Source organism: the organism of the source record quoted next, unplaced genomic scaffold, assembly GCF_019419815.1.
Source record: "Pyrus x bretschneideri cultivar Hongxiangsu unplaced genomic scaffold, Pyrus_bretschneideri_v1 Contig86, whole genome shotgun sequence".
NCBI lineage: Eukaryota > Viridiplantae > Streptophyta > Magnoliopsida > Rosales > Rosaceae > Pyrus > Pyrus x bretschneideri.
The window spans coordinates 440416-583963 of record NW_025999827.1 but is presented as its reverse complement, the minus strand read 5'-3'; the positions used below and the strand labels follow the sequence as shown (position 1 = coordinate 583963).

Below are 143548 nucleotides of genomic sequence, written 5' to 3'. Positions count from 1 at the left end.
GAAAGTTAAACAAAGAAGCAATTGTCTGAGAATTTTCAAATATTCTGTATAAACCCAACTTGTTATAAACGCCAGCTATGACATACAAATTTTAAATTAGAAATTAGAAATTTCCGTCCAGAAATTTTTTGAGCCTTAGCATATGAGGTTTCTAAGGTAATTTGGGAGCAGAAAACATACATACTGAATTGCTCTTATTACATGCTTTCGAAGCAAAAGTTCAAGACAAACTTTAGACAAAAATTTCTTTCGTTCTTAAAGCAACAAACTAGGATTTACTAAAATCATTTCATCAAGCTAAAAGCCTAGATATTAAAAGGTCCTTTCATACACAATCTAAACCAAAATGCCAAGTCTTACAATTCCACAATAAAATTCCTTTTGTCCACAATCTGATAAGAGACATCACACTCAGATAAAACAAATCAATACAAACTTGGTCATGCCATTTTATCAGACAAAATCAGATTGCGAGATCCATGGTTTAGAACAATACTTAATGACCCAGATTGCTTAAGGCACCAAAAATTTGAAAACAAAAGTGCATATACTTGCAATAATAACACTTTTACACAGATGCAAACACAGAAGAGAGCAAAAAGCGCAAGAAATGAAGATCGGATAACACTTGCCTCAGTGATAGACCAGCTGATGACCAAAGAGCTAACAAGCATATGACTCCGAGTCTACAACAATAAGCTTCATCTTGTTACTTAAATATCCAAAAGAAATGAACTTTCATGTATAATAAAATGCTACTAAAAATTTAAACCCCAAACTTTGTATTTGCATTCGAACCTCAGGAAAACTCCACAGGATTCCCCATGTCAGATACAATCTCGAACCGATTTGCGGCAGTGTTGCTGTTATTGGAGATCTCACCAAACCTGCATCAAATGCAATCCCATATGAGAACTAATAATTAACAAAACCCACAAAATATAATTTAATCAGCTGAATTTTAACATATAAACAAAGGAAACTAAGGTACTCACCCACTAGCCCATGAAGAATCTGTTGCTCCATCCCAGCATTTCAAAACCCAATTCAAAGAATAACCCAAGAAAAATGAAACGTGAAAATACATTCTCCAATATTCAAAAAATAAATAGTAAGCAAATGGAGGGAGTAGTAGAAGTAGAACCTCCAAAACGGCAGCGGATTGGGCAAGAAGCAGAGGGCGTTCGACGGCACTGTAGACATGTTGGTGGCCGGATTCATTGAGAGTCTTGAGAGCAAGATACAGTACCTGAAACCTGAAACACAAATCGAATCCAGTTGGGAGAGAGAGAGAGAGAGAGAGAGAGAGAGAGAGAGTGGGGATTGGGTACCATCCGAGGAAGACAGTCCAGTTGTAGAGGGAAAGGTATAGGCGCCTGAGAGCCGATAATACTACCGCCATGACTGATGTCTAAGGCAGATCTACGAGCCTAGACAGCAATTATAGAGAGCGAGAGAACGATGGGAAGAAGAATAATAATAAATGAGGAGTAAAGGGCATGTAGGTGAGTAGCTCAACGCTTCAACCAATTAGTAGGCTGACGCCTGAAATTTTTCTTTGCTCTGTTTTTTGTATTTCCGAACTTCCAACACCCAACGCTTTCAATTTTGTTTCATTAATAAAAATACCAAAACTCATTAAGACCATCTCCAATGATTGGGCTAAAAGCTAAATATTTTAGCCCGAAAAATTTAGCTTTTAGCCCAAAAATAACTTTTCTGCTCCAACCGTTTTAACCTAAAATTTTAGCCCAGGATTATTAAAGAATGAACTTAGGCTATTTTTTTGGTTAAATTAAATTTTTTTTTTAAATAAATATGTAGACTATCGTAAATTAATTTTATGAACATTTTAATCAAAAAATATTTAAATTCCGATAAATATTGGGTGAAGTCCACTCCGATTTTTGGGCTAAATTTTGGGGGGAATTTGGCCTTGGTTTAGCATTTAGCATTTAGCCCAAATTTTTCCCTTGGGTTGGAGTGGGTTTGGGGGGTAATTTGACTTTTAGCCCACTATTGGAGTTGGTCTAATAGGTCAATGTTACTGCTTTCATCATAATAACCCATTTTAGGACTAATCTGCAATTGCTGTGTTTTTTTCAAAACTGTTTTTATTGTGATGTGAGAAGAAACATTTGTGAACTAAAGCAATTAAGTGTTTGGTAAATTATAATTGTAAAAGTGCTTTTAGCAAAAAAAAAAAAAAAAACAAGACTAATTTGACCAAGTCCTTATGGAGGTGGAATGTGAAAGAATTAAGTTTAGATGCAACTCGTATGAGTCCTTAGTGAACTGAAATTGCTAAGGATCAAACTGAGCTCTATTTAAATGCAAATCTTTCTAAGAATTAGAATTCATTCTTGATTTGATAAGGATGAAATAAGTGTATAGAAGGGCTAGGTTCAGATCATGGTTCAAATCAAAGAAGCCGAGGCTGGATACAATTTGGGTTTCGACTAAGAAAGGGAATGGGAGAATATTCAGTTAAATGGAGCAAACAAAGTCCTATCAAGACTCTACGTTAGCAAGCCTATTTTATCACAATATCATTCCCTACTAATATAAGAGGTTCTGCAACATAGAAAAGACCTTCAACTCAATAAATAGCTCAAAATGCTCTACGCGAAGCCCTTCTCATAATGCTAAGAAAAATACTATCCTAACCCTCTTGTCAACACATTTTCAATTTGGATAAGTAAACATCACTGTGTTGGCAACCGGTGACATCCTCAGTTTGAATATGTAAACAACACTAGAGTTGTATAACCAATAGATTCAGCAACACCTCAGTTTGGATAAGTAAAATAGCATTGCTTTTAGTCGGTTGGTTATCTATCCAACTCTACACAGGCAAAGAATTCTTAATTTTCTTGCCCAAAGAGGTCACTTCACCAGCTTCCCAGCAAAGTGAAGTGTTATATGATTGGTCACTCTCATATGCATTTTGCAGTTCGGCATTTAGATGGTTGAACCACGTTTACTATAAAAAACGGCATCTTCTTTAAGTATCTTTGCCTTGCAGTCTGATACCGATTCGACGCATCTATATTCTTACAAATATAGTCAAGGCAACAGAACTCGGTGTAAAAGATTCTGAACTTCGCAGTGAATTAGGCAACCTTGTCTCCTAGAACTCACGGCCAAGACGCGTTCCTCGGACGTAGTTGTTCTACTACAGAAGTTAGCAGCGCATTCAACACCACCACCACATCTGCTGTACTCACTCGATCGAGCTCTGTTGTTAGTTGGCACACTCGCATTCACAAGAATGACGTGATTAGCTAATATAGTTACTTGGCATTTGTGCCACATAGGCTTTGTAATTGTTTAATAACTAATTGTAATGATTCTCTTATTTTAGATGGACATGGTTAGAGCAGTTCCACCGTGGTGTATTACCCGATAGACTGGGGGTGGAACAAGGCCAAATAGGTCAGGGGATAAGGTCCAGTGTATGCTAGCCCGAGGGACAGGCCAGGCCCGAGCGACAAGCCCGGCAGGGATTGCCAGCTCGAGAGCTCGAAGGTAACCTGCCCAAACGTCAGGCACGTGCGTTTCCAGCGCGCTTCTTCCGACGCAAAATCAAGGCTAGGGCCCACAATGTTTTTTCTGCGATGTTACTATTGGGGAGGCCACGTGGCTTCTCCATGTCCGTTGGATTTCAACGGCTATATTTTATGGTCCGTTGGATTTCAACGGCTATATTTTATGTACCGTTGGATTTCGAACGATAAAAAAAAAAAATTAAAAGCCTCATTTAATTTCAACCGTTGGATTTGAGATCAATGGTCCACATTATTAGGCTTTGTAAATTAAAAAAGAAAAACAATTTAAAATTCTAAAGTGTTACCGTTGTGCCACATGACACAATCTAGAGTGTTGGAATTCAAATTTTTTTAAATCCAACGGCAGAGATTAATTAGGTGAATAAAAAAAATTAAAAAATGTAAAAAATTAATAAAAATCTGAAGAAAAAAAATATGAAAAATTAAAAAAGAAAATTGATTTTACTTTTCTCTAAATACTTTCTCATTATCTTTTACCTTACACCACAATTTCATATTTTCTCAACTACTTTCAACCACATTCCTATCTTTCTCTCAAAGTTTCAATCCAATTTTTTTCCAACAAAATGACTACTGATGCAGGTACGAATTGGATGCTTTTTGAAGATGTTGCATTGTGTACTAGCTGGGTTGAAGTTACTCATGATCCGATTACGGGTAATAAGATGCAGTTGCGAGAAATGTGAGGTCTTATTCATATCAGTTTTCTTGAGAAAATTGGTGGGAAAAGAACCAAAGAATCGATGTCCAGTCGTTACTTAGCCAATCGTTTTGTACATGGAGAGACGCCTTGGCACAAGCTAGTACTAATCTTCGAAGTGGGGAAAATTTAGCGGATCAGGTAACAATATATTATTTATTTGTTTGTACTATACCCAAATTTACATTATAATTATTTGTTAGCTACTTTGATTATAATTATTTATTTGTTACCTATTTCAAGCACAAGCTTGGTATAATGTCAAAACCAAAAGCAAAAACAAATCATTCAACTGGTGGGAATGTTGGAATATTGTTAAAGATTGTCCTAAATTCAAAGTTGTGCATGTCGGTCCAGAAGTTTTCATAAACAGCACCCCTCTACACTCTACACCTGATCATGCCCCGCATGTTCATGAAGATGACACAGAAGAAGTGCCCAAAATGCCCCCCTGAACAAGTATCGGGGTTGACCCATTATCCAATTAGGCCTCAAGGTAAGAAAGCTTCAAAGAGAAAAGGGAGTGCTTCCAAAAATGATTATGCAAAGTATATGGAAGAACTTGCTCGCCAAGGTGAATTGACTTTGGCACGGGAAATGGCAAAATTTGAGACTGATAAGGCTAGAGATGAGGCAAAAGCTACAGTTATTGAGAGAGAAAGAGAGCTACTTAGACAAGAAAGGGAACATGCTAAAGAAGAAAGAATAGCACAACGAGATCGTGACTTTATGAACACGTCTTTAGAAGGGAAGTCTCCAAATTCTAAATATTTTTGGACCTCAGAGAAAGCGGACGTAGTGCGAAGGAGGCGTGCAAAAGAAGTGAGAGCAAGAGGAGATGGTCCTAGCGTGACAAGAGAAGATCATCCTAGCACCACAAATTGGTTAAGTGATGATGAATAGAGTACTTTTTGTAATCGGCGCCCATAATTTTTCAATCACTTTGGATTGTAATTTATTATTTATTGAATAGAGTACTTTATGTTGTTTCGAATTTATTGAATTTAGTACTTTATTTAAAGTGAGAGTAAATTTATTTAATTTGGTAATTTATTTTTACTAAGAGAATCTTTATTCAAATGACATAAACACACCAAATAAAATTAAATAAACAAACCAAATAAAAACAAACACACTAAATGAACTAAAAAAAAAACACACCAAATAAAAACAAACACACTAAATGAACTTAAGTATCTTGAGCTTGTTTCAATTCCCACTGGTGCTCTATCAAGTCAATTTGCCGGGCACTGTGCATATATGGCCTTTGAAGTGCAGTATATCATTGAATGAGCCTTTTATTGTAACATTCATCCCTTTCTAATGGCTCATGTTGCACGGGTTCTTCAGTGGCGTCATGAGCACAATATATTTGTGTTCTGGAATTGTTCATCGTGTCTAGCTCATATTCATCAACAGCATCATAATCGTATTCATCTTCCACAATCATGTTGTGAAGAATGATGCACATCATCATGATGGATCAAAGCGACTCTACATCAAACATTCTGGCAGCACCCTTGACAATCGCCCATCGAGCTTGGAGGATACGAAAACAACACTCCATATCCTTCCTGCACCCCACTTGATAACTTGCAAAGTGTTTTTCCTTTGCATTTCGCCGACGTGGCACTGTTTTGACAAACGATGACCACCTTGGGTAAGTGTCGTCTGCTACGTAGTATGACCCGTTGTATTTACGTCTGTTGACCCAGTATGTAACTTTTGGTGCCTTTCCTTGCAGGACATCATTAACACTGGGGATTGGATAAGGACATTGAGGTCATTTTGAGCTCCCAGAACCCCGAAAAATGTGTGCCAAATCCATGTATCAAAAGATGCCACCACATCCAAAATGATACTTTTTCTTCTTTTTTTGTCCTCATAAGTGCCTTGTCATGCACTTGGATAGTTTTTGCAAGTCCAGTGTATACAATTGATGCTTCTAATCATCCCAGGAAAACCTCGCATCTCACCGTTCTTCAAAAACCTTTGTAAGTCCATGTTAGTAGCTCTTTGGAGGTACTCTGTGGTGTAGATAGATTCGATTGCTCCGTAAAACCTCATCAGAGACTCAAGAATGGTTGATTTCCCCATCCTCACTATCTCATCCACTTGGTCTACAAATGCTCCATATGCAAGCATCTGCAAGGCAGCAGTAATTTTTTGCTCAGGAATAAGACTTATAGCACCAAAAGCATCATTCTTTTTCACAAAGTAAGAATCATGGTTGCAAACAGCAATCATGATTTTGTTAAACAAAATTCGTTTCATTCTAAAACGACATCTAAAGTACGTATCAAGGAATGCACTATTACGGACAAAATAACCGTCCAACAGTTCCGTACCTCGTTGTTGCCTGCTTCTATCAAGGTTTCCAGAATAGTTGGGCCTGCAGATTTGACCCACAGCTTGGATGACTCGACGGGAATGTGAGGCTCTACCCATTCTTGCTTCGTCATCTCTTCTTCTACGTTCCTCATCCTCTTCCCTCTCATTTTGGGCCACATGGAGATTGAACATTTCTTCTAATTGATTAAACAATTCTTCCTCTTGCTTATCGATTTCCCACATTATCCTTGAAGAAGAAGATATTGTAAGAAGGAAGCTGAAACTATGAATAATGATACAGATCTTCAAAAAATTGGTGTGAGATTTCTGAGGATGGATGGTGGATTATATGGAGGATTCAGAAAGGATCAAGTTGTAGATAATGCCACATGCCATGCCGTCATTCGTTAAAAATCTGATTCAAATCTCTCTTCAAAGATTGTAAACAGATAGTGACACGTGGCGCGACGTGATTAGTTAAAAATCTTATCGGAAATCTATCATCAACGATTCTGAAAAGGTAACAACATGTGGCACAACGGCATTAGATAAAAATCTTATCGAAATCCATCACCAATAATTGTCTTTTCAGATAATGACACGTGGTGCAACGAGAACGATTAAAAATTTTATCCAAAATTACAAATTAAATTATTTTGTATTATTTTATAAATAAATAAAAATATTATTATTTTATATGCCAGTGCTATTCAAGTGTATGGGTGGAGATGCAAAAAACAATTACTATTCATTAAGGGCAGTTACTGTTCACAAGGTGAATTAAATAGTGAATAGCCTGGGGGGCCTTTCCCATGCTGGAACTACTCTTAGTGAATTGACTCCGTCTCTACTTTCCATAGTGGCATCCCAACAAGCTCTTGCCTGTATTGGTGAATCCAGAAACCCCTCCGATGCGACTCCAAAAGAAAGTGACGCAAGTGGTCAAGTTAATAAAGAAGAAGCTCTCTTGCTTTCATTAGAAACTCATGAAAAGTCTTAAGGTTTGGGAGCCCTTTGAAAGGAAAATTGAGAGTGGTAGAGTTAAGGTGGTGTGCAATTATTACAACCAAGCAATTATGGCTGAGCTAGGTAAAAATGGTTCAACCACCTTAAAAATCATTATCAAGACGTAGAAGCTACCCTACTAAGTTGAAAATTTTGCTGCAAATATGCAAAAGATCTTCACTTTTGCTGCCAAGAAAGATAAGTTGGAAGCTATAGGTTTTTCCCAAAAGGAAGTTACTAAAGTTTGCATAGAGATGATAATTCTATACGAGTTACCTTTTTCTTTTGTCAACGGAGAAGATTTTCGCTTTTTTGCATGCAACCATGTCCTATGTGGAGAGTACCTAGTTGTAAGACAATTGCTAAGGATATATTTGACTTGTTTTATTCCGGAAAGGATAAATTAAAAGACAATTGAAGACATTTATGGTGTTTCTAACAACGGATACATGGATTTCTTTCAACAAGTAAATTACATGGTTCTCATAATGCATTTTATTGATGATGATTGGACTTTATATAAATTATTTTTGAACTTTTGTGTAATTCCAAATCATAAAAGAGAATTCATTGCTCAACTTTTGCAGGAATATTTGGAAGACTAGGGTATAGAGGAGATATTACCTATTACGGTTGATAATGTTTCCACAAATGATTCTAAATTAAGGAACTTAGTGCACCGAATAAGTAGGTGGGGCCTTCCTAATGTGCTTTTGTATGATGAAAAATATTTGAATATAAAGTGTGTTGCTCATATCCTCAATTTGGATGCGAATGATGGGCTAAAATTGTTCAATACGGCTATACAAAGTATTCGTAATGTGGTTAGGTATGTAAGATCTACCTCTCAAAGGTTGGAAAGCTCTAAAAGGTGTGTTGAGAAAGTAAGAATAGATAGCAAATGTCTTGTGATTTTGGATGTCCCTACTAGGTGGAATTCTACATTTTTAATGTTGGAAGCTGATAGGAGCATATTCATGCGACTTAAATGGCTTGTTCTCGTGCATTTACGTTATGTTTCTTTAGTCATTTTAGTCCTTTATGCTTCTTTTGTGTGTTTTCAGGTTCTAAGGGCTTAGGGAGCAAGAAAGTGCATTTTGAGGCTATTTGGAGCATTTTTGGGCATGGATTGGATAGCTTATCCATGGAGCCAAGAGGATGGACGAATTTGAAGGCCTTGTATGCTCTTTGGGACATAAAACAAAGGGCCTAGCCCAATCAAACAAACCTTTGAGCCATGCAAAACCTCTAGCCCAATCAAACAATGCATCACAAACCCAAAACCATCAAGAAACCTGATGCGGGAATTATACGCACACAAATTAAACCCTCTTTTTGTCAATTGTAGTATAAGTATAAGTAGGGATCGTTCTGGACCGGGGATTAGGAGGGATTGTTAATCACTTGGATTTGACTCAAAAAAATAAAACAAGTTTAAAACACTATTTTATGCGAAGAATGCAAAACTAAAAATAAGAAAGATTAAGACTAAGACTTAAACAGAATATGGGGGGGATTTAGGTTTGGACGAGATTAAACTAAAATGGATAGATTGCAAAGAAAACAAATTGTAAATACGATTTTGACGGAAATGAATGGATGGGAAGCTAGCTAAGGGGTTCATCTCCACACATGTTATACTTGCATACAAAACGATTTCTAAGTGTTTTTCAATAAACCATGAATTCTCAACACCCCGGGTTAATTAGGTCCGCTTAAATTAACCGTCAAGTTTTCCTTAAGTTAATGAATTGGATGATTGCATACGACAACCCAAAGCATTCCTCACAAGTTCCCCACATGAATTGCATAATAGAGATACAAGCAAGAATCATTAAGCAACATGAAAACTATGAGTGTTGACGAGGCATTCGTTACTATGATTGCATGAAACTTATGCCAAGAATTTGTTTAACGCGATTGTTTATAAGCAACCTTCACTACTTGTGAATATAAGTTCATAACTATTACGTGAAACTCACTTATATTCTAGCGTCAAATTCATGCATGAAAATTAAGCGTGCACTCTCAATAAACATACATAAATAGGTTATCAATCAAACAGTTAAACAATTTGAATTCACAACTTATGAAACGTAATTAGAAGTAATCAAATCATATTGCAAGCATAAACATATATTTCGAATCCCCCCCTAGCCAAGGGGGTTTTAGTTCCTCATACGTACAAGACAAAGAGAATTGAATTTAAACATTGGAATCGAGGAAAAGCAACACCTAAAAATTCCAACAACTCAAACTTGAATTGTATGAACGTTTAGGCACTCTTCTCCTCCTCTTCGTTGTAGCATAAGGTCTAAGGGATGTTGTTGGTTTGGTGTTTGCATGGAGGAATGGTTGGGAAGTGTTTTTGATGGATGGGGAGTGGTGGAAATGAAAGGAAGGCCACGGCAAAGGGAAGGGAGAATGTGTTTTGTGTTGTGAAGGTGGAGAGTGAATTGAATGAAAATGAATGAGAATGCAAGGGTTTTTATAGGAGGAATGGATGGGAGAGCATGTGAATGATAGCTAGGAGAATGATTAAAGGGATGTTGCTAGGTTGGAAATGCATGTGTGTTAGGTGAAATGTATAAGGGGTACACGGCAAAGGCTTGTGAATGCATGTGAGTGGCTGATTTGTATTGCAATGATGAAGAGTTGCATGTGGGTTAGGTGGAATGTAGGGGGAATAATGATGAAGCAAAGCTGGAAATGGGAGTCAAAGCCACGGCAAGGGGATTTTTGGTGGTGTAAATGCATGTGTTTGTGGAGATGTAAAGCAAATGATGTGCTGGAAATGCATTTGAAGGCATGTGAAAGCTGGAAATGGAAAGGGATGCACGGCATGGATGTGTTTTGGGTGCATGTGTGTGTATGTGTGGCTTAATGTTGAAGTGAATGAATATGTGGCTGCATGTGGGTTGGAAATGATGAAGGAAATGCATGAGTGAGAACTAGATATGTTGATGAATGCATGTGTTGAATTGGTGGTGAATGCTGAAGAGTTGCATGTGGCTAGGTTGGTTGAATGATGATGATGCATGTGATTGGTGGGAACAAAGGGGGAAACAAGGCACAAGGGTGCTTGAGTGAATGATTGAATGTGCATGTGGATTAATGAATGAATGGTGGTGTAATGATGAAGTGTGATGGCTGAAAATGGCAAGGGAAGGCACGGCACAATGTTGTTTTGGTTCTTGAAATGCATGTGAATGCATGTGAGTGCAATATGAAAAGAATGACTAATTAATGTATGTAGGGTGCAGCTAGGTTGGAAAGGTGTGGATTGTGGCTGCAATTTAGGGAAAGGAAATAGGTTTAATGCATAAATAAAAGGGCAAAGTGGCTGCAATGATGAAGACAAGCTGGAATTGATGTGGAAGGCACGGCAAATGATGGTTTCTTGATGGTTTTGGGTTTGTGATGCATTGTTTGATTGGGCTAGAGGTTTTGCATGGCTCAAAGGTTTGTTTGATTGGGCTAGGCCCTTTGTTTTATGTCCTAAAGAGCATACAAGGCCTTCAAATTCGTCCATCCTCTTGGCTCCATGGATAAGCTATCCAATCCATGCCCAAAAATGCTCCAAATAGCCTCAAAATGCACTTTCTTGCTCCCTAAGCCCTTAGAACCTGAAAACACACAAAAGAAGCATAAAGGACTAAAATGACTAAAGAAACATAACGTAAATGCACGAGAACAAGCCATTTAAGTCACATGAATATGCTCCTATCAAACTCCCCCACACTTAGCTTTTGCTAGTCCTCTAGCAAAACAGAAAAACAAAACAAAACCTAAACCTTCCAACAATCGTCTTAGGGATTTCCAATGCACATGACATGTTAAAAGTCATCATTCCCACAGATTTTAGTCATCTTCACACTTAAGTACATTCTTAATCATAGTCACCACATACTATTTCACAATTAAGCATTTAAAACCATATTTTGAATGTAGTAACATGCCTTAGAGAATTTGCTCAATTCCTCACAAGATATGCACTCAATTTCACTCAGATTTTCTGACTACACACCCTACACTAAGTATATGTGAGAAGATTGATGTAAACATGAAAACGAACACTCACATATATGTATCACAAAGAACGCAATTTCTGGAGTTAATAAGCATGTTTAGATATGATCTTATGAATGGAATGCTACTACTTAGACGCGAGAACCAGTGACACCATATGCTCATACCAAATTCAAACTCCACAATTGAAATGCACAACACTCAAGATAGAAATCAAGGGTTGTAACGGGGCTTAGGGTATTGGCTCACAAGGAAAGGTAGGGATAAACAAAAGTTCTTTAAACAATAGCAAGCAAAGTAATGAAATTAAGGCTTAGAATTCACTTGGTATGCAGAAATCAACTTTTAGACATAAGGGGGAGATTCAACAACTCTTAGGGCCTAATTTATTGTTTTGGGCCCTTACTTCAACAAACAATACTTTTCAACTTTTTTTTTTTTTTTTCTTTTCTTCTTTCTTTTTGGCCGTGCCTATGGCACATCAACTCACATAAACACTCTTTCCCCCACACTTATTTTCTGCAATACCTTAATCAAAATGAATTCATTGCTTATTATGCTTTAAGAACAAGGGTAAGGACGGTCATATTCTAGGCTAGGTGAGGATAATTGCGGGTTAACAAAGAAAGTAGGCTACACAATGCTCAACGGGGTTAAATCCTACAAAACAAATAAAATTGGGAAATATGGCAATTTGGCTTTGGTGGTGGTCACTACACAACTTCTTCTTGAATATGTGTTATGCAAATCAATAACATGCTTTGAATGAAATGGGCATGAGTTCTAGCATTTGGAACTATATGATGAAACGCCTTCTAAGTAGTAACCAAGCAAAGAATAATGAGATCATACAACGACTTTGGAAAACAATAATGCACAGATTTTAACTCTCCAAATAACTTTTAGGCTCAAGTCTCACAAGGTTGTAGCGTTTGTTTGAGTTCCTTCCTTCACGCATGTTACAAAAACCAATTTTTCTTTTATGATTGCATGTGAAGTCATACATTATAACCATAACCAAGCATATACCAAGAGTAAATCAAACTTTTCTCCATGTTTATAACTCTTTTTAACAGTCATGCAATTAAAAACCAAATCCTTATCATTGTGTTGGAAGGTGACCTACGACACAAACACACAAAAACGACTCAAAACACTCTGTTTAGGCTTTTCAAAACATGTTTTTCAAATTTTTATGTGATTTTCGGAGTTATAAAACAAAACACACTAAAACACTCCAAATCAGCTCAAAAACATTTTAAAACAGCAAGGAACAACACTTGAAGTTATGGGTGATAAAATCCCACGAATTTGCATCAAATATACTTAGTTACCAACTCCCCCACACTTAAATCAAACATTGTCCTCAATGTTTTAAGCTTAAAACACACCAAACAAAAGTAAACACATAAACAGCAACTAAACATACTAAACATGGCAGAATGTATCTAACAAAGAGAAGAGTTTAGGGATGCAAATCTGGTTATGGATTGTAAATTCCATCTTCTCCTTGGTAATTGCAGTGAGGCTTCATCTTGAGTTTTTCCACAGGCTACTCTTGAACTGAGCTGGAGATTCTTTTGGTTTCCTCCGATCGTTGATTTTCCTTTGTGCTACTCTTGAACTGGGCAGCAGGATTCTTTTGGTCTCCCCCGAAGGTCTGAGCTTACTCCTTTTATCTGTTTCTTTGTTCAATCTCTCCAATTCGTATTGAAGAGGGTTAGAGGATAGCTTAGCATATGCTTGTCTCCTCATGCTTCAATGTATCATTTTCCTTTGCCTTACTTGCTCCCCTTTGCAGAAGTGGTCCCTTCTCTGGAAGTGTATCAACCGTTGAAGATGACTACTCGAGAGCAACGCTAGGTAAGCAACCAGGGAATAGAGTCCAGGTAGACTCCAAGTGCCGGCCGATTGCTTCTTTCACTTTGCCATGCAAGTAATATCAAGGACAAAGGAAAAGACAGGGAAAGAGCATGATATGAGATACCTTTGCTTTCGCCCTTGATGATATGAGATACCTTTGCTTTCGAAGAGGCAGCGAATGAATCCACATGCTTCGATCCACCGTTTCCTCTTGCCTCATTTGTACTCCAGGCATTTGGTATCTTCTTTGGGGGATACATCCATGGTTGAAAGTGTGTTCTCAAGAGAAGGAGAAAACTGAGCATGTTTGAGAGGGTTGGTTGCAGCTTACATTTTCGGCCGAGAAGGAAAGTTATGCGTTTGTGGGTGTATGCCTTGCCATGAATGTTGATGTATATAGGAATTGTAATGGCAAGTGGCAGTGCGGATGCGGCAATGTCCTCCACGCGTCTTCTGAAAAGCCACGAGCTTTTGACAAAGTGGCACGCGCTTTCTGAAAAGCCGGGAGCTTTTGACAAAGTTGCACTCGCTTTCTGAAAAGCCGGGAGCTTTCGGCTTTGTCACCCACGTTTGTCGGCAAAAGTGTGCAGCTGCTTTCTCGCCTTCCACGCGTCTTCTGAAAAGCCGGGAGCTTTTGACAAAGTTACACACGCTTTCTGAAAAGCCGGGATTGCGTCTGAAGAGCTGGCGATCTTTACGCCCGAAAATCCGGCTTTGAAGAGCGGTGTCTCTTCAATTCTGAATTGGTGATTGTGTCGCCTCTCCTTTAATAGAGGTGATCGATCACCTCTATCATGCACATTTTGAAGATTGCCCAGAAATCGTCTCCGGCCCGTCGAGATTTTACTCCATCCAACCCTTCTCTTTTAACTTCTTGAAAAATGGCTAGCTCATCTAACCCATCGAACATTTGCTTAGATTTGAGTCTAAGCAGTGATCCGGTTGCGCCGCGTCAGGATAAGGTCTGGTGCCCGTCTTTCTTATCTTCTCATGGCCCTCTTACAGGTGAGGACTCTGTGATGACGGATGCAACAACAGCTACGATAGTAGCTCGGAACCTCCTCACTCCCAAAGATAGTCAGCTGCTTTCAGGACGGTCCGATGAGTTGGCCGTTCAAGAGTCCTTAGCTCTTAGCGTTCAGTGCGCTGGCTCTGTGTCCAACATGGGCCAACGCCTTCTTGCTCGCTCCCGTCAGGTTGAATCATTGATGGCGGAGGTGGAGAGCCTTAAGCAAGAGATCAAACAGCTTAAGCACGAGAATCGAAGTTTGCACGTGCTTGCCAACAATTATTCGACAGGCATGAAGAGGAAGCTTGATGATGACCGTCAAAGACTTGCGGCTTTCTTCCAGAGGCACCTCTTTCCTGGGTCATCCAGCGTTCCACCAAGGTTTGGGGCCTTGAATGATCTATCTTCGGTGCCTCCTGCTCCTATGCCTCCCGCTCCGATGGCTCCCGCTCCGATGGTGTTGCCACGTAGTGGGGCCTCACGTACACAACCCTTGTGAAGGCTCCATTTTTCTGCCATGTTATTTTTTTTTTGTTTTTTTTTTTTCATTTTTTTTTTATTGCATGTAATCTCTCGGAAATCAATGAACAAGCTTTATTCACTGTATTGGGTTGCCTCCCAAGTAGCGCTTTCTTTTACGTCTTGCAGCCGGACGAGACCTTCTTAGGCTCAATTGGAACCCATGGCATGGAATAGATCGGGTACCTGCACCAAAGAATCAAGAATATCAATAGAGAAACATGAGTGATTATCATTAGGAAATTTCATAGTTTCAGAAATATTGAAATCAATCACTTCCCCATCGAATTCCATCGTTAAAGTGCCTTTAAACACATCTATCTTTGTTCGGGCCGTCTTCATGAATGGCCTCCCAAGAAGAATCGGCAAGGGTGGAGCATGGGTGGTTTCCTCCATTTCAAGGACATAGAAATCCGCCGGGAAGATCAAATTATTCACCTGTACTAAGACATCTTCCAATACGCCCTTTGGATAGGCATTAGATCTATCGGCCAACTGAATAATCACACCATCATTTTTCAATTCACCAAGGTTCATTGAAGCATAAATAGAGTATGGCATGACGTTAATTGAAGCACCTAGATCTAACATGCATTGTTCAAACTTAGTACTACCAATAACGCACGGAATTGTAAAACTACCCGGATCTTTGCATTTAAGGGGTAATTTCCTTTGTAACACAGCAGAGACATTTTCACTTACCTGAACCACCACTTTGTTCGAGATCCTTTTCCTTGTTGTACATAGTTCTTTTAAAAACTTAGCATACCTCGGAACTTGCTTAATCACATCAAAGAGCGGGATATTGACTTGAACTTTCCGAAAGGTCTCTAGAATGTCCTTCTTGGCTTCTTCCTTCTTTGATTGCCTAAACCTGCCAGGAAATGGCACGTTTAGTGGAATAGAACTAGAAAAAGTCGAATTGGGACTTACCTTGGTGGTTTGGGATGGTTTAGGAGGTCTAGATGAATTTGGCAAGGTTTGGTCATCCTTGGTCGTGGGCTTTGCTCCCTGTGCTTCTTCTTGCAACAACTTGTCCTCCTCGTCTTGACTTGATTTTGGTGGTTGTGAGGTGGTTCCAACTTCCTTGCCACTTCTTAAGGTGATTGCATTGGCGGTTTCAAAGCCACCCTTTGGATTGATAATTGTTGAGCTTGGAAGCTTGCCTTGATCTCGGAATTGTCCCACAAACTCCGCAATCTGCCCTATTTGCTTCTCTAATTGGTCCACCCTTTGGTCTTGGTTTTGCATCGCCTTGTTTTGATTTTCTTGTCCCTGAGACAGACTAGTAAGTAACTTAAGAACTGTAGCATTATCTAAAGACGTACCTTGATGGTTTTGGCTGGATTGTGGTTGGTTCTGGTCTTGGCTGTGGGTTCTGGTGTAAAACCCCGGCGGTTGTTGTCTAAAGCCTCCTTGTTGTTGAGGTTGTTGGGGCTCCCTCCACTTGAAGTTTGGATGGTCTCTCCAACCCGGATTATATATGTTGGAATATGGATCATTCCTTGGTTGATTGTGGCTTGGAAATCTAATGGCATTTGCACTCTCCCATCCCCTATTCTCAATCAATTGTGGGCACGTGTCTGTAGGGTGTCCTTGCATGGAACATACGCCACAAGAAGCTACGGTTTTGACTTTTGGACCTTCCACCACCTGAGAAAGCAACGTAGTAAGGTTAGCCATTTGATTTTGAAGTTCGGTTATGGCATTTACCTCATTGACTTGGTGTTGCCGTGGGGGGTCTCTTTGTCCAACACCTTCGTATTGTTGTGCATTATGTGCTCGGTTGGCAATTAGAACTTTTGCAGCCCCCGGAGTTTTATCCACTAACGCACCTCCCGCCGAGGCATCAAGCATTTGGCGTTCCATGGGAAGGAGTCCTTCGTAGAAGTATTGAATGAGCAGCTCCTCCTTCATTTGATGCTGTGGACAAGAAGCAACAAGTGATTTAAAACGTTCATAAAAAGAAGGAAACGATTCACCTTGATTTTGTTGGATACCACTAATCCGTTTCCTCAAGAGAATGATTGTTGAAGTTGGGAAAAACTTCTCCAAGAAAGCTCTTTTCATACTATCCCAAGATGTAACCGTTCCGGGTGCTAATTCGAAAAGCCAATCCTTCGCTTTTTCCAAAAGTGAGAATGGAAAAGCCTTCATCATCAGAATGTTCCCGTCGACATTTATGGGTGTCATGCTCGAACAAACAACCTCGAACTCCTTGAGATGCTTGTTGGGATCTTCCATGGAAAGCCCATGGTATTTCGGAATGTGGTGCAACAAGCTTGACTTCAACTCGAATTCATCGGTCTTGCCTTGGGCAGCCGCGGGGTATTGAATGCATAATGGTGCGGCATTGGCCAATCCCGAAGCGGAAAGCTCCTTGATTGTTCGGTTGTCTGCTTAAATTAACCGTCAAGTTTTCCTTAAGTTAATGAATTGGATGATTGCATACGACAACCCAAAGCATTCCTCACAAGTTCCCCACATGAATTGCATAATAGAGATACAAGCAAGAATCATTAAGCAACATGAAAACTATGAGTGTTGACGAGGCATTCGTTACTATGATTGCATGAAACTTATGCCAAGAATTTGTTTAAAGCGATTGTTTATAAGCAACCTCCACTACTTGTGAATATAAGTTCATAACTATTACGTGAAACTCACTTATATTCTAGCGTCAAATTCATGCATGAAAATTAAGCGTGCACTCTCAATAAACATACATAAATAGGTTATCAATCAAACAGTTAAACAATTTGAATTCACAACTTATGAAACGTAATTAGAAGTAATCAAATCATATTGCAAGCATAAACATATATTTCGAATCCCCCCCTAGCCAAGGGGGTTTTAGTTCCTCATACGTACAAGACAAAGAGAATTGAATTTAAACATTGGAATCGAGGAAAAGCAACACCTAAAAATTCCAACAACTCAAACTTGAATTGTATGAACGTTTAGGCACTCTTCTCCTCCTCTTCGTTGTAGCATAAGGTCTAAGGGATGTTGTTGGTTTGGTGTTTGCATGGAGGAATGGTTGGGAAGTGTTTTTGATGGATGGGGAGTGGTGGAAATGAAAGGAAGGCCACGGCAAAGGGAAGGGAGAATGTGTTTTGTGTTGTGAAGGTGGAGAGTGAATTGAATGAAAATGAATGAGAATGCAAGGGTTTTTATAGGAGGAATGGATGGGAGAGCATGTGAATGATAGCTAGGAGAATGATTAAAGGGATGTTGCTAGGTTGGAAATGCATGTGTGTTAGGTGAAATGTATAAGGGGTACACGGCAAAGGCTTGTGAATGCATGTGAGTGGCTGATTTGTATTGCAATGATGAAGAGTTGCATGTGGGTTAGGTGGAATGTAGGGGGAATAATGATGAAGCAAAGCTGGAAATGGGAGTCAAAGCCACGGCAAGGGGATTTTTGGTGGTGTAAATGCATGTGTTTGTGGAGATGTAAAGCAAATGATGTGCTGGAAATGCATTTGAAGGCATGTGAAAGCTGGAAATGGAAAGGGATGCACGGCATGGATGTGTTTTGGGTGCATGTGTGTGTATGTGTGGCTTAATGTTGAAGTGAATGAATATGTGGCTGCATGTGGGTTGGAAATGATGAAGGAAATGCATGAGTGAGAACTAGATATGTTGATGAATGCATGTGTTGAATTGGTGGTGAATGCTGAAGAGTTGCATGTGGCTAGGTTGGTTGAATGATGATGATGCATGTGATTGGTGGGAACAAAGGGGGAAACAAGGCACAAGGGTGCTTGAGTGAATGATTGAATGTGCATGTGGATTAATGAATGAATGGTGGTGTAATGATGAAGTGTGATGGCTGAAAATGGCAAGGGAAGGCACGGCACAATGTTGTTTTGGTTCTTGAAATGCATGTGAATGCATGTGAGTGCAATATGAAAAGAATGACTAATTAATGTATGTAGGGTGCAGCTAGGTTGGAAAGGTGTGGATTGTGGCTGCAATTTAGGGAAAGGAAATAGGTTTAATGCATAAATAAAAGGGCAAAGTGGCTGCAATGATGAAGACAAGCTGGAATTGATGTGGAAGGCACGGCAAATGATGGTTTCTTGATGGTTTTGGGTTTGTGATGCATTGTTTGATTGGGCTAGAGGTTTTGCATGGCTCAAAGGTTTGTTTGATTGGGCTAGGCCCTTTGTTTTATGTCCTAAAGAGCATACAAGGCCTTCAAATTCGTCCATCCTCTTGGCTCCATGGATAAGCTATCCAATCCATGCCCAAAAATGCTCCAAATAGCCTCAAAATGCACTTTCTTGCTCCCTAAGCCCTTAGAACCTGAAAACACACAAAAGAAGCATAAAGGACTAAAATGACTAAAGAAACATAACGTAAATGCACGAGAACAAGCCATTTAAGTCACATGAATATGCTCCTATCAAACTCCCCCACACTTAGCTTTTGCTAGTCCTCTAGCAAAACAGAAAAACAAAACAAAACCTAAACCTTCCAACAATCGTCTTAGGGATTTCCAATGCACATGACATGTTAAAAGTCATCATTCCCACAGATTTTAGTCATCTTCACACTTAAGTACATTCTTAATCATAGTCACCACATACTATTTCACAATTAAGCATTTAAAACCATATTTTGAATGTAGTAACATGCCTTAGAGAATTTGCTCAATTCCTCACAAGATATGCACTCAATTTCACTCAGATTTTCTGACTACACACCCTACACTAAGTATATGTGAGAAGATTGATGTAAACATGAAAACGAACACTCACATATATGTATCACAAAGAACGCAATTTCTGGAGTTAATAAGCATGTTTAGATATGATCTTATGAATGGAATGCTACTACTTAGACGCGAGAACCAGTGACACCATATGCTCATACCAAATTCAAACTCCACAATTGAAATGCACAACACTCAAGATAGAAATCAAGGGTTGTAACGGGGCTTAGGGTATTGGCTCACAAGGAAAGGTAGGGATAAACAAAAGTTCTTTAAACAATAGCAAGCAAAGTAATGAAATTAAGGCTTAGAATTCACTTGGTATGCAGAAATCAACTTTTAGACATAAGGGGGAGATTCAACAACTCTTAGGGCCTAATTTATTGTTTTGGGCCCTTACTTCAACAAACAATACTTTTCAACTTTTTTTTTTTTTTTTCTTTTCTTCTTTCTTTTTGGCCGTGCCTATGGCACATCAACTCACATAAACACTCTTTCCCCCACACTTATTTTCTGCAATACCTTAATCAAAATGAATTCATTGCTTATTATGCTTTAAGAACAAGGGTAAGGACGGTCATATTCTAGGCTAGGTGAGGATAATTGCGGGTTAACAAAGAAAGTAGGCTACACAATGCTCAACGGGGTTAAATCCTACAAAACAAATAAAATTGGGAAATATGGCAATTTGGCTTTGGTGGTGGTCACTACACAACTTCTTCTTGAATATGTGTTATGCAAATCAATAACATGCTTTGAATGAAATGGGCATGAGTTCTAGCATTTGGAACTATATGATGAAACGCCTTCTAAGTAGTAACCAAGCAAAGAATAATGAGATCATACAACGACTTTGGAAAACAATAATGCACAGATTTTAACTCTCCAAATAACTTTTAGGCTCAAGTCTCACAAGGTTGTAGCGTTTGTTTGAGTTCCTTCCTTCACGCATGTTACAAAAACCAATTTTTCTTTTATGATTGCATGTGAAGTCATACATTATAACCATAACCAAGCATATACCAAGAGTAAATCAAACTTTTCTCCATGTTTATAACTCTTTTTAACAGTCATGCAATTAAAAACCAAATCCTTATCATTGTGTTGGAAGGTGACCTACGACACAAACACACAAAAACGACTCAAAACACTCTGTTTAGGCTTTTCAAAACATGTTTTTCAAATTTTTATGTGATTTTCGGAGTTATAAAACAAAACACACTAAAACACTCCAAATCAGCTCAAAAACATTTTAAAACAGCAAGGAACAACACTTGAAGTTATGGGTGATAAAATCCCACGAATTTGCATCAAATATACTTAGTTACCAACTCCCCCACACTTAAATCAAACATTGTCCTCAATGTTTTAAGCTTAAAACACACCAAACAAAAGTAAACACATAAACAGCAACTAAACATACTAAACATGGCAGAATGTATCTAACAAAGAGAAGAGTTTAGGGATGCAAATCTGGTTATGGATTGTAAATTCCATCTTCTCCTTGGTAATTGCAGTGAGGCTTCATCTTGAGTTTTTCCACAGGCTACTCTTGAACTGAGCTGGAGATTCTTTTGGTTTCCTCCGATCGTTGATTTTCCTTTGTGCTACTCTTGAACTGGGCAGCAGGATTCTTTTGGTCTCCCCCGAAGGTCTGAGCTTACTCCTTTTATCTGTTTCTTTGTTCAATCTCTCCAATTCGTATTGAAGAGGGTTAGAGGATAGCTTAGCATATGCTTGTCTCCTCATGCTTCAATGTATCATTTTCCTTTGCCTTACTTGCTCCCCTTTGCAGAAGTGGTCCCTTCTCTGGAAGTGTATCAACCGTTGAAGATGACTACTCGAGAGCAACGCTAGGTAAGCAACCAGGGAATAGAGTCCAGGTAGACTCCAAGTGCCGGCCGATTGCTTCTTTCACTTTGCCATGCAAGTAATATCAAGGACAAAGGAAAAGACAGGGAAAGAGCATGATATGAGATACCTTTGCTTTCGCCCTTGATGATATGAGATACCTTTGCTTTCGAAGAGGCAGCGAATGAATCCACATGCTTCGATCCACCGTTTCCTCTTGCCTCATTTGTACTCCAGGCATTTGGTATCTTCTTTGGGGGATACATCCATGGTTGAAAGTGTGTTCTCAAGAGAAGGAGAAAACTGAGCATGTTTGAGAGGGTTGGTTGCAGCTTACATTTTCGGCCGAGAAGGAAAGTTATGCGTTTGTGGGTGTATGCCTTGCCATGAATGTTGATGTATATAGGAATTGTAATGGCAAGTGGCAGTGCGGATGCGGCAATGTCCTCCACGCGTCTTCTGAAAAGCCACGAGCTTTTGACAAAGTGGCACGCGCTTTCTGAAAAGCCGGGAGCTTTTGACAAAGTTGCACTCGCTTTCTGAAAAGCCGGGAGCTTTCGGCTTTGTCACCCACGTTTGTCGGCAAAAGTGTGCAGCTGCTTTCTCGCCTTCCACGCGTCTTCTGAAAAGCCGGGAGCTTTTGACAAAGTTACACACGCTTTCTGAAAAGCCGGGATTGCGTCTGAAGAGCTGGCGATCTTTACGCCCGAAAATCCGGCTTTGAAGAGCGGTGTCTCTTCAATTCTGAATTGGTGATTGTGTCGCCTCTCCTTTAATAGAGGTGATCGATCACCTCTATCATGCACATTTTGAAGATTGCCCAGAAATCGTCTCCGGCCCGTCGAGATTTTACTCCATCCAACCCTTCTCTTTTAACTTCTTGAAAAATGGCTAGCTCATCTAACCCATCGAACATTTGCTTAGATTTGAGTCTAAGCAGTGATCCGGTTGCGCCGCGTCAGGATAAGGTCTGGTGCCCGTCTTTCTTATCTTCTCATGGCCCTCTTACAGGTGAGGACTCTGTGATGACGGATGCAACAACAGCTACGATAGTAGCTCGGAACCTCCTCACTCCCAAAGATAGTCAGCTGCTTTCAGGACGGTCCGATGAGTTGGCCGTTCAAGAGTCCTTAGCTCTTAGCGTTCAGTGCGCTGGCTCTGTGTCCAACATGGGCCAACGCCTTCTTGCTCGCTCCCGTCAGGTTGAATCATTGATGGCGGAGGTGGAGAGCCTTAAGCAAGAGATCAAACAGCTTAAGCACGAGAATCGAAGTTTGCACGTGCTTGCCAACAATTATTCGACAGGCATGAAGAGGAAGCTTGATGATGACCGTCAAAGACTTGCGGCTTTCTTCCAGAGGCACCTCTTTCCTGGGTCATCCAGCGTTCCACCAAGGTTTGGGGCCTTGAATGATCTATCTTCGGTGCCTCCTGCTCCTATGCCTCCCGCTCCGATGGCTCCCGCTCCGATGGTGTTGCCACGTAGTGGGGCCTCACGTACACAACCCTTGTGAAGGCTCCATTTTTCTGCCATGTTATTTTTTTTTTGTTTTTTTTTTTTCATTTTTTTTTTATTGCATGTAATCTCTCGGAAATCAATGAACAAGCTTTATTCACTGTATTGGGTTGCCTCCCAAGTAGCGCTTTCTTTTACGTCTTGCAGCCGGACGAGACCTTCTTAGGCTCAATTGGAACCCATGGCATGGAATAGATCGGGTACCTGCACCAAAGAATCAAGAATATCAATAGAGAAACATGAGTGATTATCATTAGGAAATTTCATAGTTTCAGAAATATTGAAATCAATCACTTCCCCATCGAATTCCATCGTTAAAGTGCCTTTAAACACATCTATCTTTGTTCGGGCCGTCTTCATGAATGGCCTCCCAAGAAGAATCGGCAAGGGTGGAGCATGGGTGGTTTCCTCCATTTCAAGGACATAGAAATCCGCCGGGAAGATCAAATTATTCACCTGTACTAAGACATCTTCCAATACGCCCTTTGGATAGGCATTAGATCTATCGGCCAACTGAATAATCACACCATCATTTTTCAATTCACCAAGGTTCATTGAAGCATAAATAGAGTATGGCATGACGTTAATTGAAGCACCTAGATCTAACATGCATTGTTCAAACTTAGTACTACCAATAACGCACGGAATTGTAAAACTACCCGGATCTTTGCATTTAAGGGGTAATTTCCTTTGTAACACAGCAGAGACATTTTCACTTACCTGAACCACCACTTTGTTCGAGATCCTTTTCCTTGTTGTACATAGTTCTTTTAAAAACTTAGCATACCTCGGAACTTGCTTAATCACATCAAAGAGCGGGATATTGACTTGAACTTTCCGAAAGGTCTCTAGAATGTCCTTCTTGGCTTCTTCCTTCTTTGATTGCCTAAACCTGCCAGGAAATGGCACGTTTAGTGGAATAGAACTAGAAAAAGTCGAATTGGGACTTACCTTGGTGGTTTGGGATGGTTTAGGAGGTCTAGATGAATTTGGCAAGGTTTGGTCATCCTTGGTCGTGGGCTTTGCTCCCTGTGCTTCTTCTTGCAACAACTTGTCCTCCTCGTCTTGACTTGATTTTGGTGGTTGTGAGGTGGTTCCAACTTCCTTGCCACTTCTTAAGGTGATTGCATTGGCGGTTTCAAAGCCACCCTTTGGATTGATAATTGTTGAGCTTGGAAGCTTGCCTTGATCTCGGAATTGTCCCACAAACTCCGCAATCTGCCCTATTTGCTTCTCTAATTGGTCCACCCTTTGGTCTTGGTTTTGCATCGCCTTGTTTTGATTTTCTTGTCCCTGAGACAGACTAGTAAGTAACTTAAGAACTGTAGCATTATCTAAAGACGTACCTTGATGGTTTTGGCTGGATTGTGGTTGGTTCTGGTCTTGGCTGTGGGTTCTGGTGTAAAACCCCGGCGGTTGTTGTCTAAAGCCTCCTTGTTGTTGAGGTTGTTGGGGCTCCCTCCACTTGAAGTTTGGATGGTCTCTCCAACCCGGATTATATATGTTGGAATATGGATCATTCCTTGGTTGATTGTGGCTTGGAAATCCAATGGCATTTGCACTCTCCCATCCCCTATTCTCAATCAATTGTGGGCACGTGTCTGTAGGGTGTCCTTGCATGGAACATACGCCACAAGAAGCTACGGTTTTGACTTTTGGACCTTCCACCACCTGAGAAAGCAACGTAGTAAGGTTAGCCATTTGATTTTGAAGTTCGGTTATGGCATTTACCTCATTGACTTGGTGTTGCCGTGGGGGGTCTCTTTGTCCAACACCTTCGTATTGTTGTGCATTATGTGCTCGGTTGGCAATTAGAACTTTTGCAGCCCCCGGAGTTTTATCCACTAACGCACCTCCCGCCGAGGCATCAAGCATTTGGCGTTCCATGGGAAGGAGTCCTTCGTAGAAGTATTGAATGAGCAGCTCCTCCTTCATTTGATGCTGTGGACAAGAAGCAACAAGTGATTTAAAACGTTCATAAAAAGAAGGAAACGATTCACCTTGATTTTGTTGGATACCACTAATCCGTTTCCTCAAGAGAATGATTGTTGAAGTTGGGAAAAACTTCTCCAAGAAAGCTCTTTTCATACTATCCCAAGATGTAACCGTTCCGGGTGCTAATTCGAAAAGCCAATCCTTCGCTTTTTCCAAAAGTGAGAATGGAAAAGCCTTCATCATCAGAATGTTCCCGTCGACATTTATGGGTGTCATGCTCGAACAAACAACCTCGAACTCCTTGAGATGCTTGTTGGGATCTTCCATGGAAAGCCCATGGTATTTCGGAATGTGGTGCAACAAGCTTGACTTCAACTCGAATTCATCGGTCTTGCCTTGGGCAGCCGCGGGGTATTGAATGCATAATGGTGCGGCATTGGCCAATCCCGAAGCGGAAAGCTCCTTGATTGTTCGGTTGTCTGCTTAAATTAACCGTCAAGTTTTCCTTAAGTTAATGAATTGGATGATTGCATACGACAACCCAAAGCATTCCTCACAAGTTCCCCACATGAATTGCATAATAGAGATACAAGCAAGAATCATTAAGCAACATGAAAACTATGAGTGTTGACGAGGCATTCGTTACTATGATTGCATGAAACTTATGCCAAGAATTTGTTTAAAGCGATTGTTTATAAGCAACCTCCACTACTTGTGAATATAAGTTCATAACTATTACGTGAAACTCACTTATATTCTAGCGTCAAATTCATGCATGAAAATTAAGCGTGCACTCTCAATAAACATACATAAATAGGTTATCAATCAAACAGTTAAACAATTTGAATTCACAACTTATGAAACGTAATTAGAAGTAATCAAATCATATTGCAAGCATAAACATATATTTCGAATCCCCCCCTAGCCAAGGGGGTTTTAGTTCCTCATACGTACAAGACAAAGAGAATTGAATTTAAACATTGGAATCGAGGAAAAGCAACACCTAAAAATTCCAACAACTCAAACTTGAATTGTATGAACGTTTAGGCACTCTTCTCCTCCTCTTCGTTGTAGCATAAGGTCTAAGGGATGTTGTTGGTTTGGTGTTTGCATGGAGGAATGGTTGGGAAGTGTTTTTGATGGATGGGGAGTGGTGGAAATGAAAGGAAGGCCACGGCAAAGGGAAGGGAGAATGTGTTTTGTGTTGTGAAGGTGGAGAGTGAATTGAATGAAAATGAATGAGAATGCAAGGGTTTTTATAGGAGGAATGGATGGGAGAGCATGTGAATGATAGCTAGGAGAATGATTAAAGGGATGTTGCTAGGTTGGAAATGCATGTGTGTTAGGTGAAATGTATAAGGGGTACACGGCAAAGGCTTGTGAATGCATGTGAGTGGCTGATTTGTATTGCAATGATGAAGAGTTGCATGTGGGTTAGGTGGAATGTAGGGGGAATAATGATGAAGCAAAGCTGGAAATGGGAGTCAAAGCCACGGCAAGGGGATTTTTGGTGGTGTAAATGCATGTGTTTGTGGAGATGTAAAGCAAATGATGTGCTGGAAATGGAAAGGGATGCACGGCATGGATGTGTTTTGGGTGCATGTGTGTGTATGTGTGGCTTAATGTTGAAGTGAATGAATATATGGCTGCATGTAGGTTGGAAATGATGAAGGAAATGCATGAGTGACAACTAGATATGTTGATGAATGCATGTGTTGAATTGGTGGTGAATGTTGAAGAGTTGCATGTGGCTAGGTTGGTTGAATGATGATGATGCATGTGATTGGTGGGAACAAAGGGGGAAACAAGGCACAAGGGTGCTTGAGTGAATGATTGAATGTGCATGTGGATTAATGAATGAATGGTGGTGTAATGATGAAGTGTGATGGCTGAAAATGGCAAGGGAAGGCACGGCACAATGTTGTTTTGGTTCTTGAAATGCATGTGAATGCATGTGAGTGCAATATGAAAAGAATGACTAATTAATGTATGTAGGGTGCAGCTAGGTTGGAAAGGTGTGGATTGTGGCTGCAATTTAGGGAAAGGAAATAGGTTTAATGCATAAATAAAAGGGCAAAGTGGCTGCAATGATGAAGACAAGCTGGAATTGATGTGGAAGGCACGGCAAAGGATGGTTTCTTGATGGTTTTGGGTTTGTGATGCATTGTTTGATTGGGCTAGAGGTTTTGCATGGCTCAAAGGTTTGTTTGATTGGGCTAGGCCCTTTGTTTTATGTCCCAAAGAGCATACAAGGCCTTCAAATTCGTCCATCCTCTTGGCTCCATGGATAAGCTATCCAATCCATGCCCAAAAATGCTCCAAATAGCCTCAAAATGCACTTTCTTGCTCCCTAAGCCCTTAGAACCTGAAAACACACAAAAGAAGCATAAAGGACTAAAATGACTAAAGAAACATAACGTAAATGCACGAGAACAAGCCATTTAAGTCGCATGAATATGCTCCTATCAAAACCATCCTTTGCCGTGCCTTCCACATCAATTCCAGCTTGTCTTCATCATTGCAGCCACTTTGCCCTTTTATTTATGCATTAAACCTATTTCCTTTCCCTAAATTGCAGCCACAATCCACACCTTTCCAACCTAGCTGCACCCTACATACATTAATTAGTCATTCTTTTCATATTGCACTCACATGCATTCACATGCATTTCAAGAACCAAAACAACATTGTGCCGTGCCTTCCCTTGCCATTTTCAGCCATCACACTTCATCATTACACCACCATTCATTCATTAATCCACATGCACATTCAATCATTCACTCAAGCACCCTTGTGCCTTGTTTCCCCCTTTGTTCCCACCAATCACATGCATCATCATCATTCAACCAACCTAGCCACATGCAACTCTTCAACATTCACCACCAATTCAACACATGCATTCATCAATATATCTAGTTGTCACTCATGCATTTCCTTCATCATTTCCAACACACATGCACCCAAAACACATCCATGCCGTGCATCCCTTTCCATTTCCAGCTTTCACATGCCTTCAAATGCATTTCCAGCACATCATTTACTTTACATCTCCACAAACACATGCATTTACACCACCAAAAATCCCCTTGCCGTGGCTTTGACTCCCATTTCCAGCTTTGCTTCATCATTATTCCCCCTACATTCCACCTAACCCACATGCAACTCTTCATCATTGCAATACAAATCAGCCACTCACATGCATTCATAAGTCTTTGCCGTGTACCCCTTATACATTTCACCTAACACACATGCATTTCCAACCTAGCAACATCCCTTTAATCATTCTCCTAGGTATCATTCACATGCTCTCCCATCCATTCCTCCTATAAAAACCCTTGCATTCTCATTCATTTTCATTCAATTCATTCCTCACCTTCATCCACAACACAAACACAATTTTCCCCTTTTGTTGCCGTGAGCTCCCCATCCATTTTCTGCATCATTCTCTCCTCCACTCCATTTCCATCACTCCCCATTCCTTCAAAACACTACCCAATCCATTCAACACACCAACAACATCCCTTAGACCTTATGCTACAACGAAGAGGAGGAGAAGAGTGCCTAAACGTTCATACAATTCAAGTTTGAGTTGTTGGAATTTTTAGGTGTTGCTTTTCCTCAATTTCAATGTTTAATTTCAATTCTCTTTGTCTTGTACGTATGAGGAACTAAACCCCCCTTGGCTAGGGGGGGATTCGAAATATATGTTTATGCTTGCAATATGATTTGATTACTTCCAATTGCGTTTCATAAGTTGTGGATTCAATTTGTTTAACTATTTGATTGATAACCTATTTATGTATGTTTATTGAGAGTGCACGCTTAATCTTCATGCATGAATATGACGCTAGAATATAAGTGAGTTTCACGTAATAGTTATGAACTTATATTCACAAGTAGTGGAGGTTGCTTATAAACAATCGCGTTAAATAAATTCTTGGCATAAGTTTCATGCAATCATAGTAACGAATGCCTCGTCAACACTTATAGTTTTCAAAGAACTTAATGATTCTTGTTTGTATCTCTATTATGCAATTCATGTAGGGAACTTGTGGGGAATGCTTTGGGTTGTCGTATGCAATCATCCAATTCATTAACTTAAGGAAAACTTGACGGTTAATTTAAGCGGACCTAATTAACCTGGGGTGTTGAGAATTCATGGTTTATTGAAAAGCAATTAGAAATCGTTTTGTATGCAAGTATAACATGTGTGGAGATGAACCCCTTAGCTAGCTTCCCATCCATTCATTTCCGTCAATTTCGTATTTACAATTTGTTTTCTTTGCAATCTATCCATTTTAGTTTAATCTCGTCCAAACCTAAATCCCCCCCCCCCCATATTTTGTTTAAGTTTTAGTCTTAATCTTTCTTACTTTTAGTTTTGCATTCTTCGAGTTTAGTATAGTGTTTTAAACTTGTTTTTACGTTTTTGAAGTCAAATCCAAGTGGTTAACAATCCCTCCTAATCCCCGGTCCAGAACGATCCCTACTTACATACTTACTACAATTGACGAAAAGAGGGTTTAATTTGTGTGCGTATAATTCTCGCATCAGAAGCAACTTTGAAGTTTAAAATAACTTTTGGTAGATTAAAAGTAGATGATGGTAATTACCTTCCTTAATTTATTAAAAGCAATAAAGGAGTGGCCACATTCAACGGATGATTGGAGTGAGGCAGGATAATTGCAACCTTTTTAAGACCTTTTATGAAGTCACTTTAAAAGTATGTCATTCCAATACTCCAACATTCATAATACTTTTGGTGATTTGTTTCGGATCAAAAGTCTTTTGCATGAAAGCAAAAATAATGAATTTGTCTTTTTTTTTTTTTTGGCCAAGAATGAATTTTTTTTCTATGATCTTTGTGGTGATGCAAGAAAAATATGACAAATATTGTGGTTCAATTGAGGATGAAATCAATATGTTTTTATTGCACTTGTGCTCGATCCTTGCCATATTCAATATGGTTGTTGTTTATTTGAGATAATATTTGGAAAGGACGACCAAAAGTTGAAAGTACCACAAATGCAGTGAAAGATTTGTTGATTGATCTTTACAAGATTCATGAAGATGTCTTCCTCTACACAACAAAGTATGAGTAGTGGTGGTGGTAGTTCTCAACGACGAGGAGAATCTTCATAACTATGACCATAACCGAAAGAAAGTTGAAAGAAAAAGATGAAATGAGGAAAGCGAAGAGAACCGAGTTATACATAATGATGTGGATATGTATCTTTCCAATCCTAAAGAAGGGAAAGCAAAGGAAAATTTTGATAGGGTACTCAGAAGACAACCCACGTGGTAAAAAATTAGGATTTATACCCTTATGATAAAGATTATTAGCAAATTTAACCCAAAAGAAAGATTTCTGTTAAATCTCCAGTTAAATGTAGGGATAAAAATGTCCAACCACTCTTTACCCTTTCCTTCTCTTCCTCTATGTGTGTAATTGTATCTCCTCTTAGTGCTCTCTGTAGGCTCACACATTTATTCCAGGCTCACACATTTATTCAGTCTACTACAAATGCATCCCATACATATTCGCCATCGACTACATACAAAAGCAAATGATACAATTCAGTCTGAACCCATATTAACCTTTAAAAAAGAAAAAAACAGAAGTTATCTCAGAAACAAAGCAAGTTATCTTAGCCATCTCGTCCTCCTCCTCCACCTTCGACATTTGCAGCGTCGACAATTCCGACAAAGCCTCTGTCGAGTCCCCTCACTATTGCCGCATCTAAGTGGCTTCCAGCAAAGAGAGAGAGAGAGAGAAGATTCATCAATACTTGAAGAATCCCACAGCTCTCAAAAACTCCAAATTTGGGGAAATATGTTAGGTGGAGAAGCATATGATTTAATGGAAATTGGGAGGGGAAGGTATAGAGGAAGAAGGTGCACAAGATAAGGGATGAGGCATAGGTCAAAAGGTGAGGTGTATGATGGAAAAAAGTGATGGGAGGGGGTTGTGTTTGGTGGTAGAGGAACAGGGAAGGCCTCATATTCGACTGTTATGTGGGGATAAGATGGTGTAGGGAAGCCTTTTGTTGGGTGTCACCCTCCAATGTCTTTTTTTTTTCATTGTTTTTTCCACTAAGAAATTAGGTAAATGTTTAGGAAGGGACGGTGGAGGAGAATAGGTCGTGGGATGGGAGGCATAATCACATAGAGAGAGAGAGAGAGAGAGAGAGAGAGAGAGAGGAAGAGAGATGAAGGCACAGAGATTGAAAGAGAGAAAAAGGCTAACGAGTGCGGTTGGACATTTTTATCCCAACATTGAATAGAGATTTAACATAAATCTCTCTTTTGAGTTAAATTTGCTAGTAATCTTCACCACAAGGGTATAAATTCTAATTTTTTGACCACAGGGATTGTCTTCCGAATTTAGAAGACTTGAACTTTGGTTTTTTGTTTTAAGCTAGAAGACTTGAACTTTGATGTATAGTTTAAGTTTGGACTTTAGAAGACTTGAACTTGGAATGTTTATTTTAAGTGTGGAAGACTTGAACTTGAAATGTTTATTTTATTATGATTCTAGTTGGAATGTTAACTTTGAATTTAAAAAAAAAAAAATATATATATATATATATATATATATTGAAAATTTGAAATGTTAATTATAAAATTAAAAAAAAAAAAAAAAACTAAAGCGAACCGAAATCGAACTAAGGAAACTGAACCAAACAGTGACTTCCATTCGATTTTCGATTTCGGAAAAAAACCAAAACGAACTGAACCCACCCTCTAAAAGAAAAGGGTGGATAGTGCATTTACAAAGGATAAAACAAAGATTGACAAAGTTATTGAATTACATGATTTGTAGAGCACATGCGTTCAAGATTTTAACACATTCAAACTTGTTTATTTAAATGTTTCTACAAGAAAATCAATTGAACTGATTCTCCATTTTATGAGTGTGGTGGTATGTTTTTTTTTATTCTAATGGTAGTTCGTTATTGATTATGAACGTCAAAAATCCGGGTTTCTCAAACTCTCCGTCACGGCTACCACCGCAAGTGGTAGTGTGTGTGACCTACTTTAATGTGTTATCGAAGCACTAGAGACCTTCTAGTGACCTTGTGAACCTGTGTCTAGTTCGGTCTCCCTAGATTCCATTGTTTGGTGTAGTGATCAAATTGGACCGTTACTCGTTTGTATGATTGGCGTTGTCAATTTGTAGAACGTTGTTGTTCGTATGTTTTAAGGACCTTAGGAACTTACGGATCGGAAATCCAATGTACGAATTTTCTGGATTGGATTACTAAGGTTGTTGATCATACGACCGACTGTTAGATCGTCATGAAATTATAATATGTTGTTACACATAATATTTGAGGACCTTAGAAACTTATAGATTGGAAATTCAACATACAAATCTTCCAAATTGGATTATTAGGATTGTTGATCGTACCGTTGACCATATTGACCAAGGGTTAACTTTTGGTCAAAATGTTCTGAGTTGTTCCTAAATACTGAAATTGGTATTACTAGAGACTCGATAAAGTTTAGCAGACTTACTCTATTCAACGGGCGATCATGGGATGTGCACCTTGGTTTATGTGCAAGTGGCACCTTGATGTGGTATACGTGTTTATTGAACTTCTAGATGATATAAATGATATGTATGATTACTTGTATGAATATATGAGCCTGGAACCCTATTAGAAGTGTCATGTAGAACTTGTATGTCTATATGACAAGATATTTAGTTGTTATGTGAAATTAATAGTATATGTGCTCAAGTTGTAAATCATAGGTGTTGTTGTATAAGGTATAATGTGTGATGATGCGACTGCACCATGAAACAATGGTGGATGGTCCTGCTTGATATATTTGCGATGGAGACCATACGTATTTAAGGGTGATCATGCTTGGTATATCCGCGATGGGTGATCACTGCTTACACGAATAGATTATACATATGGTTCTGCTTGGTATATCCACAATGGGAGACCATACGCAATCTAGGAGTGATTATGCTTAGTGTGGGACCATTATTTTCCAGGGTTAGAGTAAGGCTTATCCAAATACAATTACCTTAGAAGTCCGGTCATGGATTCACCAGCTCCAGGTAAAGCTGTTGATGAGTCAATTTTATATTATATATTTAACCCTATTCTTAGTATATTTTGGTTGATATTTTGGAAGAATTTTGATACTTTGAATTATATTTCTAATATAGGACATTCGACTTCCTCTAGAGCAAAACGTGGTCAAATGGACGAATTTTAAAGTAATTCTAGTTGAGAACGTTCGTGAGTCACTTGGCTTGATTGTATCAAAATATCAGATTTTTCCACCAAACGGTTATTTTCTAGCAATAAAATAAAGGAGAAATGCGCGGTGCTGGAATAATGACGTTTTGGGCTTAACTTGCATTTTTGGAGCCCAAGATGACCTTGGATGGTTTTGTGGCCTTCTGGAGATGTGTTCAGAACGTCCTGATCTTTAAAACAAGCTATCTTAGGCTGGATTTGGAGGAGATTTGAGGCTAAAACGTGGCTGAACAAGTACTTGGCAGATTCTCCTAGTTTAATTAGGGCTTTATTTTCTAAGATATTTTATTATTATTTAGTTTCCTAGTTGGAATAAAGGACCTATGTTTTAGGGTTTGTGCAATGGCTTAGCAAATATATTGCTTTGCCGTTCTCACTTTTTGGCTACGCTTATTATTATGCAACTTTGGAGACAAAAAGTAATTGCTAGGGTTCTTGGAGATTTTCTACTTTAAGGTTTTTCCATTCCTTTTATTCTTAATAATATTTTCTATGATTTCAATTATGAATATGCCTAACTAATTCCTTTTGCTAGGGCGAAGCCTTGAGCCTTAGCATAAATATATAATTTTTATTTAATTGCTTATGATTGATTGCATGCACACTTTGAATTATTAACTACCGTGATTAAAACTATCTAATTGTCTTAATGCCTAATCATCATTAGGATCTTTAGAAAAGTAATTTGATGCAATTTTGATCGGAAGGTTCCTTGAAATTGGTGCTGGCTTCTTGTAATTAATAATTGTAATTTCACTTAGGATGAACACCACATTCTAAGCGTTGCATGGTCTTTCAAAGGATTTTCATAAAGCATAATGAGTCTCTCATGTTCAGATTTGATCCGAACGTCCGGACGGGTTGCATGTTAGATATACATTCTATGTTTGAGGTTCCAAGTAGAATATAAATTAGGAAAACCTAACCTTCAAAGTGGCATGTGTAGATCATAAGTAATTGGTAAAAATACATAGGATTGCTAGGTGATGGTGGAACCCTAGTGCTTTCTTAATTTGATTTTTCCAAAACAGTTTTCTTTCCCCTTCATCTTTAATATTGCATATTAGTTTATTTTTATTAATTAAATTCATTTTAATTTAAGTAGGTCATAAAAATCAATCATCTCAACTTTTTGCTTTACAATAATTAATTGGAATTTGGTTTGCTTCAATTTATTTAATAATTCGTGTGGAGAACGACCTTGTGAGAACCGTTTATACTATAATATCCTTGTCATTCTTGCAAGTATCATAGGAGTTTTTAACCCGTTTGCGTGTGTGGTAAGTTCCTTATCAGCTATATCAGAAGGAGTAGTGATGCCACCATCGCCCTATTCTAGGGCAATAGACGGAGTCCTTACAACACCGTTGGATGACCATACTTGTTCCGCAAAAAGCACGATTTGATCTGGATATGGACACAATCAGATCCTTTAAGTCTTTGAGTTCCTACAATCTAAGGATATTGGCATGCACTACAAATAATCACAACTCTTAAGAGGACGCAATATCTACTCCTAAACATCGTCTAGGATTCTCTTAGCTTAGAACGAGGATTCTATCCCAAAAAAGTCTATCTCCCACAGTATGAATACACCCATTTAAGGTTCATCTCTGGTAACGCAGTTTAGACACTTGAATTTTCCTGCTTACTGCTTGAGTCTAAACGTATTCATTAACTTGATTATCAGAGCCTTTGGCCAGCACACCCCTCTCGGTCTTAGGCTTGCTCACAGGTGTTTACAATTTTGCAGGTCGCTCGAGTTTGTACACACCCACCACTCACGACAGTGCGCGAATTTTGGTTCCAACAATTAGTGCTTTCATTGAGAGTGAACTCTTATTCCTGTCGGCCATATCAGTTTACCCATTGACATGTATGAGAGTTCAATTAACAACATCAACTTTGTCGTCTTCCATTGCAATGCCCACCAATAGTACGAAGGGGTCACCGTTATAAATGAGATGTTGGAAAACGTCATGGAAATCTGTTTGTCTCTGGAAAGCGCTCGTCAAAGCCCGCTGATTATAGAACCCACTCGACTTGCCAACATGAAAGTGCGCGTTGAAGACTTAAAGGAAGCTATTTCCTATTTCAAAGAATTGGCTACCCGAAAGACAAAAGTAATCAATCTGACCTCTAACGAATCGCCTCAACCTCTGACCCTAGAAGAACATTACAAGAAACCTAGAAGGCTTTTGGGTCTCCACCTTGTCTAGTGCCCAAGGTAGAAAACGTTTTCTGGAGTTAATTGCACATACGGCGAGTAAGAATACTTGGAAATACCTGGAGAGAAAGAAAGGCAACTTGCAAGAAGCCAAAAATGGTGGCTTCCATCAACAAGCCACTAGCCATCGATTCCAATATCTTGATGTTCTCAGACCGAGATCTGGAAGATGTCAACTTGCCCCATGTTGATGCCCTCTTCATCAAAATACAAATCTCCAATGCCCTAGTAAATCACATCCTGGTTAACAACTGCTACCCAAGTTTCGTTCGAGCAAAAGTCTTATTAGAGATAAAAGAGCTTAAGAAAACAATAAAATCCCAGTAAGGGCATGAGTACCCAATGACAAATATCTATTTTGAATACAATGGATATAGAGAATTGTTGAATTACAAAGTGATGATCATCAATGATATATATTGGTTTATATAATTGTAATCCAAAAGCTTGAACACCTCTAATTTGTGGAGCGGGACCCGCTGAGGCAAACGGAAAATTGGTTCTTGTCACTACTGGAGCTCCGATGCCAACACGAAAAAGCAGAAGCTCCTCCAAAATGGCAGATTGAAAGGTCAAGTGTTGGGCCATTTGCATGGATAATAACTGATGGATGTTAGCGATTTTCGTTTGGAACCCGTCTCGTCGAGCCACCAAGGTTGCCAAGAAGTCTGAAATTTCTCGATTTGGGTCCAGGAAAACCTCCACAGAAGAAGAAGGCTCTATTGTGGCAGCCCTCTTACCCAAGGCGGAGGAGGCTCTGAAAACCAATTGATGGGCTCACAACAATGTCACAGCAGGAAGAAAATGAAATATGCAGGAAAAGGAAAGGAAATAAGAAAATACTCTTCTTCATTCATATGCCAAAAAACTGCAGCTAGGGTTCTAAATACATGAGAACCTACTCTTACCCTACAAGACCACTAATACGGAGATTACGACACGTAGCAAACCAAAAAAGACATACAAAAGGATAATATTAGAGACTAGGCTTAATAGTTCGAATACCTTGGGCCTCCTATGACTTGAAGTCCATCATAATATATATTAAAGTTATTAAGAGCTAAGATGGTTGAACATCGTTTATTAATAATGCATGTGTGCGACAAACGGGGAATGTTGCAAACACCAAAAGACAAAATGGTTACTGTTTAGGCCTGAAATCTTGGGTTTGGGCTGAAATAGTCTCTACTTAATAAGGGTGTATTTAATTGAGAATTTGAAGGATTTTAATTCTTTTTAATGAATTTAGGGGTATTCAATTAGGATTTTAAGTAATTCTCTAAAATTCAACGTGTATTCAATCAGGATTTTAAGTAATTCTCTGAAATTCAACATATATTCAATCAGGATTTTAAGATAATTTATTAAATTCCTTAGAAATCCGGATGTATTCAATTATGATTTCAAAGAAGTTTATAACATTCCAGATGTATTTAATTAGGAATTTATTTTAAAGAATTGTAAAAAGTTTAAGAATTTGAGAGAACTGAAGAGATTTCCCAATGCAATTTAAGCATTCACAAATCTCTCATCTCCCTGAGATTTCGAGGGAATTGAATCAAAATTTTTTATGAAATCTCTATAAAGCAATCAAACTCCTTTAAATTTCTTAAATTTATAAATCTATTAAAATCTCTTAAATTTTCAATTGAATGCAGAATTGATTTTCAGACAGTACACTTTTGAGAATCTCCAAAAAGGGCACTCTCGCCCTTTTCCTTCCGCCAAGCAAACATCTATATAAACCCAAACACAACAATATGTCGTCAGTTGGAACACTGAGCTCTCTGTCCCTTCTCTCTCTCTCTAAGATCGAAAGAAGATCTATCTTTTTTATTGCTGTGATCAGAGATGAACTGTCTCCAGAATCTCACAGGGTCTCTCATCCATTTCCCTACACACATATTCCATAAACATTCACCGATTAATGAATCTTTTTTCATTTCAATTTTTTCCAAATTTCAGATCCTCTGTTTTGCCTCTCCGGAGCTTCGGAAGCAGTCCCAGGAGGCCTTCCTTCTCTATCGCAACTCTGGTATGATCATCTTTCTCCCCCATTACATATAATCTGCGTATGCAGGCGTGGTACGGAATGTTTTGCAGATTTTACCAACTTCTCTCACTCAAGTGCAGGGAACAATGAGCTGCATCGATCTACCCGGAAGCATGGCCGTCAAGGTAAATTAAGAATTTTTGAAAGCTTCTGTGATTTTTTCATGCTTGGATCTTATAAACTTGTCTTTTTTTTATTTTATTGGGTTGGTTTCTGTTTTGGGTAGTTTTTCTCTCTATTTTTTTCTTGTGTTAATGAAAATTAAGTCTGGGAGATGGAAGCAGTTATGAATGCATTTTGTGTCATTTGTAATTGAAATTACTTCAGCTGTATCATTTTCCGAATTCAGGGTTCGGTGTTTCTCAGAAGATAATTTGAAATGAAAGTGTAGTTAACAGCCTGGTGTTACTGGTTTAAGCTTCTAAAGTCAGTGGTAAATTGTCATGGTTTAGGAGAAGTGGATAATGGATTCATTGTTGACGCGCTAAGATATTAATAAGCCTTTGGACCATAATTTGTATCTCCTAGTAATGACGTAGTACTTGGTAGGGTATGAATTATGCTCATTGATAAGCATCAATGGGTGACATAGTACATGATAGGATATAAGTCTTTTGGCACAATATCATTTGACTGTGATGGCCCAATTATGTTAAGTAGTTTCTGTGGATCTATGTGTTTTTCTGTAGGGTAATTGTGGATGAGCAGTATGCATGCCTTCATTCAATTAGTTGTTCAATTTGTGAGACATGTTGTCTTAGTATCTGTTGTCGATCATGCTACTTGGTGTGATTCTGTAGGCAATTTCTGGTTCCACCTCTAGTGCTGAGACAAGTGGTGCTGAAGCGAAAGAGGAAAAGTCTGAGATATATAGTAATAACATGACAGAAGCCATGGGTGCTGGTAAGTTAAAATGCTTAAAGTTTTCATAGGAATGGCTCGATATACTGAGAAACGAGATATGAAATTGTAGGATTTTTCAGTGTTGGAATCTGGTTTGGAGGGTGTGCACAGTGTTTAGAATTTAGATTGATTTCTTTCGGTGTTACATTTTTATTGTTACTTTGTTTCTGTCATTATAGCTAACAATTTCTCATATAATCTTGATGCAGTCTTGACCTATAGGCATGAGCTAGGTATAAACTACAACTTCATACTTCCAGACTTGATTGTGGGGTCTTGCCTACAGGTGATCATTGTTTTTATAACTGGTCATAGTAACAACTTTTATCCATTGTTAAAGTTTCCTAGACCGAGTATTTCGTTTTACTTATAACCAGACTCCTAAAGATGTTGACAAACTTCGAAGCATCGGCGTGAAGACTATATTTTGCTTGCAACAAGATTCAGATTTGGAGTATCCTGAATATTTTGTCTTCGAAGGTTTCTTTTGCCATAAACTCATTACTGGAAAAAAATTCACTTGATTCACTTCATTAGGCATGAGGTAATATTTGTAATGTGTTGGCCATTTGAGGCAACTGTCACAATTTAAGTTTATTTAGAGGAAAATTAAACTATAATTTCCTTAATTAAAACTTCCAGATATTTTAGTGTTGACATTGGTGCCATTCAAGAGTATGTCAAAACATTTGATGACATTGAACACTTGCGTGCTGAAATAAGGTCAGTTATTTGAAAATTGTTGGTGTTTCTCTTATTGTTGTTCGTTTTCTGGATGAATTTCTGACATTGAAGCATGATAGTTTGTCTCTCATTACTGAAAAGTAGAAGCAGTTAACTTAAGTTTCTATTTCCCAATTCTATCTATACCAATCATATCGAATGATCTTTTTAGTTGTTTGGAGAGCAATATCAATAACCAGCTTATGAACTTTCACATACAGTTTTTTTTCATTAGAAATTTACTAATTATTCGATCTGTCTGTCCTTCTCTGTCCCTCTCTGGGGAAGAGTCTGTCTGGATGAGCATGTACATTAGCACACATGACACAATACATACATAGTTGCTTCGTATATTCAGCCGGGTAATGTTTGATGTTGCAGGGACTTTGATTCATATGATTTACGTCTCCGGCTTCCTGTTGTCCTTAGCAAATTATATAACGCCATAAATCAAAATGGAGGTGTCACTTACTGTGCATTGCACTGCTGGACTTGGAAGGGCTCCTGCAGCTGTGGTATGTTGTTAATGGTGTATTTAAAAATAATGTTATTCTTCCCAATGTTTGCGTAAAATAGCAGACACCTTATGGAACTAATGGATTTAACCATTCACATGGAAGCTCACCCACCCGCCTGTCAATTTCTTAATTACTTATAAAATAGTGTTATGCGTTTGTGCTTTTGGTATGCGTATTTTCATCCATGACCATTTATGTTTGTGTTTAGTACTTTGTGGCTTTTTTTTTTTTTTTCAGCCAGAATTAATGCAATTGTATTTAGTTCAATACAAATTAAAATGAACCTGTTTGACGTCCAAGGTTTACTATTAGTAAGTGTACCAGGGAAAATGAACAAGGGGGAAAGGTTTTAGTAAATTAACCTAAAACGTAGGAATAGTTTTTTGTCAAAGCCAAAACATATGTTAGTAGATTACGTACAAGGGAAAGCTCATACTGTTTAGACAAGGAGAAAATGTGGGAGTATTTTAGTTTCTTGTATTGTAGTGAACCCATGTAACGTGTGTTTTCCGCATGGGGTCTCATATATCCCTGCAGCTAAAAATTTTCTTTATTCTTTAGACCATCCACAGACCGGGCAGTTTTTGAGCCCTCTTGACAGATGCTTCCAATCCTGCGAAGAAATTTTTTCAGTTGTCTGCCAGGTCTGGGAAACACACTCATTAGTAATTCCCTATGAAGGGGGAGATGTGGTATTATTTTAATGTTAAATGCGAAACATTTAACCTACACAGTCAAGAATTTAGTAAATTTGTTAGAAAATCATTTAAATCATATGAAGCCAGCAACAATAGACAGGCATACACAAATAAATGCATATCCAAATAAGTCTTTGAAAGTAAGAAAAAACAATGAGAACTGTTAGTAACATCAATTTTTTTAATATACAGCTTGCATTGTCTTTCATTTCATATATACTTATTGAATTGTCCATTACACAGATCAGTCTGGTGTGTTGGTTATCTCGTTTTAACGTTGTTCTTGAATGTTGTTATGATGGCAGTTGGCTTACATGTTCTGGGTACTGGGATACAAACTTACAGATGCTGTCAATTTACTTATGGTAACCTTTTTTTTTACTCATTCTGATGTGGAATTTATCAATAATTCAATACAACATATCTTTTTGGTAAAAGAGCTCCAGTGCATTTTATTTAGTGAAAATGAAAAATCCTAGAAGTTTAGTTTTGTATTCACAAATCTTTGAGAGAACCTTGCATGTCAAGCTTTAAAATCATTAATGAGTTTTATGTAGTTGTAAGACATTGCTATTTCAGAAGAAAAAAAATTCAGAAGGTTCGAATGAATGATATGACAGCTAAGCCGCTGTACTGCATGAATTAATCTGGAACTTCATAACGTCTCAGAAGTATCTTTCTATGGATTTAATGTAGAGAAAACGCCCGTGCTTCCCAAAACTGGATGCTATAAAAAATGCTACTGCAGATATTGTGAGTATTTTTTTCTTTAATGCTATTTTATATAAATAATTGCTTAAGTCGTCTTTACATGTTACCAGTTTTTCACATGTATCAATTTTCAACTTGAAAATATGATGATATTGTAAAAGTTTCAGGGTGCATGGTGACTATCTATTGAATAGAAAGTTTAGAAATTAGATTAGTATTCAACCGCAACACAGTAATAGATCCATTCCTTAATGAAAAAATCTTGCCAAAATTGCCAGGTGGTAAATGCATGCTGGTGATTGTTTTCATTTATTAATGCTTGAATTCATTAGTAATATGAATTACTGAAGGTGGATAGTTTCCCTTTCTTCTGTTTTTTTATTGAAATTTGCACAAGCCACCCGGACTTTCAGGTTATGTGCATTTGCCACCCAAAGAATTTTTTTAACAATTAGCACCGAGACTTTAGATTTTTCGCTAATTTACCATCTCCATCTATCTCTGAAACAGTTTAAGTTCATTTGATCTGATATCTGTCTTCTTTTGTTATGTAAAGAGGAAGTTATTAAAAATCCACATGTCACATATCTTCTTGTATAAAGCTTACAGGCATGACAAAAAAGGTTGTCACGTTGACTTGGGGAGGTGATAATTGCTCTACAGTGGAAATCTCTGGACTTGATATTGGATGGGATCAGGTAGTAATCTTTTTTATTTCAACCTTAGCGGCAGACTTCTATTCTTGCTATAGCCTCAAATTGTGGTTTTAATGTATAGTGCTTTCTATCTCTAAATGCGTAGTATGGTATGGACTGTTTTGGACTGACTCTTGGGTATTGCTTTTCCGATGCTCATTTTTCAAGATAATGTGATAGAGATGATGGGGAAGATTAGTCTTATAAGAAGAGTATATGTATATAATCATGTATAGAGATGCTCGCACCTTAAGAAAGCATGTGGTTCTCCAAATGACCTAGAAACAAGTAGAGCTGTTGCAACATATTGTTCAAAGCAGATTTGCATGTCCTAGTAAAAGAATTTAATCCCTATTTGTAAAGGTCCAAGTCGCGGCTTATTAGATAGGATACAGATGTTACGATTAAACTCATCTTGGGTCACCACAAGACATAATATGTCATTGTGGTGCACATACATTAGATTGATTGATTGTTCTGTGCGGGAAGGTCAAGGAAGTTGGTGACCTGATGACAGGAGAGCCAGTGATGGCTCATGATGTTCTTATCAATCTATTATGTGCCTGTGCATAAAACTTTGGTTCGATTTGAGCAAGCAATCCATTAAATTTGAATAATTATCAATACATATCATCAAGATGTTGAAGAAGATTATATGGGATTGGACATGAAAAAGCATAGACATAATGAAGTTTTTGTTCAAACATCATAAGAACAGAACTGCTGTTGACTTGAATAGTGCGGTGAAAAAGTAGTTGCTTCTTCTTTGAGCAATGGCCAAGAAGTTTTCCATTTTACTTCTATGTTTATTGAGGATAAATGAAACATAGTGATTTTGAATGCTTAAGATCTTATAATTTCAACTGTTGGAATTCTGCTGATAGTGATACTGATACATATTTTACGGTTTGTGTTCATTCAATCTGTGACTTTCGCTTGTGATGCTTGTCCAGAGGATTCCTTTAGAGTTTAATGACGAACAGGGTTCATGGTTTCTCAAGAGGAAATTGCTGGTGAGGATTTTTCTGAATAAAAAATTTGCTTATGTTTGGTCTTTCAGGTTCAGCATTGGCTTTCATAGCATTCAAACTTTGAATGTTTTATTCATCGACCAGCTTATTAAAATGAACTTATGCTTTACAGGAAGGACGATATGAATATAAATACATTATTGATGGTGGATGGACGCACAATAAGCATGAGCCTTTCACCTCTCCCAACAAGGATGGCCATGTCAACAATTATGTTCATGTAAGGTTCAGCTTTGAGTCTTTGTACATAATTAAATAATCTAAAGGGAAAATATAAATATATATTCCTTTATAAAACAATCTTGAGGTTCTTTTGCCTATTGGAGGTAAGAAGAAAACGGTAAAATTTTAAGATATAATGCCCTTCAGGGCTTTGTTTTGGACAATTTTGTCCGCACATAATTTTTTTGTATAAGGAAGCAATTTGTCCGCTGGGCATCAAGAATATGCTAGATATCTTTCCTTCTTTGTTAAATAATGCCAGATATGTTTCAGGGAAATTGGAAAGGAAGTTTTATAAATTTGCTGCTTACTTGTGGGATTAGAAACTTAGATCGCATGAACGGATTTTAATTGTTCAGGTCTCACCAATTTTCTTCTCATTGGCTGAGCTTCTCGTGCAGGTTATTGAGAGGATCCTAACAGTGCTAGTGCGACCATACGGAAGAGGATGACTGGTGATGATCCTCAACTTACAACAGACGAACGACTGAAAATAAGACAGTTTCTCGAATCTTGTCCCAGTGATGAGTGAATTACAAAAGGGCAATACAGTTGTTCTAGCATGTTAAGTAGTAACTGTACGAGTTCCCTATTCTTATATGTTAACATATATGAAATAATGTGGTATAGTTAATGATCAATAAATGTAAATTCCTATTCCAGCAACAACTTAATAATAGAAGGAGCGGAATTTAAATTGACTGACCTGATTTGTGAATGAAGAGATTGGAAACTGCTGATAAATGCTGTAGAGATCTTTTCAGAAGGATGAAGATAGGAAAGCTGTGTTTGATTGTGGTAGAGGTAAGTCCTGCTCAACATGAATTTTCCACAGCCTTGTTTCATGATTATTTGTTTGAGTAGATTTGATGCGAGTTTGTTAAGAGGTTGATGATAATTGAATAATCGGTACTGGCACAAAATTCTACTTATATTTGTTTGATCCCTAAACTGTAAACCAACTATTGTGGGGTTCAAGACTTATTACAGATTATGGTAAATTGCATTCTGCAGAGGTTATTAGAGATTACAATATTCTCAGAGTTTCTGTTAGGAGACCATTTGTGGTGAGCTTGATTTTTGAATTATGTTAAACTGTTTGTTGAATTCCTTTCTGTTGTTTTTTGAATTATAATGTAGCATAATTATGAAGTATCTGGGCTCATGGGTCATGTTTCGGTTTGATGTGAGATGTTGGCATCTGTAAGTTCAAAAGGGAAATTATTTTAGTGACCTACTCTTTATCATTAGGTAGAAACTTTTTGTTTACCTGTGGTGATCGATAAATTTTCTGCTTTCTGCGTTTGTTACTCATGTGTTGATACAAGACTGGGAAACTGCTGACATGAATTGTTAACTTAGATGCGTGGTGGATTCCTGATGTTGCATTTCCGTGTACTTGCACTAGTATTGTATCTTTGTTTGATGTATAATTCTTTTCACCTGTTGAGGTTTCTGGTATCGGATTCTAGAGCTGCTTCGCTTCTGTTTTCCTCGAGACCACCAGATTGTGTTGTTGGTGTACTTTTTTGTGATTTAGTTGCAGCTGGCTGCTTCTCAGTTGTATCGTTCTTTCTTCCTTCAAGGAAATCTATCGTTTCCTCCCCAAACCATCAATTGGATCTCCCAGTATTTGACCCAGTATGGCCCCTAGATCCAAATACCACAGCACCCTACTCTCCTGCTACTCTTTTATTGTTTTTGTTTTGGTTCTCTTTCCTCCCCGAACCATCAATGTGATAAGGAACAAGAAAACCAGTAGAGGAGCATGAGTGAATCATCCCAAACATAAGACTTCTCAAATCTCAAATAAGGAAAGAAAATAGTACTAATTGCTTCGGTTGTGTTTACAAAGTGATCTCGGGCGTGACCATTTGGTGTGGTTTGAAAAATCTCGCTTCTATTCAATTTTCTACAACTTATTGACAAGATTGGTTGTTTTGAATGCAAAATCATCTTGAAGGGTTTAGGCTTTATAGTTTTAGTCCGATGTCGGTGTCAAACGCTCAAAATTTATTGGTTAACGCACTTAAAATAATAATCCCTTAGTAGGTTGGAATTGAAATTGAAATTAAAGACTCAAGAGTTAAGTGGTTCACTTCTCAAACTGGACTACATTCATTGTGTTGCTCAAGTTGTACTCATTTTAAAGGTTACAAATAGTGTTCAGCTAAAAACTTATCTTTCTCTCTTTAGTCATCCAACCACCTTACAAGAGGTTCCCACCTCTTTATATAGGCCCTCCATGAACCATAAAAAAAAAAAAAAAAAAAAAACTCTTACATTTCTAGCATTTAATGTGTCACATGCATCGACTAGCAGGTTGGAACTTTCTTTAACCATCAGTCGACATTCGGCGCGTGAAGTGATGCTTGCTCAGTTAGGGCACGTCTTTCTAGATCAATACGTACCAAGCAACCAGCTTAGCCTTGATTTATCAAAAATGTCATTCTAAACAGTGGGCGAACCACCTTTATGTCCCGTCCTAGAGTTTTGCTTTAGATTGGTGATTGACACGTGGTCTGATTAGTGTCTGAGTAGGCCTACTCCTAAAACTTTGGGCTATAAAGTTATCAGTCTTCCCACGTGTCTTTTGGGGTCAGAAAGTACATTATGTTGCTTAGTCAAACTAGGCTAGTGAGCGATCCACTTTAGCACTCAGGTATATCCTTAATTGGGTATTGGGCTTCTCAATCTTCTAGGTTTAACCTTAATTGGGGCTTTTGGATCTCTTCCCTGACTTGCACTATTTTATGAGCTGAAAATAACTTGTATTATCAGTCGGTTCATTGCTTTGATTAGGTCTAAAAGATCACTCTATACCTAAACATTGGACACATTTCGGTTTGAAAGGCTTGGCTATTTTATAGTGGATAAGAATCAACTCCGGGAAAGCTGGTCGTTATACCTGCAGTCACTTTGCGAGAGGAAAGTCGGAAGAAAAAGAACCTGTGAAGCGTAAACGCAAACAGCTTATACACACCATCTCCTCGATAGAATTTACTGCTCCGCGCGGAATTTACCAGTCAAGAGGCAAGACCCGCATAGGCCTTTTGCTTCCAAAAACGATTCATTTCATTGAGAATACAAGGACCAAACAAGTAGTTTTGGAGAGAGGAGGGCTCTAGCAAATTCAAAGACATACAAACATGTCAATTTAAATCCCCCTCGCCAGAAGTAGAATGATAAAAGAATCAACGAAATTATCAAGCGACCCTTTTATCACAATGGTGAAAAGGTGTTGAACCCTTGTATGACGGCGTAAGTTTTAATCCCGTCAGTGGCTAATCTAACAAATCTATTGTTTAATAAAAAAAAATTAAAAAACAAAAAACGAAATTATCAGTATTGGGTCATTGGACAGAGTTTTATCATACAAACTCTGATTAAAAAAGGTAAAGTTATGTAAAATTTTGAATCAATGTATATATCAAACATTCAATACAAAACCTTTAATATGCAGTCTTTGTATCCCTACAAAAGCTCAAAAAGAAGCAAGGATATTGCCGGTCAATATGGTGGATCATGTACACGCTCTTACACAAGTTCATTTGTTCCAAAATATTCCTATCTTCCTGCATGCGTGACTCAGACGACACTGAATGCTGATTGTATTGTAGACGAGAACCGGGATGCAATGGTCTGGGAGGCAAACTGTTGGATCTGCTTTTTCGCGTCTGGAAGCAAAATCAAAGTGTTATTAACCAAGAATATGAAAACAAATTATCCCATCAAAAACTACGGGGAGAAAGAAAAAGGAAAGCCAACTAGTGAATCTATCTTCAAATATGGAACTATTCCAATCTAACAGTTGTAGGTGATGAGTAACATGCGTGTTACCTGCAAGAATGAGAGCTTAATAGCTATAGTACAATATCATCTACTTATTTATACAGACCGTTCATATGTTTTGGGTATAAAAGCAAACTTTTAGGGTTCTGTCTTATTTGTGAGTTTTCCACATTCTTGAGTTTTATGTTTGGGTTTTGTGGTTCCAAATTTGTTGGTTTATCAATTATCATCAATTAAGATCGCCCCAACATAAGTAGAATCCGATCCAACCACTGTAATATGCTACATGATATGCGTCCAGCATAACATGCACTTCATGTAAAATGGTTTTCGTGTAATCTGTCCCAATAGTTTTTAAACCCTATCCATCCTGCGACACAAAACACAGAAAAATATCCTATATTTCCATATATCTATCAACAAAATCAAATCAATGCTTCCATACCTTTCCGGCATTTGGTAAAGCCAACAATATTCGCAATGCTAAGGGTCAAACACACTCCTACGACGAGGAGATAATCTGCCTGAAACTTTATTAGAGAAAATATTCCAAGCACAATCCATGCAACAGCCTGCCCAAAAATGTAAAACAGCAACTTGAGACGTCAAAATAAAACAGTTCACAACTATGTGCACTTTTACATACATGCACAGTGGACCTTGCTATATATATTTTAAAAATACTTTTTCAGTTTCAATTCTATTCATATCATCTTCAACTCCAAGTAGATCCATCCAGCTTCTTGTAGAACACACAAGTAACACAATGCTTTTAATATCTACTTTTATAACCTAATGCATATAATTTATCAGTATAAATCTTTATGAAAAATCGTACAAACGAAAATTGGTGCTGCACCACTTGTTATATTGAAGCTTATTTGCTTACCGTGATGTAAAGTGTCCACCAGAAGAGCCATGAATCCTTTTTGTTCATCCGGGCCAATGACTAAGGACATACAAGTAAGGATCAGCTTGGATGATAGTCAGGTGGTAACAGAGTCAACAGTAAACACTCTTATATCATTGAGCTTAGTAACAAAGGGAAGAGAAAACGATAATACAGATTTTTGTGATGGTAATACTAACCTCTTGGTCAAGGCATTCAAATTTCCACACACTCTCACCAAGATCATTTATCTCATTCCACCACCTCAACCCAACTAAGATGCGTCCACTAACATTCTTAACTACCCAGAAATCAAGGGCAGAAAGAAGAACAGTCACAACAAAAATGATGACAAAGTTATCAAAAAAGAGGGCAGAAAGTATGTAAAAAGCCAATGCTCCAGCCTGTGAAAGAGAAGGAACATAATGTTACTTAGTGAAGGAGGCACCACATTTAAATGACAATCTTCGTTTATAAGAAACGGTAAACAAGAAAACTATAGATACTAGACCTTGAAAAGAACGTGGAAGAAACATGTCTTCGGGTTGGCATAGTTTTCCCCTTGTGGCTGCACATGAAAGTAGAGTAGAATTAGCTAAACGGAAACAAAAATGAAAAATGGTTACAACATAATGGGTCCCCGAGTTCAAAACAACACCATCTTACTTTCAACCACAACATAACGAGTCCCCAAGTTCACCGGAAAGGGCCAAAATTAAAGGGAAGTTTTCACATTCAAAGTCGCACTCATATTATTATCTATTTTCTGCTAAGGGCAAATAATGTAACACCTTTGATAAGAAACTCAATCCTCTTGCGACATATTACACTCTGAAATTGAACTCTTTCTTCGGGTGACATAACAACAAAAGCCCTCTTCCTATTTTTTGTTTCCCTTCAATAAAACCTTTCCTATTCGAAAATTAGATTTAGCTGCCGATTATACAGCAGATTAGAATTAAGTCCCTGCACAATGCTAGACCTCCTCTAAGCAGCAAGCACGATACGGATCTTTACGAAAAATAAAATTTAGTATAAATTGTAGCGATTCAAGGCCTCATTAATGAATGATACTCAATTTCCTCTCCCTTTCCACAATTTTCTACTCAACCAAACGAATTACTAAGCTCAAAACATATCAACAAAAACATCCACCTAAAGAAAATCTGAAATCCAGATCTACCATGGAAATTTCCAAATGAAATGTTAGCTAATATTCTAATCATTTTCCATTATTTTCTCAGCAACCAAACAAGAACGCAAAACACATAAGCCAGATCCAGTAATAATCCAAAAACCCTTTCAATCCCAACATTAAACCCAGCAACGAATGGCCCACAAATCCGAGAAACTGGAGCAACTAAAATCGGAAATAGTAAGCAAGAAATTGAAGAAACGAGTCAACTCACCTGGCTGAGATCCATATTTCCCAGCTTGTGGATTTATGGGGTTATCTCCGCTCTTCTGTCTGAATTCCGAACAACAATTTTCTGAGCTCTCTTCTTCTTCCTCTTCTTCTTGTGTAAAATACGTTTGCTTCGTTAGATGCAGCCTCTCTTTTTTGTTTTTTTTGTTTTTTTTTTTTTTTGTTTTTATATTTATTTTATTTTATTTTCACAATATTCAGGTGGCCTTGGCCTTATCTCAACTAAATTGGGCCCAACATGGGCTTAGCCCTGTCCAAAGTAAACGTGGGTGGGAACATTAAGCATTAAATTAAGGTACTGTATACGTTTCGATTCCTGACGCTAATGAAATGTCTTTGTAAGTATTCTCGGCTTCTAAAATGATAGACCACCGTAGGCAAGCCATTAGCTAGTCCCCTTTTATGCGAAAGGAAAAATTGAAGTATGATATGAGCAATTTAAAAACAATACAATACACGGAGCGATACGTATAATGTGAACTTAAAGATTAACGTCATATAACAATGTTAAATTGAGGTACTGGTCCCAAGTATGAACGTGATATCAACGATTCTCATAATGGCACCATATCAACAACATCACTGAATATCGTCAAATTTGCCGACGACGACCAAGTAGAAGATGGTGCAGGATAACCCAGAGCGCAACAACATCCATATTAGATCTTCATCTTGGTGATGGCAGACATCATTGAAACCATTACCACCACCAAGATTAAGTGGTTTTGGGGGTTGTAAGTTAAACCTCATTATTCTTAGGTCCATTGTCTTAGATCATTTTTTCGAATGCGGTCTTAAAAACTCCCTCATGAAACTTCCTTAGTGTAGAATTTTCAAATGTGAGTTAGGCCAGTTACAATTCAATCATTTTGTCTTTACATTACAATAGTTTTAACGCTTTCTCTATTTTTTATACATCCTTATTAAGTTCCGTCCCTTAATCTTTTTTAATTCATTCGATTCGATCGTTAGAAACTCAAAAGCGGGTGTGAGATGTAAAAACTGGTTGTGGATAGCACCACTCGTTTACAATATGTCAAGTCTGCTAGGGTGGGCATCCGACTAAATAGAGTATTAAAGTAATGGATGGTTTTGAGGCCTCCAGCGGGTTAAGGTGTTTCAAATATGTTCACCACCATATGGTCAGTGAAGTTACAAAAGCACACCCTAGATTACACGAGTAAGTGATTAGGATTCTCTCATTCTCTTTTCATCCCCTTCTATCTCCTCCTCTCACATTCTTTATTTTGTCTTTTTTTTTTTTTTATAAAAAATTAATATAAGATGTTGACGTGGCTTAAGCGTGACCATTCAAATAGGAGGAGAGGGAATGAGAGGGAATAAAAAAAGGAAGAGAATATACTCCTTCGTTATGAGTGGTAGTATGACAACCTCATTCGCTATTTAGTGGCAACAATCAAAAGTTTACAACATCACTTGTATCCAAAAACCAATTTCAAAAAAGGCTTATTTTTAGCACATTCCTTGGAAGTCTATTTTAATTTTACTTTACTTTTTATAACTCAAAAGTTGCTACTTTATTCATTGAAACTCAAAATTTGCTCTGCTTTGCCTCTGAAACTCGATTTTGATTTCATTTTGCTCCCTAAAACCTGAAGGTTGTCTTTGTAAAACTCAAAGTGCACTCCACGTTGCCTTAGATCTATTAATTTCTTATGTATGTGTTGATTTAGGTGCACCAGACTAATCAATTTATTTTTATTTTTTTCTTTTAAACTTAATATTCTCTGATTGTTGGATTTAACGCATAATGAAGATTTATAATCAAATTTATTGCATACATGACATAGTCGTATTGGGTGTTGAGTCCTATATGTGTTTCAGGAGGCAACCAATAAGTTTTAGGAAGAAGAGAGAGTCCACATGCCAAAGTGAGACGAATTATGAATTTTAAGAAGTAAAGTGGTAATTTTTGAGTTACAAGGGGCAAAGTGAAATTAAAATAAAGTTTTAGGAGCCGTAAATAAAAATACCAAAATACTATTATTAAACTTGTATTGTACTGGGCTTTGTGCCTTACACTTATTATACCGGATCGTATGTCTAATACACTAAAAAATCTCTTTTTGTGGGCCGGGTGACCGCAACGCTTTCCAAACACAATAATGTAAGAAGATGAGGTTTGGGGTCAGGGGGAGGAATGGAGAAAATCAGCATTCATTTCTTGTTGCTCCAACAGCAGGCACAAGCAAAAGCAACCACCTTACCCTAGTTCCCGTTATGGCTATGTTCAATAAGATTGGGAGGTTTGCAAATTTGGACATTGGAGAATATCCAAATACCAAAATGCTAGAAAACAAGAACAATTGAGCGAAGCATCTCTGAGCCACCACAAATTGCACATTTTGTTTGGAGGGATTCAATTCCACTTTGTGAATTTTTCTTTTTCTTTTTTTTATACAAAGATATATTATATACTAATGGATCTGATCCCGTCACTCCAAATATTCAAATCTAAAAATTCTTACCTATAAATGCAGAGAAATATTGTTAACTGTAGTACTAAACGAAATTAATCCTTCCAATATAGGTTAGAAGGATCATTCTATTCTATATACCTATAACATGCAGAAATAACATACACAAAGCCGTTGGATTGGAAGAACAGATATAAATTATATAAAAGAAGAGGCCTTTTTCCCGCAGGGTGTGCAGAGCCGAAACATCCCATGTGATGTAATTCCCAGGTCCATTCCATGTAAAATTTGAACAGTTACTAACTGACTGTAGTGTCGGTGCTGCCTGGCTGGAGCACCAAAAGCCAATCTATTAAGGACGGATGAGAATCTCTTCTGATCTCTTTTGTAGTTTTATCTTGTCCGTTTATCGGACATCGTTCAATTACTTTTTATCAAGTATTGTTTGTATTTAATTTTAAATAAAAAAATAAAAATAATTTTTAACTGTAAGATGTTAGATAAAGTAATTTTCGCGATCCTTCACAAAAAAGATTTGGATAAGATCTTATTCCATCAAGTACATAGAGTCATAGGGATACCCTAAAAAAAGTATGAAAGAGTCATAGAGATACTTACCCAGAAGCCGAACCCAATGCTCCAATTTGCAAACCTTGTAGACTGCAATTATCCTCCCACTCATCACTGTCTCCCCCTAAAAAAAACGAAGGAAAGAAAAATAGATGAGTCCTACAATTAATGCTAATATCTTGTCACATGTTTATGTGTGTGACAATTAATCTTTGTATGTTAATTTTTTTATTGTGTTTTTACAGAAAAAAGGAAATTTAGGGTTTTTGTTTATATATTTGTATTAAAAATATAAATTGGAAGGTAACCACAAACCGCCCTTGGGGTTTTTTTTTATTTTGGAAAGCAATGGAGACAATGTGTTTACTTTAAGCCACAATTAAGTCACGTCAACAAAATAGAGAATATGTTTTGCATATTTTTTTTTTTTTTGGGAACTTTAACGAAATGTTTCTGGTACTGTTTACTTTAATAAAAAATTACATTTTTACACTAAAAAGTCAATCATGGTACTATTTACTTTATCCTTTATTTTGTCATTTTTGTTAAAACTTAAAATTTTCGAGTTATTTTCATTAGTTTTTTTTTTTGTTCGCATAAAAAAAATAAAAAAATAAAAAAAAATAAAAAAAGCTCTTTTATCTCTGAGAGTGACACGCTTTACATAATCAATCCAAACTACAAAGCAAGCAGTCCAGGTGTCCTGTCAAAGTGCCTTTACTCTCTCGCTCGCTCTCCCGTCTGCTTTGTAGGCCGCTACATTTATAGTTGCGTTATTCCCTCGGTCTCGGTCTCGGTCTCGGTCTCGGTCTCCGTCTTGTTTCTGGGTCTTTGTAGTTTCCAGTGCAGAGCAAAACCCAGATTTTAGTTTTCAGATTGAAGTTTTGGAACAATGGTGGTCCAGTTTCAGTTTTCTCCCAGAGGAGGAGCTCTCGGTGCTCTTCTGCTCCTTCTCCTCCCAGTTTTCTTGCCCACTTTGTTCAGTCCGTTGGGCCATGCTTCTCCTTCCATGTACTCGGTATGTTTCTTCCTCTTATTTAATTACCTGTTTTCCTTGGATTATAATTCTCCTTCCACGTACTCGGTAGGGATTTTCTGGCCTTTTCTAGTGGTTTTGGTTATTGTTCAATTTACTAATGCTGTACAACACGGTAATTTCTTTTTCTTAGAGGGGTTGCATGCAGTTTTTTGCTTTGATTTGTTTGCTGCTGCCATTTTTCTTGTAAATTCGATCACCGACAAACTGAGGAACAAAGATTATCATAGCAATTAAGGCATACATGCTAGAGCTAGAGCATGAGTCGGTCTTATGATATCGGAACTACTCCAAATAACGCTTATACTTGTTGGGTTAGGCACTAAGCTGAATTAAAAAGTTGTTACATTGATGAAATTTGATTAACTCCGCTAGAAATTTTGGGACCGGTGAATGGCGCCAAGCGAGGTTAAGATGGAAATTGTTTTGTATGCTTGGGATCATGAACACATTGTTTGTACTTGTAAGAATAGTAAGGACCTTAAAATGTCACAAAAATGAAATGCCGAGGCGCCCATCAATTGTTACGCGATGTTTGTGCAAGTAGATATGTGTGCCCTTAGTGATATATAAGTGCATTTCCCACCTGTTGCAAAGATCAGGATCATTTAAATACTGCTTTTCTTTTAGGGGCTTGATGTGATGACGAAGTCGACTTTTCAGGAGTGGAATGTTCCAAAATCTAAGCACCTACGCCTTCTCAAGAGTGCTTTACAACGCCAAACTGTGAGTAAGAGCTTATTAGTTTGACTGATTTGTACGCATAAAATTAAACTGAAAAGATTAAAAAAAAAAAAAATCTTTACCTTGTGTAGTCAGAAGGGGAACTCTCGGATCTATGGACACCATTGGCTAACGAATCATGGAAACCTTGTGCAGAATCATCAATTGCCCCTTGTGAGTGTTTACGGAAAACAGTGTTACTTTGGTTATGTCTCTGTATCTAAAGTAGTTTTACTGTAGATTGCAGAACTAATGTGTTTTACAATGTTAAGTGCTACTTTTTCGCAATTGATTCTTTTATCTCATGCAGCATTACCGGAAAACTCTGAGGGATTTATCCAAGTTTTTCTTGATGGAGGACTGAACCAGCAGAGGATGGGGGTAGGTCTTAAAAGTTTGTAATTCATCCAACGTGTATCTGTTTCAAAGTTGTGTATAACCACCTGGCTAGTTCTTAAAATTATTTTATTTGTAGATATGTGATGCAGTAGCAGTTGCTAAAATACTGAATGCAACCCTTGTGATCCCGTACCTTGAAGTGAATCCTGTATGGCGAGATTCAAGGTATTTGTAGAAGCAAACGTTGATTTATATTTGCATTATACATGTCTTTATCTCTTGAATCCTTATTGGTACTTATTCTTCTGCCGGTTCTTTTCTCTGCAGCTCCTTCATGGATATATTTGATGTTGATCATTTCATTAATGTATTGAAGGATGATATTAGAATAGTTAAAGAGCTCCCTTCTGATTTCTCGTGGAGCACAAGGGAGTACTATGCAACGGCCATCCGAGCTACGAGAGTTAAGACAGCACCTGTCCATGCTTCAGCAAACTGGTATCTAGAGAATGTATTGCCCCTAGTTCAGAGGTCAGTATCACCTGAACTTGTTGGCTTAAATTATAGTGTTCTTCTTGTTTAATTTTCAGACCTTTAGTAGCTGTTGAAGTCAATGGAAAACTATGGCTTCATATCTTAAATTTCGTATATGCCGAATTGTATGTGGTTCAGTTATGGAATAGCAGCTATTGCCCCATTCTCGCACCGCCTGACATTTGACAACTTGCCTATGGACATCCAACGACTACGCTGTAAGGTCAACTTTCAAGCATTAGAGTTTGTCCCTCATATTAGAGCTCTTGGAGATGCTCTGGTCAGCCGTCTTAGATATCCTTCTAGCAAAAGTGGGGGAGCTAGTTCCAATTACTTGCAGGAGATGCCTAATGTGAATGACAAGCAAGGGGCAGGGAAATTTGTTGTGCTGCATCTACGGTTTGATAAGGTTTGCCCCTCATAATTTTATTCACATCCATTTAGATTGACTCCTTTATTTTTCCCCAAAATTTGTGTCGTGCACAGTAAATTCTGGCATTGCTGGTGGATGGAACTGCTATATGTAAACAATTGATGTCTAACTTGCAGTATTTTATGTTCTGCGGTACACAAACAATGGACAGATTGTATTTGTAACACATTATGTGCCACTTTAACAACTTACAATTAATTTGTAACTGTTGAAAAGTATGAAAATTTTGTGTTTGCAATATGGAAATTATGTTCTGGATTTATTTTTCGTTCTGCAGGATATGGCAGCCCATTCAGCCTGTGATTTTGGAGGTGGAAAAGCCGAAAAATTGGCTCTGGCCAAATACCGACAAGTGATCTGGCAGGGAAGAGTCCTTAACTCCCAGTTCACGGACGAGGAGCTGAGGAGTCAGGGGCGTTGTCCATTAACTCCAGAAGAGATTGGATTGCTTCTTGCGGCTTTAGGATTTGACAACAATACCCGCCTCTATCTTGCTTCCCACAAGGTTATTAGTGTTCCTTATATCCAACTCATGTCAGCCAAGTCTCATCCAGTGAATTGGCAAATATCAGTTAGGAAATTCAAATCTAATGTTTCTGGTTACCATAGGTCTAATTTGCAATTTCGTTTTGTTTTCTTCAGGTATACGGTGGGGAAGCTAGGATTGCTACTTTGCGAAAAGTGTTTCCACTTATGGAAGATAAAAAGAGCCTTGCTTCTTCAGAAGAACGGGCCCAAATCAAAGGAAAGGCTTCTCTGTTAGCAGCAGTTGATTACTACGTTAGCATGCACAGTGACATCTTCATATCTGCTTCCCCAGGAAACATGCACAATGCACTGGTAAGACTTCCAAATAAATTTTTTTAATCAGTTCTATGATGTCATATATTCCTGTTGCCATGGCTGGTACTTTCAACTTGTGAGGGTAGTCACTCACCTGCATAATGTCTTTGAGCACCCATCCTTACACGAAGGCACGAGATGTTCACTGCAATTTGGTGCACTGTAGATATGTTTTCACATGCTCTCCATATCATAATGTTCTGCAACTCATAGAATGCTGACGAAAAAGAAATTAATGTCAACAGGTAGGGCACCGAACTTACGAGAACTTGAAGACCATCAGGCCGAGTATGCCACTATTGGGGCAACTCTTCCTAAACAAAACCCTTAGCTGGTCGGAATTCCAGCAGTCGGTGGTAAAAGGGCACGAAAACAGGCAAGGACAAATCAGGATTAGAAAGCCTAAGCAGTCCATATACACGTATCCTGCTCCGGACTGCATGTGCCAGGCATGAGTTTAATGTCACAGCGAAGGCGGGTATGGCGAGTTTGACATCTCGTTATTTAGTACCACTAGATTTTGAGACTTGTATTATTTGGTAAATAAAAAAACAATGCCCATTTCCGTTACTCGTAAAACTACAGAGCTAATATCTTTCGATAAGTTGCAATAGGTGTGATAGGTGCTTGTGGCCCTGTGGGGATGTATTGGGAGGAAAAAATAATGTAAAAGTGGGGTTGTAAACTTGTAATATTTGTTGATGTGTTTGTTTCATTCTCTACAACCTTGAAAGACAAAAGGAATTTGGAGGCTGGTTTTCGTATTCTTGTATCGAAATGGAGAGGGGAAGAGCGATGAAATGAAAGGCAAAAGAATATGATATAATTTCATTAAAAGCCAAGAATAGGCTACTCAGTACAAGGGCTTAATCAAATTACAAATCAATGAGGGAGTTTCATCAAATCATGCACAATGACCTCTGTGGACGGCAAAATGAGCAGGCCTATGGGCAACAGAGTTAGCTTGACAGAGTTAGCTTGATATACACGTTTCATGCATTACGCAATTATTATTTTGCTATGTGGAATTTGTGAGTCAAAGCATATAAATAAATTAGAAGCAATTTAGGGCTTTTCAAACCCTAGCGAAGTCGGAAAAAAAAAAAAAGAAAAAAAAAAAGGGAAATATGCGGCATTGGTTGCGGCTCGCTGTCACTGACCGAGTGGAGAACACATGGGAGCGGCATCGTTTGATGCCTTGGACCACACTAAAGTAGCCCTTTGGGATTTGCTGCTCAAGCATGACAACCCAGGCCCTCAGCCTGGTAGGGTACTCACGGCCCTGCAACCCAGCCCAACCTGAGAATTATGGATATTATTTCTTGATTGATTAATTGAATGAATGAAATTATATTTATATATGTGATCGATTCAATTAATTTATTTCTAGTTATGATTAGTGGAGAAGTTAGTTGTCTGGCTGATAGTGCTAACACTCACACCATCTTACGTGAGCGACACTATTTTACTAACTTTGTACCTAAGAATGCACCTTTGACAACCCTCTCAGGCTCATCCAACTTGATTGAAGGATACGAAAAGGCCCGTATAATGTTGTCTAATGGTACTGTCTGAACTATTAAAGAGGCCATTTTTTCTCCACGTTCTGGAAGAATGTTGTTGAGTTTTAGAGATATTCGAGATCATCAATATCATGTTGAAACCATTGAAGAGAATGGTTCTTAATTTCTTTGTATCACTTCTTACGAGTATGGGTAGAAGCGTATTCATGATAAGTTGGAACGTCTCCCGAGTGGGTTGTACATTATAACCATTCGAGGCATAGAGACCCACCATGTGGCCAGCCTTAAGCCTGGGTTCCAGAGCACCTTGCTGCTTTGGCATGACCGTATAAGACATCACGGACGTGATATGATGCATCGCATTCTCAAATCATCATATGGACATCATTTAACTCCCTATGTTGGATTCCTACCATGCAAAGCTTGTTCCTTGGAGAAGTTGAATTCGTAACCCTTAATTACAAAGATTATTCACACCCCTCTTCAGATCCTTCAGAGGATTCAAGGGGATATTTGTGGAACTATCCAACCAACATGCAAACCATTTAGATATTTTATGGTGTTGGTTAATGCATCGACGCGTTGGTCACATGTCTGCTTATTGTCCACACGCAATGTTTCATTTACGAAACTCCTAGCACAAATTGTTAAGCTTAAGGCTTACCATTTTGATTATTCAATCAAATCGATTCGACTGGATAATGCTGAAGAGTTTACATCATAGACTTTTGATGATTATTGCATGTCCGTTAGGATTAAAGTTAAACATCATGTACCCCATGTTCACACCTAAAATGCCCTAGTAGAAGCTTTCATAAAGCGCCTTCAATTGATAGCTTGGACTTTGGTTATGCTAACCAAACTGCTGGTATCTGCCGAGGGCTATGCAATATTGCACGTAGCTATGTTGGTTAGCTTGAGGCCCACCGCTACCTAACCTCATTCACCGTTACATTTGGTTACTGAATATGAGCCTGACATCTCTAATTTACGTGTGTTTGGGTGCGTAGTTTATGTGCCAATAGTGCTGCCACTACGTACCAAAATAGGTCCTCAAAGAAGAATGAGAATTTATGTCGGTTATGATTAGCCATTAATTATTCGTTACTTAGAGCCCTCGACAGGAGATCTCTTTACCGCACGTTTTGCTGATGGTCACTTTGATGAGACAATCTTCCCGTTGTTAATGGGAGATAAGAATGCTGACATTCCTGTATAATGCCATGAATTGTCGTGATATGCTCCCATTATGTCTCATTTAGATCCCAGTACTGCCCAGTTTGAAACTAAAGTGCATCGTATACTAGATCTTCAGAGCATTTCTCAAAGCATGCCGGATGCTTTTACTGATCTAGCAAAGGTGACGAGATCACATATACCCACTGCAAACGCACTTGCAAGGATTAACATACCTAAAGTACGCCATAATACCACATATGAAGGCCGAACCGTCCCCAAAGGTAAAGCGGATGCACCTTCCACGCAGCCCGGTACAATGGCGGCTAGCTAATCATTTACTCCTACCCTGAAGTATGGCAGACCCTTTGGTTCAAAGGATTCACAACCCTAGAAGAGAAAAACGACATAAACTAGTGACCCTAGTCTGAATCCAACCATCATTTACTTATTTGTTCCAATGCATGAGGTTATTCTAGATTACGGTGACGTCTTAAACATGACATACCAGCCTCTTGAGAATCGCGAGATTTTGGTCCACTAGGCAATATTGGATGAGGTTTGGAATCAAAATAAGATGATCGTTGGTGATGCATTTGCGTACACAGTAGCTACTAACATCATGCTTAGCAATGACATTGAACCATGTTTCGTTAATGAATGTCGACGTAGAATGGATTGGTTAAACTGAAAACAAGCAATCCAGGTCGAACTCGATTTGCTTACGAAACATAAGGTGTTTGGGCACGTAGCTCCTACTCCACTATATGTGAAGCTCGTGGGCTATAAGTGAGTTTTCGTAAGAAAGCATAATGAGAAGAATTAAATAATACGATACAAAGCATGCCTCGTAGCGCAAGGCTTTTCTTAACGCTCTGAAATTGATTACGAAGAGATGTATTCCCCGGTAATGGACGCCATAATGTTCCGCTACCTTATCAATTTCGTAATGTCTAGAAAATTGAATGTGCAGCTTATGGACGTGGTAACCGTGTATTTCTATGAGGATCTAGATATGAAAATCTACATGAAAGTTCCAAAAGAACTTTCATTGACTGGTTCAAATAGTTCTAGACCACGGAACACTCTCTCGATTAGATTAAGGAGATCACTCTACGGATTGAAACAATCAGGGTGGATGTGGTATAACCGTCTGAGTGACTATTTGACAAGTCAAGGTTATGTAAACAACGAACTATACATATGTGTGTTCATTAAGAAGTCACATTCTGGATTTACGATCGTTGCAGTTTATGTCGACGACATGAACATCACCGGAAATCCCGTAGAGCTTGAGGAAATTACCGTTCACTTGAAATCAAAATTTGAGATGAAGGATCTTGGGAAAACTCGATATTGTATCGGCCTAGAGATCAAGCATTGTTCGGATGGAATCCTAGTACATCAATCGAACTATACCCAAAAGGTGTTGCGACATTTTAATGAAGATAAAGCGAAGCCTTCGAGTACTCTTATGGTCGTTTGGACTCTAGATGCTAAAGGAGATTCCTTTCATCCCAAGGAGGATGAGGAAGAGATTTTGGAGTATGAAGTTCCATACCTAAGTGCAATTGGTGCTTTATTGTACTTGGCTCAATGCACTAGACCCAACATCTCCTTCGATGTTAATCTTTTTGCTAGATACAGCAATGCGTGTACACGTAGACACTGGAATGGTGTTAAAGACATTTTCCATTACCTAAAGGGTACAACGGATTTGGGCTTGTTTTACACCCATAAATCCTCGAGATTAGCCATTGCCTTCCTCGGTCCTTAGGTTGATTCCCATCTTATTAGCTACATAGATGTTGGTTATCTATCTTATCCACATAGGGCACGTTCCCAAATAGGCTATGTCTTTACCGTTGGAGACACCGCTATATCTTGGAGGTCTATCAAGAAAACGCTAGTTGCGACTTCTTCGAACCATGCTGAGATTCTTGCCTTGCATGAAGCATTGCGTGAGTGCTTTTGGTTGAGAGAAGCATATTCGAAGCACTAATGGTCTTACTACCATCGTTGACCTTCCTATGATGATCTTTGGAGACAATGCAGCATGCATCAAGCAGTTAAAGAAGGGATACATCAAGGGAGACAACACAAAGCATATAACGTCGAAGTTATTTTATTATCACCAGCAACAACTGTAACAACCCGACCCGATTTTATCGGAACGAAAGGATCATGAAACTTCACCTTGGGCTAGATTTTAAAAAAAAATGGTTTTTTAGGTCTTAATTGGTGAGCCCAAGGGGCCCGCCCCTTGATTTGTGTCCCCTGACCTCTCTCTCTCTTGTCCTTCACTATCCTTTATCTCTCCATCTCGACTCCCTACAACTATCTTCTTCCCTGTTCCCCGAAAACACACACACAACAACCATCACCACCACACCTGGACTGTGATCTCAAAAACCCTAAGCCAAGGGAGTGCTCCACTATGGCAGTCACGGTGCTTAATCCCCCGACGAATTCCTATGACTTTCGAGGATTCTCCAACGTAAGTAAGCTTCGAGAATCCTTTGATCTTCCTTCCTTGTGGTCTACATTACTTGGTTAGTGATTAAAATGGCTTTGGTGAAGGTTTTAGCACGAAAAACAACTTGAGGGGCATTTCTAGAAATCTGGAAATTCCAAGCCATGGTCATTTGGCCATCTTTTAGGCCATTTTATGGCCAACTCTGGCCACTACTCAGTCCCCAATTAGTATGAATCTCTTTTCCTCATTCCTGAATACATTTTGGCTTTTGAATCACTTAATTTGGTTAAGTAACGAAGAGGTTACGAAGCTTTGAAAATTCCAAAACCTTTGGCCAAAAACCCAATCTTCCGATGAGCACTGCCCTTTTCGAGGCATTTTTCGGCCAAACCATGGTAAGTTGGCCCTCGTGCAGGGTATCGTTCTCTTCATCTCATTGATTATTACAACTTTCATTTTTAGATCACTTGATTTGGATGAGTAACGAAGAAGTTATGAGCTTTGGAAAATCAACCCAGAAACCGGCCAAACGGTGGCCTGAAAACCACCCTCAACCCAAGCCCTTGGGTCGGGTTACCCAGCCTATTTGACCTAAACCGGAGCCCAAATTTCTAGAGGCCCAAGCCTTGCGAAGGCCAACCTAAATCCCTTTTTATTTAAACCCGAAAACCCTTTTACAATGGGCCAGGCTTAAAATCCAAACCCTTTAAAACCCAACCCTTTAAAGCCTAACCCAAAACCCTTTGAATTTAGGCCTTTTGGCCTAGGACCTTTCGACCCAAACTCACCAACCCAGCCTAGATCCGGTTGGAATATTCGTAGAATATTCTTCGTGTTGACTTTTCGGAAATTTAACTAGGACCCTTCTTAGGGTAATTCGACATCCTGAATCAGTTTTCGATGTTCGTTTTCCAAAATTCAATTGTCTTAATATAGTTTTATTAATTGGACCCTTTATGTGCTTAGGGGCAATTATTGTGGCGTTTCAGTCTTCACTAGTTTGCATGGCTCATCAGCAGCGAAGTATCTATGAGTAGACCCCTTCTAAAAATGCATACTTTAATATTAGAAATGAATACATGAAAAACATGATTTAATGATTACGTTTTATGATATAACATGCTTATTAAGGCTAGTTTGAATTATTACTATTTTTCTTATAACCCGTGTTCTTTATAGACTAGCTGATGGATGACGATATAATATTTAGAACATGTTTCGAACACCTCTTTATAGTATAGACGATGGATGACTTCATACTATGAAGTTGCTTTTCAAATATATATATGTTCAATGGTTTTGTACTTACCTAGTGGTCCCTATTCCGCTACGGGGCAATGGATAGATTCCGTCCCGGGCTACGGTTACAGTGTTGGCATAGGGCCTTTAGATGGTTTTCCTCTAGCTATTAGCACAAGGACGGGGAGCTGGCACGGGGCCTGGGGGTGATTTTCCTCTGGTAATTGGCACAGAGACGGGGAGTTGGCATGGGGCCTGGAGGGATATTGGACATTCACTAGTGATTAGGATATATACGAGATATGTTTTGAGACATTGCACGACATGCTAGGTTTCGGAAAACCTATTTTATTTATCATGCTATATGTGTTTCCATAAAACCTGGGGGTTAGTATGTTGATAACTGTTTTATTATATCTATACCTACTTGGTACACTCATGTTTGTTTTGCGCCCCTTTCAGGACTTAGAATCGAGGTATACAATCTCGGCGTCAAGGTACTTCTGCATCGGTATCTTCGAGTCCTCTCGGTGTAGGACCCATTCCTTTGTTCACTCAATTTTATATTGTTCCTTTTAGTATTCTAGATTAGATGTGTGCTCTGAACACGTTCCTTAAATGCATATTCATTATATTTAAATTTATAAGTCTTATTTATTCCTTGTTCTCAGCATTTGCATTCAATAAATGGCTTTCATCACCCTCAGGTGTTGGCCAACATGTGCTTATTTTGATGTTCGAAAAATATCAGGATCAAGGCGTGTCAGATTGGTATCAGAGTGTCGTTTGTTCAGATCATACTTAGGATTCTCTTATACTCTCGTAATGTTGTCGGTCATGACATCATTCTTAGGATTCTCTTCTACTCTCGTAATGTGTCGGTCATGACATCATTTGTATGTCACGACTTCTGGATTTGCTGTTTTTCAGCACGGTTGTGCAATCCTCATCACGTTATGAATTGTCTCATCCTATTGAAGACAAAGAAATTTGTGTCGGGATTGTGCCTCATCGGTGACGTGTTTGATTTGTTGGACAACTTTCAACATCGGACTGATATTCTGCAACAAGCATTCACTAGAAATTACGGGCGGAGTTGAACCTAGGTAAAAGTTTTGGGAAACGAAAAAATCTTAGCGGTACGAGTTGGTTAAGACCAATTGGAAATATGAAACGGTGATATCACTCTGGAACATACGTTCCCTAGGAATGGCGGGCAGAGTTATATCTATTTGGAAACTACTTGAAACATTCGAAGTGCGTGGGGAACGCGAGTAGGCGCCAGTTGTTACGAAGTTTAGTAAGTGGTAGTTGGTGGGAGCAAATCAATGTTCTCGGACTCGTTTCCACTAAAGAAATTCATGCGGATCTTTAGAATCAGTCTTTAGCGATTGTTCTATCTTTAACCTTCTTGCTTACTCCAACAACGAAGTCCAGTTCCCTAACCATTGACCGTCAACTTCACATCAAATTCTTCAAGCGTTGACTTCATTTAGTTTATATACTTTTCTTGGGAAACTTTTCAGTAGCAGACGTTATTCCCATCAATTTCCAAAAGGAGTTGTAATTCTTGTTGTTGTCGTAGTTAGATTTGGATGATGAAGATCAAATCTTGTTTGGATAAATAAACTCCTTGAACTTCATCTAAGTCTGGTACTCAGTGGCAAATCCTAGCTCCTTGTCCACGTACTTTTCATTAAAGGTGAACTTAGCCTCTTGCTTGTTGCCCAACTGACCAGTACTCTTATCTACTAACTGTTCAGCCTTGTAATTTTCAGTGTAATGGCTTGAGACTCCACCAAATTCATCATTGTACAAAGATCGAGCTTTACTCTAAATTTCTTTGGACTTATTGAGCTTTGGGTTGCTCAAGGGCATCACTTTAAGGTAGCTAATCATGCCACTGCATGCATGCGCAAGCTGCTTTGTATCTTTCTTCTTTGTCAGTCAGTTGATTCAGAGGTTCTATGTTTAATTGTTGAACTTTGAAACAACTCTCACAAAGTATTGTGAATTATGAAATGTCTTTGGCCTCGTCAAATCTTATTAACATTTCTTCACTATTCTTGAGCTTAGACCTAATTCCTTTTTGGCTAAGAAACCAGTCAACCTTTTTGTGATGTTCAACCAAATAATCATAAACAGTGACTTCTATTTCTGTATCTTCACCTTCTTTCGTTTGTTCGTCCCTCAATGGAAAACTGGATCATACATTTGTATTGATATTTTTTACTACCTTTCACCTAAACCTCATCTTGATCATCCGAACCTAATTCGACCATTATCCAGTAAGACCGTATTGGATTGGAAAAGCTGAAAGCTAAATCTACTGAAATCATATAAATTGTTAGGAGGTTCAAACGTCAAATTATTGATGAGATATCGGACGAAGTTATGTGACAAGTGATGTTATCAGGTGTGTGACATCATATCTTAAACAATTAATAATCCTTAACTGTCAACCAAGGTACCTGTATGAACTTAAACAACAGAGTTGTATATTCAAATCCCGATATCTATTTGGTGGACTTGTTTTAACCCTCAAATTCTTGAATGTTCTTTCAGCCTTCTCGCTCAATCAGTGATGAATTTGCGATCGATCTATTCGGCGAAAGTGTGCGCCCAATTCTTATCGATACAGATAGGAATAGTTGGGGCATAACCTTTTCACAAGCTTGCCAGACTTACCAGAAAGAGTTCCATGATGAGGTTTATGCCGTCTTTTGGCAAGGGATTAGTGAAGATTGTAGTGCAGATGATCAGCAGATTGCATCACTATCTTTATGCTAAATTGAATGGTCACCACTTATATCCTGCTGCAATTCATCAACATCATATCGTACTCTAGTAATTCTTTTCCAACGATAGGTAAATAAGTTTATTTGCCCAAATATTTTAAGGGTATCTTCCACCCAACCCTAATACATCTTGTATGTATCTCTACTAAAACTAAATTCCATCTTAAGTTCCGAGTCTGATATCTAAACGAACTATCTAGACCTTGGAGGCGCGTTGTGTTCACTCGTATTATGGATTTAGCACATTTAGAAGTTGCACTTCTCTCGAAAGGTGTATACTCTCATGGGGTTTTTAGGTTGATCACTAGCGAGTCTTTCTTCTTTCCACCAACATTGACCTTGTTTGACTAGAAATCTACTTCTAAGCAAAAATTAAGAGGTGGATTAAGCACTACAACAATTCCCGAGAGATACTGCTTGTTGGGAAAGATGACTTCTCATTTTCTGCTTGCTTGGCTTAAGCTTTTGAGTTTGTTATTAACATGGTAGCCACTTATCTTGAATCCTAAGGTACAGTTTTCAAGTGGGTTATTTGTTGACAAAATTTTGGAGTAGTTGGTCACATTTGGAAGAACTGAGGAGGCTGGTGTGCTTGGTGTTGGATGGAGTCATTACGACGACAATTTTTGTTTTGTTCGGTTTGGGTATGGCACTTTTTGTGACATGGTACGAGAGTTTTCTACAAACGACATTGGTTGACAAGAGAGTATTGTGAACTAGTATTCGAATGATCGAATTTACGACGTGTGAAATTGTGCACCTCAGGAAATTACTGCTTGCTTAATGAGACAACAAATAGGTGGTCGATATTGCGGGCGGCCGATTGTGATATCGATGGCTTATTGTTGGGTTCGTCCAGCAGGTGGGTAGGAAGACCCGTCTTCGGCAGCTGTCACGGGTTTGTTATTCTTGGGACTCGACCCAAAAACACATCTATTCTCGGAGTACGTGAGGTTACGAATTCTTGGGCGAGACCCATTCTCATTTTTCAGTATAAGTATTTTAACTTCCTTTACTTTAGTTATTTGTTTTTTTCGTTACAAATGTTTTGGGGAAAGTATTTCCGTTTTTAGTTTTAAGTTGGTACGAGTTTTTGACTTAGGTGATTGCATATCTATTTTGACGTTATCTTATTTTGCGTACTTATTTTTTACCTTACGTCAATATATGTTTTCAGCTTTATATCTTTATAAAGTATGTTTCTACTTTTACACTAATGGGGAAGAAAGTAAGAGCTTGGAGGCATGATAGAGGATTTTTGCAACCCACTTGCGACGGTGTGACATATTCTCTTTAATGCACCCACTTTGACTTGATTTCTCTTTATACATATATTCTTCTTCCTATTTTCGAGTCATTCAGTGTAGTAAGTTATTTTAAATTTCGGGACAAAATTTTATTTAATGGGGGTAGATTGTAACAACCTGACCCGATTTTATTGGAACGAAGAAGGTATTTTCATGAAACTTCACCTTGGGCTAGATCTTTTTCTTTTAAAAATGGTTTTTGGGTCTTAATTGGCGAGCCCAAGGGGCCCACCCCCTGATTTGTGTCCCTCGGCCTCTCTCTCTCTCTTCTCCCTCAATATCCCTCATCTGTCCCTCTCGACTCCATGCAACTCTCTCCTTCCCTCTTCCCCGAAAACACATACACACACACAGCAACCATCACCACCATACTTGGATTGTGATCTCGAAAACCCTAAGCAAGGGAGTGCTCCACCGTGGCAGTCACAATGCTTAATCCCCCGACGAACTCCGGTGACTTTCGAGGATTCTTCGACGTAAGTAAGCTTCGAGGCTCCTTTGATCTTCCTTCCTTGTAGTCTACATTACTTGGTTAGTGATTAAAATGGCTTTGGTGAAGGTTTTAGCATGAAAAACAACTCGAGGGGCATTTTGTAGAAATCTGGAAATTCCAAGCCGTGATCATTTACCCATATTATAGGATATTTTCCGGCCAACTCCGGCCACCTATAGGTCCCCACTTGGTATGAATCTCTTCTCCACATTCCTAACTACATTTTTGCTTTTGAATCACTCAATTTCACTCAATTTGGTTAAGTAACGAAGAAGTTAAGAAGCTTTGAAAATTCCCAAAACCTTTGGCCAAAAACCCAGTTTTCCGACAAGCACTGCCCCCTTTCGAGGATTTTCTGGCCAAAATACGGCTATTTGGCTGGTTTGCAGGGTATCAATCTCTTTATCTTGTCGAGTACTACAACTTTCATGTTTGGATCACTTGATTTGGATGAGTAACGAAGAAGTTATGAGCCTTGGAAAATGATGTGAAATATATAAGCACACAAATTAAAACCCTCTTTTGACAATTGTAGTATATGTATAAGTAGGGATCGTTCTAAACCGGGGATTAAGAGGGATTACTAAATCACTTGGAAACTGACTCAAAAACGTAAAACAAAGTTTAAAACACTAAACTAGACTCAAAGAATGCAAAACTAAACACTTAAAACACTAAAACAAACCAAAAGACTCAAACAGCACCCAAAACACTCAAAACTGCCTTAAAAACACAATCTGGGCAGTTTTGAGCACCTAACCTAATTTGGACGAATTTGGGTGTTAAATTGAATCAAAACACTTAGAAACACAAACTAAGACACTTTCTAACTAAATTGGACACTAAAGTAAAGGGGGATTGAGTTTTTGACGAAATTAAACAAAGTGCACAGATTGTAATAAAGACAGAATGTAAATACGAATTTGATGAAAATATGGATGGAATGCTAGCTAGAAGGTTCTTCTCCACACATGTCACACTTGCATACAAGATGATTTTCAGTTGGTCTTTCGATGAATCATGAAACTCAACACCCCAGGTTAATTAGGTCCGCTTAAATTAACCTTCAAGTTCTCCTTAAGTTAATGAATTGGATGGGAAAACGCATACAACAATTCAAAACATTCTCCAAAAGTCCTTTACGTGAAAAGCACAATAAAGATACAATCAAAGATCATTAAGCAACATGAAAACTATAAGTGTTGACGAGGCATTCGTTACTATGATGAGCATGAAACTAGTGCCAAGAATTCATTTAACGCGATTGTTTATAAGCAACCTCCACTACTTGTGAATATAAGTTTGTAACTATTAGGTGAAACTCCCTCATATTCTAGCATCATATTCATGCATGAAAACTAAGCGTGCACTCTCAATAAACATACACAAATAAGTTATCAATCAAGTAGTTAAACAAATTGAATCCACAACTCATGAAATTCCAACTGAAGGTAATCAATTTATATTGCAAGCATAAACATGGTTTTGAATCACCCTCTAGCTAACTAGGGATTTAGCCTCTCATGTTCACAAAAAGAGAAACAAAATTGAAATTAAACATAAAGAACAAAAGATTGATTACACCTAGAACGCCCAACGAATCCACTTTGAATTTCTGCGCGTTTAAGCTCCTCTTTCTTCTTCTCCTTGCTGCGGCAGAGATGTTTTTGGATGATTTGGGATGATTTTCTTGGTTGTAGATGGGTTTATGGGGATATGGTGGTGCAGCAAGGGGTGTGAGTGGTGGAGGAAGGTTTGAATGGTGGCTGGAAGGGTGGGGATGGTTGCGGCAGAGATGGGAAGTGGCTGGAATTGATGGATGTTGCGGCTTGAAGGGAGAAGATGAATGGGTGGCTGCGGCTGAGAGGTTTTTGAGTGAATGGCTGAATGAAAATTAAACCTAGGGTGCTGCATTAGATGTAGAATATATAGGGTTTCAGAAAATAAAACCCTAAGTTATTTTGGTTAGTTAAAATTAAGTTAAAAGCTTCTAGAATTAGGAAATTAAATCAGAAATTAAAAGGGACATGGCTGCAAGGTGCGGCTAGGGTTTATTTAGAAAGGGAAATAGGGTTTAAGTGCATAACTTTGGACAAAAATGCCCCCCTTGCACGGCAAGGGAAGGAAAGAAAGGGAAAGGGCACGACAAGGGGGTTTAAGGGGCCTAGGGCCTTCGTTTTGTGTCCTAAAGTGCCTACAAGGCCTTCAAAGTGGCTAGAAAATATGGACGTTTAAGATTAGGAAAGATTACCAAAACAGGAAACCTAGGGTTAACTTTCCTACTTCAAGTAGGAATCCTTGTTGGAGTAGGAATCCTCGTTTCTTTAAGTCTTCAGCTTATTCATTCCTCCTTCGCTCCAAAAGACTCCAATTTGCATCTTCTTGCACACTTTGGCCTTATAATCTGAAAATACACAAAAGTGACTTTAAACACTAAAATAACTAAGGAAACACAACATAAATGCACGAGAACAAGCTAATTAAGTCGCATGAATATGCTCCTATTAGAAAATCAACCCAGAAACCAGCCAAAGGGTGGCCTGAAAACCACCCTCAACCTAGGCCCTTGGGCCAGGTTACCCAGCCCATCTGACCCAAACCCAGAGCCTAAATGTCCAGAGGCCCAAGCCTTGCGAAGCCCAACCCAAATCCTTTTTTATTTAAACCCCAAAACCCTTTTACAGTGGGCTGGGCTTAAAGCCTGAACCCTTCAAAACCCAACCCTTTAAAGCCTAACCCAAAACCCTTTGAATTTAGGCCTTTGGGCCTAGGACCTTTCGGCCAAAACTTATCAACCCAGCCCAAATCTGGTTGGAATATTCTTGGAATATTCTTTGTGTTGACTTTTCGAAAATTTAACCAGGACCCTTGTTAGGGTAATTCGACGTCCTGAATCCGTTTCCGACGTCTGTTTTCCCAAATTCAATTGTCTTAATATAGTTTTATTAACTGGATCCTTTATGTGCTTAGGGGCAATTATTGTGGTGTTTTCTTCTTCGCTAGTTTGCGTAGCTCTTCAGCGAAGAAGTATCTGTAAGTGGACCCCTTCTAAAAATGTGTGTTTTAATAGTAGAAATGCATACATGAAAAGAATGATTTAATGATTACGTTTTATGAGATAACATGCTTATTGAGGTTAGTTTGAATTATTACTATATTTAGAACATGTTTCGAACACCTCTTTATAGTATAGATGAGGGATGACTTTATACTATGAAGTTGCTTTTCAAATATATATATGTTCAATGGTTTTGTACTTACCTAGTGGTCCCTATTCTGCTACGGGGCAAGAGATAGATTCCGTCCTGGGCGACGGTTATGGTGTTGGCATAATGCCAGAAGATGGTTTTCCTCTGGCTATTAGCACAAGGACGGGGAGCTGGCACGGGGCCTAGGGGTGATTTTCCTCTCGCAATTGGCACAGAGAAGGGGAGCTAGCATGGGGCCTGGAGGGATATTATTTGTAGTTCTCTTATTTGGAAGTTATGTCTAACTCAGGGGGAGTATCCTGAAGTATACTCACTTGATCTTTATGTACTTTTTTTTTCCTATGATTAGGAGCATTTTTCCCACTGGGTTTTTGCTACCAAACGAGGTTTTGATAAGACACCTATCCTACGATGATCATACTCCGTTGAGTTCACTACTTTCGTCTTGTATGACGTTTATTTTAGACATTATGCATACTTCTCACTTTTCTCCTTAGTATATGGGTTCATCTGCCTTAGATTTTACCATAGCAAGGTTTTGTGACTTCATCAACTATTCTACCTTATCTGCTGAAGACCTGATGCGATGTTTTGTTTCAGTATTTACACACTCAAGGGAAATGTTGTAGTCATATTTAGAATAAGAATGTGATTATGTAAATCTTAATGTATGTAAGGATGTCTTGAAATATTCTCTTTAGTAGATATTATTCTATTAGAAATGTAATCATATTAAGATAATAATTTAACCTATCATACTACAATTAATTAAAAAAAAAAAAAAAAAAAAAGCCAGCCATAATAAAATAAAATGACAACGAACCTCATAATTAAATCTGGCTTTTCTCTCTTATTGCCGTCGGCCTCCCCCCTCGCAATTCCCCTTCATTGCCTACACCAGTACGGTCAAATTTTGATTATTTTATCAGGTTTTCAACCTACGCCAAAAGGGAACAATGGGCGACGACGAGAAGGTGAAGAGCGAGGCTCTGCAGATAATCGAACGACACCAGAACTTGCCGAGTCTCGTCGTCTTCGATCTCGACTACACCCTCTGGCCCTTCTTCTGCGAGTGCTGCTACTACGACGACACGCCGTATCTTTACCCGCAAGCCTCGGGAATATTGTATGCGCTCAAGGACAAGGGAATATCCATGGCTGTTGCTTCGAGATCTCCAACTTCTGACGTTGCCAAATCTTTCCTCCAAACACTGGGCATCCCCTCATTGTTTCTCACCCAGGTTGGTTGATCATTTTCTTGTTTTATTTTCTAATCTTTAATTCGCAATTTTTTTAATTGAAATTAAAAATAAAAGACCTAATAGTTATGAAAATCCAATCCATCGAGTGGTAAGTAGAATTGAAACCACACCCGTTCGATAAACAATTTGTGATTCGATAAACAATTTGTGATCAGTTCTTGGTTATCATTTTTTCTAATGATGCACATATACTTCTATTTGGTCGTTTATCCCGTATTCGATACTTGCTCGATACTCTTGGATACTCTTCAGACACGTATCATGGTCAATGCACATGGCTTTGACTTGATGAATAGGCGTAGGATACACGTATCCGACTTTTAGGATACATTTATACTTTCAAAAATGATAATAAAAAGGAGAAAATTAATAGCTATATCTATAATTGAAGGTTGGATGCATTTACACTTTCAAAAGTGATAATGAGGTGGAGAAAATTGATAGGAGATATTTATAATTGAAAGTTGATGAATACAAAGAGTTTCCCTCTAATTAAAACTATGAAAACAACTCTCACACTTCTTCTACTGTATATTAGTTTTCTAACTTTTCTCCTCCAACAACTCAAATGTACTTGAATTTGAAATTTTGAATGATGAATTATGTTTTAAATCGTATATTTTTATTTTCCATATTCATAGAGTATTGTGTCTTAACTTTTATAGATTTTTCGTATTGCAGTGTCATATCATATCGTGTCTCCGTTTCTGTATCCATGATTCATAGATTTTTTTTTTTTCTTTTTTGAGCTGGATATATGAGGAGAGTATATATAATGGGAGAGCGGAAAAAACGAAATGGTTATCAAATGAATGTTAAATGTTATATATGTTAGATAAAGCAACTAATCTACAGTTGCGTAAACTGAATGTATTATGTGTTTGTAATTATGCAGGAGATTTTCTCCAGCAGGACTCACAAAACAGAGCATTTCCAAAGAATTCATGCAACCACTGGGGTACCCTTTACTGAGATGCTTTTCTTTGACGACGAGGATAGAAATATTCAAACGGTAATCTATCTACCATTTATATCCGTTTTGGAAGATTTTCCCAATAAGACTGCATTGAATTGAAAAACATAGATATTAAAATGGAATTCGGGTATTTGAAATGATTAGATTCAATGAGTCATCCGAAATTCGTGTGTTTGATCAATCACATGGTGTTTACAGGTATCAAAAATGGGTGCGACAAGCATTTTAGTTGGTAATGGTGTGAACCTTGGAGCTTTGAGGCACGGTTTGTCCGAATTTGCGCGAAAGTCAGCTTCATCGAGCAGGAGCTAGTAGAGATCATTTTCCCCATCTCAGGACTGCAATGCTTGTTTCAGCATTTGGTTGCTCTGGTACCAATTCATACGATGAGATTGATATATTGTTGCTCTTACTACTTGAATGTAACTATCATTCGTATAGTGGCTTAGATACATTGTACTGATTAACTTGTCATTGGCTAGATTGTACCACATTGTCGTACTATTGGAAAGAAACGATCATTTATGTTAGTAAATTTGAAAGTTGTGGTGTATACTGTCCATTTCCTTCAGATTTTAGGACAGTTGATGTTGTTTTGATGTAGCATTTCATCTTGCCTCTCTGTTAGTTCTTGCTAATCAGACAAAATGACAATCGATCTCAAGCTTGATCTCCATACGACTTTATAAAACACGCGGTTAAGGGGTGTTTGTTCTTATTGGAAAACCGCATTCTGCTAAATAAATGCTCGAGAGGTAAGACAACATTGGTAATTCTCAGAAAAAAATTTTGCATTCGTTTAGCTCGATTTTACTTAAGACCAAACCCTAACCGGTTTCATTTTAATTTAGCATTCTAACATTTAGACTTACCGTTGAGGTTGATTCTTCATGTTAACTGGTGTAATTGACACCAGAACAGTGAACACTGTGAAAGGTTAAACCTTTTGAGTTTGACTAAAGGCGAACCATTGTTCTGATGAACCAATTTCAATTTTTCTCGTCGAAAACGAGTTTGCAAAGAGAAACTTAATAAATTGCAGAAACATTGGCTGATGCACATAAGCAAAAGAAAATTACATGATTAAAAGGATAAGTCAAATTTGTGGAAACTTGTTCTGGTTGGAAATAAAATACTTACACACGCGTGGGTCGTCATACACAAGCTAAAAAATTCCATGCTATGACTAAACTGCATGATATTCTGAAACATATACTAGCTAATGGTTGAGGTCTCTAAACGGAGATCTTTTATCAGAAATGGCTTCAGATATCTTGACGATGATAGGCGTACGCACATTCTCTTGTTCTGGATCAACAAGTTCATCATCCCATTTCAAATCCATTCCTGAACCCTTGTCGTCAAAAGAGAGCATTATCCTTTCCAACATTCCCATCAGTTGTTTATCCGTAGCGCAGAACTCCCAGAGCTTATCACCCAGCCCTCCTATAAACCGCAATAAATTTTCCTTTTCCGATGACAACTGAATGACATCTTCAAGTAAATTTCTTCTTTTATTCTTGAGCTCCTCAACCAAGGGATCTGAGTTTATTAGCTTTGTCTTCATTTGATTAGTCAGTCTCTTCACTTCCTGCTCTTTTGTTTCCAACTGAGCTTCGACCTCCAATGCTTTCTGTTTCGACTCACATGAGGATTTTTGTTGTGATTCAAGTTTCTGCTGTATATTACAGATTTCATCCTCAAGTTCCATGGCCATCAATTGCTTTTCTTCAATTTCAAGTGCAGCCATAACCTCAGCAGCAGTGATTTTTTCCCAAGCTTCGTAAATCATATCAATTTCTGACTGTTTCTCGGCTAGCTGTGAAGAGAAAGAAGCTAATGAGCTGTTAAACTTGTGTTCCAAGGACTCCACAAGCTGGAGAAGAACATTCACTCTCTGGTATTTCTCTTCGACATGCTGGATGAGTTTCTCTTTCTCATACTCAAATGTTCTCTCTGCATCAGTTTGTGCCATCACGAGACCTGCGAATTCCCTTCTCAATGATTCCTGCTCTAGCCAGTGGACCTCTTTCTCGAGTTGCTCAAAGTTCTTGTCCTTCTCTCTTGTGAATTGGAGAAAGATTGAATTCTCTGACTCTAAGGACATCGATGTCTCTGTCTTTACTGACTCAGCATCGTCGAGCTTCTGCTCCAGTAACACAATCTTCTCCTGGAGGTTATCTATTATTTTGTCTTTCTCTTCAAAAATAGAAAGAAGACCCTTTTTTTGTTGCTTTATGGTTTCCTCGACTTCTACCTGTGCAAGAAGAGAAGCTTCCAACTCTTTACACATTCCTACACTTGCTTCAAGATCACTTCTTAAGCGCTCTGCAATTGATTTCCATATTTGCAATTCAAATTCAATTTCATTTTCTTCAAATATTTTTTCAGCCAACTCAACATTTGATCTCTCCAAGGCATCATTAACTTCTCTAAGCTCTCTTTCAACTTCTTTCCGTATATGAAGCTTCTGGTTGTCAATGAGATCCATAACTTCAATTCTACTCGATAAAGATGCTGCCTTTTCATGCTCTTCTTCAGTACCTGCCAGTGCTCTAATAAGAACATCATTCTTCATCTCCAGCTGTTGCATCAACAGAGAAATCTTTTCTTCGTTCTCTTTATCATGCCGATCCATTTCACACTTCTCATTTGCAATCTTTAACTGTGCCCCAGAAATTCCAAGTTTTAAAACCAATAACATGACGGAAAGCTCCTGCATACTTAGAAAATGATTGGATTCCAACTCCATCTCGAGCTCTTCTATCGTTGCATCTTTCCTTTCTAGCTCATTCATATAGTTGCGCACATCACTTGTCATCTTTTCTAGTTGAGAGTTGCATACAACTTTGTTGAGCCGATTATCTGTACAGTCCCTGTGCTTCTGCTCCACTTCCATCCTGAGTTCTTTTAGTGCTGCACCGTTACTCTTTAACTCAGACTTATGGTTGTTCAGGTCTGCCGTCATACTTTCCAGTTGAGAGCTCCATTCAGCTTCTTTGGCCCTATGATTGGCAACAGATTCTCTGTGCATCTGCTCCAAACTTTTGAGCTTGTTTCGTAGCTTTGCCAGGGAAGGTGAACCTGGTGCTGATTGGATTTGGGCTTCCTGGAGTTCTTTCAGCAAAGCTCGCAACTCCTGATTTTCTTGTTCCAGCTTCCTTGTTTGATATCCCATTTCTTTATGAAGTGCCTCTTTGGTGCTTAGAGACTGTCTCAATGATGCAATTTGTTTGTCCCTCTGAGCAGTCAAGCATTCCAGCTGCGATTTGGCATGCTCACGATCAGAAAAGACGTTCTCAAAGCGTGTTTGGAATTCAGAGACTTGAACCTCCAGATACTTTGTCCGGCTTTCTTCATGAGCCAGGGCTTGGTTGCACCCCTGCAGCCGGTTTTGAAGATTATCTGAAATTTGGGTTTTAGAATCTAAACTCATCTGCAATTGACAAATCTCATCGAGAAATGAAGACTTCTCCATCTCCCATTCCTTCTTACCCGCCTTGAATTGTTCACGTAGCTTGTCGTGTGCTTCTTCCAGATGTCTGAACTGCTCCGTCTTCCATTTTATTTTATCTTGAACTTTATGATTTTCCTCCTCTAGTTTGAGTATCACCTCATCTCTCTCTCTCGGCTCTTTGGGTACATTTGCTTTCTTTTCTGCTTCCGAACATTTCTTCTGTGAGACTGATAGACGGCCTTTGAGGTCTTTAATCTCGTCTTTATATGCACAAAGTGTTTGCTCTTGATCCATTTTCTTTTCATTTGCCTCGTCTAAAGCCAATGCCAATGCTTTGTTCGTGTCTTCCAATTTTCTAAACTTCTCATCACAATCAACTCGAAGTTTATCGTTTGCAGCCCTTAGATGTTGAACTATGGACTCTTCCTCTTTCAAAGCGCATTTAAGATCTTCACACGTCTGCTGTGCCATCGAGATTTCCTCTGTCTTCTTGTTTAGTTCTTGTGTCTGCTGCTCGATTTTGGAACTTGCCTGCTGGAATTTTGTGAGCTGCTCATTGTGTGCTTTCCTCAAGCTCTCGTATAGTTCTGATTTGCTTTTATATTCTGCCCTGAGCTTCTCAAGCTCAGCTTTAACTTCGTCCAGCTCTTCGTAAACCTTTTCCATATTTTTTCCCCTTTCAGTTTAACAAAAAAGACCTGTTTGCAAACAGAACAAAACTTCAATATCCAACACCTCCCAAATTCTTATCACATGAATACTAAGAACAATATAACACAAGACAACGTGAACCGAAAACAATGCAGCTGAAGCGCTAGAACTGGAAATGGAAAATCATGTTTCAACGGCTCAACAACCGAAAAAAGCCTCCGTCTTTCTGACCTTTTTCTTTCCTTACAGGATGAACCATACTTATAAGAAATGTCAAGAATTTAGCACAATTAGATGCCAACTTGAAATTTTGCACCACACGCATCTTTTCAGTTAAAATCTGTGGCTAAATGTGTGAAGACACTCAAAAGTTATTCACTTCTAGAAAACATTTCAGTCAAGGTTCAATACAACAGAAAATAATGAGGACACCAAGGAATCAGAAAATGTTCCGAAACAACATATCAGTACATGTATATTAAATGAATCGAGAAACAAACTGATATGAATCTATAACTACATTGTGTCTATTCTTCGTCTCGGGGTATCGTAATAAGACCTTGATTCGGATAAAAAGGTCCCCGTAAAATCTGAATGTGGAAATTTCATGCTTTGTTCCATTGTTTGTTTGGTGAGAAAAAGTGAGAAGCACAAAGAAACTAAGAGCTTGAATCTAAACCCAACAAAGAACAAAAGGGCAAATATCAAGATTTCAATTTTTCTTTTTCTTCTTCTTTTTCTTGGCAGTCTTAGCAACCAAACATTGTTGGAAACCCCACATCGGAGATTTGACAAAACAAAATCTATAGAAATCAACTTGGAAATTAAGAATTTGACATTCCAGACCCAAAAATCACAAGAAGAAAAAAAAAATGCAACAAATAGTGAAGGAAAACTGCTTAAATCTAGCATAATACAACCAATGACTCAGTGTTTGGTCTCCAGGAAAACACAGGAAATGAACATGTTTCCTAGTTAGACTGGTTTTACATCCGAAACCGAGAATTCTATCAATTTCCTGAAATTTTCTCACTAACCAAACAAGATTTGAGAAAAACAAAGAGAACCCAGAAACGTACCTGGCTGCGAGATCACAGATTCGACATTCGAGTAGGACTTCACGCAAGTGTTGTGGGTTTTCGATTTTCTGGTTGTTTCACTTCTTTGTGCTGAGGAAAGTGAGAGGAAAAGCAAATGCGAGAAAACTCGGAAAGAAAGAGAAGTAGCCGTTAGGATTCGAGTGTGGAAATTGAAAAGGTTTTGTACGACCCAACACTAACGGCGTTATAGTGTTGGCTACTAACTGGCGTTAGTGCTTTAAACTGTGTTGGAACTTGGAAGTTTAGGACAGAATGGGAATCGTGAAATACTAGCCGTTGGAATATGGGATTGGATTTGTGTTGGGCCTTTCAATCCCAATTCCTAAGAAATTCGTTTAGGGTTTGCATCATCTACAGAATCAAAAAGGGGTCGATAATGGATGAAACCTACAACACAAACCCTAGCTTTAACCAAGATTTGATTAGGCCTCAGGAATCTCTCTAATGAACTTTTGACATTTGGTAAAGGAAAAAAAAAGTCAAGATTGTTGGGTATATACATACAAAGATCGATTTTCCATTTTTTTTTTCTGGGGAATAATTTAGACGGGTTCAACTAGATATTTGCTCGAACGAAAATAGAAATCTAAAATCCATACGAATGAGTTACAAGGATTTTGTTAAGCCTGAATTAACAAATTACGTACCAGGTCAAACTCTGGTTGAGCTCGAAATTATGAGTTCAACATGTCCAAACTTAGAGATCTTGGCCTTTGGTTAGGACCATTGGCCAAGATTGAAATATAAATCGACGGTGTCACCTTTATCCCATTTTATCACAATATCCGTGAAACTCTCTTTGATGCTTTCTCCATATCATGTAGCCTTCATTTGACCCAAAGAAGTGATTCCCCTTCATCTTACCTTGAAAATCCTTTGTGGCTTTTTTTCTTTTCACCTTGGAGTTTTACCATATGGTAAATTTGAGAGAGCTTTATGGACATTGGTAGAATTGCATGGAAGCTCACTGGTTGGGCATCTGATTCCTTTACTTCCTAAAATGGGTTGTGAGAGTGGAGGAAACAAATGAAATGTTGATGAAAATAAAAAAGAATGCACTCCGAATTTGAAGGAGAATGTTACAATTTCGGAAGGAGTGGAGCTTTTTTCTCAAATGAAAATAAAAAACGAAATGGTTGTACAAAATTGACTCAAAATGATACTTTTTTGTTTTGAAAAAAAACTACCTTTTTTTATTTCTAAACTGCATCTATATTAGTTTGGCATTGTAAATTACGCTTCAGCTAACAAAAAAAAAAAAAAAACAACTAACAAGATTTCATAATGCGCTACAATTGCCAATGTTTAAAGCAAATAAATCGATAACATGAGCTACCACATTGACCTCATGACATTGTCAGCGACACGAAAACTCACGAAACCATAGAGACATAGCCTTAATCGCCTTTGAGAAACCTAGGGTTAAGTTAACCCAAAGAATTTCCCTATCAATTGGTTGTTCAATAACTGTCGATAGTAGGTGGTGTCATCCATATGAATGGTACATTTCATTCATGTGCACTTTTGGTGTTGAAAGAGGGTCCATTTTGACGATTTCAATTTGGAGGACGGTGGCAACTAGCAAGTCATCCATTTGCCATTTTTGTGCCACACAACACAAGTTATGATAAGAGCCTTGTCACCACAACCACATACTCAAAAACACTAGATACACCACATTCTACTGCCTCCTTGTAATTACACTATTATATCCAAAAGCTCAAACCTTGAAAGCTTTGCTTCCATACACCAATACTTGGCTCCACAAAAAAAATTGTTAGGAATTCATCCTTTTAATATTTCGTGGCTGGCTAACGGAACTTTTCATGTTATAGATCGTGTACATATCATTATTTCAAAAAAAAAAAAAATGAATATAAAATGAGATCATGTAGTCATCAAGCTATATAAAGAATAGATGATAAGAATTGGTAACCTTTAATTATTTCGTTGCTGGCTCTTAGAACATTTCATGTTATAGATTGTGTAAATATCATCATTTTAAAAAATGAATATAAAATGAGATCACGTAGTCATCGAGCCGTTTAAGAATAGATGATTGGAATTAGCAAAAAAAAATAAATATTATAATATGAGCTGTTTATTTATTTACTACAATTAATTAACTAAATGATCTTAATTTTTATTTAATTTTTTACATAAATAATACTTACACAATAACTTATAATATAATAGCGTCTTACTCTTTTTTGGTAACCTTTTGGTGGTAGCCTTTTCATCATTTCATTCTCATGTAACGTGCCAAATGGAGGGGACTGTTGGTCCTTTTTGTATCCATTAGGCTGTGCATATGAGTCATTGACCATGACATTACCCATGCAAATTGCAACAATACAAGAGTTTATTCAACTTGCGGTTCATATTTTTTATAATAAACATTTATTAAACATGTGATGGCACTAAGAATGTATCTCATATTCATCACTCTTATTGTTTCTATTTCTTTTTCCAATGAAATAATAGTATTGTCACTCAGTACTACGGTTTGATGATATTCTTCATTCGCTTAAAAGTGAGAGGTTTTAGGTTCGAATTTCATAGATGACGAATTCGATACCAAATTTGACTGCCCATTATGTGACTTAGCCTAACTCCCATATCCCCTAATGTAACAATATGATGTATTAAAAAAAAAAAATGAAATAACGGTATTATTCATTGAGCCTTGAGGAATTTGAGATGAGTTTCATTTTTTAACAAATAATATTATCTATACTAAGAGAGATAAGATGAGCTTAACCTCATAATGGGGCTAACAATAATGTGGTTCAAATTCGGCTTTAGCGTGAATCGAATATAAAATCTCTCATTTATAAATGAAAAAAAAATTATTAGACCGCAACACTAGGTGACAATTAGATGTCGGTTATAATTTCAATAATTCAATGCAGAGAGTCAAACTCTCATATATTTTCATGCTCGTTTCTTAATCTTTTCTTCGAAGCCTTAACCCATAGGTTGACGTAGGTTACACGTGTCAGTAACTTGAACCGCAAACACATTGGGGTTTAGATCCACCGCGGCAGCAAATTTGGAATCCACCCCACTAATCACCCTAATTTTAAATTAACCCATTAATTAATTACACGACTCGGAAATGATGCCAAACGATCGGAGGAGCACAGTAAGATTCATACTCCGCCGCACTATCTGAACAGAAAGGCTAGATCATGACCGTCGAATGTGCCACGGTAGAGTCCAAAATAAAATGAAAAATAAATAAATAAATAAATTGGAGAGGATTTTTTTATAAATTCGGAAGCAGACGTTCACTCGCAGTTGGTTTCTCAGAAAACACAGAGAGAGCGAGAGGAAGAAGAAGAAAGAAGAAGACGACGGTGGCGACGACGGGGCTGCGAAAACCCTATTAATTCCTTTTCTCTTTCTGAAAATTTCCTTCGCGGTTACTCCACCTCCGTCTGCCGCCATAGTTTTGGGGTTTTATTTTTTTCTGGGCAATAAAGTACCGATTTCACCCCTTTGGAATCTCGAAAAATTCAGACTTTGTACTCGTGGTCTTGACCCAAGTCTTCCTTTTCAAGTTTTTGGGGTGGGTTTTGTTCTATAAGTAAGATAGTGTCAGTTTGCGGACTTAAAATTTGGGGATTGTTTTCTGGGTTTGTGATTTTCCGGTGTTTTTACTGTGAATTTTTCTGGGTATATTTGGAACTAAAAAAAAGAGGGAGTTGAAGTAATTTTTGAATATTTTCAATTGGGTCATTGTGTTTTTGGAGTTCGATTAAGTTCAAGTTGGTTTTCTTTGAGTTTGATTCTTGAGACTTTTCTATTAATGGAAAGTTTTAAGCTTGATTATTGAAATTTGGTTTCACTAATTCATTGGACTAAGTTTCTATCTTGTTTAATTTGACCCCCTTGAACTATGAGGAAAACAAGATCAATGGCTTTTTGCTATCTTTAGATTTGGTTAATTGATCCTTACCTTTTTAAATGGTCTTAATTATTGCTTTGGGTAGTGGATTTTGAGTTAGGATATGATTTACTTTTGTTAGTGATTGACAGTTGGTTGCTGCTGCAACAGGGAGGAACCATTTGGGCTTCCCATTCTTTTGGTCTCAAATTTTGAATCTCTCTGGGCTTTTACTCCTTTTTCCCTCAATTCTTTGCCATCATCTTTTAGCTTTCCACTAAATTGGGGTTTCGAAAAATGGCAGTCTCTTTCACTCGTCTGTCATGGTGTTGGTGGAGTGGGAAGGAGAAGGAGCCTGCTAACAGTGGCTCCTCAATGAATTCTTCTTTTGAGTGTGGTTTTGGTGGTCTGAGGGAACCGGGGGCGGTTCAATTCTCTTCGGTTAAGGGCCCAAAAATGGCCTCGTCTCCGAGGAAGGTAAGAGGAAATGGCAGAGTAGGGAAGAGAGGAGGGTTGATAGGGAGTATGATATTGTTATTGTGCCATCGGATGGTGGTGCGTTTTTGTCAGGGTCCGAATCCGACGATTCGGACTGGTCTATTGGGTGGTTGGAGCCTCATGGCTCTGGTTTCCAGAGTGACGATGACGAATCGGATAATAGCTTTGCAGTGCTGGTCCCGTGCTATACCCCTGGCTGCAAGGAGGTGGTGGATGATTCTAACAAGGAGTTCTTGAGTGCCATCAAGAAGCTCCCTGCTGAATTCTCATCTGGTAAGAAATATACTTCTTGTATCTTTTCTGCTTTTGATTGAGTATGACTGCAAACAGCAATCTGTTGAAACTGTTGAGTAATTTTTTATTCGAGAGATAATCTAATTTAAATTCCAACTGTTGGGGAATTTAAGTTAATTGATATTTGGATGCTTCTGAGGTAAAAGAAAATCTTGTTTTGGGTGATTACTTGCTCTAGGAATGGATAAGGTTGGGTTGTTCATTTCATACCAAACAATTTGTTGGTTCTTTTTTGGGGATTTTGAGTCAATTATTGTCATTTATGAAGACATCAATCTGTGACCTTCTTTTATGCTGGGAAATCTGGTGGATAGGATCCTCCTCTTCATCCCACCGCATTCCGTGTTCCAACCCTTCCCCTCCCCTTAGATAGGCTTAGATTAAAGTAGAAATATCGCTTGTAATAAAAATAAAAAAAATTGGCGTATTTGGTTAGTATCTACTACCAAAAATGAGAAGGCATCCTATTGTGGTCCTTTCCTGTAAGTATACAACGTTGCGGTTGCAAATCTCAAAACCAATTGAAAGTATATGGGGGGAAGTGGAAATGCACTGCTCTGTGCAAAATATTATGGTTTTTGGGACCTCATGTTCCAGTTTTTTGGAGACTAGTCGAAAAGGTTGTAACTTGCAGAACTCATTTTCTTGGAGCTTCAAGTTGATCGATCAACTACTTGGATAACTCTCATCTTTACAACCTGGTCTGATTGGCAGATTGACTGCATGACCTTTGCAAAACTTGAAGAAACACTTGGTTTTTGACCTCATCTTTCTGAATGCTGTGAAAGCACATGAGAATATTTCCAAGTGAACTGCAAATTGTGCATGAGAACAAAATCACAGTTACCCTTTTGTGAGCATAAGTCTTGAGATGATTTATTGCTATTTTTGTTTTCTTCTTTGGGGGGTGCGTGGGGCAATTGTGCCGAACATTTCTGAACTTATTATGTCAGTTCGCTCCTCGTTTACACGAGGAATCAAATTGCTTGTTCGTTTCTTGATCTTTTTAGGTTTCTCAGACTTTACTGATTGTGTAATATTGCAAAGGTTCTGTTAAGTTTTTATGCTCTTAGTATGTCATCTGTGCTAATCAGCATTTTGGTTGCATATGCAGATTGCAAGAACTATATGGAACAGTGGCTTTCTTCTCTTCCGAACTTCGACGCCTAAACTAGCTTATATATATCTCAAGAATGGCCCTATTTTGACGAGTTATTTGCCGTGTGATTCTTTTTCCGAAGAATCAAGTCTGTTACATAATTGGATATAAGTAGAAAATAATGCGATTAGGCCTCCTTGCATCAGCAAAATCCTGCCGAGAAACGCAGAAGATTAACATCCATCAGACTTATGAGAATGATTTCGACACCCCTTTAATTTTGAAGATAGCTGGGAAGACAAACACTAGTTGCTTTCCAGCATATGCAGCACCAAATGTGAAATATCAAATATCCTTGGACAATGGAGAATGCTGTTTTTGGGTTTGTAAATACTGATTTTGTGAATATAATCATGTTTGTGGTCTCTAAGATCGCTACTATTGTAACTAAACATCTTCCTGCCGTAGTTAATTAAGGGCCAATGCTGTACTGAATTTTGCAGTAAACACTAACATGTTTGCAAGTGCTTTTAAGATAGTTAAAAGTGTTTTCAGATAGTCAAATATATTTTTGATAGAGCTTGACAGAAAATACGAAAATGCTTTTGCTTTTTAAAAGAACTTTTTCACCGAACACTTACCAGTTCATGAGTAAGAGTGCTTCTTGCATAGGTTAAAAAAAAAAAAAAGTGAGTGCTTCTTTTAAAGCATTTTCAAATGAGCAATTGCGAGTGGGACTAATTTTTTTAGAAAACACTTCTGCTCACAACACTTTGAAAGTGCCTTTGAAAGAAGCATTTGATAAGTGCTTCTTCCAAAATCACCTTTATAAACGAGAAGCATTTGTTTTGTCAAATGTAGTTAGAAACGTTTTTAGTGGTCAAAAACACTCAAAATTAGATTTTTGAAATAGTTCGTTTGAAGGGTCAATTTGTGTGGGTGGTACTTTGAGCCTACGGCCGCATTTTTCTGTGGTGGTGGATTGCAGTGACAATGATGAGAGTGAGCGTTTGTTTTAGTATTTGTCTTTTGAGATTTGCAACTTGCAATTGAGGGAAAAATTGATTCGTTGTTGGCAGTGGCCAAGTAGCCTTCAGTCTGTCTTTGATGCTGCACAAAGCTCCTTTAATTAACTCCCTTTTCATTGGGTGGAGGAGAGAGTGTGTTTGGATCGTGGTGGGATGCCCCCTCATGGTCTTGACCTCTCCAATTTTGATGTTGAAAATTCAACATAAACCTTACTATATTTATTATACTTACGTGAGTAAACATGTTCAGAGTACAAAATTATCCATCAAACGTTATAATTTTTTAATGTTGAAAATAACAGTACAATGATATATTTACATTAATAGGTGAAAATTTTGAAATATGCCGCACAATGAGTTAACTAAAATGATTTGATATCGAACTCGTCAATCACAAAAGTCGAATTTAAAACTTTTACTTACGAATGAAGACAAATTTCACTAGATCGTAATACTAAATAACATTCCCATATGCTTTTAAATTCAAGTATTAAATAAAAGGAAAACTAATAAAGAAAGGCTTGAAAACTTTAAGTTTTAACGATGATGACAAAATAAAGGGTAAAGTGAATAGTATCAGGATTAACTTTTTAGTGTAAAAATATGATTTTTCATTAAAATGAACAGTACTGCAAGCTTTTCGTTAAACTTCCCTTAAATAAAACCACAATCTCTAGAAATCATGACGAATTAAAAGATAGTGGTGCTGAGCTATTGAACATAATTATGTTCACTAGAAAGCAACTGAAAAATGTTGAAGATTTTTGTTGCTAACTATTAAGATGTTCATAGTTTTCGGTTAGTCGTTTTGAAAAAATTGAGTATTAAAGCAATAAATAATATCTTCACAATGATTCTGTAATTTCTTTTATTCAATATGAATGACTAAACATTCATCAAATCAAGTAATTTTTTCTAGAAAAGATCTTTAGATGATAAAAAGAACAAACAGTTTCAAATATAAAGTTTGAACAGTGAAATGATGCTATGTTACGAGGGGAAAGAAGGGGAGAAATTTTGTACGATTTTTTTTTTAATACAATGATATTATTCACCCTAAGAGAATGAATGATTGTACCATTGTATTAAAAAAATATCTTAGTGTGAACAATACTATTCCCATTATTCACACTAACAGAAAAACACGACACGGGTGTCATACTAAGTCATTGAATGGCTCAACCATGTTTGAATACGCCTTAGATAAGAATCGACCATAAGACTTCTCACTTACTAGTTAAAATGAATACCACTAAACTATAATACTAAGTCACATTGTAAGAATAATATTTGGCTTATAAAATTGTGAAGGAATTCCTTCACAAATCATTTCGTGACCAAATTACAAAACTGCATACAATTTTATATGGAATCAACTTGACTCCTCCTCAACACATTTTGTAGTGAAATCACAGAACTTCCCACTTATGATCAGACCTACTAATTGTTCGAGGCAAAGGTGGATGGCCCCTCACACAGCTCTCTAAGGGTGAATGGCACTTTTGGTGATGTTGGTCGTCGGGTGATCTCTTGCTACTTTGTATGCTACAAGATGAGTTTGAAGTTAGTTTGAAAGGTGCCTTTGTGGGGCATTAGGTGTAGGCCTTGAGGCTCACAATCAAAACTAACAAAGTGCTAGGCGTGCCGCTGTTATCTCAGTATAACAGATGTTGAAATAGATGTGTTTTGAGTGGTTACTTGCATCCCAAGTTACTCAAACTTCTTGTTATCAAATGACTATCATAGATGGGTTAAGTCTCCATTAAGTTCTTTTTCTTGCCTTGTAAACAAGGACTTTTAGTTTATGATCTTGTATGTTCAAATGAAGGGAGTCCAAAGCCCTTTAAACCATTTCCTCCATTTCATATTATTCTTAATGAAAATAGGTTTATTAAGTTAACTACATCTAGGTGCAAATGAGACTCTTAAGTAGGAAATAACTAGTGATAACTTGAATACATGTTGAAAAGTACATTTAAACGATAGATCTACGAAATTAAAGGATAAACAAAAAGACTCGGGCAAGGTTGAATGTCTTATAGCCACTTCTCTTTGAGTTTACAGAGGTTGTATGCTAAAAAGGATGGATGGTAAATAGGTTTTACACGAGGGAATTGATACTACAACACTAGGGAAGGTAACAGAGCTTTTAAACTAGATAAATGATAGCTTTTCTAAGAGACTATGACTAAAAAGACTGAATCTAGGTTGGTTTCAGCTTTTCTGGATGCAAATATGGCTTGAGAGCAGAGTTTGTATGTTGTTTAATTAGTTGTTTGAGTGTCCTTGTCTCTGTTGTCTCTTCTTCCTTTTATAGGTGATTTGACCTGATTGTTACAACTTTGTTCTTGGCCGAGGGCTCTCAAGGGCAGTGAGTCATCATGTATTTACACCTTTATGCCATTATAAAGTGCTTTTTGGCTAGCAGTGAGTTGGTCTCTGTCAGTTGTCACTTCAGTCATAGGAACATGGCTTATGCCTTGGCTGAGAGGGCTTTAGTTTGTCTCTGGGCTTGATGCTGGGCTTCGGGCAAGTCCTCATTTAATTTGGCATCCTTGGGCCTTCCTTCATTCAAGCCCAATATTCAAATATTAACCCAAATAGTGCTCCCTTTAATCATTGTTAAGTCTGCAAATCGAGGCCTTAATGATGATTAAAATGAACTACATGCTTTTACTTGGGACTTGCACCATTTTAAATAGCCATTTTTAACTAAACCTTTGCACTAACCCACGATCTCCAACATTAACTAACTGTTCCTTATATAATCTTCACTTAAATTCTTCGGCCAAATACCTTAGCAATTCTAATCCTCCGAATTTCCAAAATTTCCACATTTCCTAGAACTCACTTGTCTTCAACCTCTTTCTTGATTTCTGCCCTTCATTTTCTTCCATCTCTTCAAAAATCATCAAATGGCACCCAAAACTACTCGTCCTACATACGAGTCTGGCGAAGGTATTGTCAATATGCGCCGCCTTCTCAACGGTCTTCATCGCCCTCATGCTAGCCTAAACACTTCAATGTTCTTCGAAGAGGGAGGAGTACACTCCCTGGGGCTTGCCTGGACTTCCAGGGCCCTAATTGTTGTGGAGAACAACATGCCTAAAGCAAATTGGTTCACCCCCAACCTATATTTCGCCGAAGTTGGCATTTTCTCCTCCAAATGGTCTACTCATCGAAGAGGTTTTCCCTTGATGAAGGACGAGGCCTGGGTACAATGGGTAAATGAGCTTGAGCCTATTTTAAAAAAGAAGTGGATAAATAACGGCATCTATGAGCTCATTATGCTCTCCAAGGTCACGGTGGTTGCCAAGCCTGAGCTTTTGACCACATCTTTCCTCTTTTGGAACACGGGGACCAACATATTTGATCTTTGAATGGGTTCCATATCTCCGACCGTCCTTGACATGGCCTAAGTCTTTGAGCTAAGGCCCTCGGGCCGATGTGTAGATGTGACCCATAACTGGTTTTCCTCCTTTCGCCCGACTGCTGAAGCTTCGGGCGACTCTGACTCCATCATTCAGCTAGAGTACGCCCATTCAATGTTCAAGAGCTATGAGACTTCATTTGTAGGCTTCTTCCCGTTTGCCAAGAGCACCTTTAGCCTACCTGCCACCGCAAATAAGGACTAGGAGCACATGCATTTTCTCTTGTACTAGCTCAACAAACATGTCTTCCCCAATAAATCTGAAGGAGTGAAGTTAGAGTGGATTCCTTTGGTGGAGGCACTACACTCATTCGATGATGTGGCCACGGGGCTCTTCCTCCTTGCCCACCTCTACCATCTCGTGTATGAGATAACCAAGGTGAGCCCTGTGAGACTAACCTTTATAGGCTAACCTGGATGGTCCAGTTGTGGCTGCAATGGTATTTTCCCGAGCTGTAGGTGCTAAACTTAGAGTTCCCCAAATGAGTGGTTCATGCCCGCATTTTGGCCGAGGCATCCCTAACCAATCATTCAACATTCTCCTGCTTCTATTTCTTCCGAGTTTGCAGGACTCGAGCAAACTTAGAGTTGGGTGCTTCTGTTCTGCGAAGATACCCATGGTTCTCAGACCAAATCTTTCAGGACGCATTCGGGGAAGACGTCAGCCTGCTATGTAAGGAAAAGTTTGTGAGCTGCATCCAGCAACAAGACTTAGCTTGGAGAGTGCGAAATGCCGCACATGATATGAGCACGGGTTGAAGGTTTACCACCCCAACTTCTGTGCTAGGTAATGAGGGGTTTAGACAAGCCATTTTAGTCCATTTTTTCGACTCTGTACACTACAAAACCTCCTGCTACCTCCGTTCTCCTCAGGAGATCACATTTCGAGCAACTTGGCGTATCTTAGAGGTGATGAGCAAGATTGCCCGCAAGCTCGTGGCCCTCAACTTTGAGTGCACTCCTTTCTTCTCTACTTGGTGGAAGGCTAAGTGGTCCAGGAAGTATGGATGAGATATAAGGGAGTCCCATGATCATTTTTTCGAGCAACTCTCCATCAAATCCTATCATAAGCCAAATGAGCTCAAGAGCTGGAAGAAGATGATCTACCAGAAGAACCAACTTCTTCTAATAGGTATCCTCCATTGCCTTAACTTGAACTTTATGATGCTTTTATAATCTGTCATCCATTATCATTTCTCTTGGTTATTTTGAACTTGCAGCCCAAGGCAACATTGGAGAAGTGGACGTCGGGTTGAATGAAGAGGCTGCAGATGCCTTGGTCGTTCATGAGGCTGCAGTCGAGGCTGCTAGACAAGAAGTTGGGTCCAGTCACACGGTTGGAGAGGTTGGGGATGTCTCTAAGCTATTTAGGGACTTTGAAGATGAAGCCGGGCCTGAAGTGGACTTGGGCACCTCAGCGGGTAAGGGCATCTGTGGTGGAAACTTCAAAGTCCGAGCCTGAAAAATAGCTCGAGCCTCAACTTGCCTTGGCTGTTCTGCGAGCAACTCCAACAAGGAAGAAGACTAGGGCTCAAACCTCCAAAGCTTCGAAACCGTCCAGATCCTTCCATGCCTCTTTAGTCGAAGCAGACAGGAAAACGTAGAAGTCTTCTAGTAAGTAATCTTATTTTCTTAGTTGTAGTTTCAGTTTCCTTGGGGGCATGAGCTAATACCTCATTCTTCAGCAACCAAAAGACCTACTCTTGTTGTAAGAGAGGAACCATTCGATGCAGAAATGCACCAAAGGGACAAGGGGCTTCTTGACATTATCCTTAAGGAGCTTGAAGGTATGGCCTCTATTCTTTTGAGCACTAAGTCGCCTTTTTGAAGTTTTTCCTTCTTTAACTATTGTATTAATCATTTGCTTGATTGCTTGAAACACGACACCAGGTAAGAAGGGATTTCTCAGCTCGAAGCTTCTTCTTTTTCGGCCCGAATGGTGCATGTTTCCTCTTCTCAGGCTAAACCTTCAAAGGTATACTTCTTTTCTTTCTTAGATAAGGCTTGTGACTTTACAAATTTTGAAGTTAATGACCAATTTCCATTCCTTCATAAGCCAAGGTTGGAGAACTTGCATCTTCACTCGAGTAGAGCTCTATTTCCACTCATATAACTTTTTCTCCAGCGCTTGTGGTGACTCTAACTTCTCAGTTCAATCCAAGAACTGGGGAGATGCTGCATTACATGGAGGACAATAGCACTTCAGTAAGTATATTTCCCATCAAATTTTCATGAATTCCTTTTTGAAGTTCTTCTAATCTGATATTCATACTTTATTTTTATTTTTGTTTTTCTAGTCCTCTCCAGTGCATGAGGCCTATTAACCACCACCAACCACTTTTGGGGAGCCAATAGTCCCTAAGATCCTAGTGGTCTCAGAAGTGACTAGCCTGAGGTCTCCCTAAATTGTTTCTTGGGCAAATCCCCCGGTTTCTCCTAAGGCCACTGCCATCACAAAGGTGCCTCCTTATTTTGTTCAGGGTCTCGCTCAGGTATACAAGTATTTCTACTTCTATTTTCTTCATTGCACAAGTTAGCTTGTTAACACTTGTCTTTTTTCTTGGTGTTTCAGGTTTCTGGTGTGGACTCGGGCAACACTTCTCCTCATTCAGCAAGCGAGGCTGATCCTCTTTAACTGTCAAAGGGAACAACAACTCCCCCTCATTTTTCCAAGGCTCAAAGCTTAACCCAATTATGTAAACTCTACTTTTTTCCTTTTCTTTCTTTTAATTTCGTTTGTAGATTATCTTCCTAATCTATTTTTCCTTAGATTGCAATAGGGTTCTGGGGAGGGCTCGGGCCAATCTCATCCGCCCTTAGTGCGCAAATTAGCTTTTCCTAGGCCTTCCTTGGCTTCTGGTATTACGGGGATCCCTATTCCTCAGCCAAAGAAGAATAACACTACTGCTATCACTCCTATTTCTGGGTCTCTTCCCCTTCTTCCAATCGAAGCTGCTTCTACTGCCTCTACCTTTGGATGAGCTGGAGTGATGCCCTTACCACCTCTTGCATCTATCCCTCCAACAACTTCTTTGCCTGAGCTTGTCAAAGAGTTCAGGCAAATTAGGACAAGGCTATGATCTCTAAGGCATCATTCCGAGCCTTAGCTTTTTCAAGATGTGCGCCAAGTCTTCAGGAAATGGATGAGGAGAGATTTCACATCTTCCTTTAGCTTTAAGGCTCTCCATAATGTTGAGAAGGCTATGACTGAGCTCTACATGGCTCAATACGAGTCTTTTCTCAATTTCTTTGAGAATTTAAGGGCGCTGAGGGATCAACATCAGTGGGTAGAGTGGGCATTCAACAGAATGAAGTGTTATAAAGAAAAACAAACTCAGACTTCGGACACACTTCAACAGCTGGTAGAGAAGGGATCAGCCATGGAAGATAGGATCGTGGTGGTAGAGTCTGAGATTCAAAGGTTGGAGGAGCAACTTTCCACTTTAAAAGCTGAGAAGATGACCTTGGCAAGTCAACTTTACAAGAAAATAGAAGAAATGAAGAAGGTGAACCAGGAGGTTGAAGACTCTAAAGCCCAACTAGCCAACAAAAACACGTATCTATAAGAACCTGGTAGGATTTTCACTATTATACAAACATATTACTCTAGAATATCTGCCTTGGCCAAAGTGTAAAACTGTTGAGCTAAAGTTTTTGTAATCTTTCTTTTCTTGTTGAAATGAAATGACTTCCTTCTTCCTATCAACTTGTCTTTTTTGTTCTTTGAATCTTTAACTACGGTAAATCCAGGAACTAACTTTGACTTTCTTAAAATGCTTATACTTCCTCAATATAACAATCTCTTACACCCCACAAGGTTAGGTGATATTTCTTAAAAAACTTAGCATTGACTGGATGCATTTGCAAGGTTCCTTCTAAATCTGCCAAGTAGTAACCCCATTTTTCCAACACTTTGCTGATACTGAAAGATCATTCCCAAGTAGGACTCCATTTCCCAAAACCTCTAAGTTAAGCTCCCAATGGCAGAATTGCCTTCCATACTAACTTTCATTCCTTGAAGGTTTTCAACTTCACTTTCTTGTTATAGGCTTGTGCAATAGCTCTCTTCCCTTCTTGGATTTTGTTCAAGGCTTCGATTTGGGTTACATCTAAATCTTCAACTCTTTGACACATAGCTTGAAGGTATTCCTCACTGTGTAGACCAAACTGTCTTTGGAATCTGATAGAACTAACATTGATTTCCATAGGAAGCACAATATCATGCCTGAAGGTTAAAGCATAAGGAGTAGTTCTAGTTCCTGCCTGCTTCCAGGTTCTATAAGCCCAAAGAGTGTCTCCTAACTTTTCACGCCATTTCTCTAGACTATCTGGCACCATTATCTTAATATCATTTACCAAGATCTTATTGCTAGCCTTTACTTGACCATTTGATTGGGGGTAATAAGGACTAGACTGGATCATCTTTACCTTGAACTTGTTTGCAAATTCCTCTACTTCTTTCAAGATAAAAGATGGCTCGCGGTCTGTAACAATTGTTTAAGGCACCCCATATCTGTGTAAGATCTTGGTCCTAATGAACTTCTTGACAGCAGTTGAAGTGATAGTCTTACAGCTGAAGCCTCTACCTATTTGGTAAAATAGTCTGTTGCCATAATTATGAAAGTGTGCCCCTTGCTAGAAGCTGGGTAAATTTGCTCGATGAAGTCCATTGCCCATCCTCGGAAAGGCCAAGGCTTCACCACAGGATTTAAGGGTACTGAGGGCACATGTTGGAGAGGTACATATCTTTGACATTTTTCACACCCTTAAGCATAAGCCTTGCAATCCTTTTCCATCTCGGGCCAGAAATAACCATATCTTCTCAGTAACCACCTCATTTTGGTTTCAGCTTGATGTGCTCCACAAATTCCTTCATGTACTTCAACCATCAATCTCATCGATTTTTCTTGGCCTAAGCACTTCAACAAAAAGTCCATCTGGGGTCTTCCTTAATAGAGTTTTATCCCACATACAAACTTAGTTAATTATTGTCGATTCTTCTTACTTGTGGGAAAAGAAGGATCATTTAGGTATTAGATGATGGGTGTTCTCTAATCTTCTATCTCAAGCTTTTTGGTCATTACATCTAGGCTGAACTCTCTCTCAAAGATAAAATGGAGATTTCTCCTTTGTACTTCCACATCTATCTCGAACCTTCTTTCTTGGATTGGTGCTCTATAAGCTAATTGTGCCATCTCATTGGCAATTGAATTTGATTATCTGGGAATATGACTGACTGAAATCTTAGTGCCCCAATAACCCAGTAGCTAAGTCACTGCCAAGTAATAACCTGCCATGATGATGTGTCTGCACTTATAGTCTCTATTTAGCTGATTGATCACCAATTCTAAATCACTAAACACCTCAACTTCAGTTGCCCCCAACTCTATCAAGATTTCCAAGCCAATTATCAGTGCCTTATACTCTACCTGATTGTTGGTAGTATCTTGATAATCTAGAAGGAATGAATAACAATATTGAACACCCTCGAGATCAATATTGACAATCCAAGGAGTGATCCAAAGGCTAGTGATCCTCTTTATCTCTTGCTGAATCCATTCATCTTTGCCCGATAGGGCTTTGCTTGGTGGGATCCAGAGATTGGCCACTTCTAGAGTTCCTAGGACGTTGATAAGCTTATCCTGTGATTCTTGGTGCTCGGCCAAGAAGTCTGCAATTGCTTGCCCCTTTATTGCTTTTTGAGGTACATATTGAAAACTGAATTTTGATAGTGCTATAATCCATTTTCCAATTTTTCCAGTTAGCATTGGCTTTGACAACATATACTTGATAACATTGGTCTTGGCAATAATATGGATGTGATAAGGCAATACGTAATGCCTCAACTTGCAGGCTATGAAATATAAGGCCAAACATAGCTTCTCAATTGGGGAATATCTTGTCTCCACCTCAGTAAGGATCCTACTAAGGTATTATACTGCTTGTTCATTCCTTCCGTTGTTTTGGGCCAAGAAGCTTCCTATCGACTTTTCAGAGGTAGAAATATAAAGCTTTAAAGGTTTTCTTCTTTGAGGTGGCATGAGTACTAGTGGAGAGGCCAAGTAAGCCTTTACTTTATCAAAGGCTTCCTGGTGTTGTGGGCTTTACTTGAAATCTTCTTGGTTCTTCAACCTTATTAGAGGAGTCAACGGCTGAATCTTGCCCGCCAAGTTAGCAATAAATCTCCTTAAGGAGTTGATTTTTTCCAAAAGTTTTTGCAAATGCACTTTGTTGGTAGGGGATCATGACTCTATTATTGCTCGAGCTTTATTTTTGTCTACCTCAACCCTTCTTTGATGAACAAGGAATCCCAAAAAGTTGCCCGATCTGAAAGCACATTTCTTGGGATTCAATTTCAATTTATAGGTTCTCATTCTGGTTAAGGCTTGTCTGAGGTCTTCCAAGTGTTGCTCTTTAGTTTTGGATTTCACCACAATGTCATCAATGTACACCTCCACACTATGGCCGATTAAGTCATGAAAAATGGCATTCATTACTCTTTGATAAGTTGCACCAACATTTTTTAGTCCAAATGACATGACTACATATTCATATGCTCCTATATGTCCTAGGCACCTAAAGGTTGTTTTATGTATTACTTCTTTAGCCATTTTTATCTGATTATAATTGGCATTCCCATCCATAAAAATAGAACTTTGTGTTTTGCAACTGCATCTATGGATAGGTTAGCCATTGGCATGAGATATTCATCTTTAGGCATTGCTCCATTAATGTTTCTATAGTCAACACAACATCAAATGTATTAGTTACAACTTTTAATATGGGTACAATGTTGGCCAACCACTCAACATACTTGGCAGGCCTAATAAATCCAGCCTTTACCAGCTTCTCAATTTCTTCTTTGACCTTTTCTTCAATCTCCTTTGACATTCTTTTGGGAACTTGCTTCACAGGTTTATATCCCTCCTTAATAGGCATTTTGTGTTCTACTAAGGCGGAATCTAAACCTGGCATCTCAGTGTAATGTCAAGCAAAACAATCTTTAAATTCATGTAAAAGGCTCACTATCTTTGCCCAATCCCCAACTTCCAATAAGCCACTGAGTTGTATGGGCCTTAGATCTCCTCAGTTCCCAAATTAAAGGTTTCTAAGGGGTCTTGTACCTTTGGTGCTGGCTTATCAAGATCAGTGCATAAAAAATTCAACCGACTTTGGACCCTTGGGCACATCATCTGCCCAATCCAAGTCATATATACACATAGCCATGTATATGGCTGCTTCCACCTCTTCTCCAAAAAAAAATTCCTCTTCTTCTCTGTTCTGAGTGCTTGAAGCCTCATTTTCCCACTCTGCCTCTTCTTTGGCTAAACTATCTCTCACTTCTATTCTCTCTCTTCCATATACCAATAGTCTTTTGATTAAAGACTTAACTGCAACTACTTGGTCCTTCTTTATTTGTTCTGACATCATTGGTGTTGGCGGGCTGGGACAATATGAATTTTGTCCCATTCATCCCTAGTGAGAAACAATCCTTGCTATAGAAGCTTTGGGCCGTCACCTTAGTTGAGCGGCAGTTCTCATTAGCTCCTAGACACTGTAAAATCCCAATATTGGGGGTTATAGAAGCTTGCCTTTGCCACATTAGCTGTGGGGAGAAATGGCACGACTCAGCCTCTACTATCTCCCAAAATCTTGGTTTTTCGGGCTTGGCCTCATGGTAAAATGCGACTTGCTGATGCAAAGTGGATGGCACAGACAAACTTTGGTGAATCCAATCCCTACCAAGCAAAGCTCCATAAGTAGAGCTACAATCCACCACGAAGAAAGTTAGCATAATTTTCTTGGACCTAAGTCAACCTCTAAGGGCAGTATTCCATGTGTTCTGGTAATGGCCCCAGAGAAACTAGAAACTATCAGATCAGTAGGAATGAGATTTCTTTCACTTCTACCTAATCTCTTCATTTGTTTAAATGGAAGAACATTGACCACAGCACCACCATCAATCACTTCTTTGTTGGTTTGGGCAAACCTGTCATGCCTGTTTCTCCTTTCCCAGCTTCTTCAACACTAACAAGTGCCATCATTAGTTCTGTTGCCAAGTAATCACCCTCCATCATGGTAGGTTAATTAGGTTCAGGGCAAAACATGGCAGATAAAACATAAGTCATGTTTACGTGGAAGTTGCTAGATCTAGATAAATCTTCATTCTTTCCTCCAATTTGACCTACAAGTTCATCTATCCATGCCTGTGCATGTTCGAGCAACATTAACTCGGGCACCTTTTCTTCTACTGTTATGTCAAAATGGAGTAATTGTCTTAGCATTTGACAAGGTATATCTTCAAGTAGAGGTGGGGGTATCCCCCTCTCAAGGGAGATGGTCCCAAAACACAGATGTTCTGGCTTCCAACCTGGTGTAGGCATCATTACTACATTTTCCTAAGCTCTCCTCAGCACTTTGTATTTTCCTGTATGGGGATTCTAAGGTACATAATCTCATTATCCCTCCATCTTACTATTAGCCCTCTCTATCTCATTCTTACTCTTCCATTAAAGTTACCTTCCTTGCGTAGCTTTTTCAAACTTGACATTTCCAGAGGCTTTTGAAATGGTAGGGATCTTTAATGACTTCATGTGGGCCTTATACTGCCTTTGGACCCTTTTGATCATAGATGCTCCCATTTCTCTAACAGGCTTGCTATACTTCTCAACTATGTACCATTTACGACTAGTCGCGCTGAATCCTTCTTAGTAACTGGAGGAATTAAGTTCCTAGACTTTTCTCTCCATCCCTGCCTTGAACTGCCATGATAACTTGGCCTCGATGACCTCACTTCTTCCCACTTTGGCATCTAGGCTTCCTTATCCTCAGCTTCTTCAGAGACTTCATAATTTCTTAATACCTTAGACAAGCCTTTAGGTTCAAAGTTTCTACCCAACCTCTGGAATACATTCTTGGCAGTTTCCTTTTTTGTTGCCTACACAACACCTCTGCAGGCATTATGTTCTCTTTTCTCTTTTCTTTTGATTAATTCTTGCTCAATGATTGCTCCTGATGCTGGCACCTCGAGCTCACACTCACACTGGCACTTGCTACACAACATTACTCCCTTAACCACAACTGTCTGTGGTTTATCAGGCAAACCTCTAACTCCTTCTGTAGGCCTGATAACTTATTTTCTTTCTCTTCTAGCTTCCCAGGTAACCTTTGCCTTCCCTTTCTTTACCTAGTTCAGGTTAATCATGTTTATTGGGGCTTCTGGGAAGAGATTTGTATCTATCATCATATTTGCCTGAGGTTTCTCCAGCAATAGTTTTCCCTTAACTATCAAGTCATGGATCCAGTCCCTGAATTGTACACAGTTGGTGATAGAGTGATTAAAAGTGTAATGTAGCTTGCAATACTTCTTTCCTCTCAATTCTTCAGGTTTAGGCATTTTTTTAGTGCTGTCGGGCACAATGATTCTTGCCCACACCAATTCTTCATAAATCTCTTACGCCTTAGTCAAATTGAAAGAATAAGCCTGGTAATTTGGAGGCTTCATGGGCATAAATCCTCCATCATTCATCACTACTTTTTTATCTTTCACTAGCTGGACCAACCCCTTCACCATTAACAGTTTGAAATGAGTGGTTATCTTGGCCGCACACATCTCTATTCCCTCTTCTCCATTGTTATCACTTTCTCTAAGCTCAGGACTTTCAAACTCCAACTGGTGAATTGCAGCTTTGTTTTTGTAGAAGGGAGGCACCTTGGACGAGTGTTTCACTTGTTGTTCTTCGATCAACAACTTCTCATACTTCATGGCAACAATTACGAATTCTTGTAGCTCATTGAATTGCACATCATAAAACTTTTTTCTCAAGGGCAGTCTCAATGCATTCTAAGCAATGGATATAAGTTGGGCATGGTTGATAAGGAATTGGCACCTCATCTTTGTCTTCTTAAACCTCATCATGAAGTCCTCTATGGACTTGTACTCATATTGTTTCACCTTAACTAGGTCATTGATAGTCATCTCGAGCTCTACCCTATAACACTGCTCGTGGAAAACCATCTTCATCTGCCCTCAGTTGGTAATGGAATTAGGGGGTAATAAAGAAGACCACTAAGATGCTAGGCCTACCAACGAATTCCTAAACAACCTCAACTTGTAGTTAGGATTGTCTTCAAATGCCACACAGTAGTTGAAAAACTTGAAGATGTGGTCTCTAAAGGACACATTACAGTCCTCCCCACTGAAGGTTGGGAATGCGGGCATCTTGAAGTTGAGGGGAAAAAGGTTCTGCTCATCAATATACTCGGGGTAGGGTTTCTAGTAGGTGATCCTGAATAGCGGGTGAGCTTGTGGTTGGGCATTTTGGACCACCATCCTTCTTAGCTTAGCCAACTCATTTCTAAGTTGTTGATTAGCTGCATTATTGTGTGGAATGTAAGGAGGTCCCCACTTCTAGCTACGATTATTGCCCAAGAAAGTCTTTTTCTTTGGTTTAGGCTGTCTCCATCTAGCCTCTCTTCCCTTATCAGCCAATAATGGTGGCTTATAAGAAGGAGGTTTACCCGCAGCTAAGATCACACCTTTCCCACTGGATTACCCAATTTGATGAGTCCTCCCATACTTATTTCCATTATGCCCGACCTGCCCCCTACTATCTGGTGGAAATAATAAACGGTCGGGCAAATTTGCCTCTAGGATCTCTTCTACTCCTGGTTGATTGGTTCCAGGTTCCACTTTCTTCTTCCCCTTATCTTTTATTTATTTATTTATTGATTTATTTTTTATTTTTTTTCTCTCAAGCAAAGGGAATAGGCGAATCACTGGTTCCTTCTCAGGACTTGCTTCTCCCATCACCTCCCTAGCATAACCCTTTTTTGGGGTAGAGTATTCCAGATCAAATCTTCTTTGCAGACTCTCTGAAAGAGAACAGAGTCTACTCACTTCTCCTCTGGTTTCCAGAGAAATTTTCTCCATACTTTTCAACGCTTGCACCATGGTGACTTGCAAGTCTTCATTGGTCACCTTTCTTCCTAACTTCTTAGATGAAGTCGGGCTTTCCAGAATAGCTAGTCCTCGTAGGGAGGGAAATCTTCTTGATGGTCTGCCATGTTTGACCTTGGTAGACATCAAGATGGCCCGTACAACATCTCTGCATTCCACCTGAAGGTTCTCTCGTTCCTTCTTCTTCTTGGCATACAAGAAAATGGGTCCCACTAGGCATGCCAAAACTATATTCGAGGCAAAGGTGGATGGCCCCTCGCACAACTCCCTAAGAGTGAATGACACTTTTGGTGATGTTGGTTGTTGGGTGATCTCTTGCTACTTGGTATGCTGCAAAATGAGTTTGAAGTTAGTTTGAAAGGTGTTTTTGTGGGACCTTAGGTGTAAGCCTTGAGGCTCACAATCAAAATTAACAAAGTGTTAGGCGTGCCACTGTTATCTTAGTATACCAAATGTTGAAATAGATGTGTTTTTAGTGGTTACTTGTGCCCCAAGTTACTCAAACTTCTTGTTATCAAAGGACTGTCACAGATGACTTAAGTCTGCATTAAGTTCTTTTTCTTGCCTTATAAACAAGGACTTTTAGTGTATGATCTTGTATGTTCAAATGAAGGGAGTCCAGAGCCCTTTAAACCATTTCCTCCATTTCATATTATTCTTAATGAAAATAGGTTTATTAAGTTAACTAGATCTAGGTGCAAATGAGACTCTTAAGTAGGAAATAACTAGTGATAACCTAAATATATGTTGAGAAGTATATTTAAACGATAGATCTAATAAATTAAAGGATAAACAAAGAGACTTAGGCAAGATTTCACCTTGTCGGGTAAGGTTAAACATCTTGCAACCATTTTTCTTTGAGTTTACAGGGATTGTATGCTAAAAGGGATGGATGGTAAACAGGTTTTACACGAGGGAATCGATACTACAACACTAGGGAAGGTAGTAGAGCTTTTAAATTAGACAAAAGATAGCTTTTCTAAGGAGACTATGACTAAAAAGACTGAATCTAGGTTGGTTTTAGCTTTTTTGGATGCAAATATAGGTTGAGATTGGAGTTTGTATGTTGTTTGATTGATTGTTTGAGTGTCCTTGTTTCTGTTGTCTCATCTTCCTTTTATAGGTGATTTGGCCCCACTGTTAGAGCTTTGTTCTTGGCCGAGGGCTCCTAGAGGCAGTGAGTCATCATGTGTTTACACCTTTATGCCATTAGAAAGTGCTTTTTGGTTGGTAGTGAACTGGTTTCTGTTAGTTGTCATTTCAGTCATAGGCACATGGCCTATGCCTTGGCTGAGAGGGCTTTAGTTTGTCTCTGGGCTTGATGTTGGGCTTCGGGCAAGTCCTCATTCAATTTGGCATCGTTGGGCCATTCTTCATTCAAGTCCAATATTCAAATATTAACCTAGACACCAATGTTATAAATCATTATGTAAAAACCATCTATGCAAAAATCAATAAAATATAACATCATTTGATCATCAAACTCAAACTATATAAAAATAAATGATAAAAATTAGTAAAAGTATTATGAACCGTCTTTCCATTTGTTACCATTGATTTTTTATTGATTTCTTACAAAAATGATCTTTACAAAATCGTTTATACTATAAACGATTTCAATTATAAGCATAAAAAAAAATAAAAAATAAAAAAAATAAAAAAAATAAAAAGAAAAAACCAACAAAAATTGTACATGCAATATGTTGAAAAAGAATTTCTCGCTATCATTGAACAACCAACTCAACCAAGCATTCCTCAAATATATAAAGTTTTTTTTGCTTTTTGCTTTTTGGCTTTTTGCTGTTGTTATTCATCCCAAATATGTAATTTTGAGAGAAGACAACAAGACAACTACATAGGCATAGGCTAGACTAGAGTCCCATGTCATCATGCCAAAGCAAAGAAGAATCATCCCTCCAAAAATAACAGAAATACCCGTCCGGTCCTTGTTCCAATGATTTGGGCACCCAAGTCTGTTTCATGTCCTCCAAACTGTCCACAGGTCCACCCTTCTTAGTCCTTAAGAATTGGGTGCCCACCCATCAAATTTAGGTTGCTTCCTTAAGATTTATTTAACCAGAAAAGTCCAACGTCGGTGACACATTACTTGCACACCTTTTGCACCAAAATTTTCATTAGAAAATAATTACTCATAATTAACTATTCTTTTTTCTTTAGTTATTTTCTTTTTCAACTTTATTTTTCGTTACACGATTAATCATATTTTCATAGAAAAACAACGTAACTATTTATGTTTTTGATAATCTGGCACAGCCTACAGCCAACTTTATATTTGTTTTTGCTAATTTCTTGAAAATTTGAAAAGGGAGAAGAGAAAGGCAAATGGTTGGCAAAAAGTCACTTGTGCCGGCCCAGGCGAAAATGGGTGCCTTTGGAAAAAGCAAACATGCCATTGCCGGGTGGTGTTCTTTCCATTGAGGGACTTTATTTTACATATTTGGTGTCCGTTTATTTTTTAATTCTTTTTTTCTTCAACTACTTAGTATTATATTCTAATAATATTTTTTTTTACTTGTAAGTCAGAGATCTTACGTTCGATTTTATCCAAAGGCGAATTTGAGTTATATTATTGCTAACACATTATGAGGCGTAGTCCATTCTCACATCCACTTAATTTAAATAATATCGTATAGTAAAAACATAAAAAGTTTTAATGTTTTTCATAAAAGGAAGTGGTTTGACAAAACAAAATATTCGGAGCGAGGTTTGCTCCCCTCCATGATCCTAATATTAGAAAGGTGACAGAGTTGGTGGCGTGCACGCACATTCCAGTGCACGTTCTTTCCTCCAGCTCGCTCTGTCTGTCTGTCTGTCTTTTCTTTTCTTTTCTTTTAATTTCCCTAATTAAACATTAATTAACAATAATTAAGTTAGTTAATATTGTTGGTGTTTGGTTTAGAGAAGAAGGGTTGCATGGTTTTGGTCTGAAGAGAAAGAAGACGACGAAGAAGAAAGATGTTGCAGAGAGCTGCAAGCAATGCATATTCATGGTGGTGGGCCAGCCACATCAGAACTAAGCAATCCAAATGGCTCGATCAAAACCTCCAAGGTACCCACCCGGCTACCTTCCTGTTTCTTTTTTTTTTTTTTTTTTTTTTTTTTTCCAGTAGATTTGGAGAAAATCGAACCCTGAACCTATACTAATCGCATCCGCTCTTAAACGAGTTTTTGCTTCTTGTTTATTGGATATGTTTTGATGATTTGGCTATCTGCATATTTTGGATCTGATCCAAATGGATTCAGAGATAGAATTTGTGTACTAGAGTTACAAGATTTTAACTCAATTTGTTTGGTTCATAAAATATAATTAATATGAGAGAATATATAGCTGCATGCATGCATTGAGATTTATGAACGCCTTCATATTTCATTTGAAATCTTCCAAATACTGCAACTGATTCAAACAATTTGTTAATTAGATTTTGGTTAACTTGAAACAATCATTCATCGTCGTCGAAGGTTCTGCAGGAGCTGCTGCACTTTTGCTTGTCATGTTTAGTTTTTCGCTTATCCGAAAACAAGTTGTATGTATCTGTCTGCTGAGAATTGAACGTATAGTATTATGGAAATTGCAGATATGGAGGAAAAGGTGCAGAGTGTGCTTAAACTCATTGAAGAGGATGGAGACTCCTTTGCCAAGAGAGCAGAAATGTACTTCAAAAATAGACCGGAGCTGATACACTTCGTCGAAGAAACATACAGAGCTTACCGGTCCTTAGCTGAGCGATATGATCACATTTCAACAGAGCTACAAAATGCCAACAACACAATCGCTTCTGTTTTCCCGGAACAAGTTCAGTTTGCCATGGATGACGAAGATGAATATCCCTCGACTAAAACGCCTAGAAGGCCTCCAGATATCTCAAAGGGAACATCCCAAACGTTCCCCCGAAGGGTCCTACTAAAGATTTAAGGAGTCTTCTCACGAAAGCAACGAGAAAAATAAGCTGCAGCCTCAGCGATCAATGAAATCGACGTCTGCTAAAACAGTTCCTAAATCCGGCTTGACTAAACCTCAGGCACGTGAAGAGATTGACAAGACTCAGAAACAGATTCTGTCCCTACAAACAGAGAAAGAGTTTGTAAAGAGTTCGTACGAGAATGGACTTGCCAAGTACTGGGAAATTGAGAACCAAATAAAGGGATTGCAGGAGAAAGTATGCGTTTTGCAAGATGAATTTGGTGATGGAACGGTCATTGAAGATAACGAGGCTCGGAATTTGATGGCAGCAGCTGCTTTAAAGTCATGCCAACAGACATTGGTTGAATTGCAGGCAAAACAGGAAACTACAGCTGAGGAAGCGAGGGTTGAGTCGAAAAGGGTTAAGGATGCCCGGAAGAACTTAGAGACTCTTAAGAATGAGTTTCATCCTGATCAACCCAATCCGGAAAAGCCAAATGCAAAGGATGAATCTGTAAATGCAGCAAATGAGAAAAGCTTGGACCAGGAAGTGGACAAGGCAGCCCATCAGAAGCAGAAATTAGAGTTGTTACGGGAGAAAATTAAGGAACACTATGACGCCGCACCAGATTCATCTCTCACTGTTGCAGAAATGGCAGAAAAGATTGACGAGCTCGTGACTAAGGTGATCAGTTTAGAGAGTGCAGTTTCATCACAGACTGCTCTAGTCAAGAGACTAAGAAGCGAAAATGATGAGATTCAAGAACAGATTAAAAATCTGGAAGGTGATAAGGCAACTCTCGTCGGTGACAAGAAAGACTTGAGCGAAAAGTTGAAGGAAATGGAGGAAAAGCTGCATGAAGTTCAGGATCTCAACCAAAGTGTTGAAAACCAGAATGACAATCTCCAGACACATTTTACTGAAGCGACTTGTAATCTCGATCACATTTCTCATAAACTGGAAGCCGTGAAGCCAGATGAGGAGGTCAAGGTCACAGGCTCATCAGAAACAAAAGAGGAATCTCTTGTTGAAACCAAGTTGCAGAAACAGCTTGAAGGAGAAGTAAATGCAGGTTAATCCTGTTGCTGGATCCAAGGTACTGCAGGAAGAAAAGTCAGATGAGGAACTGAAGCCTACAGTTTCACTGCAAAAAGATGAAGAACTTCCGCCTGAAGTGAGAGCGTTAAAAGAGTCAACAGAACATAAGGAAATGGCAAAGTCTACTGATGGTTCTGTAAAAGCTACAGATGCTCTCAGTACTTCTGCAGGAAAAGATGTTTCTCAATCCCTGGAAATTAAAAATGCGGTTAATCCTGTTGCTGGATCCAAGGTACTGCAGGAAGCGAAGTCAGATGAGGTTCAGCCTACAGTTTCACCGCGACAAGATGAAGAACTTCCACCTAAAGTGAGACCGTTAATAGAGTCAACCGAACATAAGGAAATGGAAAAGTCTGCTGATGGTTCAGCTACAGATGCTCTCAGTACTTCTGCCGGCAATCAAGGAAAAGAAGTTTCTCAATCCCCGGAAATTGAAAAGTCGGTTAGTCCTGTTGCTGGCTCCAAGGTAGTGCAGGAAGCGAAGTCGGATGAGGAACTGAAGGCTACAGTTTCACAGCGAAAAGAAGAAGAATCTCTGGATGAAGGGAGACCGTCCAAAGAGTCCATGGAGCATAAGCAAACAGAAAATCCTGCTGATGGTTCTCTAACAGCTACAGATGCTCTCAGTACTTCCGCTGGAAATCAAGGAAAAGATGTTTGTGAATCTCCAGAAATTAATAACGAAGATGAGCCAGATTGGCAGAAATTGTTTGTGAATGGGATGGAGGGCAGAGAAAAGATTCTATTGACAGAGTACACGATAACTCTTCGGAACTACAAGGATCTGAAGAAGAAGTTCAGCGAAGCAGAGAACGACCTCTTTGAAACATCAGTGCAGATAAAAGAACTGAAGAGTGCCAGTGCCATGAAAGATGAAGAGATTAAATCAGTTGCATAAGAAACTGGATCTTCTGCTACAGAGTTTAGGTAAAAGTAAAGACTCAGAAGAGCTTAAAGCTTTAGATACCGAGCAGACCCCGACAAGTATTTCAGCAGACAGGAAAGAGGATGACGAATTTGAGGGAACTTCAGAAATAGAAGAAAAATTCCGATCAAACATTGATGAACTGTTGGAGGAGAACTTGGATTTCTGGTTAAAATTTAGCGCTTCATTCCACCAAGTACAACAATTTGAAACTACCGTCCAAGATTTGCAGTCTGAGATATCCAAGCTTGAGGAGAAAACTAAGAAACAAGACGGAAGTAGTCATGCAAAATATTCTATGAAATCAGATGCACGACCAATATACAAGCACCTAATGGAGATACAAACTGAATTGAATGTTTGGTTGGAAAAGGGTGCGCTACTGAAGGACGAACTGCAGTGCAGATTCACGTCTTTGTGCGACATTCAAGAAGAAATAACAAAGGCTCTGAAGACAAGTGCTGAGGATGGTGACTTCAAGTTTACAAGCTACCAAGCTGCAAAGTTCCAAGGCGAAATTTTAAATATGAAACAAGAGAATAACAAGGTTGCAGATGAGTTGCAAGCAGGATTGGATCATGTCAACGCACTCCAAATTGAAATAGAGAAAACTATGGCAAAGTTGAACGAGGATTACAGGCTCGTTGGATCAAAGAAGCATCCACCTCCACAGCTGGCTCACTCTGAGAGTCGTTCACGAGTTCCCTTGAGGTCATTTATATTTGGCGTCACACCAAAGAAGCAAAAGCGATCAATCTTCTCCGTTGTGGCCCCTGCAATGCATAAGAGATACCAAGATTCAAAAGCTAAGTCATCTCAGCTGTAGATCGTTTCATTGTGTGCATTTTGTTTTTCTTTGCTTTCGTTTCCACTTTTGAACAGCATTTCGACAGATTTCCTCCATTTTTTCCGTTTCTTTTAGGTCTCCTTCCTTTTCGGGATTTTTTTTTTTTTTTTTTTTTTAATCCTCTCTTTCTGGGAGAGCATGTCATTTAATTACCATACATTATTGTAGCTTGTGTAAGTATCAAACAGCAGGAGCATTTAAACCATCTATTACCATTAAAACATGGTCTTTAACTCAAATTTTCATACATTATGTTGCAATGAAGCATGAAACTGCAGGATTTCGTTCCACTTCCACATAATAGCACGAACAGCATACATGATCATACAATTTGCCTTATTATTCAGTGAACTAGTGAAAGATGTAAAGCTTTCCTATACATTTATTGGTCACAAATCTAATTCTAAAGTCTTTATTCTGTGATCCTTCAAGCTGTCAACCGATAGTTGTAAAGCTTTTGGGATTTCTATACATGCACCACTTCTAGCTAACCTTTCATGTAACCTCCCACTTAACATATAGAGAACATCCTTTCACTCTTTAGAAACGGGCACCCCTTGCGAAAGAGAAGGCTTCAATGCCAATCTCTATAGGGTCATGGCTCTTTTGTGTCGAATGACACTTCTGACACTAACTTCGCTCCTCTTCCTTTGGCCATGTAAAGGCCTATGTGCTGCATCAGCTCCTGGAAAAAACATTCAAAATATCAAGCATTAAGAACTCTGTTACTTGAAACACGGATACTTGACAGCATTCTCCACTTGACGATGGATCTTAATGGGATTACCTATCTACCATCATTTCAAAACTTAGCATCTTAATACATCCATTGCTGACTTAATGAGAATATCAACTCACAGAACACACGTAGATGACACATATAGGCATTTTGACACACAGAATTTATATCTGATTGACGCAGCAAACCGAAAAAAAATAAGAAGGCAAGAAGAAGCAGAAAGAAGACAGATTTCTCTATTCCCCTTGCTTATACCTTATACTTTCTGGGATTACATTTTAACATTCAAATTCAGCGCTGTCTCAATCTTAGGTATCCTAAATCATGTGAGTTCAAATTATCTGGTCAGAGTTGTGGCTTTTAAAGAAAATTTCCAATTTATACACTGTCTAAAGGGAAAATGAGAAGTAAAAAAATAACATATCAGAACAAGGCAACGAGTAACGATTAAACGATCTGATCTGAAGTACCTGGGGATGAGCTATAACATCTTTGGCAGTTTTTGCAATCTCAACTGGAAGATCAAAAGTGGCACAACCACGGGAATACACAATGACATCCTCCAGAGGGGCAAGGAGACGATGATTTCTTGCAGACAAAGTGGTACATACAAAGTCTAGCACACATATATCCGTGCATATTCCTACAACCAAGATCTTAAAAAACAAGAACAAGAAATAGCAAAATTAGACAGAAATGATAGAATTCTGAAAGGGACCAACTAGCGAGTCAACATCAATTACAAACTGCAAAATCACAAGAGGATGAACACATTTTGGGGTTTAGGAAATGCATACAGCTTTTATCTGATTACTTTGAACCCAATTAACAAACAGATTAGAGCCATCTTTCTCAATCGATCCTAGAAACCCGTTAATGCAATCTTTGCGTCTAAGTGTCACATTTGGTTCGTTCTCCAACCATTGCAGGTCTGTGTATGTAATTATATCATTAAAAGAGAGCTACTAACATAACAAGACATAAGAGAGCTACAGCAATAACCGGAAAGAAAAAGATCGAAAACAGAAACAAAAAAAGGGTACCTGGGACTAGATTTGATTCATCAGTTCCAACAATGCAATGAGGAGGGTAAGGATGCTCAGGAATGTCAGGGTGATGAGAATCAAGGAAAGCAAAGACAGGCCATTTCTTGTCACAGAAAACACTGGCTAGTCTCACTGACTCTTCCACCATTTCAGATATTTGCTTATCAGGCTGTCTTGGCGCCTATTGCCAATTCCCACATGCATAAAAATGATATAATTCCACTAAAAATACAAACTTTTATATGTACAAAAACTTATAGCCTGCGTTTGGTGTCTAAGATTGCGTTGGATAGGATAACTCACTGAATTCAATGTTTGTTAAACAAATTGGTTTAGTAAGGAAGAAAACTTATCCATCCCCATCCCAAAACGTGTGGAAGTTGGTATCCGTTTTATTCATTCAACATACATTAAATCCAGTAAATTATCCGTCCAAATCTCATATGTGACACCAAACTAAGATGTAGAGTAATACATCCAAAATCTTCTGAATTGGTTTTACTGTTCATTTAGGAGGGTGTATTTAATTGAGATTTTGGATTTAATGGATTTATAAATTATGGATTTTGATGGAGCTTAATTGATTTGTAGTGAATAATATATAAAATTTTAATTCAATTCCCTCGAAATCTCGGTGGAAGATATGAGATTTGTGATTGCTTAAAATATATTACGAAATCTCTCTAATTCCCTCAAATTCCTCAACTTTTCAAATTCTTTAAAACAAATTCCTTGAATTCACGTAAAATGGTATAAACTTTTTAAAAATCCTTATTGAATTTGAATCCCCCTGGATTCTTAAGGATTTTAATGAACTATTCTGAAAATTTTGATTGAATACAAATTGAATTTTAACGAATCACTTAAAATCCTAATTAAACACTCCTCGATTCATTAAAAATTTAAAATCTCCTAAAATCCCAATTGAATGCATCTTTATTCTAATCTAAACTTTACAGAAAACTCTAGCCCACTTGGATACGCCTAGGTCGGCAAAATCTTATTGTTGTTTTTGATATGGTTAACGCTTGGATGATTAAATTTGTAGATTAAATTTTGTAAATTAAATGACATGAAAATTGATGATTGAATTATTTCTTAGTTGTTGATTGACGTGCTTATTTACATTAGTAACACATTATTTAGCTTATAAATTTAGTTTACAAATTTAGTTTATCTAGCATTATCTTTCTCAAATTTGATCATGAAAAATAAAACGTCTGGAAGGGTAAGAATGAAATTACCAAATTGCCAGCACCAACGGTGCAGAAGCCATTAACGAGGTCGACGAGGACAAGACCGGTGGTGGTGTGACCGGTGAGCAGCAGGGATTCTTGGTGCACCGGAAGCTGCTCCTTCAACAAATCAATCGTATGAGGAACCATTTTTCTTCTTTTTTTGTTTCTTTCCTTCAACGTTTGCTGCTGATAAAGAAAATATGACCCCCAGAAAGAATCAAGTGACTTTTGGACTCCGGGTGAAGGAAGGAACCTTGACCAAGAAAATGAAAGGGGTTTTGGACCGTTGGATTAGATAAGTTAGTTGAGTAAAGAATCTCATGCTGACAACCACAGCAAATAGTCCAGCAGTAAGCGCTAATTTCGACTCCCAAAATACAAAAAACAAGGTGGACTCGGACTCGAGGCACAAGCTGATGAGTTTGCTTGACTATGGTCAAGAGAGCTGAAATGTCTCTGTCAGTATTCTCGGCTGCTGAAATAGATGAATAACCGTGATTTACCAACATTTGTCTCTCTTAAAAAAAAAAAAAAAAAAAAAAAGAACCTCATACTAGAATACGGTCCTCATATGTTTTCATTCTACTAAAAAAATACAAGCATTATTACTTTTTAGATCATACTTTATAAAATATACCGGGGTAGTAGTTAGTGCCTGAATTTCTCGTTAAAAAGAAATCAACAATTGCTTCACCATGTAATATCTCTCAAATTATTAATATACTTTTATTATATAGTCCACATGTCATAATATAATATCTTACATAACGGTATTCTCAGCATATTTTCACTATTTTATTTGAGCTGATACAGAAACCCGAAAAGAATGGAGGAACAGAAAGATACAAACAGCAACTTTGGTTTTTGGCATTTGGGTTTACACGACGGTTGGTATTTGGTACCATTTTGCTTTTTTGACTTTTAAGTAGCTTATCGCTTCCTTGAAAACTTGGAAAACAAAAGAAACAAAAACAGTGGGATTCTTCTTCCAGCCAATCAGCAACCCATGAGGAATGGACACGAGTGTAATTGCAGCTATTGTATCTGAAGCCCAAACAAGTTGCCGAGCACAAGGCCCAATTTTAATTGGGCTCCACCTCAGCCTGAAGAACAAAAACGAAGGGCCAGGCCCCAAGTAACTTATTACACCTTTATTAAACTATTTTAGCTCAAATTGAAAAATATAAAAGGAAGAAGTTGCAGTTCAATTGATTACAAATATTTTATCTTATATTCGGAACTTCGAGTTTGTGTTAGGGGTGGGCAAATGGGCATGGACTCGTGGGTAGGGGCAAGTACTAGCAGTTCGGGCCAGATTGGGGACGGGTCTATATTATTTATATAAAAAACAAAGCAGGGCAGGTCAGTTCCAAATTTCTAAAGACAGGACCATATCCATTGAACCTGTATGCTCAAATCTCACGCAAACACACAAGCCTCACCAAGCCTAGCCTCACTCAGTTTACTTTCTCGAAGACTCTCCCAAATTCAGACCAAATCTTCTCTCCTCAGTCTTTCCTCTCGTATCTTGATCTCCTCCCTCTCAATCTCTCTCTCCAGAGTCCAAACTAACTCTCCTCCCTCTTGATTCTTAATCTCTCTCTCTATGTCGAACTCAAAGGGACGAACGATGAAGTTAGTTTCTCTTTGTGTCGAACTCGAAGGGATGAACGATGACGTTGAACGACAAATTAGTCATCTTCTCCGTCTAAGAAGACGAAAATTGCGAGGGGTCGTCCTTTTTAATTTCTTCAATTTTGAATCGTTATCCAAGAAGAAGAAGATTTAAACCTTCAATCTTGCCCCAAAATTAACTTCGATATTCGTTGTCTAATATGGGAATACCCATATCCAGATTAAACTTATCCTTCCCATTCTTTCACCTATTCATCCTTGTTTAGTTCTCCCTCAGAATCTTAACCATCAAGTATTTTCAATTTTTTATATTGTCTCTTTGATTGCTAAGAAAAATAAAGGAAATGTTCAATCTTTGTGGTAATGCAGTTGTATAGTTTGAATCTTTGATGGTGCTCCAAATCGGAGAAAACTGTGGGATCAAATAGATTGGAGAAGATGAAGGGGAACAACTTGCTTGTTGTCCACTCAATGTGGTCCGACTTAGCCGATTTCACAGCGCTCTTTACTGGTTCTTGACTCGCACGTCTTGAGGAAGATGACCGAGGAAAACGGTAACTACATCTGGGGAAAACTTGTTCTCCCATGGCCGATTCCTTTATGTCCCAACTGGCCTGTGCCCACCCCTAATTTGTGTTGCTGGGAAGATGTCCAACTTTTTGTTTTTTTTGTTTTTGAACAAACAATATTATCTACACTAAGGGTGATGGGAGATGGGCTTAGCCTCATAATGGGCTAAGCAATAATGTGGTTCAAATTCGGCTTTGGTGAGAAACGAACCTAAGACCTCTTACTTGCAAATGAAAAGGAATATCACTAGACCGAGTAATAAGTGGCGGGAAGATATCCAACTTAGCCTCATATCTAAATGATTTACGAGTACTATGAGATTGAAACCAAGTTATTAAGGACTGAATTATAAAATGTCAAAGAGAGGAGATTTTTTTTTTTTGGTCGGATGATATATTTTATGTTAGATGGATGTTAGATTAGTCATCAACGGGGTTTAAACCCACGCCGTCATGCAAGGGCTTAACTCATTTCCACCATTGTGGTAAATGACCACTTGCACAAAAAAAAAAAAAAAAAAAAAAAAACCAGAGGAGATTAGAAATGCATCAACGATCATCACAAGTGCATTTATGTGAAATTTGTAAATGACTCATTTTAAGTAAGGATTTGCAAATGTTAGATCCCACATCGCCCATAGGAGTGGATCCTTTATGCCTCATATGTGTACATGCCCACCTCCTTTAGCATGAGGCCTTTTGGGAGCTAACTGGTTTCAGATTCCACCGGAACTTCGAAGTTAAGCGAGTTTGGGTTGGAGCAATCCTATGATGGGTGACCCACTGGGAAGTTGCTCGTGCGTCCCCAGAAACAAAACCATGAGGGCGTGGTCGGGGCCTAAAGCTGACAATATCGTGCTTTAGTTGAGTTGTGCTTGGGATGTGGTGGAGTCCGGGTCGGGATGTGACAATTTGATATCAGAGCCAATCCCTGGCCAAAACTGTGCCGACGAGGACGTCGGGCCCCTAAAGGGGTGGATTGTTAGATCCCACATCGCCCAGGGGAGTGAATCCTGTATGCCTTATATGTACATGCTTACCTCCTTAAGCACAAGGCCTTTTGGGAGCTCATTGGCTTCGGATTCCATTGGAACTCCGAAGTTAAGCAAGTTTGGGCTAGAGCAATCCCAGGATGGGTGACCCCTTGGGAAGTTGCTCGTGAGTTCCCAAAAATAAAACCGTGAGGGCGTGGTCGGGGCCCAAAGCGAACAATATCATGCTATAACGAAGTCGTGCCCGGGATGTGGTGGAGCCCGGGTTAGGATGTGACAGCAGATCTATATCGCATGCCTTTGCAATGGACATAAAGGGTATTTCTAAATGATATTTAACATTTTTTGCTCTATTCATTCATAACATGATCTCAATCCCTTAGGACTTGAAAATTCTTTACCCAAACATAGCGAAAAGAAATGATCACCTAGGATGTTGAAATTTGTGGGAGCCAAAAATTACTCCTCCACTAAACAAGCCACTAGCATGCTAAACATGAGGAGTGGGGCTAAAATAAAGGAACATAATAAGATACTTCATGTAATGTGGAACATGGAGAAATAGAAGGAAAGTGAGACCTGGAGCCCAAGACTTGAATGCCTATAAAAGGCTAATAATCCCACCAGAAAAAAGGGAAAAAAGAGAGTATAAGATTGTTCTATATTTTATAAGTATTCTGAACAAACACTGACTTGAGCATTGGAGTTTTTGTTGTGTAGGTCCCCCGTTCTCATTGTTAACAAGCGATGATGGTGTCCAAGGCTTCTCAACATGTTCAAGATTACTTGTTGGTGAAGAATTGGAGTACCCAAAAGTTTTTGCGCCAACAATTGGCGTTGTCTGTGGGAACCGTACAAAAAGCTATATTAAGGAGTAAAGAACAAACTATTCTTCAAAGCTGCAATAAGGGAGTCAGTTAAAACCCTAAGTGGAATTTGGTGCTGAATCCTATTCTTTGACGCGGATATTGCATGTAGTCGTATTGCAGTTGTAGAAAACAAATTTACTTGGAGGTGGGGGCATATCCTGATTTATCCAGAGAAATGAATATTGGTACTAGGGTTTTGTCCAATTATATTAGGGCATGCGTTAAAGTTCTTATCAGTTCATAGCCCAAAAAAGAAGGAATATCATTCGGTTGTGAATGATTAAGTGAAACGTGCACTAACAACCAACGACCACATTCTCGCCTTCTCTTTTAGAGCAAGATATGAATCCCCTTACCTATTCCATATTGATTTTCACATGATATTTGATTATTAAAAATGTCTTACATGATTTCGTTATGGCTAAGTGCAAATAATGTATATCGTGTGTAATTGCATGAAGCTCTTTATATGTGCTATATATTATCCCAGACTAGATGTTTTGATTATTGTCTATGGTTACTCAAATTGGGGGAAATGGCTAAATCTTATGGAGTATCATACTATTCTCTACCTCACTTGTCATATGTGTGCATCAGTAGTCCAAAACATAAACATTTCTTATTTGGGGGATGCCAAAGTGTTCGATGATGTGTTTCAGTAATATATCATGCTATTTATTTAAGGTATAAAAAGATGAGTAGTCCAACTCATGTACTTGTTTTCTTATGAGATGGTTTCGTGTCATTTAACTCTAATTGAAAAATGACTCCAACAATACAACTTTGAACATTTACCATGGGAAAAGTCAGCAAGGATGAGTTTGTAAACATTGTTCTTTTCATTTTCACATTATGAGAAATAACTTAGATTAATAGTATAATGGAAAACAATTTTTTGGTTCCTAATGTCTTTCTTAGTGTTTTGGTTTCTTCTCTAGTAGAAAGAAAGAATCACCAACCTTCTTCAAAGAGAGACATCACAACCGCCGCTAATATTCGCACAACTGCCAACAACCACGAATGCTCCGACGAATAAGGCCATGCTAATCAGAGAGACCCCAATGTGCTGAAGCTGAAGTACTTAGTTGTCCTTGTCGAACTGAGAATGGGGGCACAGATTAAAGCCTCCAAATCGATAAGAATTCTTACACCCACTCTTACAATTTCATAAATTTTATGTAAGTATGGTGTTTTATGATTTTTCATTACTATAGTACAGAGTAAGGGTGCTATACATGTACACTTATATTCGGTGCATGAGCCATACCATTGATTAGTTAATATTTGAAGTGTCTAGTGAATACTCGATTGAATGGGGGCAGATGGTTCTTCAATTGACCATTATTTGAGAACAACTCATGAGTGTTTATACTATTCCTCAGAAGGCTATACAACAAAGCTTTAAATTTCCTTTGTGGACAAGGATTAAAGATTTTCTTACACAAAGAGCTTGCATCTTTCTTCTCTTATTATTAAATTTGAATATATAATGGGATGAAAACAACTTGGTTATTTGGCAGAAATCTTCTTTATTGGACAGAGAGACAAGTGCTTACCACTGGCATTTGCGATGCAATCTGCATGAAGAAAGGAGAGAACTGAGTGAGAGGAGTCAGATTTGCCAAGCACTTGGATTATATAGATAAGAACTATCTCAATTCTTTTAATCATGATTTATGATTAATGCAATTTTCGCTTTCTCATTGGCAGAGAAAACAAAAAATGTAGCCTTTTGGCTTTGAACTTGGCCATTAAGTTTACTTCGAGATTGAGCAGGGGGCATGTATGCTTGCGTAGGACTATAACTATCAAAAGGGTGACAATGGAGATAGAGATTTTGGAAAAGATAGAAAACCGTGCACTCAAAGCTTCTAGAAAAGGACATGAACTCTAAATTGCCCAACATGCAGATACGAATTTCAGTCTTTGTTAGTTAAACTCCAAAATCATTTTTGCATATAGACCTAAATAACTCTTGGGGCATCTAAAGTAATCATTGTTCATTGATATAATCTGAGAAAAGTGAAAGCCAATGCATTTTGTAGCATACCTAGAAGTTTGGAAAATCCAGTGAGGCTTAGACAATTTGGTCGATCAGATTAGCATACCAAAAGACATGAATGGGGTCAACAATATTTGTGATGGCAATTTTGCATTGTCATTTCTTGGGTATGGAGGAGTAAAACAGACAAGACATCCACCCATTTTGATTTCTCTAATCTCGTGTATCCGTGATAAATTATTGTCATTCACATGCTAATCTTATACATCAATTTGTTGTTGATTCATATTCGTTTTTTGGTCATGGAATGGTAATATTAGTGATCAGACATGAAGTATATGGAGCAAATTGAAAGCTGATCTATATGTTGTCCAATAGAGGATAAGGAGTACAGAAGGTGAAAACAGTGGACAAGATTAAAAAATAGTCAAGAACTATGCAGTCAAGGCTTTTAACAAAGGAAATGCACTTTCGTTTCCATGGCAAAAAACAGGAGAACCTCAAGGTCGCATGTTGCCCAATAAGTAAATGCTACAAGGCCTATGAATCGCAAGCTTTCACTAATGAAAAAAGAAGGGAACACTTTGCTTGATGGCCAACATCTGTTGATTTTATGATGAATAGTTTGCACCGAAGGGGCATCCATCACTTCACTCAAGAAAAGAAAGAAAACTCATACTTATTGCATTTCTCTTTAGCATTTGTTGAATGTGTAGATCGATGGCAATGCTTACAATTAAATTTTTGCTTAGTTATTGTTAGAAGACGGCAAATCATTACATTTGGATTTTGGAGGGATTCTAGTAATGTACAAATTCGTGGTTGAAGATTACAAATTGTGGGCCAAAGACCTAGACCCAACAAGAGCTGAAAGGTCAAGACTGAGGGCTGAGAACCCTAGATTGAATTATAGACAAAGCCCCAGACCGAAGGTTGAAAACCCAAAACCCATGGTCGAATATCATATGATCATAGCCGAAGGCTAAACTATGACTATATGATTGTAGCCGAAGGGTAAACATTCACCTATGATCGTAGTTGAATGCTAAACTATGACCGTATGAACGTAGCCGAAATCTAAACATTACCGTTATGATCGTAGCCGAAGGTTAAACTATGACCATATTAAGGTAGCCGAAGGCTTAACATTGACCGTATGATTGTAGCCAAAGGCTAAACATTCACCCTTTGGTTGTAGTCGAAGGTTAAATTATGACCGTATGATCATAGCCAAATGTTAAATTATGATCGTGAGATTGTAATAGAAGGCTAAGTTATAACCAATTGATCATGGCCGAAGGATAATTTATGACTGTGTGATCGTAACTAAAGGCTAAACTATGATCGTAGACACAAGCTAAACTATGACTGTAGCCGAAGGCTAAACTCATGATGATATCTCAAGTCGAATGAATTTTTGCAAAGAAAACATTTTTCCTCTACAAACCCTAAATTATATATGTTTGCAGGAAAAAAAAAATGAGGCAATGTGGGAGCCAAAAATTACTCCACTAAACAAGCCACTAGCATGCTAAACATAAGGAGTTGGGCTAAAATAAAGGAGCATAATCAGATATTTCATGGAATGTGGAATGTAGAACATGGAGAAATAGAAGGAAAGTGGGATTTGGAGCCCAAGACTTGAATGCTTATAAAAAGGCTAATAATCCCACCAGAAAAAAGGGGGGGAAAAGAGAGTATAAGATCGTTATATATTTTATAAGCATTCTGAACAAACACTAACTTGAGCATCAGAGTGTGTTTTTGCAGGTCCCCCCCGTCCTCATTGTTGCCAAGATGGTGTCCAAGGCTTCTCAATGTGTTCAAGATTATTTGTTGGTGGAGAATTGGAGTACCTGAAATTTTCCACGCCAACTAAATCCCTTACCTAGCATGATGGCAATTAATTTGGCCTGATTGGCCTTTGTGTTTTGTTGAAATCTCCTTGGATTGACCATTGAGAATCTTTTGGATGCTGTCTTTTATATCATTTTAATATTTGCAAGAAGTTGCTAATGGTTTAAGATTTGGGAACATATGCTTTTGATACATATTTTGACACCGATTTTGTAGGCCTACTTTATAATGTATTTCAATGATCCAAACAGTCTGTATTTTAGTACATCATTCATAGATCATATTGCAAAAAGTTAGACAAATCCAAAAACTATTATAACATTCATTTGTAGTGAGGAAAATTGATGAATACAGCTCTACAAAGAAATATTAAATTTCGAACGGTCAATATGGTTTTGCATTTGGATTTGGTAGACATGATTTTTGAGGTAAGATATAAGAAATAAAAAGTTCCTTACCTGTTTTTAACATAGTAAAACAACAATCACTTCTCTTTAAAAAAAAAAAAAAAAAAAAAAGAGAATTTAAAATTTATAAATTCTTTTAAAATTTGACAACAATACTTAAATGTATTTAATAGAGTATTTAACAATCAATATAATTTATGTAAATAAATGTATTAAGTACAAGGTCCTCCCTTTTAAAACTCAGCCCAATTTCGATATTGTAGAATGTAGTTGGCAAAAGAAAATAAAAATCTTCATTCTTCTCCTTTAGCAGCAAAAACACTTTCCAAACCTTCATTCATCAATCAAATCATGTGTTACGGTCAGCAACCACCCTTCTCCAGAGACAACCCGACCCCACAACGCGCCGTCCGACCGCGGAACGACAACGCGGTGGCGGTCGCAGATCTGCGCGGCCGCCTTGCCCAGACGGAGGCGCGGCTGGCGATAGCCAGGGCTCGTGAGGCGGAGCTCAGCCGTCGCCTGGAAGACATGAAACGATTCGTCTCCGTCATGGAGATCCTCGAAACGTTCCTCAAACGACGCTTCCGCGAGCAACAGGAATACGTAGCCCGACTTTTCTCTCCCTCTCCCCTGCCATCACGGAAGTGAAAAAAAACAGTCGCTCTCTGCGACATTTTATCAAACACTTGGTGCGCATAGACTTCCCCTTTTATTTTGGGTTCATTTTGCTGGGTCTGGATTTATGTATGTATTATACAAAATTACTACCAATGTAATGCTGATTATTCGAAATTAATCATGTGTTATTCTGCAATGGTGCTTTTGATAAGAGTAATTACTGCTGTATTATAACCACTAATTTTTTGTTCTTCCAAAAGTAACAAAAGGGCTACATTGAAAGTAACCGTATTGCATTGATCTGTAGGTTCATACAGTGGAGTACAAAAAATGTTTTTACATAGGGGTTCAAGATAATCGAGTAGAGCTGCGAAATCTAGCCACAGAGACTTTATGCTACACGAAATCTCCAGGATGTAGATTCAAATTCAACCATCTGATAGCAGTGGTTGCAAGCTCTTTTGGAGAAATGCAGACATCTTTGCAGTGGCAGCGTGCCCTCGTTCTAAACAGTGAAGATAGTCGTCGACTGGAAAAACATAGAGTGAGGACTGGTTGGATCAAGTATCGTAAATCTTACTAACACAACCAGTATAGCATAAAACACCAAGAAATTTCCCATATTGTTAGATTAGAGAGGGAAGATGAAGAGTGGTAAATACCTGACATTGCTCCCTGGGTCACCGAGGTGATGATCCCGTGCTCCATGGGTTCACCTCCCACCTGTGATCCTCCTTCTTGAAGGATTGTGAGAGAGTTTGGGAAGACCAAGTACGCAAACGCCTTCATTTTCTGCCGTTACAAATTCAAACACCATTAAGGATGGAGAAATACGTAATGCCAAAGATTGTGAATCACTAGGTAAGGTATGGGTTGAGGGCGCAACGAGTCATAGTTCAAGGTATTACCAATATAGAGACAACGAAAATACACAAATTCAAACATCTCACATACAGAGATTGATGTGCCGTAAAAGAAACAGGTTAAGGGAAGGGTTAAGGATGGAGTACATAGGTTCAACTTATACCAACATAACTGCATTTAGCACGTGCACACATTTAGATATGAAAACAACCCAGCTTCTATAACTCTGGAAAGCTTATAGCTTGGTGCCTCACTGCCTTAAAGAAAACGGATATGTAACGAAGACATGTATGTGCTAATACGATCCTCCTTAAAGAAGCTATAGAATTTTGGAGTATAATTGAACTACAATTAGATGTTTATAGAGATGAACTAAGAAAAACCTGCTCTTCCAGCTTGCTGGGGTCCAAAATGACGTATCCGCTCTCTGCCAGGCAACAACATATGGCAACTGCAAAAAGCATAAAAACACCTCAGGAAATATTCATCAAACGAAGGATAGAAGAGCAAAACATAGGTCTCATTTACCAGCAAGATGTTTTAGAGGAGCCCCAGCATCAACAAGGGCAGCACACGCTGCATTTATGGCACATGGGAGAAGCTATACACGTAGTTGTTAAGGTACTTCTACTTGTATCAACACGTAAAGAAGATAACAAAGAAGAAAGGGAGAAGCTAACATGTTCTTGGATATGTGCAAATGTCAAACAAGATATTGCATGCCTCGAGGTTATTCAACTCATAAAAAAAAAAAAAAAAAAAAATACTTGTTCCTTGTGTAGCATGGAACCTTATGTAACATGAATTCACTCCATGGGAGTTCTAAAATACCTTTTACCTGAGGAGCTGAGAATCCTGAGCTTTGACATAGAAGACTAGTCCGATTTTGTCGATTAACTGATTTAACCTCCAAGGGACGTTGTAATGCCGTCATTTAGGATCAGAGAGAAAGAGAAAGGCACCCAGAGAATAACAACACTACCAGCAGGCAGCACCCCAAGGTTTTATAATTATTTTTATACTCCCAGGCCAAACAGAGACAATGAAAGAATAAACTGGCAAAAGGACGCTTAATGAATGTCAAAAATGAAGCTTCAATATGCCTATTAAAACTGCTGAACTCCTAATGTCCAAAAAATGCAAAACGTTTAAGGATACAGCACCATCATCATTGACAACCTGCAGCAGAACATAACACTTTTTAAACAAATGGATGATAACTTGACCATAGTTGTAAACGAGTTAATAACAAATACCCAAGGAAACTGAAGAAGTATTCGGTGACTCAGTTACTGGGTGTATAAAAAGGTCAAAGTCGCATACATGAAGATAAACAAGAGATGGGAGCCTATATTACTAGATGTACATAACTTCAAACAAAATCAACATTTAGGGAGACAACAATTAGTATACTGGTTTTGCATAGCTATTCATCTTACGGGTTGGAAAAACTACATAATCTAGCCTGTCTCTTTAATACACGACTTATAATTGGCGGATGCATTTCTATGCACAGGCTCAAAAGCCAAACCACAGTTACACTTCCTGGAAACTTTTACCTGTCTACATAACAAGGGCCAATGTCCATATTTAGCACCACAGGCCCTTTAAAACTCATAAATTTAACATGTCCTTAAAGTGATCTACTACTTGATTCTGCAAAACAATGCCTACGATTCGGACATAATGTTTTTCATACAAATAAAATCACCTCACCTGAACAATGACCGAGGTTGTGGTATTTGGGTTTAGAGTCAGTATGCAGATGCTTTGCAAGGTCCTCTTCAATATCATCTCATATTCCCTTTCAAGTTTTCCTATATCATGCAAAAAAAATGTTCAAATTAAACAGAAAGAACAGAATTCGCCGCACTCTATGTACACATTGTCCAGTCCAGAGCAATAAGAGTAAGTCAGTAGGGGCGAAAACTCACCACTCTGGCCTGTTTTAGGCTTCCAAATAACCTCAATGCAAGCTTTTTCGGGATTTTCATTCTTCTTTGTTCCTGCTTTAGGTCCATAAACAGCAGCAAGAACTTTCGTATCTCCTATAGAAAGTTAAAAACCAACAAAACAAACCTAAACATAAATATCAATACCAATAATAAACACTGTTAAAGAAAATAAAACTCCAAATTTTAGCCAAAACCCAGAAAAAAGTATCAACTAAATTGGGCAATCAGTTAAAATAATCAGAAACCAAATCTCAACTGTTGGACTTATCATAATTAAATATGGATGACAGAGGTGGCAAATCAACACATTAGATTGTTATTAGGTAACCATTAAGACAGGTGTACTTTGATTTCACTATAAGAAGGTGTATTACACCATCATCACCACTACCAATCTCACCACCATATTACGTAATCAAACCAAAAAGGGGTTTTGATGATTACCCATTAACAATCTAATAGGTTGATTTGCACCTCTACCGACGACATATCAATTAAATATTGATCACGTGAAAAACCGATCATTTCAGCAATTTTGAATAAAAACAGAATTTCAGTAGCAATAATATTCCAAAAGGCGGCCAGCCCATTGAAGAAGACAAGCTAAAAATACAGAGCAGAATGGCCAGATTGCGCAGATAGAGAATATATGTGGATTTTGAGGTGAAGTAAGAACCTTGAGTCCAACTTGCAGAGCCATGAGCGCGGTTGAGGACGCTGCGAGAACAAGCCAATGGTCTCAACTGGTTTGGTGTGCGTCCGTCGACTCTGTCAATTTCCATTGTCTTTCGCTGTTAAAATTGGCGAGATTGATACTTCCGAGAGTCAGATTAACTGCGATGCAAGTTCAATAATCAATACTGGTAGCTCTGTGAAAAATTGTAGCCGAAGAAGAAGAGTGGGGTTTTGGGAATGGGCCGTTAGGGTTTTTGAGGGTCAATTTTGACTTGTAATCCTGTGTTTGTTGGGAAATTTTAATTAAACGTGTAACCTCTTTTTACACCTAATTTAAATTTTAAATGTTAATTATCTATTTTACTCTATTGCATAATTACTATTAAGTACAAAATGAAATTAATAATAAAACTTAAATTTCTCAATAAACCCAAACACTATAATTAAACCTTTGCATCATCATTTGTTTATCATACGTTCATTCCGGTTAAAACCCTAATAGTTCTCATAGAGAAAAATAAGCTTTTCTATTAATGAATGGTGATTTTGAAGTTTTGAATCTTCCAACTAAGGTATGACTCGATCTATGAATATTTTATTTGTTTGCTTCATCTTCGGATTAAGTTTCATACTTATTATATTATATTGTATTTGTTTTTCTTTGTCGTTTGTCTACGCCCCAAAACACCATTGCAAGGACTTTTGATTAGTAGTGCAAAGACATATAACTTGATTCTTGGTGCAAATAAAGATTGCCCAACCACATAAACCTTGACCACTAACTAGCAGGTGGCTGTCTCCATCCAAATCCAAAGCGTCAAGGTCAAATGTTTCTAGCAAAGTGATGGACTGAACTGGAGCTTGCATTGCATTCTCTGGAAAATTCAAATCTATGGAAGGATCTCTTGGATCCCAAGTCTATGGATGGGTTTGGTAGTAGAAAGAAAAAAAGCAGCCATGAAAATGCTAGTCATATGCAATTATATAGGGGCAAAGGGCGCCTCTTTGAAGAAAAAAAAATTCAATTAGAGATGTTATTTTATAAAAGGAGTAGGTGTACATATAACTTTACATTTTGAATTGGGTTTAAGAGGGTAGTTTAGGTAATAAATTTGGGTTTAAAGAGAAATTAATTCTTTAATAAAAAAACAATATGGGTGAAGAAAGTAAGTTGGGTGTAGAAAGAGGTTAAATAAGTTCAAATAAAATTTCCCGTATTTGTTTTTGGTCAACTACACATAGGCTTTACGAAGCAATACGTAGGAATACGCACTGGGTAAGTCTAAAAGCTGGTTTGTGAATGCTTTATGAAGTATTTTTTAGCTTATTTGCTTGTGCTTGAAGTTTTTATTAGAAGTTTAAGTGCTTGTTAAAGAAAACACTTGGAATTTCTTTTTGAAAAGCATGTGGGCATTTTCATGGGTCACCCACCCAAACCGACCAACCCACCTATGATAAGTTGGGTTGGGTCGGTTTTACACTCTTAAAAATTGAAACTTAGGACATAACCCGTTGGAGGGAATAGTTGAGGTCGGTTTTCAACATTAACAACCCATTCGAACCTGACCCATTTGCCCATGTTTCCTCAATTGTTGCAATTGACAGAAGTATAGAGCGAGCCTTTTTTTTTTTTTTTTTTTTTTTTGAGAGGAAAAGGAAAAGGAGAGAATTGGCAAATGATTGTCAACCACTGCTCTTTCTCATCCCTATTGGAAATTCCTTCACGAAGTTGGCTTTTACAGTATCTATAGAATGAGCACTGTGAACTATTTGCTTCAAAAAGATAGTTGTAGGAATGAAAGTTCAACCTCGATTGGAATATAGATGAGATAAAAAGTCCATCATTAGGGCAAACGATGCAATAGCTTCGGTTAGAGCAAAGCCCAAAATGGCATAACCAAATGATTGTTTAGCCAATGATGGATTTCTATTATCTACCACTTGAGTTTCTTTTTGGTCAACTACTATTTTTGACTTTACACTTGGCATGCTTGGGTTGGCTTAATTTCAAGACTAGCAAAATATTGTGATTAATATACTAGCACACTGCATCAATTCACAAATAAAAACCTCCATTACAGACATTTCTCCTACAGTCTTTCTTGCATCCGATGCTTCTCTAAGCTTAGCGTGCAACCACAACTACTTACTCCTCCCTTACTGTTCTATGTAATCTCCCCTTATCCCTCACTCCAAGTCTCAACCCACCAAACCACCCAACCCAACCCACTAATTATTGGGCCGGGTGGGTTAGTCAACCAATTTTTCCTGCCGGCAATGGTTTGGATGATTGTCAAACCGACACCCTTTGATCGGCCAGTGGGTTGAGGTTAAATCTGAGCCGACCCTTCTGTTGCCCACCCTCAGTGATAGGTGTTTTTCAAAAAAAAAAAAAAATGCTTCTAAGATATGTCAAAGTGCTTTTGAAAACTAAAATCAAGTTTACCAAAAATCGAGAAAGACTTCAAATTAGCCCTGCACCAAAGTTCCTACAGGAATATAACTTTCACGGGACTGATTTGTGGAATTGGAACAATTGGATTCATGGAAAATTATGAAAGTTAGGCACATAGATCTTCAGCCTCTTAACTTTGTCCTCCAATTGGCCTTGCACCAAAGCTCCTACGGAAAGTCCATTTACCATCAAAAGCCTCTTAAGCGTACATGACACCTGAGGATGACACAAGCCATTTAATGAATGCATATGCTGAGAACATGTGAAACATGCATATAAATTCCCCGCGAACTACACAATGTAATATTCAAATATAAACCTTACCAAAATAATATAATAATATTCAGTCGTCAAATAAAATGATAGTGATAATTCATGACATGTTCAGAGCATACATCTAATTCAGAATACAAGGGGAAGGTATAGCAGAAGGTGTTATTACAAGTGATGTCAAAAGCAGAGTGGACAACACAAAATCACTGGTAGGGGAATGCCTCGTAGCTCGAATTCTATGCCTCGTTCCTATATCCTAAGGGGGTGAAAAACAAAACATGAGTAGACCAAGTTGATATATATGTAATACTAAAACAGTTATTCAACAACGTACTAACCCCCAAAGTTTATGAAAACTCAGTAGTATAATATGTAATAGGTTTTCCGAAAATCCTAGCATGCCATAAAACCTTCATAAAACATATATACATCTATATAGTGTGCTATGTAGTGGTATCATATATCAGTATCTTACGGCCAAAGCCACCAACCTACGCCTGGCCAAATCCAATATAAGTATCTCCTGGCCGAAGCCACCAATCTACCCCCGGCCAAAGCCAATATAAGTATCATTTCTCGTAGGCAGAAGAGTGACCACTAGATAAGCACAAAATCATTGAACATAATCTTTCCAAACATAAGTACAGATATCTCAACGGAGCTCGGTAGCTCAAATATCATATCTTAAAACATCTTCATAGTATATAGTCATCAATCATATATACGACAAAGAACATAAAATCAATAAAGCTTGAATGTAATAAAGCGTAAATCCAATTTACTCATAAACGTTTTAGAAAACGTAATCAATAAATCATGCTTTTCATTTATGCATTTCTAATGGTAAAATATGCATTTTAGAAGGGGTCCACTCACAAATACTCCGTCATCGAAGAGCCGTGCGGAATAGGAGGGATGGAAACGCCGCTAATAATTGCACCTAAGCACATAAAGGGTCCAATTAATAAAAGTCTACCATAACGATTGAATTTCTGAAAACGGACGTCATAAACGGATTTAAGACATCTAAAAACATAAGGGGGGACCTCGGGTACCCCACATGCCACCGCATGCGCGGCCACAAGGCGGTGGCCCTGACGGCCATGCGTTGAGATAGGTCACCGGAAAGTTGGCCGAAAAAGTCACTGGCGTCGCCGTCTACGGCGGCAGAGCACAATACCTCAGGTGGAGGCGCGTGTGCTCAACGTGCCGACCAAGGCTCGCCCTCACGCGCGCCCACGCACAAGCCCATGCGTTGGCTAGGCTCAGGGTTTGGGTCGGTCCAGTTTTGGGTTTTGGGCCGGTTCACTTTGGTTGGGCTAAGGTTAAAAGGTTGGGCTGGGTTGGGTGACCTGGCCCAAAGGAATTTGGGTTGAGGTTTATCGGGTCGGGTCGACCCATTTTCAGGCCAAAGTGGCCGGTTTCTGGGCATATTTTTAAACGTTCATAACTTCTCCAATACTCAACCAAATTAAGTTATTCAAAAATCAAATTTGTAGTACTCAACGAGATGAAGAGAATGGTACCTTGCATGACAGCTAACTTGTCGTGGTTTGGTTGGAAATTGCCTCGAAAGTCGTGGTGCTTCGCCAAAAAATTTGCGAAGCTTTCCCCGTGAGATTCCTACGTCCAAATATCACCAAAACTTCTCAAAACTACTTTCAAACATACACGAAGACATGATCTACAACTTTTGGAAGAGATTCAAGGCTTACCTTTGCCGGAGAATGTGGAAATTCGTCGGAAAACTCAGTGAACAGTGCAACTGCATTGTGCAGTGATAGAGGAGGTGTTTGGAGGGTTCCTTGTTCGTTTTAAGCTTGTGGTTTCAACCAAGGAGCAGGTGGTGGTGGTGGTGGTGTCATTGATGTTGTTGTTGTTATAGGTGTAGTACCCTCGGGGAGGGTAGTTTTTGAGAAAGGAAGGAGGAGGGGCGAGAGTTGAGGGAAAGAGTTTAAGAGAGTGTGAGTGTTTAGAGAGAGAGAGAGAGAGAGAGAGCTTGATATTTTCAGAAAAGGGGGGGGGGCTCATGGGTACAAGGGGAAACATGTGGGCCCTAATGGCTCACAAAACAATGTCACTAAAGATGAAATACGAAAATATCCGAAAAATGGCTCACATATGGCTCCAAAACAATGTCATGGCTCACATAAAATCTTCGTTATAAATCCGAATTTAAAATTGTTTGTGCCTACGCGTTCATGGCGATAAGTACGTTAAGAATCATTTAATAAAATGAAAACTACACGTTTCAACAAGACGGTCAAACAAAATCAACTCAAGGGTAAAAAGGTTATTTCATAAGTCCATTAATAGGAAAATACACTAAATTCGGGATGGGGTTTCATAGAACAAATTGACTAAAATTGAAAAAAAAAAAAAAGTAATAAAGTTTTCTAAGACCAATTCTTTAACAAAACCTATGAATATTAATTAACATGACAAAATATAGGAAATAATACATTTATCAATGCCTAGAGTGTAGCACGTGTGTATATCATGTTTTGATACCATTTAACAATTCAAGCATCCAACGTAATCAATTGATAACTAATAAAGATACAATGATTTTTGAGCAACTTTTGCCAGACTTCTAATGTAAAATTCTCTCAACAATTCTCAATATCATTTCACACATATTATGTTGAATTCATTTAATTACTAAATATGAACACTTGATGTGTCATGGTGTACTATATATTTTACCATATTTTTAGTATTAATTTATTGGTTTCTTGGATGAAATTTGAGACTTTGAATTATATTTCCAATGTAGCTCATTCAACTTCCTCTTGAGCGTTAAGTACTCAAACGGATGAATTTTAGAGTGATTCCAATTGGTGGATGTTTATGAGTCTTTCAAGGTGATAATATCAAAATTCCAGATTCTTCTACAAAGCCTTTTGACCGTGACGAAGAAAAAAAATGCCCATTGTGCAGCTTTCCCATATTGACATTTTTGGATGTTTTGAGTATTTTAAAGGTCAATATGGCATATTTTGAGGAAGGTTCTGTAGGAGGATTTGTTGGGGATGTCTTAAGCTTTGAAAAGAGACCTTTTGGAACCAAATCAAAGTTGATTTGCTCAGTCAAAAGTCTGTTTTTCTGAGAAGTTTGACTTTAAATAGGAAACATTTTATTTGCTAGTTTAATATTTTGTTTTATAATTGTTCATAACTAATTTCTTTTGCTAGGGCGAGGCCACGAGTCTTAGCAAGAATATGTAGTTTTTTTTCAATTTACTTATGATATTATACATGCAGGTTTTGAATTATTAATTACCATGTTTGAAACTATCTAATAGTGATAGACACCACGTCTTAAGGGTTGCATGATTTTTCAAAAGGTTTTCACAAAATTTAATGAGTCTTGCATTTTCTTGTTCAATATGGACATCACGGATGGGGTGCATGTTTGATAAGTTCTATGTTGGGGGTCCAAGTAGTGCATATTTTAGGAAAATCTAACCTCAAAATATGCATGTGTAAGTCATAAGTAATTGGAAGATTTACATAGGATTGTTAAAGTGACGGCGGAACTCTAGTACTTAAATTGGTTTCCAAAACTATTTTCTTTTATTTTCTTTACTTTGCCAATTTATTTAATTGTTTTTAATTAAATTCGTTTTTAATATTTTAGGTCATAAAATCAACATTTTCCAAATGTTTATAATTAATTAAGATTTGATTTTAACATAAATTATTCATTCAATTCCTATGGAGAATGATCTTGCTAGAGCCATCTATACTACGATTACCTTATTTCTCTGGGAAGTTATTTTAAGTGTTTTATCCTTACCTTTGCAGGTCGTAAAAATCCTATCAAGAAATTGAAAAACAATTTTTTTATTTTGCGTAAAAAGGGAAAAGGAGATCAAGCTAGGAAAAGGATCCTCGCCAGATCCTTTTCCTGAGAATCCGGAGGATCCCGTGATTATGACTGTTCATCGTACACCGTGCAATCAGTTTTCGTTAGGTACTATTTATATTTAATTTAAATTTAAAATTTCAAATAATTTATGACCATGTGATGTACGATGAACGGATATGATCACGAGATTCTCCAGATCCCTAAGAAAATGATCCGGCGAGGATCCCTTTCCCTCAAGCTACACCTTTAGTACCAACTGAACTTTGGACATTATTCCGCTTTGCCCTCCCAACTTTTAATTAACTCGTTTTTAGGTCTCCTTGAACTTTCAGTTAGTGCCAATCTTTCCCCAACCGTCAATTTTGTCATTATATTTTTTGAAAACCAGGCCGTTTTAAAAAGAAAACAAACTTGTGTGGTTGAAATACAAATATTGGCATGAGATCAACATGAATGACATGAGCAAAATAAGTGAAAGGTCTAAAACACTCTTGTATAGATTTAATAAGAGTTGTTTATTGACACCCCACTAAAAAATTTAATTAAATGAGAGGGATGATATACCCACCCATCAACATTATTTCTCCCCCCACTTTTTAATGATACTTTTAATTACAACTCTAACCTTTTGCAAAATGACTTATAAGACCATCTTTAACTATTTTATTATTTTGTTTTTGTATTAAATTATGAAAATAGAAGGAACAAAAACATGAACCCAACAAGTTGAAACCACCGCACACGACACTTGAATCCACTGGTTTCCTCATCTCTTATGTCAATTCCTTCCCATCCATTCGAAATCTTCATCAAACACCATAGACCCATTACAATTACCTTAAGAAGTAATTGGATTCTCTCATACCCATTTGACGTGGTTTTGATACCCCTCTTCTACGATTAGTCCTCTACTTGAGTTGTAATTACAGAGAGCAACTACGAGGTCAACCGAGGATGTTGCTCATCCTCATAGTCTTGATTAAATTAGAGAAAAAGTTGGCTGACAGTGAGAAGGGGGTTGCTTGCCAACGAGTGGGTGGATGTGTGGCAGTGACTAATTTTCTTTGTAAGGGATAGTTTAGGAATATCAGTGGGTGGGAAAAGAGTGTTTTTCATTTTTACCTTTTGAGTGGGGTGGGAAAATAAGGTGGGGTGGGGAAATAGGATTGTGAGGTAGGTCTAGTAGCTCTCTTAAATAATCATGTCCTAATATGAAATGACTCTTTAGGCCAGAATTTTTTAAAAAATAATTATTTAATGTTTACACCCCAAATCCTTTTTAGAGAGATCTAATCACGAATAAATATATATAATATATATATTTATATATACGCTTGCATTATCCGATCATTATATTTTTCCTCAAATGTGAAGTATTATGCAGCATAACAAAGGTAATCTAAATAATCAAATGTTTTTTAGATGGTGTAGTAGTAGTATTGTTTTCTTTTGTTTTGTTAAAAATTATTTAAGAAATGTTTTCTATTTTATTTCTTATGATGGATGGGGGTGCAATTTCGTTGAGGTATCTATGATTGCAGAACCGAGAAACTGGAAGGGCGAATTGTTAAATTGTGGCCCTTTCATAAATTATGATAATTTCCAGGGTGAGACAATTTCAAACTTAACCGCTAAAAGTTTTTGAAAATTTCTACACAACCAGACAACATATGAAGCAGCAAAATTATGCACGTTGTGTTCGTGGTGAAGACAAAGGCTTGGAATTTTTTCGGAACATAGGAAAACTTGGGATTGGTTTGGCGTGTGGGGTGTGTGGAGTACTGTGTGAGGTATGAGGGTAGTTTTGGTTAGTAAGTGGGTGTATTTAAATAGTTTTAATTTAAAAAGTAGGTGTGGAGTGTTTTAAGTAAGCGAAGTGTATTCATAAGAATAATACTTGGCTACTTAAAGATGAGTAAGAACTCCTACTCAAAACTCTTAGTGTTTTAATCACAAAACTTTTTGCTTATGATCAGAATCGTTCATACTATGAATCATATTGTAAAGATCATCTCTACAAAAAATAAATTAAAAATAAGGTTGTTTAGTCAATCTATTATAGTACATATATAGACGGTTCATAATGTTTTTACCAATACTGTTCATTTGTTTTCAAACAGTTTGATGATTAAATGTCCTTAGTTTTAATTGATTTTTTGCAGATGCGATCTTTATAGGGTGATTTATAATATGAACGGTCCTGATTATAAACACGAAATTCTATAAAGTGACAACGAACAATTTTGAAAATTTTTAAGTAAGAGTTCCTACTCATCTTTGAGCAGTTATGTATTGTTCTATTCATAATATGTGTGGTACTAATAAAAAAATTATTTAATAAAAAGATATTGCATATATTATTGATATGATATCTACAATAATATTCTAAATCATCTACATGTGTTGGATATGCTGTCTATATATTCATAATCTAATTGTTGATGGCAATAGACAATTGCCAACAGGAGATTATTACAATTTTTATATGCCTCGTTTAATAGTCTACATGTTCGCCACATTGTTGATATTGTTGATAATTAATGGCAATATATAGTAGTTCTTCTTCGTCTACACACCCATATCTGCAAAATTGGAAAAAGAAGACTTGATTGAAACTTGTGATTGTAGTTCGTATCATTCGTGTCGATATGACTGTTTGATTTTGCTACAACTCTAGCTCCTCTGTTGGGGTGTGTGTTGTACTTTGTTCCAAATCTTGTAATTTGACCCTGCATTTCATCAATGAAAATGATTATTATTGTAAAAAAGAAAAAACATAACAAATGTTAAAGAGAATTACACACTACAAGAAATTATGGCTTGCCCTGCCCTATCAAATTTTGAGCGACGGACGAACTTTCGTAAAACTTCTTACCTGATGGATTCATAGGTTCGCAAGGTTCGTAAATTCAACATTTAGGGTTTGCTAGAAAATCTTTAGAGAGAACAATGTCGTATGGTAAAAATATTTCCGGCGGAAAACAGTTGGCGGCAAAGGAAAAATTTGGCGCGCAATTAATGAGGGTTAATGGGGCGGATAGCTGTTCGTCATGTAAATATGGTTTAACCAACAGATTTATCTGTCGTGTAAGATTATGTGGTCGTCTACAAAATCCTAATTTATGTCGTGTAAAAAAACAAGGGAACATGTGCTTAGGAGACAAGCAATTGAAATTGTACGACGACTGATTTTGTCGAGCAAGATCTAGTTCACCTTTTAGGTTAGAGTCTGCTGCCTTGTTCTTCCATTTTCCTCTCACCATTTTTCATTGTTGTGCTCTGCAACCCCCAAGTCGTCCCCCGCTGCTTCTCCTCCCTCTATCTCTTTCTCTGTCTCTCTGTCTATCTCCCTCCATCCTCTGTTGCATCTATCACCATCTCTTCCTCTTCGAAATATTTGAAGGTTAGTTTATTTTGAGTTTGTCATTATTTTTCCTTCGAATGTGTTATTTATGATTAGTTTTTAGTAGGAAGCATGAATTTTTTTAGTTGTGATATTTGTATATGTTGGACTGTGTAGGATGTGAAATTTGTAGTTGTTTTTGAAATATATTTGGAGTAGGGAAATTTAATTGTGCAGCATTTTTAGTGTAGGAATTCGTGTTGTGAAAATTGTTAAATTATGCACATAAACAGTGGTTTTTATGTCCCAGGGGAAGATGAAAAAACGTTTTTTTTTTCTTCAGTAAACTGTTGACTGTGGTTCAATTGTGATACACAAAACCGTAAGGAAGATATGTTGTTCAAGTGTCATTGGTATGATACGAACTCGGACAAACTAAATTGTGTCATTCAAGATATGTATTTGTTATATGTTAACACAAACACTCGATGGTTTGAAAGTGATCCCTACATCCTCGCCAACACAGTGAAACTAGTATTCTACTTGGATGATCCAAAGCTCAAGGGTGGTTGGAAAGTAGTCCAATTCTTACTACATAGAAACATTTGGAATTTGTTGGCTCAAGATGACGATGAGGATACTAACGATGACCTAGATGATCACGATGCGAGTTCTTCTTCATTCACCACAAACCTTCCCAGAGTCCAAAGAAACCACATTGTTCAACCACCATTCGAGCTAGAAGGTGCCCTTGAAATTGAAATTGATGCATTGTCTATTGACCTTGGATGCACACCACCAACTCAATGGAATTCCTTGGTAGAAGATAGCAGCGATGACTCAAGCAGTGAAAGTGACATTGAGAGGGACATGAAGGAAGCATATGAGTATACCAACAATGACTGAGAGTTTATTAACGTACAATTGCTGTAATAAACTATATGTAATTATCTTTTTAAAAAAAAAAAAAAAAAAAAAATTCATGCACTTACTCGACAGACCTCTGTCCCTTAAGTAACATTACGCCATATTTTACACGACAGACGGTTTGTCGGGCACATATTTTAAGTTCGCCCAACGGAGGCTCCTTATTTTATATTTAGACCTTATTTCACATATCCAAATCCATATACGATTGTTGGACTCTGTATAATTATTTTCGACAATCTAACCGTCAGTATTATTCATATAAACTATGAGATCATATACGCCAAAAATTACATAGAAAAAATATTTCAACGTCAGGTAACGTGACAAAATTATTCAACGATTACAAACTTAATGTAAGTTTCAACGGCCATTTTATCTCCAAACTTTCCCGATTTCTACCAAAACAATAACTGACTCCATAATAATACAACGAACAGGCCTAATCATGAAATAAAAATACTTACAACAGGGATTAGAACAAAATCATAGATTACCCCTAACAGTGTTATGGATGAAAACATTAAGTGTTGGTTGAAACACTTGTATTGTGGGGAGTCAAACTCCACAAACATGCTTTCGATGATCCAACCGTCAAATTTGTTTGAACATAGCACGAGATCGTATACATAAAAAATCATGACAAGTACACTTGGATGAACTAGGGATCGGTTAAAAATGTTGGACAGTTGCAAACTTAGCATCACAATTGAACGACTATATTACTCATGATTTTAGTTATTTTTCCAAATTGTGTTATTTGAGGGTTGAAAAACAAGTCCATTACCCCTTATCTTTTGAGAATCGATTATCTTAATTTATAAAATAATGGATATCTTAATTTTAAGGAAAAACTAACCAAAACACCCTGAAAGGTTTCATTTTAATCATCAGGACATAAAATTTTGATAATGCCCAAATTGGGCATGAGAAATAAGACAAGGAAGAAAAACATTTCAGAAACATCACATGCATGCTCAAAACGAAACCAAAAAATGGGCTCCAAGAGACAGCCATGCAACAAGCTCACATGCATTTATTAAGACAAAACAAAAGAAGACAATCAAGTTCACATGCAAAGCAAAAAGAAGACAAATAAGTTAGATCACGTTTTAGAAACAGTGATGACAATTTCAGCAACAGTAGAAGATGACAAGTACCAAGGAGATGTCCATACCATACATTTGTAAAGATTTTAATTTTTTCAGAGTATTCTCACTCAATCTATATAAGAGGAGTTCCTTTCATTGTAAAAACACACGAAAACAACACAGCAGAGACACACCATACTCACACCATCCTTCAATCCTCACACACTCAAGCATCCAAAACCTTCCTAGCATCCTTTGTAAACATTTCTTTGTAAACACTTCTCTTTGTAAATATTTTATATATCAATAAAAGTTCAAGTGTACATATTCAAGCAATCTCCAAGTCTTAAGTAAGTTTTCTTTTCCTTCTTTAGCGTGTTTGTTTAATTAGACTTCTAGTCCAAAACAGGGAAACACTATTGTAGTTATATTATTAATTTACTAAACTGACGATCATACTTTATTTAAGCACTCTGTTATAGTTGAATGGTTGCCATATAAATAACTGGACATTAACCAGGGTACCTCTGAGTTCTTCATACCTCTAAGTTTTGCCGTTAAGGCCTTATACTTGTACTATAAGTGGTCGTCATGCTGAAACATGTCGAGTTCCATGTGCAAGGTTTTATGTCTAGTTGTTATATTGGCCATCCAACTATTTAACCGGGCATGCTATGTGACACACCCCGACCAAGATCAGGGCGTGCTGGCCGTCACGTGTAAGTGACGTAGCCATGTGCACAGTGCGGAAGCTAGTAAAGTAATAATATAAAAGTACGAGTAATTAAAAACTAGCATACAAGGTCAAAGTAAGTGTGCTAGCGTAAATGAGACGCTAAGTTCAGAGCAATAAGTCTACAGCAGTCCAAATTAAAATGATGCGACAACAGTGCACCCGGAGGTGACCCTACATTGGTGAGTGTCTGTCAGAAATGCCTGGAAGCCCTCTGGGGAAACCACCGAACCTGCTAAGCAACTAGAACCTGGAGGGGCGCAAAACAAAAGCGTGAGTGGGCAAAAACAAAGTTATTTGAAAACCATTTAGTAAAATACATTCTAACCCCTCGCCGTAAAACCTGTATACTTCCCAGAAAATAAACATATGTACGTATACAATAAATATGCCAATCATGCTCAAGGATATGCCATACCAAAATCTCGTGGTGAAATGCAAGTGCTCAGGTATAAACCGTATCAATAACATATCACTGGCAGCCGGAGTCCCTTAAAGTGACCTGTGCGGCTGAATCTAGAGCTCAAATCTCAATCTCAATCACTAAACCTGCCCACGAGTCGGAACCACCTATAGTGGTCTGTACGACAGGCCTGGGTGTAATACATATAAACGCTCTAGTGCTACGATCACGTGAAGGCTGTGCGAATAATCGCGGGTCACCTACGAGTCGGAACCACCTATAGTGGTCTGTACGACAAGACTATGCACCTAACTTGGATCCAAGCTGAGCGTGTGGTGCGGGAGGTGAACAACACGTGAAGGACTGTGCCCTACTCTGGGCGGGAGCACTAACACCGGGGGTGCAGGTTATGAGCTCTCTAATCATCTCTAACCACTATTTAATGCAATTGTTAAATAACGCTTACCTGGCACTTACCTGTGCCTCCACAGCACCATTATATATATATATATATATATATATATACAGATAATTGAATATATAAATAAACGTATATGCAACTAATCATGCATAACCACCAATAATATAAAAGGAATGGCATATAACGAATAAGCATTTATATAAATTTCTGGGAATTATATGTATATAGGTATATACGGAAAACAAAAGCCCACTCACTGGTATGTGGAAGGGTCGTAGCCCCCCTGCCTCGAGTGAGCACGTTCGTCCTCGGGATACGTATCACCTATATGCGAAAATACTATAAAAACGTTAATTTTAAAGCACATAACCTTCCGTTCAAAATAACTTCTCATACATTGCTCAAAATGGACAATTGAATATACCAACGTGCTCTACACAACCTCAGGATCACAACCATATTTTTAGAAAAATTTTCCACCGCCGCCACGCGCAGGCACGTGCGGTGCACACGGACGGCGTCAACTGACGCCGTTAGGAATATTCCGTCAGTTTTGACAGATTCCGTTAACGACGTCAGGAATATTCCGTTAGAATTGACGGAATATTCCGTCACCTTCTCCGGCGAGACTCCAGAGCCGACGCCGGCGCCGGAAAACCGGGAAATTTTCAAACTTCGATTTCTCTTTCGTTTTTCAACCATTTTTCGTGATTTTTGCACCAAAATGAAGCCTAAGACTAGGAGAACATAAATATACAACTTTTAAGGCCTAAAAACCATGGAATCTCACCTGTCCAAGCCACCCAACTCCGGCCAACTTCTAAACCAACGATCCCAACGTCCAAATTCACCAAACGAACCACTCCGAGCCTCCTTGGGACCTCACCAAGCTATCTACAAGCTTCGAATTTCCTAAAACGTGAGAAATCACGTGTGCATGAACAGTACCCCAAATCGGCCATTGTGAAATCGACGTGAAAACGTTGAAGTTCTTACCTGAAAATGGTATGGTTGGACTCGTACGAGCCTCACGAGCATGGATATGTATTTTGTTTCTTCGATCTGCAAAGGTTTGAGGGGTTTTGTGTGTGTGTCGTACGTTTTCAAAGGGATAGGAAGAGAAATGGGGCTCGGGGGAACACAGGGAAAGGGATAGGGACAGGTGGGAAGTGTGGGAGTGTGTGTGTGGCTCCACACATGCCAACAAAACCCAAGCAACCACAACACGAAAAGAAAACGCACTAGGGGCAATTTCGTCTTTTCACACATACATTTTCGATATTCTCGAGACGGGCTGTCACAACCTACCCACCTTAATAGAATTTCGTCCCGAAATTCAAAACAACCCAACACAACCCCCTAGTGGCCAAAGAACAATCTAGGATACAAGTCCCTCATCCTATCCTCCGTCTCCCACGTAGCTTCCTCGATCGAATGATTCATCCACAAAACTTTCACTAAGTTCACCGTCTTGTTCCTCAGAACCTTTTCCTTCCAATCAATGATCGTCACCGGTTCCTCATCATACGTCAAATCTGGGTTAATCTCTAACGGTTAAGGAGGTATCACATGAGACGGATCAGCAACATAATGTCGGAGCATAGACACGTGAAACACGTTATGCACTCTGGCTAGCTTCGGAGGCAACTCCAACCTGTAAGCTACCTCACCAACTCACTCCGTGACCATGTATGGTCCAATGTACCTGGGACTCAACTTGCCTTTCTTCCCAAATCTCACTACACCTCTCCACGGTGAAAGCTTCAGAAATACCCAATCTCTGACCTCATACATTCTGTCCGTAGCATGTCGATCTGCTAAGCTTTTCTGCCTGTCCTGGGCTGCTTTCAGGTTAGACTTAATTACCTGAACGTTCTGAGTAGTCTCCTCAACAATCTCCGGACCCACTAAGACTCTTTCTCCAACCTCTGACCAACATAACGGTGTGCGACAAGCTCTACCATATAATGCCTCAAATGGCGCCATGCCAATACTCGAATGAAAACTATTATTATAAGAAAATTCCATCAAATCCAACCGCTGGTGCCAAACATCACCAAACTGCAACACCGAAGTTCGCAACATATCTTCTAAAGTCTGAATAGTTCTCTCTGACTGTCCGTCTGTCTGAGGATGATACGCCATGCTATAGAGTAGTCTCGTACCCAAAGCTTCCTGAAAAGCCACCCAAAACTTAGATGTAAATCGTGGATCACGATCCGAGACAATACTCACCGGGACACCGTGATATTTCACAATCTTCGAAATGAACAACTCCGCTAATCGGCTCAAGGAATACTTCTCCCTCACTGGAATGAAATGTGCCGACTTAGTGAGCCGATCAACGATCACCCAAATACCATCAAAACCATTATGTGTATGCGGAAGCTTGTACACGAAATCCATGGTAATATTTTCCCATTTCCACTCTGGAACGGGAAGCGGCTGCAACAACCCAAACGGCTTCTTCCTTTCTGCTTTGACCTGCTGACAAACAGCACATCTACTCACGTACTCAGCTATCTCCCTCTTCATGCCTGGCCAATAATAGAATGGTCGAATGGTATGATACATTTTTGTAGCTCCTGGATGCATGGCGTAAGCCGAAATATGTGCTTCATCGAGAATTTCTTTCTTTAAATCCAGATTATTTGGCACAAACATTCTTCCCTCTTGCATCAACATGCCATCTGATTCACGAACTCTGAGGTCTCTCCTCCTTCCTTGTTCTCGAGCTTGGATTAGTTCTTGAGTCTGCTCATCAGCTACTTGAGCTACAAGCACCCGATCGACTAAGATGGGCCTAACTTGGAAATTAGCAAGCAAAGCCACATCTCGATCTTCTGCTTCTAATCTCACTCCTGTAGAACGCAAGTCCGCCAAAAGAGGAATACGACTCGCATACAACGCATTAATGCGACCCTGAGACTTCCTGCTAAGTGCATCAGCAACTACATTTGCACGACCAGGGTGATAATCAATCGTACAATCATAATCGCTGAGCAACTCCATCCACATCCGTTGACGAAGATTAAGTTCCTTTTGAGTAAAAAGATACTGGAGACTCTTGTGATCTGTAAAGATCCTACATTTCTCTCCATAAAGGTAGTGTCTCCACAACTTCAACGCAAAGATAATAGCAGCCAACTCCAAATCATGTGTAGGGTAATTCAACTCATGAGGTTTCAACTGACGTGAAGCATAAGCGATCACCCTACCCTGCTGCATTAACACGCATCCCAGACCATTCAAGGAAGCATCGCTATAAACCTCGAAATCACCCTTATCGTCCGGGAGTGCCAAAACCGGTGCATGAGTGAGACAATGCTTCAACTGCTGGAAACTCTGCTCACACTTATCATCCCACTCAAATTTAACATCCTTCCTCGTTAGTCTCGTCAAAGGTAAGGCAATCACAGAGAAATCCTTAACAAATCTCCGATAATACCTCGCCAAACCAAGGAAACTTCTCACCTCGGTGACGGTTCGCGGCTACTCCCAATTCTCCACAGCTGCGACTTTCTGAGGGTCAACCAGAATACCCTGAGTAGAAATAACGTGCCCCAAAAATACAACTTGATCTAACCAAACTGGCACTTGCTAAACTTAGCATATAGTTGGTGTTCCCTCAACCTCTTCAACACCAAAGTAAGATGTCGAACATGCTCCGCCTTCGACTTAGAATACACAAGAATATCGTCGATGAAAACAATAACGAACCTATCCAAGTATGGCTGGAATACCCGATTCATTAAATCCATAAAAGCTGCTGGTGCATTCGTCAACCCAAATGGCATAACCAGAAACTCGTAATGACCATAACGAGTCCTAAACGCCGTCTTAGGAACGTCAGCCCTATTAATCTTCAACTGATAGTATCCAGACCTCAAGTCAATCTTAGAGAACACGCAAGCACCTCGAAGCTGATCAAACAAATCATCAATACGTGGCAACGGATAACGGTTTTTAATCGTCACCCGATTCAATTGCCTGTAATCAATACACAGCCTCAAAGTTCATTCTTTCTTTCTCACAAACAATACTGGAGCGCCCCAAGGCGAAGTACTAGGCTGAATGAAACCCTTATCCACCAATTCCTGCAACTGAACTTTCAATTCCCTTAACTCAGAGGGAGCCATACGATAAGAAGTCAAAGAAATAGGATTAGTACCTGGAAGCAACTCAATAGAAAACTCCAGGTCTCGATCTGGCGGTAAACCAGGCAAATCCTCGGGGAAAACATCGGGAAAGTGTCTGACTACCCTCACATCCTCAACTCTGCCGGGAACGGCCTCATCTAACACCACATGAGCTAGGTACCCCTGGCAACATTTAGACAACAACCTTTTAGCTCTCATAGCAGAGATAACGCCATGTCTCACCCCACTCTGCTCACCCACAAAAGTAACCACGGGTAGTCCAGGACGACGAAACGTAACTATTTTCCCGTAGCAATCAATATTGGCACAGTTGGGGTGCAACCAATCCGTGCCCAAAATCACATCAAAATCAACAATATCTAATGGGATAAGATCAGCTGGCATAACAATACCCTCAACTATCACTGGACACCCCGGGTACACCCGATCTACAATACATCTCTCTCCTCTAGGCATAGCAAACTCTAAATCGTACCCTAGAGGTGTGGGGCGAGGTTGCGTCACTTGAGCAAATGTATGAGAAATTACTGAATGAGTAGCTCCGCAATCAATTAATACTCTAGCAAAATAACCAAGAATGTTTAACGTACCCATGATCAGATCCGGGTTGTTCTGAGCATTCTGCAGAGAAATGTTGTGAATACGCCCCTGGGTCTGCTGTCGTCCTCCGCGACCTCTGCTCGTCTGACCACCGCGACTTTGAGTACCACGCTCCTTACTAGGCTGGCCAGACTGCCTCGAAGACCCCGCACTACTCGAAGCAATCTCTCCCTGGTGAAACTGTCCTCCCTGAAACCACTGAGAACCGCCCACTGGAGCTGAAGGATACGGCATATAGCCGCTAGAGTACTGAGGATAACCACCCTGGGAATAGGGGTCCTGGGGATACTGATACTGTCCCGGGGCATACGGAACAGCATCACCCTGATAGTGATAGGCACCACCTCGACCTGCCTGCCCATAACTACTCGGACCCTGAATCTACTGGATAGGTGCAGGTGGCGGCAAGAAAGTCTGCTGCGGCTTCTGCTGCTGACTCTGGGGGCATTGCGCAGCTCGATGTCCCATCTGCCCACAAGTAAAACAACCACTGCTGCCACGCCTACACTCACCAAAGTGCCGACTATTACACCTACGGCAAAATGGGGCCCTACCTCGGCCACCATCGCCCTGTCTCTGGCCTCGAGCACCACCAGCAAACCTACCTCCACGTCCCTGACCAGTGGCGCTGAAACCACCGCTAGAAGAACTAGAACTAGTACCACCCCTCTTGAAATTCTGGGTCTGACGAGGCCCGAGCGACGTTTGACCTTTACCCTTAACATCTTTCTTTTGATTTCCGTTCTTCTCTTCTTTATCACTCTCGCTCGTCTGGTTCTCAGAATCCTCAACTCTCAGAAGAACCTCGTAGAAATCCTGGTAAGTATCACAGTGAGTAGTAGTCGCCATAGAACGCCATTTCTTCCTAGTACCTAAGCAGAAACGACGAAGCATCTCCGCCGGATTACCAGCAATCTCCGGATGGTAGCGAGACAAGTCAGTGAACTTCCGATAATACTCATTCGCTGTCATCTTCCTCTGTTTCAACTCAGTGAATTCCTGCTTCTTACGGTCGATGTACTCAGGGGGCACAAACCTTCTCTTGAACAAAGCAACGAAAACATTCCAATCCGTCTTCTGAGCTGGAGTCAAACGACGAAGTTCCTGCTCCCACCAGGCTACAGACTCCGTACCCAGAAACCATGAGGTCGTCTCAACCCATCTCTCGACTGGAAGATTCCCCTGATTATTCAGAACACGAAAAGTCTTCTCGATGTGCTCTAACCAACGCTCTGCGCCCTCGTGCCCCTCATTACCCTGGAACTTATCCAGTTTCAGATTGTACATAGTCTCCAGAGGAGTCCTCTGGGGAGGGTGAATCGCCGACTGAATGGCGGTAGCAATAGTTTCCCCCAGCTGAGCAATATCGGGGAAACTAGGCTCATCAGAGCGACGTGGTTCCCGACGAGGCGGCATAATTCTGACAGAAGGCACCAAAACCATTAGAATACTCACAAAAGACACAGGACTGCCAAACCTAAGCTCTGATACCAAACTGACACACCCCAACCGAGATCAGGGCGTGCTGGCCGTCACGTGTAAGTGACGTAGCCATGTGCATAGTGCGGAAGCTAGTAAAGTAATAATATAAAAGTACTTGTAATTAAAAACTAGCATACAAGGTCAAAGTAAGTGTGCTAGCGTAAGTGAGACGCTAAGTTCAGAGCAATAAGTCTACAGCAGTCCAAATTAAAATGGTGCGACAACAGTGCACCCGGAGGTGACCCTACATTGGTGAGTGTCTGTCAGAAATGCCTGGAAGCCCTCTGGGGAAACCACCAAACCTGCTAAGCAACTAGAACCTGGAGGGGCGCAAAACAAAAGCGTGAGTGGGCAAAAACAAAGCTTTTTGAAAACCATTTAGTAAAATACATTCTAACCCCTCGCCGTAAAACCTGTATACTTCCCAGAAAATAAACATATGTACGTATACAATAAATATGCCAATCATGCTCAAGGATATGCCATACCAAAATCTCGTGGTGAAATGCAAGTGCTCAGGTATAAACCGTATCAATAACATATCACTGGCAGCCGGAGTCCCCTAAAGTGACCTGTGCGGCTGAATCTAGAGCTCAAATCTCAATCTCAATCACTAAACCTGCCCATGAGTCAGAACCACCTATAGTGGTCTGTACGACAGGCCTGGGTGTAATACATATAAACGCTCTAGTGCTACGATCACGTGAAGGCTGTGCGAATAATCGCGGGTCACCTACGAGTCGGAACCACCTATAGTGGTCTGTACGACAAGACTGTGCACCTAACTTGGATCCAAGCTGAGCGTGTGGTGCGGGAGGTGAACAACACATGAAGGACTGTGCCCTACTCTGGACGGGAGCACTAACACCGGGGGTGCAGGTTATGAGCTCTCTAATCATCTCTAACCACTATTTAATGCAATTGTTAAATAACGCTTACCTGGCACTTACCTGTGCCTCCACAGCACCATTATATATATATATATATACAGATAATTGAATATATAAATAAACGTATATGCAACTAATCATGCATAACCACCAATAATATAAAAGGAATGACATATAACGAATAAGCATTTATATAAATTTCTGGGAATTATATGTATATAGGTATATACGGAAAACAAAAGCCCACTCACTGGTATGTGGAAGGGTCGTAGCCCCCCTGCCTCGAGTGAGCACGTTCGTCCTCGGGATACGTATCACCTATATGCGAAAATACTATAAAAACGTTAATTTTAAAGCACATAACCTTCCGTTCAAAATAACTTCTCATACATTGCTCAAAATGGACAATTGAATATACCAACGTGCTCTACACAACCTCAGGATCACAACCATATTTTTAGAAAAATTTTCCACCGCCGCACGCGCCGCCACGCGCCGGCCAAGGCACGGCCACACGCGCTGGCCACGCGCAGGCACATGCGGTGCACACGGACGGCGTCAACTGACGCCGTTAGGAATATTCCGTCAGTTTTGACAGATTCCGTTAACGACGTCAGGAATATTCCGTCAGAATTGACGGAATATTCCGTCACCTTCTCCGGCGAGACTCCGGCGCTGGCGCCTGCACCGGAAAACCGGGAAATTTTCAAACTTCGATTTCTCTTTCGTTTTTCAACCATTTTTCGTGATTTTTGCACCAAAATGAAGCCTAAGACTAGGAGAACATAAATATACAACTTTTAAGGCCTAAAAACCATGGAATCTCACCTGTCCAAGCCACCCAACTCCGGCCAACTTCTAAACCAACGATCCCAACGTCCAAATTCACCAAACGAACCACTCCGAGCCTCCTTGGGACCTCACCAAGCTATCTACAAGCTTCAAATTTCCTAAAACGTGAGAAATCACGTGTGCATGAACAGTACCCTAAATCGGCCATTGTGAAATCGACGTGAAAACGCTGAAGTTCTTACCTGAAAATGGTATGGTTGGACTCGTACGAGCCTCACGAGCATGGATATGTATTTTGTTTCTTCGATCTGCAAAGGTTTGAGGGGTTTTGTGTGTGTGCTGTACGTTTTCAAAGGAGAGGAAGAGAAATGGGGCTCGGGGGAACATAGGGAAAGGGATAGGGACAGGTGGGAAGTGTGGGAGTGTGTGTGTGGCTCCACACATGCCAACAAAACCCAAGCAACCACAACACGAAAAGAAAACGCACTAGGGGCAATTTCGTCTTTTCACACGTACATTTTCGATATTCTCGGGATGGGCTGTCACACTATACGAATCTAGTATCAGAGCCAAGTTTAGCATTTTAATAGTATAATTATAATAGTAAAGTACCTTGAGGACAGAAGTCATTAACACAACTGATATCACACCTGTTTATTTTGTATGAACAACATATATTATTGTCCTTGTAGACCTTGTCAACCACAACCACCAGGTATTTATTGTCTTAGACATCCAACTATAATTAGCATAAAAAGAAGATTAGCATATATATCCAAAAGAATTAGTTGGACTTTGAAGAAGCAGAAGTTTTATTTTGGTTATCTTGAACATCCTTCATTTATTAGTAAATA

The 143548-nt window shown here is 38.6% G+C and overlaps 11 protein-coding genes and 1 pseudogene across 12 annotated transcripts in view; 6 read left to right on the top strand and 6 right to left on the bottom strand.

The window, feature by feature from the left end:
• LOC103954176 (very-long-chain (3R)-3-hydroxyacyl-CoA dehydratase PASTICCINO 2A) overlaps window positions 1-1493 on the bottom strand; it is a 2591-nt gene extending 1098 nt beyond the window's left edge. The window contains exons 1-5 of the mRNA XM_009365982.3: window positions 1332-1493; window positions 1145-1256; window positions 996-1014; window positions 799-887; window positions 633-686 (exon numbers count right to left, since the gene is read on the bottom strand). Coding sequence (XP_009364257.1) covers window positions 633-686; window positions 799-887; window positions 996-1014; window positions 1145-1256; window positions 1332-1402 — 345 coding nt within the window. The 5' untranslated portion in view covers window positions 1403-1493. The remainder of the gene's footprint in view (window positions 1-632; window positions 687-798; window positions 888-995; window positions 1015-1144; window positions 1257-1331) is intronic.
• A 35798-nt stretch (window positions 1494-37291) lies between these two features.
• LOC103954175 (phosphoglucan phosphatase DSP4, amyloplastic) lies at window positions 37292-43805 on the top strand. The gene is given in 15 exon segments (XM_009365980.2): window positions 37292-37427; window positions 37516-37585; window positions 37684-37728; window positions 38404-38506; window positions 38716-38792; window positions 38884-38960; window positions 39149-39229; window positions 39611-39701; window positions 39703-39744; window positions 40751-40810; window positions 41142-41198; window positions 41759-41854; window positions 42805-42864; window positions 42995-43102; window positions 43506-43805. Coding segments are annotated over 15 exon segments (1044 nt in total). The 5' UTR covers window positions 37292-37401; the 3' UTR covers window positions 43557-43805.
• Window positions 43806-46505: 2700 nt separating this feature from the next.
• Window positions 46506-49353, bottom strand: LOC103954174 (Golgi apparatus membrane protein-like protein ECHIDNA). Its single transcript, XM_009365978.3, has 6 exons — window positions 49195-49353; window positions 48297-48353; window positions 47986-48189; window positions 47786-47845; window positions 47342-47468; window positions 46506-46781 (listed from the first exon to the last, which is right to left on the bottom strand). Exons 1-6 carry the CDS (start codon window positions 49207-49209, stop codon window positions 46693-46695), a joined length of 552 nt encoding a protein of 183 aa, XP_009364253.1. The 5' UTR covers window positions 49210-49353; the 3' UTR covers window positions 46506-46692.
• Window positions 49354-52928: 3575 nt separating this feature from the next.
• LOC103954173 (O-fucosyltransferase 39) lies at window positions 52929-56891 on the top strand. 2 transcript variants are annotated; one of them, XM_009365977.3, is made up of 10 exons: window positions 52929-53237; window positions 53919-53981; window positions 54071-54152; window positions 54289-54359; window positions 54454-54542; window positions 54645-54848; window positions 54990-55260; window positions 55562-55789; window positions 55927-56124; window positions 56373-56891. In XM_009365977.3, exons 1-10 carry the CDS (start codon window positions 53112-53114, stop codon window positions 56580-56582), a joined length of 1542 nt encoding a protein of 513 aa, XP_009364252.1. In that variant the 5' UTR covers window positions 52929-53111; the 3' UTR covers window positions 56583-56891. The 2 variants fall into 2 exon arrangements, with proteins under 2 accessions (XP_009364252.1, XP_009364251.1); XM_009365976.3 differs by having other exon boundaries at window positions 52931-53237; window positions 53886-53981.
• Window positions 56892-71175: 14284 nt separating this feature from the next.
• Window positions 71176-73139, top strand: LOC103954171 (magnesium-dependent phosphatase 1). Its single transcript, XM_009365974.3, has 3 exons — window positions 71176-71589; window positions 72506-72622; window positions 72785-73139. The coding sequence occupies exons 1-3, from the start codon at window positions 71305-71307 to the stop codon at window positions 72896-72898; spliced, it is 516 nt and encodes a 171-aa protein (XP_009364249.2). The 5' UTR covers window positions 71176-71304; the 3' UTR covers window positions 72899-73139.
• Window positions 73140-73647: 508 nt separating this feature from the next.
• LOC103954170 (uncharacterized protein At4g38062-like) lies at window positions 73648-78018 on the bottom strand. Its single transcript, XM_009365973.3, has 2 exons — window positions 77774-78018; window positions 73648-76741 (listed from the first exon to the last, which is right to left on the bottom strand). Exon 2 carries the CDS (start codon window positions 76707-76709, stop codon window positions 73806-73808), a length of 2904 nt encoding a protein of 967 aa, XP_009364248.2. The 5' UTR covers window positions 76710-76741; window positions 77774-78018; the 3' UTR covers window positions 73648-73805.
• Window positions 78019-81980: 3962 nt separating this feature from the next.
• LOC103954169 lies at window positions 81981-84112 on the top strand. Its single transcript, XM_048576196.1, has 3 exons — window positions 81981-82047; window positions 82131-82454; window positions 83590-84112. Exons 1-3 carry the CDS (start codon window positions 81981-81983, stop codon window positions 83643-83645), a joined length of 447 nt encoding a protein of 148 aa, XP_048432153.1. The 3' UTR covers window positions 83646-84112.
• A 7697-nt stretch (window positions 84113-91809) lies between these two features.
• LOC125473422 lies at window positions 91810-92828 on the bottom strand (annotated as a pseudogene).
• Window positions 92829-101746: 8918 nt separating this feature from the next.
• On the top strand, window positions 101747-105854 carry LOC103954192 (kinase-interacting protein 1). Its single transcript, XM_009365995.3, is given in 6 exon segments — window positions 101747-102062; window positions 102589-102879; window positions 102882-102947; window positions 102950-103986; window positions 103988-104899; window positions 104901-105854. Coding segments are annotated over 6 exon segments (3264 nt in total). The 5' UTR covers window positions 101747-101968; the 3' UTR covers window positions 105765-105854.
• A 154-nt stretch (window positions 105855-106008) lies between these two features.
• Window positions 106009-109024, bottom strand: LOC103954168 (nicotinamidase 1). Its single transcript, XM_009365971.3, has 5 exons — window positions 108815-109024; window positions 107568-107751; window positions 107322-107455; window positions 106995-107180; window positions 106009-106470 (listed from the first exon to the last, which is right to left on the bottom strand). Exons 1-5 carry the CDS (start codon window positions 108953-108955, stop codon window positions 106381-106383), a joined length of 735 nt encoding a protein of 244 aa, XP_009364246.2. The 5' UTR covers window positions 108956-109024; the 3' UTR covers window positions 106009-106380.
• An 8338-nt stretch (window positions 109025-117362) lies between these two features.
• On the top strand, window positions 117363-117956 carry LOC103954167 (protein SKIP34). The gene has a single exon (XM_048576211.1). It carries the CDS (start codon window positions 117491-117493, stop codon window positions 117788-117790), a length of 300 nt encoding a protein of 99 aa, XP_048432168.1. The 5' UTR covers window positions 117363-117490; the 3' UTR covers window positions 117791-117956.
• Window positions 117957-117968: 12 nt separating this feature from the next.
• On the bottom strand, window positions 117969-121527 carry LOC103954166 (exosome complex exonuclease RRP46 homolog). Its single transcript, XM_009365969.3, has 8 exons — window positions 121256-121527; window positions 120559-120672; window positions 120341-120441; window positions 119783-119803; window positions 119153-119225; window positions 119008-119075; window positions 118423-118552; window positions 117969-118289 (listed from the first exon to the last, which is right to left on the bottom strand). The coding sequence occupies exons 1-8, from the start codon at window positions 121359-121361 to the stop codon at window positions 118189-118191; spliced, it is 714 nt and encodes a 237-aa protein (XP_009364244.2). The 5' UTR covers window positions 121362-121527; the 3' UTR covers window positions 117969-118188.
• Window positions 121528-143548: the final 22021 nt, after the last annotated feature.

What these genes read in the sequence shown, in the direction of transcription:
- LOC103954169 (XM_048576196.1), top strand. Translation starts at nt 81,981, where the DNA reads ATGGCAGTCTCTTTCACTCGTCTGTCATGGTGTTGGTGGAGTGGGAAG. An exon ending in GGAGAAGGAGCCTGCTAACA is followed by an intron (nt 82,048 to 82,130) that starts GTGGCTCCTCAA and finishes TCTTCGGTTAAG; the next exon opens with GGCCCAAAAATGGCCTCGTC. An exon ending in CCCTGCTGAATTCTCATCTG is followed by an intron (nt 82,455 to 83,589) that starts GTAAGAAATATA and finishes TTGCATATGCAG; the next exon opens with ATTGCAAGAACTATATGGAA.
- LOC103954171 (XM_009365974.3), top strand. Translation starts at nt 71,305, where the DNA reads ATGGGCGACGACGAGAAGGTGAAGAGCGAGGCTCTGCAGATAATCGAA. An exon ending in CCTCATTGTTTCTCACCCAG is followed by an intron (nt 71,590 to 72,505) that starts GTTGGTTGATCA and finishes GTAATTATGCAG; the next exon opens with GAGATTTTCTCCAGCAGGAC. An exon ending in AGGATAGAAATATTCAAACG is followed by an intron (nt 72,623 to 72,784) that starts GTAATCTATCTA and finishes TGGTGTTTACAG; the next exon opens with GTATCAAAAATGGGTGCGAC.
- LOC103954170 (XM_009365973.3), bottom strand. Translation starts at nt 76,709, where the DNA reads ATGGAAAAGGTTTACGAAGAGCTGGACGAAGTTAAAGCTGAGCTTGAG.
- LOC103954174 (XM_009365978.3), bottom strand. An exon ending in GGTGGACACTTTACATCACG is followed by an intron (nt 47,469 to 47,785) that starts GTAAGCAAATAA and finishes ATTTTTGGGCAG; the next exon opens with GCTGTTGCATGGATTGTGCT. An exon ending in CTTTACCAAATGCCGGAAAG is followed by an intron (nt 46,782 to 47,341) that starts GTATGGAAGCAT and finishes TTTTGCTTCCAG; the next exon opens with ACGCGAAAAAGCAGATCCAA.
- LOC103954173 (XM_009365976.3), top strand. Translation starts at nt 53,112, where the DNA reads ATGGTGGTCCAGTTTCAGTTTTCTCCCAGAGGAGGAGCTCTCGGTGCT. An exon ending in CTTCTCCTTCCATGTACTCG is followed by an intron (nt 53,238 to 53,885) that starts GTATGTTTCTTC and finishes CTTTTCTTTTAG; the next exon opens with GGGCTTGATGTGATGACGAA. An exon ending in CCTGTATGGCGAGATTCAAG is followed by an intron (nt 54,543 to 54,644) that starts GTATTTGTAGAA and finishes TTTTCTCTGCAG; the next exon opens with CTCCTTCATGGATATATTTG.
- LOC103954166 (XM_009365969.3), bottom strand. Translation starts at nt 121,361, where the DNA reads ATGGAAATTGACAGAGTCGACGGACGCACACCAAACCAGTTGAGACCA. An exon ending in CAACCTCGGTCATTGTTCAG is followed by an intron (nt 119,804 to 120,340) that starts GTGAGGTGATTT and finishes GTTCTGCTGCAG; the next exon opens with GTTGTCAATGATGATGGTGC. An exon ending in TTGTCAATGATGATGGTGCT is followed by an intron (nt 119,226 to 119,782) that starts GTATCCTTAAAC and finishes CTACGTGTATAG; the next exon opens with CTTCTCCCATGTGCCATAAA.
- LOC103954168 (XM_009365971.3), bottom strand. Translation starts at nt 108,955, where the DNA reads ATGGTTCCTCATACGATTGATTTGTTGAAGGAGCAGCTTCCGGTGCAC. An exon ending in CCGTTGGTGCTGGCAATTTG is followed by an intron (nt 107,752 to 108,814) that starts GTAATTTCATTC and finishes AATTGGCAATAG; the next exon opens with GCGCCAAGACAGCCTGATAA. An exon ending in AAAGTAATCAGATAAAAGCT is followed by an intron (nt 107,181 to 107,321) that starts GTATGCATTTCC and finishes TTGTTTTTTAAG; the next exon opens with ATCTTGGTTGTAGGAATATG.
- LOC103954167 (XM_048576211.1), top strand. Translation starts at nt 117,491, where the DNA reads ATGTGTTACGGTCAGCAACCACCCTTCTCCAGAGACAACCCGACCCCA.